General features: G+C 42.0%; 2 protein-coding genes, 2 long non-coding RNA genes and 4 pseudogenes across 5 annotated transcripts; 1 reads left to right on the forward strand and 7 right to left on the reverse strand.

Moving 5' to 3' along the window:
• Positions 1 to 49,056: 49,056 nt before the first annotated feature.
• On the reverse strand, positions 49,057 to 51,073 carry LOC117193505 (dynein regulatory complex protein 8-like). 2 transcript variants are annotated; one of them, XM_033398253.1, is made up of 5 exons: positions 50,909 to 51,073; positions 50,611 to 50,848; positions 50,342 to 50,552; positions 49,833 to 50,279; positions 49,057 to 49,769 (listed from the first exon to the last, which is right to left on the reverse strand). In XM_033398253.1, the coding sequence occupies exons 1-4, from the start codon at positions 50,919 to 50,921 to the stop codon at positions 50,196 to 50,198; spliced, it is 546 nt and encodes a 181-aa protein (XP_033254144.1). In that variant the 5' UTR covers positions 50,922 to 51,073; the 3' UTR covers positions 49,057 to 49,769; positions 49,833 to 50,195. The 2 variants fall into 2 exon arrangements, with proteins under 2 accessions (XP_033254144.1, XP_033254143.1); XM_033398252.1 differs by having other exon boundaries at positions 49,828 to 50,279.
• A 5,262-nt stretch (positions 51,074 to 56,335) lies between these two features.
• LOC117193504 lies at positions 56,336 to 57,638 on the reverse strand (annotated as a pseudogene).
• A 4,752-nt stretch (positions 57,639 to 62,390) lies between these two features.
• On the reverse strand, positions 62,391 to 63,693 carry LOC117193756 (annotated as a pseudogene).
• Positions 63,694 to 68,466: 4,773 nt separating this feature from the next.
• LOC117192809 lies at positions 68,467 to 69,747 on the reverse strand (annotated as a pseudogene).
• A 476-nt stretch (positions 69,748 to 70,223) lies between these two features.
• On the forward strand, positions 70,224 to 119,584 carry LOC117192808 (annotated as a pseudogene).
• LOC117192813 lies at positions 90,577 to 91,009 on the reverse strand. Its single transcript, XR_004474454.1, has 3 exons — positions 90,920 to 91,009; positions 90,691 to 90,844; positions 90,577 to 90,620 (listed from the first exon to the last, which is right to left on the reverse strand). It is a non-coding gene; the product is annotated as an uncharacterized LOC117192813 (long non-coding RNA).
• A 258-nt stretch (positions 119,585 to 119,842) lies between the features above and the next one.
• Positions 119,843 to 120,494, reverse strand: LOC117192810. The gene is made up of 2 exons (XM_033397562.1): positions 120,379 to 120,494; positions 119,843 to 120,305 (listed from the first exon to the last, which is right to left on the reverse strand). The coding sequence occupies exon 2, from the start codon at positions 120,295 to 120,297 to the stop codon at positions 119,869 to 119,871; it is 429 nt and encodes a 142-aa protein (XP_033253453.1). The 5' UTR covers positions 120,298 to 120,305; positions 120,379 to 120,494; the 3' UTR covers positions 119,843 to 119,868.
• A 434-nt stretch (positions 120,495 to 120,928) lies between these two features.
• LOC117192812 lies at positions 120,929 to 121,362 on the reverse strand. The gene is made up of 3 exons (XR_004474453.1): positions 121,327 to 121,362; positions 121,113 to 121,251; positions 120,929 to 121,042 (listed from the first exon to the last, which is right to left on the reverse strand). It is a non-coding gene; the product is annotated as an uncharacterized LOC117192812 (long non-coding RNA).
• Positions 121,363 to 125,144: the final 3,782 nt, after the last annotated feature.

The following is a 125,144-nucleotide window of genomic DNA, read 5'->3' on the forward strand; positions in this document are numbered from 1 at the left end:
TCCATCGAGTCCGAGGTTCAAGTCTACACATTAGACACCGTCACATACGGGACGAGGGCTGCATCATTTTTAGCGGTCCGCGCAATGCACCAGCTGGCCATCGACGAGGGTGAGTCCTACCCTCTTGGCTCAGCTGCTCTGCGGCAGGAGTTTTACGTGGATGACCTTATTTCGGGCGGTAATTCGGTCGCACAGGTCATGGACAAGATGCACCAAACATCAGCTTTACTGTCCCGTGGTAATTTTAGACTTAGGAAATGGTGCTCCAGTTACCAGGAAGTACTTGAGGGAACCCCTGAAGATGACATAGAGAAGTTCCTAAAGTTTAATGATGGAAGCGACATTGCCAAAACTCTCGGCTTAGCGTGGGACCCTGCTTCGGATCAGCTGCTTCGGATCAGCGTATTCATCTGTTTCACTTCTAAGGCTATACACATGGAGCTCGTAAAGGATTTGACCACCGCATCGTTTCTAGGCGCACTAAAGCGTTTTACTTCCACTCGAGGAAGGCCAAGTCAAATTTTGTCGGACAATGCGACAAACTTCGTTGGGGCCAAGAACGAGCTTCTGGAGCTAAAGAAGCTTTGTCTGAGCGAAACGCATATGAAGGAGGTCCACGAATCCTGCTTGGCTGACTCGATCGACTGGCGTTTCATCCCACCTCGCTCTCCGCATTTTGGCGGGTTGTGGGAAGCGGCCGTGAAGACCGCAAAATATCACCTGTACCGCTCAGTTGGACCATCTGTGCTTAGCTTCGACGAGCTGCGCACTCTGATCTGTCAGATCACTGCAATTGTTAACTCTCGCCCTTTGCTCTCGCTTTCAGAAAATCCTGATGATTTAGACGTTTTGACTCCTGCTCCTCTGCTTTTAGGCGGCCCCCATGAGCAAATCCTCGAGCCTGACCTAACGAAGCTGAACTACAATCGTCTGGATGGCTGGCAGCGGGTCACCCAACTACAGCAAATATTTTGGAGCCGTTGGCGTGAAGAGTATCTCACTCTTTTGCAAGAGCGCGCGAAGTGGCGTACCCCCGCGCAAAACATCTGCAAGAACGACCTCGTTCTGGTGAAGGACGAAAATCTTCCTCCAATGCGTTGGCCACTGGCTAGAGTGGTCGATGTCGTTTTGGGCAAGGACGGAGTGTGTCGCGTCGCTGACCTGAAGACATCCTCAGGAAACATCAGGAGGGCCGTCACTCGGCTATGTTTGCTGCCCCTTAAGGAATCTGTTGAGAGACTAGCTCCCAACGGGGGGAGGATGTTCGGGCCAGCCGCTGAAGAATAACCGTAACTTTAACATTATTATTGTATGAGCAGAGAGAGCCGCCTATGTTGTAAAACGTTGACGTTCTGCAGAGCTGCTGCGCTCTCCCGCTAAAGGGGCTCTCTGCCGCCGCCACTTCGGCAACTACTTTGATCTGCTGCCGCCACTTCGGCAATCACTTTGATCTAACGCCGTCGTCTATAGTTTAGTTCTATGCTAACCCCTCTGCGCATTGGTTGCATATCGATCTCGCATAAAGTTTATCTGGCAATAGCAAGCAATCGGCTTCCGCTAAGCCACCAAGATTAAATACGAATTATAAAGTTTAACACAAAATCTCTTTTCATTTTTGAAACACATAGGTGCCAAAAAAGCTTGGCATCTCAAATATTTGAACAAAATTTTAAGTTCATCTGACCACGCCTACCGCAATAGCCCATATATGGCAACAAGGCTTATACGTGATCACAATGGAAAGTCAAGAGAGCTATAAAAAAGTACTAAGATTTTAAGGGAATTTATTATTCTGTTGTAATTTTGATGTAATAGTGGTAAATATAAAAATATAAAACACATTTTTTTATAAACAATTCTTATTATGATCAAATTCTTATTCTACTATTTAACTATTTCTAACAATTTTTGTTAAATTCTCATTTAGTTGTTTTGTACAGATAATTCAAACGAATATGGATTTATATCCTGTAATTCCGACTCATCCGAGTCATAATCGAAACTGTAGTCATTAGCTAAAGGCTGAATATTTTTTGGAAAATTTCAATTGGGTGCTTCTAAAAGCTCAATGACATCTCGCGGAAGGGTTTGTTTTTTATGTCGAGCTGCCCTCTTAATGGATATACTTGAGATGAGTGGATCTGAAGAGTCCATAGATCTTTGGAATACATCCATCATATTGTTTACCCGCGAATTGTGTCGAGCATGCATTAGCCGGTCACGCTTGTAAAATTTATTTTTCGCTTCAGACGCATTTTCTCCAAGAAAGCCTACCGGCATCACAGATACAGTTATTATTTGTGATCCATGGACTAAAATTTTATGGAGAGTTTTTATTACTGATTGCTACATCGGCAGCTAGTTTTCGTTTTAGACGGGGCCCTGCATCATCATAAGTTAGCCTTGGTCTACCCAATTGAAGACTATGCGTCTCATCTTTATTTTCCAAAACAATTTTTAAACGCATTGATAGCCACTGTGAATGTTTTTTTCTAAATGTGCGCATATTTCGGTTGCACTTTTGCAGATTCGAAGAAATATAAATTGAAAAGCTTTTAACTTTCTTGTTAATTTTACTAATGTTTTCATTGGTTAGTGAACATTCCGTCAATTGGCCAACTATCCAGTTTGCAAGGGCGGTAGAGTTGCGGCCGTTGTCGAAGTTCAAAGTAGCGCAAGAGCCGCAAAAAGCCGCAAACCGGACTCCACACAAGACGATCACATTGGTTTGGTTTTCTTTTTTTTTTGGACAATACAAAACAATTAACATATATAACATATAACACATTTTAACACAAAATGTTTTTTGTTATTCAATCTACATACCCGGGCCTTTAAAATCCATATTTCACAATATTTTATTTTTGCAATGTGTGAATTTGCCAAGCGCTCAAAGTGAATAATAATTTCCCGCCAATTTTGTCGCAGGAATCAGCTGACTAATCAACTGACTTTGAAGCTTGATCAGAATGACAGGGTTGCATTTCTAGCAACAAAATTTATTGATTTTTTATATATAGGGATTCTACTTTCAATATATTGAAATATAATTAATATTTGCTTCAACAAAATTTTCGACTTTATGCCACTTATTTGGGAATTGCGCCCAGTGTGCGGTGTAGAAGCGTATGGTGCCGGACTCCACAAATTATGCAATTGTGGGCGCTTTGGCATGCTCGTATCTGGTGGCCCCTTGCAAAGCAGTTCAAACAAAGCTGCTTTTGCTTAATGTAGTCGGAGCGAGCGCCAGCGGGCATTTGAAGGAAGTAAGGGCATAACCGGATTGGATGATACTCTTTGGAGCAGAGATCACACGTGCTCCTCGTTTGATTCACTGTGGTCTCGAACGAGTGGGCACTTCTAGGATAAGGACTTCCTTGAGACCGAAACGGATTGCTTCTCGAATTGTCTGCAGTGCGTATGCTCGCCCTGGAGTGGGCCTGAGTCTCCATGCCTGGATGGTCTTCCTCGGTCACTTCGAGAGACAGGTACCGCTCCGCCAGGAACTTGTCCATGGCGTGCCAGGTGGGAATTTCGGACTTGTGCGTCACGGATTGCTCCCAAAGCTCTAAGGTCGTCTTTGGCAGCTTAGCGGAAATAAGGTACACTAAAACTCCGTCAGCGAAAACGCTGTCTGTGGAGACCTCGGAATGGGTGAGTGTCGTGAAGCACTTGTGGACGGCCCTCTGGAGCTCTTTTAGCGCTGCTGCTGACTCGGTACGGATTTGGGGCAGACTGAAAAGGATCTTCAGCTGGGCCTTGAGTATCAGCCTCTTGTTTTGGAAACGCTTACGGAGGGCGTTCCATGCGGACGCGAAACCCTCGTTCGTAAGTGGAGCCTGTGCCACTATGTCGTGGGCTTCACCGCTGGTCTTTTTGTTGAGGTGGAACAGTTTTTCCACTGGAGCCAACCTTGGGTTTTCTATGTAGATGGCGGTGAACAGGTCTCGGAACGTGGGCCACTGCGGGTAGTCCCCACTGAAAACTTCAGTGTCACATGGAGGGAGGCGGCAACCGCCGGAAGTCGGCACTTGAACGGCCAGTTGCGATCGTTCAGTTCGGCCAGGCATTGCGCGTAGACCGCGTAGCAGTCATCGTACATCTCTTGGACATCAGCTACACCCTCTGGATCCTCTTCCGCCATCGTCACCGAACAGGCCGCGAACTCCGCGTCTACCTTTGCCCACAGGTTTCGGAGTTGTTCTCGATGGACTTGGGAGAGCGAGCGGGTTGGTGTGCTAGCATCTGGAGCGCTGAGCTTCTGGTCGAAGCGGGTCAGTCTGCTTGCAGCCAAGGCAAACTTAGACTGTGCGGAACTGGCGGCCATAGTGCTAGGAGCCGTGCGAGGGACTCCCGTGGGGAGCAACAAATCCTCAAAGGCATGTGGTGCGTGAGCCCTGGACGTGGTCGGTCCTCGCTCAGCTGGGGCCGGACGGGAACATGTGGGCGTAGTGACTGAGCCGTTGGAGCTGGGTGGATGGGTCAAACTCAGCGAACTCACCCGCTTAAACTTCTTGCGAAATTTCTTATCAACAGTGGGCATGTTTTGCTGATGGATCTGCGATAACGCGTATTAGAGTCGCAAAGGTAGGTGAGCGGAAATGGCGACGTGGAAGTTCAGAACTACGAACCGTGGATATGTGGTTTTGGTGGAATTTATTGCGGGTATTTAAATTATGGAAATAGTACACCGTGGCCGGAATATATAGATATAAATACTACGATCAACAAACAAATGTCCAACCAAGAACGAAAATTGAGGATGGACGATAATATTGAGGGACGAGGTACCAATATACCAATATACCAATGCACACTGGGCGGAATTCCCAAATAAGTGGCATAAAGTCGAAAATTTTGTTGAAGCAAATATTAATTATATTTCAATATATTGAAAGTAGAATCCCTATATATAAAAAATCAATAAATTTTGTTGCTAAAAATGCAACCCTGTCATTCTGATCAAGCTTCAAAGTCAGTTGATTAGTCAGCTGATTCCTGCGACAAAATTGGCGGGAAATTATTATTCACTTTGAGCGCTTGGCAAATTCACACATTGCAAAAATAAAATATTGTGAAATATGGATTTTAAAGGCCCGGGTATGTAGATTGAATAACAAAAAACATTTTGTGTTAAAATGTGTTATATGTTATATATGTTAATTGTTTTGTATTGTCCAAAAAAAAAAGAAAACCAAACCAATGTGATCGTCTTGTGTGGAGTCCGGTTTGCGGCTTTTTGCGGCTCTTGCGCTACTTTGAACTTCGACAACGGCCGCAACTCTACCGCCCTTGCAAACTGGATAGTTGGCCAATTGACGGAATGTTCACTAACCAATGAAAACATTAGTAAAATTAACAAGAAAGTTAAAAGCTTTTCAATTTATATTTCTTCGAATCTGCAAAAGTGCAACCGAAATATGCGCACATTTAGAAAAAAACATTCACAGTGGCTATCAATGCGTTTAAAAATTGTTTTGGAAAATAAAGATGAGACGCATAGTCTTCAATTGGGTAGACCAAGGCTAACTTATGATGATGCAGGGCCCCGTCTAAAACGAAAACTAGCTGCCGATGTAGCAATCAGTAATAAAAACTCTCCATAAAATTTTAGTCCATGGATCACAAATAATAACTGTATCTGTGATGCCGGTAGGCTTTCTTGGAGAAAATGCGTCTGAAGCGAAAAATAAATTTTACAAGCGTGACCGGCTAATGCATGCTCGACACAATTCGCGGGTAAACAATATGATGGATGTATTCCAAAGATCTATGGACTCTTCAGATCCACTCATCTCAAGTATATCCATTAAGAGGGCAGCTCGACATAAAAAACAAACCCTTCCGCGAGATGTCATTGAGCTTTTAGAAGCACCCAATTGAAATTTTCCAAAAAATATTCAGCCTTTAGCTAATGACTACAGTTTCGATTATGACTCGGATGAGTCGGAATTACAGGATATAAATCCATATTCGTTTGAATTATCTGTACAAAACAACTAAATGAGAATTTAACAAAAATTGTTAGAAATAGTTAAATAGTAGAATAAGAATTTGATCATAATAAGAATTGTTTATAAAAAAATGTGTTTTATATTTTTATATTTACCACTATTACATCAAAATTACAACAGAATAACAAATTCCCTTAAAATCTTAGTACTTTTTTATAGCTCTCTTGACTTTCCTTTGTGATCACGTATACGCCTTGTTGCCATATTGGCTATTGCGGTAGGCGTGGTCAGATGAACTTAAAATTTTGTTCAAATATTTAGAGTGCTATATTTATTAAATACACGAAGTTTCAGCTCGATATCTGCTTTATTCGACTTTATGCCACTTATTTGGGAATTCCGCCCAGTGTGCAATGTATAGAGTCGGTTGAAAACAATATACTCTCGAAATGCAGGGTAGCGCGTCACTTGGCGTTCCGTTACGGTCAAGCGCGGCACCGAAAAATATTCTCCCAACAACTACAACGCAGGCAAACGGTGGAGAAGCGAAAGCGAAAAGAAAAACGAAAAGAATGCACCGCTGCTGCTGCTTGTATGTGTGTATATATGGATGGAAGTGCTATGTACCGCGGCTGGGTTGAAGAGATGTCAAACAACGGGTAAAACGGTGGATAACAGTTTTATATACAATATGTATATTATATAGATATGCAAGAATATGCTAATTTAAAATGCTTACGTATAGATATGTAAGATAAATACATATGCATGTGCCGTATGTATGGATCGTTATTTTGTTGGTAGTATAATTAGTTAAATAAGGAGGCGCAGTGATTTGTTATTTTATTTCCTTATAAAACCGACAAACTATGGAAAGTTGAGCATTCACGGAATAGACAACAAAAATAACTTGTTACACTTGGCTTGTTTCCCAGGGGGCAATGCCGGCTAGCTGTCGACCCCAGGGCTGGGTAGTTCCCCTTGCCCGCCAAATGTAGACAAAGATGGAGACATACTACTTCTCGGGACATCAAAACTAACAACTACTTAAAGACAAAGAAAATCATAAACAGACGGCTATCAAGTGGGTGAAGCTTGGGTGTTATCACTTCGCGCGCCCGCCCTACCTGTGACCAAACACAACGTTCATCTTGGCCACCTTTTTCTGGAACGGTAACGGCTGGCCTAATCCATGGCTTACGCCACGCGTCCTCCCTCTATTTTAATTTATTGCATCATGCTTCAATATATGTATGTATATCCAAGTTTTAATAATTATAAATTGACAATTTCATCTGTAGCGCCATTTGGATAATAATAATTGTTATTAGGATAGTTATTCATGAAGTCTAGTGTAAGTTAGGCTAGGGCAAAGCGGGAGCGCAATAAATGCTCGCTCTCTCGCTCTTGGCGAATTCGCCCCGCTTGCCACCGTAGGTAAGGTAGGCACAGAAGAAATTGTTTTAATATATGAAAGAAAGTCGAGAAAAATCCATGAAATCGAACGCACGCACTCCTTGTTTTCGTCGTATTAAAATACAAAATTGCAGTCACCCAAGTTGTTTCGGTACCGTTATTTAGAAAAACTATTCTAAAATTTCATGGCGCCGCCGGGTGGACTCGAACCACCAACCTTTCGGTTAACAGCCGGTTAACAGCCGCCCCCGGGTGGACTTGCAATTTAAACGTATTAATTCAAGTGGAAGGGAAAAGTGACAGTGACACAGTGGAGAAAAGATAAATAGACAAAATCTATTATACCTACATGTACATGCATATGTGCTGCAGCTAAATTGCCAAATTGACCGCGACGTGTGTGCAAATAATTCAACAAACAAAACTAAAAATCACCGCGTCGGTCGTGCAATACCCTGTCTGCAGCTACATACATACAGGATTTAACGATGTGGGAACATAGCGCCATTCCATGGCTGCCGTCAACTCCTGAATTGATGCCACTCGATTTGCCACGAAAACTTGAAATTTAGCTGGCTCGTCCCTAATCCAAGATAATGCTGTTGACGAATCCGACCAGCAATAGAACCGACCTGTAAAGATTCCCATGTCCTTTACATTCTGCATGATTTTCGCAAGCAAATGGGCTCCACTTAATTCCAGCTTAGGATTCGATATAGTCTTTAGCGGCGCCACTCGCGACTTTGAGCACAAAACGTGGCTCAAAGACTGGGCTTCCCTGGACACGACATACACGCAAGCGCCATATGCTTCTAAGCTGGCATCACAGAATCCGTGAACTTCTGTAGCCACACTAGAACGAAGACCCAAGCGAGGAAATGAGATCCGAGAAATGCTTGCCAAACTATTTCTCAAGTCCATCCAAGTTGAATGCAACGCTGAGGGTAGGCTTTCATCCCAATCCAAATTTTCTCTCCAAAGCTGCTGAAGGAAGATTTTGCACCTGACAATGACTGGATTTATCAATCCAGGAGGGTCGTAGAACCGCGCAATCGTAGATAAAACCGACCGCTTTGATGGCTTTGAGTTTGTGTCCAGTGCGGACAAGGCAAAAAGCAGCTGATCCGAAGCAGGGTCCCACGCTAAGCCGAGAGTTTTGGCAATGTCGCTTCCATCATTAAACTTTAGGAACTTCTCTATGTCATCTTCAGGGATTCCCTCAAGTACTTCCTGGTGACTGGAGCACCATTTCCTAAGTCTAAAATTACCACGGGACAGTAAAGCTGATGTTTGGTGCATCTTGTCCATGACCTGTGCGACCGAATTACCGCCCGAAATAAGGTCATCCACGTAAAACTCCTGCCGCAGAGCAGCTGAGCCAAGAGGGTAGGACTCACCCTCGTCGATGGCCAGCTGGTGCATTGCGCGGACCGCTAAAAATGATGCAGCCCTCGTCCCGTATGTGACGGTGTCTAATAGGATAGGATGCACTGATACAAATTGTCGGGTGGAGACACTCGTACGCAGCCGGACATTTTACAAATGTCCCCAGTGAGAGCGACTGGATATGTTCGAAAGCGAATCAATATGTTAAACAATGCAGGCTGAATAACAGGGCCTGTCATCATCACATCATTTAGAGAATATCCAGTTGATGTAGCTGCGGATCCGTCGAAAACGACACGGAGTTTTGTCGTCGTACTGTCCTCCTTTAGGACACAGTGATGAGGCAAGAAATATTTGCAGAGACTACGGGAATCAGGGTTGACTTGGTGCATATGATGCAAATCAATGTACTCCCTCATAAAGGCGGAATACCGCTCCTTGAGTGTAGGATTACGCTCCAGTTTTCGCTCCAGACTGATGAACCGTCGATAAGCCTGAGCATAAGATTCTCCTAAACGATCAGTATTGTTATTTAGCGGCAGACGAACTGCATACTCCCCGGATGGCAACCGTGAAAGGTGGCTTACGAAATGTGCTTCACAATCGTCTTCTTCTTTGGTATTCAACCCAGCCTCTACACAATTCTCGACTTCCCAAAACATACGAAGAGTTTTATCCAACCTTGCTTCCATCTCAGCTATCGAATCTGGACAATTTTGCGTAGCCAAAAGCGCCGAGCTTGATACCTTCTGTCCACCGCCAGATACGATCCACCCAAGCCGGGTCTTCTGCAGAAGAGGCAGTCCATCGGTGAGTTTGATTTGCCCTACGCAGAGGAGATCATAAAAAACGCTCGCACCAATGAGAAGATCAACCCGTTGAGGATTGAAAAATGCAGGATCAGCGAGCTGAATGTTAGATGGAATACGCCAATCGGATACATTTACTGTCATACTTGGTTGAGAATCGGTAATCGTGGGGGCGATGAGAGCAGTAAGTGTAGTTGTGTAAGCAGAGGTGCGAGAATGCATACAAATGCTTATGGTGGATCCCTCAGTAGAAACGCTGGTATCGCCCAGCCCAGACACAAGTGCAGACGATTGAGTTCTCCTAAGCTGAAGCTGCTGGGCGAACCTGGATGTGACGAGATGCAGCTGCGATCCTGAATCTAAGATGGCACGACAAGGAACTAAAACGCCAGACCGATTCTTTACGAGAACCACGGCTGTAGCCAGAAGCACGACATCAGAGTGAAGACCTTGGGCAGCAAGAGAGGTAGACAAAGGTAGAGACGAGCTGCTAGCAGAATTTTGAGCAACGGAAAGAGTGTCCGGTTGAACGGCCAGATCGGGTGGAGTAATACCTGGGCAGCCTTGTGTTGTGGGCTGTATACTATCGAAGTGCAACAAACTATGATGCCTACCGCCGCATACTCGACATTTTCCACTATTGCATGCGCGGGTCCGGTGCCCCGGCTTTAGGCAATTGAAGCATAGGGAAAGCTTCTTCACTTCTTTGTGGCGCAGCAACGGTGAGAGATTTCCGAATATCTTGCACAATTATATTCCATGGCCCGCTGAGTGGCAAAAGACGCATACAGACGGGTCGGCGGAAGAGTTGGAAGCTACAAACGTTTTCTTAACCTGCGTATAGGAATGGTTTTTTCCCACCTGATCGCTACTAGCGTGTGTCGCTGTAGCATATTCCAACCGCTCCATTTTCTGGCAGCGTTGCTGCAAGAATTCGAAGAATTCCTCTGCGGTAGGTATAGCATCCGACGATGTGTGCTCCTCCCATTTGGTTTGCGTCTTCGAATCCAACTTCTGCAGCAGCATGTTGATGACCATGAATCCTGAAATCTCCTCAGCAGTTCCCAATGTCTGCAACGCTCGCATGTGTAAATTGACTGCATCCGAAAACTCCCGAAGCCTTTTAGCAGAGTCTACCCTCTTTAGCCCAAGAATCTTCTTGATGTGTGCCTGGAAAACAAGTCTTTTGTTATTAAAGCGTTTATTAAGTATATCCAGAGCCGCACGATAATTGGCACTGGAGAGCTCTAACGATCGAACCGAATCCAAAGCCGCATCAGCGAGGCAAGAGCGAAGGTGCTGGAATTTCTCGATGTCACTGAGATCCGCATCCGCTTCAATCACCGATTTGAACATTGCCATAAAATCCGAGAGCTCGACGTATCCACCAGAAAATTTAGGCACCTTCAGCTCAGGAGGTCGCTGCTTGTGAGCCATGATGATGTCCGGAATGGCTTGGCAGAGTCGTAGAATGGGCAGCGGCGTGTGACTGGCTTACTTCAACAGCAGCCAGCAACTCAGCTTTCAACGATATGAAAAGAGTATCGAAGATTTCGCGCAGCTCACTCCCAATCTCGTTTTGATCGAGGACATCCAACTCATTATGGGCCTTATTAAATTCCTCTCGAATTTCTGCCAACATATCAAGGCGCACCTCGACTTCCGCGGCGGTCAGCTTATCGATTTTATTCCCCGCGAAGGATTCGCCAAGCCTGTGCAATCGATCATATAATGACTGACTTTTACGCTTATACAGACTCAGTCTGGAATCAGCCACCACAATATTTCCGCCCGCCCAACAGCAAAATATTGTATAAATAATAAGTGTTTTAACGGAACGCGATTAAGCAATGGTTTTATATCACGTCGGGGGGTCACCAATGTCACCAACGAGATGCCAAGCTTTTTTGGCACCTATGTGTTTCAAAAATGAAAAGAGATTTTGGGTTAAAATTTATAATTCGTATTTAATCTTGGTGGCTTAGCGGAAGCCGATTGCTTGCTATTGCCAGATAAACTTTATGCGAGATCGATATGCAACCAATGCGCAGAGGGTGTACGATTAGACCTAGACAAATAGCTAACCATAAATAGGTTAAGATTTCCCAGCCACCTAAAGAAATAAACGATAATATGCTCTAAATATAAATATGTGACATGCACTACTGACCTAAATAAATATACAACGGACAGCTGCATGCATTTGTGTACATACACTGTTAAGATATTTACGGCACTATCATAAAACACATTCTGGATGACCTGCATGTGGTCAAATCACACACCATCTGCATGATAACCATTGTGACCGTCATAAATATGACCCTTGGAATATTCCACTGTTGGATTTGTAGTAATTGCTTAGTCCTAAATAGAGATAACACATTTCCCTAGCAATATGATACTCAGAGCTAATTAAACATACCTAAGATCCTAAGTAAACAATCATACTCATAGAAATTGTATATAAACCTTGCATTTTACCAAATAAAATCAGTACGAAAGAAAACTCTGACGTATTCACATCTCCGAAGCCCAATTTGTTCAAGTACCGATTGCGGCGACCATTTGTTACTGGTACATGAACCGGTAGCATACAAATTTACATTTTCAGCATACGATTGTCATATTGACAATCACCAGAATCAAGTGAATCTACATCAACAGATTCATTTGATTTGTTCATTTGGTGACCCCGACGTGATCGTGCTATTTCCTTAGTGTGCATTTCCTTCATATGCCCAAGTGCCTCATATTCTTTCATGAATTGCACATAGCTTGCCTTGGTTTCCGGATCTCGTGACAGTCGTTTTTCCAGGCAAAAAAGTCGACGTGTAGCCAAATCACGGCTCTCCCCTAGGGAAGAAGCATCTTCCAAAAATGGAAGTCTGACAATGAATTTCTTGTCACATGCCATTTGAATATTTTGAGAAAAATATTGCTCACATCGCTTCTCTAGAGGGGATAAGCATGGTGTGTTGCTCGGGAATGAATCCAATTCCCAAAACTTGGAGATTTGCTGATCCACCTTGTCCTCCTCAGTCAAAACTGCACACGTGCTTTGGCTCTTTGACTCCTGTCTTAGCTTGCCAGCCACTATCCAGCCTAGTTTCGTTTCCTGTAGCCTGGGTAATCCTTTTCCAATTGATACATGCTTGTCTTGCATGATTTCGAAGTAATGTTCTGCTCCCAATAGTATGTCTATTCTTCCAGTCTTGTCAAAGTTGGGATCCGCCAAAGTGATATTTTTCGGAAGCTTCCAACGAGACGTATCAATTGACTGTGCTGGTTGATCTGCCACTATGTGTGTCAATACTATTGCTTCTAGTCTTGTATTAAACTTGTTATCTTGTGAAGTAAGCATAACATTGACTCTTGCTTTTGACGTTTGTGTTCGTCCGCCAATTCCATTTATTTGTAGTTCTGATTTTGTGACTTTCAGATCTAATATTTTCAATGCTCTTTCAGAAATCACATTGACTTGAGAGCCTGAATCAAGTAGGGCTCTAAATTCACCCATTTGTCCATTGTTGCCTTTTATTGTAACAAGAGCAGTAGCTAGTAATACATAAGTGTTTTGACTACTATTTGCTGATGCTGCAGTTTTGGCTTCAGACTTGATTTCCAAATGTAGTAGAGTGTTGTGTCCTTTATTGCACTTAACACAATCTCTTCTTTGGCAATTCTTTGCAGTGTGATCGCGTTTGAAACATTTGACGCAAAGTTGGTTCTTTTGAACCCAATTTAACCTCTCTGCGACAGTTTTTTTTAAAAAACTGATTGCTTAACAGGAGCAGATTCCATACCAGAGGCCCTCCAGAAACAGAAGGAACTTAACCAACTCCTACAAAATTCTGGATTTAAGCTGAGAAAATGGTGCACAAACAACGTGCACATACTACAGAACATTCCGAAGGAAGACATGATTCCAAATGTACAACTGGAGGATACCACTTATGAAGACTGCAGCGTGAAGACCCTGGGAATAACGTGGATGCCTAAATCCGACCATTTCTGTGGAAAAACGGAGATTGCCACTAAGGAAACAATATCCAAAAAAAATTTCGTATCCGAAATTTTTAGGATCTTCGATCCGCTTGGATTGTTTTCACCTGTTGTGATGAAAGCAAAAATCTTTATGCAGCATCTCACAAAGGAAGGTTTTGACTACAAAGAAGCGCTTCCACTTCATCTCCAGGAGGAATGGAAAAGGTACAGGGAGGAGTTAAAATTATTAAACTCCATACAAGTACCACGTCATATATTCCAAGGACAAATTCCGATATCATCGGAGATACATACCTTTGTTGACGCATCGGAGAAAGCATTTGGAGCTGCAGTATATATCCGAGCAATACATAAGGATAAGCGGGCAACGATTCAATTGCTATGTGCCAAATCACATTTAGCGCCCATCAATGCATTAACATTACCCCGTTTGGAACTAAAAGCGGCGGTGTTAGGTGCTCAATTGACAGCAAAAGTAAAGGAAGAGTTATCAATGGAAGATGCATCAACCTTCTTTTGGTCTGACTCAAGGATCGTATTATCATGGATTAACTGCTCGTCATCCATCCGAGACAAATTCGTAGCTACAAGAATAGCTACGATTCAAGAATTGACGATACAAAGACAGTGGAGGCATGTCTCATCCGAAAATAATGCAGCAGATGGACTCTCCAGAGGAATGACGGCGACGAAGTTCATAAAACATAGCATGTGGTTTTATGGACCACTATTTTTACACGGCCCAACATCTACATGGCCACCACCATTTGTGGCTACAAAAGAGGAGTTGATCAGTGCAAATCCCCAAAAGATTGGTCAGTCATCAATTATGACTATCACTCAGGAGGATGACCTAATCTACAAAATAAAGCACAACAACTCATACAACAAGCTATTGAGAATAGTAGCTTACATGATGCGTTTTCGAGGAAAGAAAACGCACACAAGCAAGACTGTCCAAGTCAATGAGATGAAAGAAGCTCAGAAAATTGTCATTCGTTACATACAACAGAATGACTTCAAAGAAGACATACGTCATTTAACAAAACATAAGGAAACACAAAAGGGAAGTTCGATTAACTCTCTAACACCATTCATGGATCAGGAGGGAATCTTACGAGTAGGTGGTCGACTGGAAGCGGCAAACATTTCATTTGACGCCAAACACCCAATGCTCCTGCCCTACAACGATCCAATTGTGAAGTTGATCCTTGGTAAGATACACAAGGAAAACATGCATTGCGGCCCCCAGGCATTGCTGACAGCATCACGACAACAGTACTGGATACTCAAAGGAAAAAACATGGCCAGAAGTATTGCGCAGAACTGCGTGAAATGCACTAGAGCCAAGCCTAAGCTACTAGAACAAATCATGGGAAATCTGCCACCTCTTCGAGTCACCCAAGCACGGCCATTCCTCAATTCTGGTGTTGACTACTGTGGACCATTCAAAATCCACTATAAAATTCGAGGAAAGAAGCCTAATACAGCGTACATAGCTATATTTTGTTGTTTCGCGACTAAAGCAGTACATCTGGAGCTTGTCAGTGATCTCACCACAGAAGCATTTTTAGCGGCACTTCGGCGGTTCATCTCTCGTCGAGGAAAATGTCAAGTGCTCCATTGCGACAATGCTACGAATTTCGTAGGAGCCAGGAACAAACTTCAAGAATTAGAAGAAGCCATATTCTCGGAAAAGGCAAAAGAACATATTGTACAAGAGTGCAACAACAAAGGGGTACAGTTTAAATTTATACCTCCTCGCGCACCACACTTCGGCGGCTTATGGGAAGCTGCAGTAAAATCTGCCAAACATCTCCTCTTAAAAAATGTGACGACGGCAAATCTAACTTATGAGGAGTTAGAAACGGTTATAGTCGAAATAGAGGCCATACTAAACTCTCGACCATTAACACCGATATCTGACAACCCAAACGACGTAACAGCACTAACGCCAGGGCATTTCCTGATAGGAGAGCCGTTAACCGCACAAGCTGACAGTGAGCCATCCCAGCAGCCAAAGACGCTAGGAAATCGATGGCAAGCAGTGTCAAAGTTGAAGCACTCATTCTGGACACAATGGTCCAATGAATATCTTCAGCAGTTGCAACAGCGTCAAAAGTGGAGGAAGTCTTCGGCTAACATTAAGGAAGGAACATTAGTAATACTAAAGGAAGACAATACACCAGTATTACAATGGCCACTAGGAAGAATCATTCGATTGTTTCATGGCAAGGACAATTTTGTACGAGTGGTGGAAGTAAAAACGGCAAAGGGGATTTTCAAACGAGAGATCCAACATGTAGCTCCACTATTCAACGAAGAGGAACCCACACATAAACATCCGATAGATGATCCATCAGAAAACGAAGAATCATCCGAGGACAGACAGCCTAGGAAAAGGACACAGCCGAATAAATTGTCGTTAACCATGACAATGCTTGTAATGTTGTTGCTGGTACCGTTAGCGATGGCACAGTCAATCAACATAACCCAGTTTGGATCAAAACCGGGTATATACTTTGAAAGAGTAGGAACCAGCCAACTTGCGACAACTGATTGGACCATCATTGTCTATTACAATTTAAAGCCCTATTGGAAAGACATGAACACATTCACCATGGGGACTACAAAAATTGGACATCTATGCACACAACTTCAACTAGTAGACGCATGCACCAGTATGTATCAGCACTTCAAACATATAGAAGAGGACCTGCAAGCTGAAAATACACTAATAGCAAGAACACGGAGGCAAAGGGCACCGCTGGACATCATTGGAAACATCGCAAGCAGTCTATTTGGCGTATTAGATTCAACATATGCCCGAGAAATGTCGGAAACTATAGCAAAGGTTAAGGATAACGAAGATCACCTATTAACCTTGCTTAAAAATCAAACATCATTGATTGACTCTACAATCAATGTGATAAAACGGGATGAAATCTCAAATTCCAAACGATTAAGTCGAATTGAGGATTTCATCACCGAGTCAAAGGGAAGGGCTGATCATTTTAGCGCCTTTCAATGGTACACTACGTTGTCTACTCAGTTGACTCTATTATCTGCAAATCTTCAACGAATGCAAGCAGAGATCATCAATGTCCTGACAGATATCCGACACAATACAATTAGCCCTATGCTAATATCCCCCGACAACTTAAGGAACAACTGGAGCAGATACGGGATCATTTAAGGCCAGGACAAGCACTTCCAGTAACTCCCGACAATATGCTCATGGTGTACCAGATGATGAAAGCAGAAGGCACTATAATAGAGGATCATGCAATTATCAAGGTTACATTTCCATTAGTCTCAATAAACGAACTGGAAATATACAAATTGACAGCGATTCCGGTGCCAAATAAAAATGGGATAAGCATGTTTGAAATAAAAACACCATATATGGCAATCAATAGTCACCGAGACGAATTCGTTGAACTATCAGAGACTGAATTCAAAAACTGTCATCAAAGAGCAAACAATGACTTTGTTTGCTATAATAAACAAACAATGTTCTCAGCCGAAACAAGTTGTGAATTACAAATGTTTCACAACAAAACGGACTCTTCATGTCACCTAGTCAACACAAAAAAATCATTTTTATGGTTGAGCATGCATAAAAGAAATCGATGGATTTTTGCAACAAAGTCATCATTAAAGCTATCAGCGGTATGTGCAGATGGCATTTCGGATATTAAGCTACAACACTCAGGAATATTGATCGCCGAACCTGGATGCATCATTCGGAATTCGCTAATGACTGTCACAAGTCAGAGCACATTGGAAACTACTCTGCAGTTATCATACGCTCGGTTTGGAGATAGTGATCTCAACGAAACATCAACTGAACGTTCTACAAAGAAGGTTTCAAGGAACAATGAAAAACTGAACTACGAGGAGCTGTATCAAATGGAAACGAATCTGCTACCACCTAAAGGTTTCAAGTTACCCCACAATCTTGAAACCATTGATCATCATCATATTGCCATCTACATTGCACTGCTCTTCATCATGATCATTGTAATGATTCATCTGGTTAAAAGGTGGTACACAACAAGACTCCCTTCTCAGCAGAGACATACACTTAGCTCATCAGCTAGTGAAGAAAACGCACCAAGGCATCCGTTCACAATCAATATTGATGATGGTTGAGCATACTATGTTCAACGGCCGGGAGGATGTACGATTTCAACGAAAGTACAAAATTGTACGATTAGACCTAGACAAATAGCTAACCATAAATAGGTTAAGATTTCCCAGCCACCTAAAGAAATAAACGATAATATGCTCTAAATATAAATATGTGACATGCACTACTGACCTAAATAAATATACAACGGACAGCTGCATGCATTTGTGTACATACACTGTTAAGATATTTACGGCACTATCATAAAACACATTCTGGATGACCTGCATGTGGTCAAATCACACACCATCTGCATGATAACCATTGTGACCGTCATAAATATGACCCTTGGAATATTCCACTGTTGGATTTGTAGTAATTGCTTAGTCCTAAATAGAGATAACACATTTCCCTAGCAATATGATACTCAGAGCTAATTAAACATACCTAAGATCCTAAGTAAACAATCATACTCATAGAAATTGTATATAAACCTTGCATTTTACCAAATAAAATCAGTACGAAAGAAAACTCTGACGTATTCACATCTCCGAAGCCCAATTTGTTCAAGTACCGATTGCGGCGACCATTTGTTACTGGTACATGAACCGGTAGCATACAAATTTACATTTTCAGCATACGATTGTCATATTGACAATCACCAGAATCAAGTGAATCTACATCAACAGATTCATTTGATTTGTTCAGAGGGGTTAGCATAGAACTAAACTATAGACGACGGCGTTAGATCAAAGTGATTGCCGAAGTGGCGGCAGCAGATCAAAGTAGTTGCCGAAGTGGCGGCGGCAGAGAGCCCCTTTAGCGGGAGAGCGCAGCAGCTCTGCAGAACGTCAACGTTTTACAACATAGGCGGCTCTCTCTGCTCATACAATAATAATGTTAAAGTTACGGTTATTCTTCAGCGGCTGGCCCGAACAAAATCCATGAAATCGAACGCACGCACTCCTTTTTTTTCGTCGTATTAAAATACAAAATTGCAGTCACCCAAGTTGTTTTGGTATCGTTATTTAGAAAAACTATTCTAAAATTTCATGGCGCCCCCGGGTGGACTTGCAATTTAAACGTATTAATTCAAGTGGAAGGCAAAAGTGACAGTGACACAGTGGAGAAAAGATAAATAGCCAAAATCTATTATACCTATATGTACATGCATATGTTCTGCAGCTAAATTGACAAATTGACCGCGACGTGTGTGCAAATAATTCAACAAACAAAACTAAAAACGAGGGGGAACGTTGTGAGTTGCTGCGGACACCGCAACGCTACGGTTATACCCGATACTAAGTCAGTATGGCTCTCCTCCGGCAGACGCCGCTAATATTAAACGACACGACAAAGAGTGCGTGCGAGAGAGACAGAAAATCAGTCTGAGCGTGACGTCGGGCGCTGCGTAGCCACTGCAAATTGATTTGTTCCTATTGGCTATAAAAATGATCTGATCTGATCCAGATTCAGCAATCTGATAGATATGGTCATTATCTATGATTCTGCGTTTTTAGTTTTCTCGAATCTGCAATATTGTGGATGCAACAGATTTTCGTCCTTTGTGTTGTCGGAAGGGGGTGGTGCTAAATTTTGAGATACACGTTTTATAGTGAGATCTAACAGGAGTGCGGATACCAAATTTGGTTACTCTAGCTTTAATAGTCTCTGAGATTTTTGAATATCCCCAGATTTTCGTCCTTTGCGGGGGCGGAAGGGGGTGTGGCGAAATTTTGAAACAAACTCGTCTCGGTCCGATATATTAGGAGTGTGGATACCAAATTTGGTTGCTCTAGCTTTTGTAGTCTCTGAGATCTAGGCGCTAATGTTTTACTCTAAGCAAAGCCGCTTATGCTACGTATGTGTTAGAGAGAGACAGGGCGAGAAAAAATGAAATTGTTTTCTTGATGCTGGCCATAATAATAATACGATCCAATGCAGTCTTAAGGATCCATATCTCTACAACTCTACGTTTTTGGTTTTCTCATATCTTTAAAATTGTGGATGCCACAGATTTTCGTCCTTTGTGGGGGCGGAAGAGGGCGGGGCGAAGTTTTGAAATATTTTTGTAGCAGTGACATATCACAGAAGTCTGGATCCAAAACATCGTTGCTCTAGCTCTTATAGTCTTTGAGCACTAGGCGCTGAAGGGGACGGACAGACGGACAGACGGACGGACGGACAGACAGACAGGGCTCAATCGACTCGGCTATTGATGCTGATCAAGAATATATATACTTTATGGGGTCGGAAACGATTCCTTCTGGACGTTACACACATCCACTTTTACCACAAATCTAATATACCCCAATACTCATTTTGAGTATCGGGTATAAAAAATCACCGCGTCGGTCGTGCAATACCCTCTCTGCAGCTATATACAAAAGGAGATACACATATACCATCTACCCAAGAAGATCCAAGTGGAGCATCCAGTATAAGAAGAGGAGAGTACAGCACCTGGAATTTCCAATCTTCTCAAGAGGTATTTGTGCAAAAAATTGAAAGCTCGAGTGAAGACGAAAAGATTAAAAACTCGCAATTATTGTCTTGTGCTGAAACAATTGCACCTCGCTTTCAATTCTTGGCACATACGTATGACATAGTAGAGCTAGATTGCATGCTGTAGTTAGAGTTGAGCATATATATATTAATACATATATACATATGTACATCTAACCCTCTTGGACGCAATAACTACACATAACTCATTTTAACTGCAATCGCTGTCACCCCTTTCCCCTTTCCCCTTTCTCGTTTTCGTTGTGTCAAATATATGTATAGTTGGGTCGTTGGCCAAGCACGCATACCAATACGTTTGGCGCGCTTGATCCAAACCAAACACCAAGTGACGCGCTACCCTGTTTTCGTCGGGTATATTCGTTTGGTGTCAGTAGGATCCAACTATCAATTAACACAAAGTCGTGCCTCGCAAATCAATTTAGCGTCGATCGTTGTCGGTGCATACGTACATATACACAACATCCATTCTTCAGAACTGCAGCTGAGAAATTTTTCGTTTTCGCTTGTCACCAGTGCAGATCAGTGCTATTCTTGTGTGGTTTTCGTGTACGCGCCAGCCAAGCGACGCTCTACCCTAAATTTTTCGGGTATATTGGTTTTTCACCTCGTGTGGGTACAATTACCCATTATTTCATTGAGTGCCTCGGCATTAAATACGATTATTAGAAACGATCTTTCGCCTTCAGTTGCTTGTATTGAGAATCAATATGACCTCAAAAGCCAACAATATTGCCCTTGAAGAGCTGAAGAAAAAGCGCAGTTGCCGTGTCAAAGGCATTCGTTTATTAGCGGACCGTTTAGAAGCGGGGGATATTCCGCTGGTATTGACGGAGCTCGAGTGCAGACTCGAAACGCTGATGCGTAGCATTGACACGGCACGCGAACTTCAAGAGAAGATTGAAGATATAGACATTGACGATGAATTTGGAGTCGAGTTGGAAGAACTCTCAATTGTCACAAAGGCAAAATTAATGTCTCTCATTTGCGCATTAAAGACAGCTGATGAGACAATACCGGCAGTACCAGCTTATGGTGGCCCAACTCGTGCTCGCCTTCTGAAGTTAGCTCTGCCGCAGTTCAGCGGCAACTTTTCGGACTTTAAAAACTTCATAGGTTTATTTGAGACTCTAGTTCACAATGACCAAAGCATTCCAATTATCGAAAAGTTCAACCATTTGCTTTCGTGTCTCTCCGGTGAAGCGTTGGGAACAGTTAGGGCTTTCCAAGTAACCGAGACCAACTACGAGAAAGCAATGGCTAGCTTAAAACGGGTCTACGATAATGATTGTCTGATCTTTAAAAATCACATTGATGCCCTATTTAGTCTTCCCAAAATGACCCAGCAATCAGCATCGTCCTTAAGAAACCTTATCGATACCGCCTCATCCATATATGGTTCGTTGTTGTCGATAGGCGATGATAAAAAGATCTCGAATGCGATGATTATTCATCTCGTCTTGAGCAGAGTCGATCCGGTGACCAAAGAGAAATGGGAAGAACAGCTCGATTATGACAAACTGCCACTTTGGACGGACTGTGAAAAGTTGCTTAATCGCAGACATCAGCATCTTTCGGCCGAAAATTCGGACAAACCAAAGCAGGAGCAGAAAGCTGTGCCAAGCAAGCCGCATAATCGGAGCTCATTCGCGTGTTCCACCGCGAATACCAAAAACCAACAATGCAGCTACTGCAATGCGAAAGGCCATTTGTTGACAGATTGCAGTCCATTTGGTCGGCTGGCAGTAATGCAAAGGTTCGAATTCGCAAAAACTGCATCCTTGTGCATCAATTGTCTGCAGCCAGGCCACTCTGTAGTACGATGCAAAGCTAAGAAGTGTCGAGTGTGTGGCTGCTCACACCATACCTTATTGCATAGATACACAGTGGCGAATAAAAGTCTAGCGTTACCATCACCCCCAGAGAATTCTTCTCCTCCTCCCAATCAGAATCAACCTTCCACGTCGCATGCTCTCCATGCGACAGCTATGGATAGAGTTATTCTGGCTACGTCGATCGTAAGCGTCCGAACAAATAATGGTGAACATGTTTTGGCCCGAGCTCTGCTTGACTCGGGGTCTCAAACCAATTTTATAACTGAGGACTTAGTACAGCGCTTACAGATCCGTAGGGAGGAGTCGTGTATCAACTTGCTTGGTATTGGTGAATCCAATTCACAAGTCAAGAAAAAGATACACACGGTGGTGAAGTCGCGAATTACTGGTAGTGAGTTTTCGGTTGATTTCTGGATTCTAAAGTCCATTACGGGGTATCACCCTGATCAGACACTTAACGTGAGTGACTGGAAAATCCCGAAGAACTTACCACTGGCAGACCCATATTTCTTCAAGCCACAGAAGATAGATATGTTGATAGGTGCAGAAACATTTTTCGAACTTTTATCTGTTGGTCAGATTCGACAAGGTCCTGACTATCCAACTCTGCAGAAAACGCTTCTCGGCTGGACTGTGTCGGGCAGATACACTCAAAAGGTGACTACCACCCAAGAAGCTAGGAATTGTTTGAGTTGTCGAGAAGAGTCAGTGAGCCACATCGACAATACATTATAAAAGTTTTGGTCACTGGAAGAATTGCCGTCTTCTAAAAAGTCTTTATCTCCTGAACACAAGTTATGTGAAAAGCATTATAGAAGGACTACTCAGGTCGTGCCTTCAGGTCGGTTTGAAGTAAGACTGCCGTTCAAATCAGATCCCAGTATCTTAGGCAACTCCTTTGAAGTGGCTAAACGGCGGTTTTTATCGCTTGAAAAAAGATTGTCTCGTGACCCCGAGTTGAAGGAAATGTACTTGGAGTTCATGGAAGAGTACCTCTCCTTGGGTCACATGTCTACCACAGACAACACAATCCCCAAAACTCCACATTATTTCATTCCACATCAGTGTGTGTTGAGGCCTCAAAGCACGTCGACCAAGCTCCGCGTCGTTTTCGATGCGTCTTGTAAAACGTCCTCTCAGGTGGCCTTGAACGACATATTGATGGTCGGTCCTACGATACAGGATGAGCTGTATTCGACATTGCTCCGATTCAGACTACACAGGTACGCCTTGACAGCCGATGTCAAAAAGATGTATCGCCAAGTCTTGGTCGCTGATGCGGATAGACAATTCCAGCTCATAGTGTGGAGAAGAGACCCGTCTGAGTCCTTGAGAATATACCAGCTCAACACCGTAACATATGGGACTGGACCAGCCCCATTTTTGGCTATTCGGTGTTTGAAGAGGTTGAGTGAGTCTGCAAAACTCTCACTCCCTAAAGCTGCTGAAGTTATTGACTCCGACTTCTATGTCGATGACATGTTGACTGGTGCTGGTTGCGTAGAGGAGTTAAAGACAATTAAGTCTGATGTGGCTCAGGTTCTTCAAGCCGCTGGGTTTGAATTGACTAAATGGTTTTCGAACTCACCTGAGGTCACCGCATCCGAGAGCACAGTTAAACCGATAACGATCTCGGACTCAGAGTCAACTAAGGCGTTAGGAATATCGTGGCTGCCACACGAAGACGTCTTTAAGTTCCAAATTGACACGTTAGTTATGGGTCTCCGAGCGACAAAACGGAACATATATTAACGGTGACATCAAAGCTGTTTGACCCCCTTGGCTTGTTAAGTCCTTTAGTAATTAAGGGAAAGATCCTACTGCAGGAGCTTTGGCTCAACAAGCTAGATTGGGATGAGTCAATTCCAATGAACTTGGAAACAGCATGGAACTTATTAAAAGAATCCTTGGGTCAGTTGGAGAAGATTACCATACCTCGATTTGTGCATACTGATCCCATGTCACCGATTCAAGTACATGCCTTTGCCGACGCATCCATGAGAGCTTATGGAGCCAGCGTCTATATATCTATATCCGTCTATATAGACTGCAGAAGGTTTCAAGGTCTCCTTGTTGACTGCAAAGTCGAAAGTAGCGCCACTCAAGACGAAAACGCTCCCAAGGCTTGAGTTATGTGCCGCTCACCTTCTAGCAGACCTTTGTCACCGAATCAAATCACTGCTCAAGGTTCCAATTGATAAAATGATATTCTGGTCAGATTCAGAAGTTACTCTTCATTGGATCAGATCCCACCCTTCGTCGTTGTCAACATTCGTTGCGAACCGAGTAGCGGAGATTCAAGAGTGGTCAAGTGAAGCTACGTGGCGGCATGTGCCAACAAAACAGAACCCAGCAGACATAGTTTCGAGAGGTTGTGACGTAGAGGAAATCGTGCAGTCGATCTGGTTTGGTGGACCAGAGTTCTTAAAGTTTGAAGAAGAGAGCTGGCCCAGAAATCCACACTTCGAGCTTTCCGAAGAAGAGATACAGATGGAAAGTCGGAAGAAATCGGTCGGACTGACCGTCGCGGCCAAGCCAAATTACTTAGTGGATGTAATCGAGGGATACTCGTCACACCTCAAACTGCTAAGAGTGTTCGTTTTCGTGTTCCGCTTCATCCGAAAATGCAAAGACAAAAGTCTCAACTTTGGAAAAATTCCGTCATCCGTAGAATACGACGAGGCGTTTCTAAAAATAGTCGAAATAACACAGAAAAATGAGTCTCAAGAAGATATTGAAAGGGTTCGTCAAGGCACCAAGTTAGGCCCCAGTCTTCAGCGCTTGAATCCCTTCATCCATGAAGAGGCTGGGACATGGTGCTCTTTTTCGTTGTTGCGAGTTGGGGGGCGACTAGTTAACGCTCCTATGTCATATAATGCCAAGCCCTTGTTATTGACAAAACGCTCGCAGTTTGTGCAGACATACGTTCGCTATCTGCATCAAACGAATTTTCAAGCCGGCCCACGAGCACTCGTGAGTATCCTTAGACAGCGCATTTGGATAGTGAATGCTCAGGCGGTCTGCAGGGCGACAGTTAGGTCGTGTATTCGTTGCTTTAAATGCAAGCCGCTACTCCAGACCCAAATGATGGGCAACTTACCCGCAGACCGGCTCCGTGCTCTCCGCCCATTTTCAGTATGTGGCGTTGATTTTTGTGGCCCAGTCTATACGACTCTGAAAATTCCCTTATAAGTCCTACATAGCGTTATTTGTCTGTTTTGCGTCCAAGGCGGTTCATTTAGAAATTGTCTCCGATTTGACGACTAATTCCTTCTTGTTGGCATTCCAAAGGTTCGTCGGTCGTCGAGGATGTCCGCAACGCGTGAACTGCGACAACGCGACAAATTTCGTCGGAGCAAGTCGCCACTTCAGCGAACTGCGGAGGAAGATAGAGGCGGAAGCGGACGCGATACGTGAATTTGCGTCAAGAAGCGGGTGCGAGTTTGCCTTCATACCGCCTCGAGCACCGCACATGGGGGGACTTTGGGAGGCCGGTGTGAAGTCTCCTACGGGCAGTCGGAAGCGCTCTCCTCACCGCAGAGGAGCTGGAGACCGTGCTGGTTGGGATCGAGGCGGTACTCAACTCGCGCCCGCTAGGACCCCTAAGCCCAGACCCAAGCGACGGAGACGCGCTGTCTCCCGGGCACCTGCTGACAGGCGGGCCGCTCATCGCACCCCCAGCACCCAGGACCCCGGACCAGGAGGGTCTGAGCTGCTTAAAGCGATGGCGGCTTGTCTCGTCAGCCAGGCAAATGTTCTGGCAGCGATGGTCCCGGGAGTATGTGCTGGGATTGCAAGTAAGATGCAAGTGGCACCAGGAGGAGCCAAACATAAAGGAAAGCGACCTCGTAATCGTCGCGGAGGACAACCTGCCCCCTCAAAAGTGGCTCCTCGGAAGGGTGGTCGGAACAACCGCCTGGCAGGACGGAAGGGTCAGAGTGGTCGACCTAAGGACGAGCAGCGGAGCCACGTTCAGGAGGCCAATCCACAAATTGGCGCTTCTGCCAATAGTTTGAAGCCTTCCAGGCCTTCAACGGGGCCGGTGTAGCGCCATTTGGATAATAATAATTGTTATTAGGATAGTATTTCATGAAGTCTAGTGTAAGTTAGGCTAGGGCAAAGCGGGAGCGCAATAAAAGCTCGCTCTCTCGCTCTTGGCGAATTCGCCCCGCTTGCCACCGTAGGTAAGGGAGGCACAGAAGAAATTGTTTTAATATATGTGTTCGGAGCAGAACCCAGCCGATTAGCTGCTTGCCAAATAGCACCTAATTCTTGGCCCTAAGCCGCTTATTTTGTTTGTTACTTATGTCTATGTCACTCATTTGTTTGTTAAAGCGTTGCGCTTGCTTGCCCTGCTAAACGCTCTCTGCCAGCTCGCTCTTCGCTATCTCCGTTTTGCGTCTGCCTACCGACGTCTGCCGAGCGAAGCTGCGGTTAGCGATCGGAGCGGCAATGTAAAGGGCAGGCAAGCCACACTTGCAATTTGGATGTCACGCATTAAGGAACATATCGTAATTTTATTTCTGCGCCGAGTTTTATTTAATTCGAAATAATTAGTCGGCCGATTGGGGATAAAAAACATTATCTCCACATAAAATTTGGTGACCCCGACGTGATCTCTGAGTTGCAGTGTCAATTAATAATCATTCGCGATCGACATTCGTTAGCCCTAGCAAATTTTCGGCGGTTAAGCACAATTCGGTGCTAAAACACACTTACATACACCTACATACACGCATTGCTGGCTATTAATTTCTCTGTCGCGACAATTCGGTCAGTGCAGTGCGGTAGGCAGTGCAGCGAACTCACTAATACACACAAGCGGAGTACAAAGCGGAATCGGACAGCTCGCACAGCAGCACAGCTAAAGGCATTAGCTGTAATCCCTTTGCTTTCGGTTCCCACGTTTATACGTATACAGGGTGTCTTTTTCGGTCGTGCTGAGTGACTCTTTTAAAACCTCAACATGGCAGCACCTGAGCCTACCAATGTCGCGAACGCAGCAATGCCGAGTGATGTAGATTTCTACAAGCACAAGGCCGAGTCCATCGCGCGCCAACTAAAGGCCATGGATCGCTTTCTCACCAAGGAAGAGCTTGCCGAGTTAGATGAGGCAGAACTTCAAGCTCGCTTAGAGCAGATCGAGCGAATGAATGCGGATTTCGATGCCGCTCAAACGAGCCTTGAAAGGCTGGATTTCCTGCAGTAAGCCCATGATGCCCGACTGGACTTTTCGAATGTTTATGTGAAGGTTAGGTCCAGGCTGTCGCGGGAGTTGATGGCTGCTCGCACGGTAAAAGTTGCCCATTCAACGGCTCGGCATACTCTCGAGGGGAATTCGTCGTTGTTCGCCTATAATAGTATAGGCCGTTCTCGAATGCCCGAGTTGCAGCTTCCGCGATTCGGGGGGAACTACATGGATTGGCCAGAATTCCACCCGATGTTCTCGACAATGGTGCACAAAGACCATCGTATACCAATCATCGAAAAATCCCAATATCTTCGTGGATGTCTAGATGGTTCCTTGGAACTTTCTAAGGAGAATTACGACAAGGCGTTGAATTTGCTAATGTTGCGATTCGATAATAAACTGTTACATTTTCAGGCACACGTCAAGGCTATTTTCGGGCTGCAAGGGGTGGAGAAGGGCTCAGCTATCGGCTTGCGCGCGCTCAGCGACAAAATCAATTCGCACTTGCGTGCACTTCAGACCTTAGCGACCCCGCAGGAGATTTCGGATGGGTTGCTGATTTTCATCATAGGCACGAAACTGGACCACAAAACGAAGGAGAAATGGGAAGAGAACTTGCCGACGTCAGGATTGCCTCGGTGGTCAAGCATGGCCTCATTTTTGGAAGCGAGATGTCGGATGCTGGAGAATTTGGGATCAGCCATGGCAACAAGTCCTAGTCAACAGGTGGGAGAAGACAAACCTGTCACCCTTATCACCTCCAGTAACGACCATCCTAACCCCATATGTAACCATTGCAATTCCTCCGAGCATTACATATCTAGATGTCAGGCTTTCCTGAATCTCTCTGCGTTTGAACGATACAAAGAAGCAAAAAAGAGCCGATTGTGTTTGAACTGCCTCAACAAAGGCCATGAATTGCAGAGGTGCAGGTCAGGACTTTGCAGGCATTGCCAGGCCAAACATCACACGCTACTCCACATTCCATCGGGAACTGGTGCTTCATCTTCCTCTTCACCGGCCGAGGAATCGATCCAGCAAGAGGCCGCGAATGTGCTTCTAGCAAGCGGGTGTTCTAGCCCTCCCCCCTCGATCCAGAAATCTCAGCCTAGCCAGAACGTGTTGCTACCTACTGCCCTCGTCCATGTAACAGATCGTTATGGAGCACTTATCCCATGTCGTGCCATTTTGGATTCTGCATCACAGGCAAACTTTGTAACATCTAGACTTGCCGATCAGTTGCAGTTGGATCATCGCTCGTCTTATGTTCACATCTCTGGAATCGGAGATTCCATTCTACCTTCGAGCAAGTCTGTACATATAGTTGTACAATCCCAGGACGCAAGCTATCGAGCTTCCTTCGCTGCAATTGTCACCAACTCAATTACGGAAATGCAGCCTAACTTCGGCGTAGACGCAAAGGATTGGCCAATGCCGAATAATCTAAAACTAGCTGATCCTAATTTCTCCAAGCCCCAACGTATCGATCTGTTGATAGGTTCTGGTTTGTTCTTCGATTTAATGTGCGTCGGACAGATTCGACTCTCAGCCCAATTGCCAACATTGCAGGAGAAAAAAAATTTGGTTAGATAGTATCAGGAAGCATTGATAGCTCGGAGAATAAGCGTGCAGCTTTAACCGCTTTTGAAAATTCCTCGCGCATCTCTATTGACGATTTTCGACCCACAACGCTGGAGTACCAAAACTTAGAGCAGCAAAGCAGTAAGCAGCTGCTCGAGTGCCAGGTGCAAGTGGAAAAACTGCGATCGGAGAATCAGGAACTGCAGCGCGAACTTTTCCATATATTAAAAACCTACATATCCAAGCCAAATGAAATTCAACTTTCAACAGTTTCTACATTGCCAAATTTCCTGCCATTCTATGCAATTACAGAGGTTCCCGATGATCAAGACGTAGTCACGACAAGCCGCCTTCGTAAAGAAGGCAATTTGGATGTCACGCATTAAGGAACATATCGTAATTTTATTTCTGCGCCGAGTTTTATTTAATTCGAAATAATTAGTCGGCCGATTGGGGATAAAAAACATTATCTCCACAATATGAAAGAAAGTCGAGAAAAATCCATGAAATCGAACGCACGCACTCCTTTTTTTCGTCGTATTAAAATACAAAATTGCAGTCACCCAAGTTGTTTCGGTATCGTTATTTATAAAAACTATTCTAAAATTTCATCATCTTTCTCATTAATAAATAGATATACTCAAAATTATCACTAACCAAAAAGAAACACCAAAACGTTCGACGCAAAGGCAAACAAGGAAATAACTGCTGAAATTTCGTTCAACCAACAGGGATACCCTCACCCATACGTAATGGAATATGTGTAGATGAGTGGATCCAGTTTTACGGGAGTTAATTTAACTCGGGCCCCTACGGAGACTTAAACTACCAAGAGCTCTTGTTAAGGGTCCCCGGGACATAAACAATAAACAATATTTTTCCACAAATCGCTCGACCAAATACGGTGGACTGATGGGACCCCCGCGTCACCCACTAAGGGTTAATCTTCTGGAATTGAACAGCTGATCGCAGATTTAGGTTCGTGAAAGGTGTTGGTGTTTTTACATATTTAGTTCAATGACCAAGATTTGACGTTAAACGGTTTAAGCTAATACTAAATACTAAATAAAGGACAACACACGGAACAAAATAACATGTAATGTGGAACGGTGTTTGGAGTGCGGATTATGTTTTTATACCCGATACTCAAAATGAGTATTGGGGTATATTAGATTTGTGGTAAAAGTGGATGTGTGTAACGTCCAGAAGGAATCGTTTCCGACCCCATAAAGTATATATATATTCATATATATATTGATCAGCATCAATAGCCGAGTCGATTGAGCCCTGTCTGTCTGTCCGTCTGTCCGTCCGTCCGTCCGTCCGTCCGTCCGTCCGTCCGTCCGTCCGTCCGTCCGTCCCCTTCAGCGCCTAGTGCTCAAAGACTATAAGAGCTAGAGCAACGATGTTTTGGATCCAGACATCTGTGATATGTCACTGCTACAAAAATATTTCAAAACTTTGCCCCGCCCACTTTCGCCCCCACAAAGAACGAAAATCTGTGGCATCCACATTTTTAAAGATACAATAAAACCAAAAACGCAGAATCGTAGAGGATGACTATATGTTCTAGAGTGTAAAGTCTCAACCAGATCGTATAATTATTATAGCCAGAATCAAGAAAACAATTTCATTCTTTCTCGCTCTGTCTCTCTCTAACACACAGGTTTCATGGTCGGCTTTGCCAATTGCAAAATATGAGTTCAAGGATCTCAGAACCTATAAGATCCAGAGCAACCAAATTTGGTATCCACACTCCTGTGATATCGGACCTTGACCGTTTCGTGTCCAAATTTCGCCACACCCCCTTCCGCCCCCGCAAAGGACGAAAATCTGGGGCATCCACAAATCTCAGAGACTATTAAGGCTAGAGTAACCAAATTTGGTATCCGCACTTCTGTTAGATCTCACTATAAAACTTTTATCTCAGAACTTCGCTCCACCCCCTTCCGCCCCCACAAAGGACGAAAATCTGTTGCATCCACAATATTGCACATTCGAGAAAACTAAAAACGCAGAATCATAGATAATGACTATATCTATGAGATTGCTGAATCTGGATCAGATCGGATCATTTTTGTAGCCAAAAGCAAGAAATCAATTTGCAGTGGCCACTCAGCGCCCGACGTCACGCTCAGACTGATTTTCTGTCTCTCTCGCACGCACTCTTTGTCGTGTGGTTCAATATTAGCGGCGTCTGCCGCAGGAGAGCCATACTGACTTAGTATCGGGTATAACTGTAGAGTTGCGGTGTACGCAGCAACTCACAACGTTCCCCCTCGTTTTCTTTAAGTTCAAACGACGTAGGCGATCGCTGGCCGTGGCCGGTCAGCACTAAATTTATATACATAGGTCCGTGTATACGTGCGCGTGTGTGTGTGTAAATAGGGTTTCGGGGTCGCCCCGGCAGCTAAGTCGTCCCCCCCCCTTCACGCGTCTCGCGCTTCTTGGCTCACACACGCGCAACTGGAACGAACTCACTCAGGTTCACTTTGGACAGTCTTCTTCTCTGCAGTCGACTTTCTCGAACTCCAGTGTTCCTCTCCAGGAAACCTTCTGGCCCGGTTCTGGTGGCTATATTCCTTGCCGGCTGTGAGTAAAATGTTCTGCATTACAACCTATTTTCTCGCCCGCTTTTTTCTGTACTCACTTCAAAATTTCTGTTTTAAGCACAAAATTTCAAATTTCGACGTTACTCTTCCGTCCACGCTCCACGATTTCCATAATCCAATCCACGTTTTCTAATATTTTCACTCCTGTTTATCCCCTTTTTCCCTTACTAATACATATAACTAATCCTATTCTATTCCTTATATCCCCAGTACGGCTCCTGCTCCCCCCGATGTCCCAATACACCATCGAGCCTCAGCCAGGGCTGAGGACTTCCGCTAGATGGCGCGTCGCCCTCAGCCCTGGCCACCTATCGTTCAGGTGGGACTGGAACACCACCACGAGTATGTCGTCAGTCCCAGGAGGGACAACATACGCGTGGGCATGCCCACCGGATTCCGGAACACTATTGAGCATACGCCGGCGTGCCCTGCATTCTTCTGCCGCGCCCAACGTAGGCCACACCCACACCTCACTACATCCCCAGGTCTTTGGCGTGGTACACTCCTATGGGACGGCCGTTGAGGTCCTCCAGAGCATACGCGTTATCTCCTACTAGCTTCACTACCCGGCATCGGATGAATTTGCGCGCGAACTTGGCATTAAAGCCTTTTCCGAAGTCACTAAGGACAAAATTTCGGCGGAATACCTCTTGTCCCGGCCTCGCGTAAAACACCCGAGCTCGCTGGTTGTACCTTACCCTACTACGCTCGTATGCCTGATGTAAACTAGCGCGAATCCTCTCTTGGATGACTTGTCGCTTGTCCTGACCCTCCAGCAGCGATATGTCATGCTCGCCGATTGACCGCAGTCGCTTTGCCAGTTTGTAGCATGACCCATGCAAATACATCTGCTGCCCGAAGACTGCAAAGAAAGGTGTTACGCCTGTCGCCTCGTGAACCGAGTTCCTAATAGCCAGTTCTATCTCCGGCAGATGCACATCCCAGTCGCGGTGATCGTCTTCCAGATACGCCCGAATCGCGATGAGTACTGTGCGATTCACGCGTTCGGCTGCGTTACTCTGCGGAGAATACACTGGCGTCCTCATATGAGTGACTCCGAATGCATCGGTCATCTCCTTAAAAGTTTTCGAGACGAACTGAGCCCCATTGTCCGAGTGAATCATCTCCGGCACTCCAAACTTGTAAAACACCTCGTGAACGAGGAATCTCACAACTTCCTTTGCTGTGGCCTTGGTCATGGTCTTTAGGAATGTGAACTTAGAGAACTGGTCAACTACAATAAATATCCACGCCTGACCGTTCTTTGACCGCGGATATTTGCCCAAAAAATCAATATAAAGTTTTTGGAACGGGCGCTCAGTGACCACTTCTTGCCCCATCCCGACCTGCATCCGATAATTCGGCGCCTTCGACGCCTTGCACACGGTGCACCGTCGGATATAATCCCGCACCTCTATCGCCATGTTCGGCCAGTAAAACTGCCTACGCAATAAGTGCAAGGTTTTCGCGATTCCTCCGTGCGCTGTCTTCTCTTCCGAATGTGCTTTGTCTATCAACGCGGCCGTCAGCGAACTCGGAACCCACAATTTCCAGACGGCGCCCTCCAGTTGATCATCCAATCGCTCAAAGCGCATGCGCTTGAATATCATGCCGTCAACAATCTGGAGATCAGGTAAGCGGTCTTGGTTCTCCGTTATTTCCTTCCTTAACTCCTGATATTCTCCAGATTCAAGCTCCACCGTTTCAAAGCCCAAGACACTACTCGGATACACTTCCGCTATGGGCCTCTCGTTCTGCTCGTCATCCCGTTGGAAGAGTACGGCTCCTACCCCATAATGTGAGGCGTCACACTGTATGTAGAAGTGCCGCTTGAAATCCGCGTGTACCAGGACTGGTGCCGAGGTGAGTGCAGCTTTTAGCTCCCCCATGGCTCGTTTTGCCTCCTCCGTCAATTTAAACTTTCCATTTCCCGACTTTTTTAGGGCGTCTGTGAGCGGACCGGCCAGCTCAGCATAGTTTTTCATAAAGCGCCGGTACCAGCCCGCAGTTCCCAGGAAACTACGCAATTCTCGAACAGATCGCGGCTCGGGAATGCGCAAAATGGCCGACACACGATCCGGATCCATCTTCAGCGCTCCTCCTCCCACTATAAATCCCAGGTATTTAATGTTTTTATAGCAAAAATGAGATTTGCTCAGCCCTATCGTTAAATTTGCTTCTCGTAGACGCTCGGCAACCTGTCGCAGAATCTTCACGTGCGTTTGGAAGTCCTCAGCTATAATCAGCAAGTCGTCGAGATACGCATAGACGTTTGAACGCATCTCCGCCGGAATCACCTTATCGACCAGTCTACATAGGCGTTGTGCGGCGTTGCAGAGGCCAAAGGGCATCATACGGAACTGGTACAGAGGCCGTCCCGGCACCGTGGACGCCGTATATGGTCGACTCTGCTCGTCCAGCTCGATTTGACAAAAAGCGAATTTTAAGTCAACGCTGGAGATATATGTATATCGTCTGATCGAGACGCGACAAAATCTCCTCGATGCTAGGAAGTGGGTAAGCGTCCTTGATGGTTACTTTGTTGAGCTTTCGGGCATCGAGACAGAAACGATTTTTGCCCGGCCTTCGCACCACGGTGGTACGGTTGCTCCACGGACTATCACTGTACTCGATGACTCCCAAAGCCAACATTTTGTCCACCTCACCACACACCACTTCCTGCATCGCTGGCGACAGCGGGTAATGTCGATCCTTCACAGGCTCGGCCTTCTCCACCAACTGAATTTTGTGAGTCTCTCTCGACGTCCTCCCCAGGCCTACGGCTTCGAAAGTCAGAAACTCTGCCTTCACCTGATCCAAGGCTGCCTTTTGCTCTTATGACAAATCCCATTCTTCCTGCACTATCTCCTTCTCCGGGCCTTCCACAGAGTGAGCGACTTGATCAGCCAGCACTTCTTCCACTAACCTGTGAGATGCCCCTACTGGACCTTCTCCCATCACCTCAGGAGCCAATGAGAATACCCGCCAAATGTCTACCCCCAAGTAAATTTCCTGTTCCAAGAAAGGGCTACGAAAAACGTTAATCTTTTTACCTCTCCCTTGTATTTCACCGGTAATTCTACTCGGCCAACGATTGCGCGATCTTCCCCATTCGCTACCTTCACTATCGAAGAATATCGACGATCCTCCACGCCCAGCTTCTCCTGGAATTCCTGACCATTACACCCTAGCATGCTGTGTGTAGCGCCTGAATCTAACAGGCCTCGCACGGACTCCCCCATTATAGAGATTCTGCGAAAACTCTCGGGTCTTTCTTGCAACAACGCTTTACTGAAGCAATCACCTGCCTCCTCATAGCTCGCCTTTGCTTAAACCGGGATCTCGCCTTTCTCACCCGCACCGACAGTGCTCGCATACCATCCACTCGTAGTTCAGAAAATATTATATTTCGGGTTTCTAAATAATTTCTTAAGCGCTCTTCATATGATAAGTTCCTTAACCTAGCATGCAAATTACGTCTATCTTATTCATTTTTATTTTCTTCTACTTTCTCTGCGCAGGCCCCTTCTGTGAGCGTGATTTGCCTGCTTGGATCGCACCCCTCTTCACGTTTCCCGCGCAATTCGGACAGGTTGGACAATATGCATCGGGCTGTCAACACTGGTAGCAGAAAATTCGCCTCTCCGATGCCATACAGTCCCTAAAGCCATGATCGGTCTGCCCGAAGTTCCAGCAAATCAACTTCTGTGGAACACGCTGTGTCACTTGCGCTTCCTCAATGACCTCTGCCTCTTCATCGCTAATCGACCGATCCTGCGTGACCTCGCTGTCGGTCGCATTCGCCCCGCGACCATAGTTTGTGGCTTTGGGTGCTCCTCGCCACGAAGATCGAGCCTTCCTCTTCAGATGTGCCTCTATTTCCACGCACTCATCCCGCAGTTGGTCTAAGGAATAAACCCGTAAGCCGTAGACGAAACTCGCTATCTCATATGTGAGTGCCTTTTTGACGATTTTTTCCATCTCCTTTTCAGGTGGTGGCATCTCCAACCTCGACGCGAGCTTTCTCATGACATGGAAAAAGTCTTCCACACTCTCGTTTGACCGCTGCATTCTTTCTCGCAGTTCTCTCATGCGGTAGAACTTCATCACACGGACAGCGGCATTGGGCTTGTAGGAATTCAATTCGGAACACAAAATCCTCGACGGTCATTTTGTTGCTGTCTTCGTCGAACGTCACGTCCCATTTTTCGACTCGGCCCCACCGTGGCCAAGGTCTATAACCCGGGGGATTTGGATGCGGATCTTCTCGAGGAATCCCACCAGCTCTCCTACTCTCGTCACGACCCTGACCCGAGTGTCTGAGTGCTATCGGGTTTCGCCAATTTCGCGCTTGATGCCCACCCCGTTTATGCTGCTCACTGGGTGCGGTCGGTCCTACTCCTGAAGACGGTTCCGGACCAATACCACCTCGCCCCGAGCGAGCCAAAAATGGTTTTGGTGGCGGAATCGGCGCATCAGTCGTGCTAGACGGCTTCCTTTTCGGGATAGCTCCTCGATACTCCTGCTCGTGGTAAACCTCCTCCCGCTGCGGTTCCTTCTGCTGCTGCAGCTGTCTAACCGGCTGGAGTACCTCGTTGAGTTGGTGCATCATCTCGATAAACCCCTTACGCAACTCTTCCTGCAACACCCGACTAATCGAGTCAGTGTTCGCTGCCCTGTGTGTCGCATGAGCCTGAGCCAACGATACGTTGACTGCTGATGCCAGTTCGGATGCAAGCGTGGGTGTAGGATCGGACATTGGCCATTCTTCTGACCTGGTCTGGACCGGTGTTCTTGGTAACCCACCCACAGCTCCAAGTTCCTCCCGATCTTGATCACACATCGCCCCTGACACTTCTCCTATCTGGTCCACTCTTTTGTTTCCGCGTGATCGCGTATGATACTGTCGACTACCCCCTTCTTGTGGCATCTATACAGCAACACCAATATTACAAAAAAAAGGGAAACTCCTAAACTAAGATAATATATATAAATAAAGAAATAAATACCCAAAGAAATAACTAGCAAGAATAAATAAAACCACGCTTCGGACCAATAAATACTCCGATAAATAAATAAATAGATACCGATATAAATATTGCGCCAACTAGCGCCGTTAACGAGATATATGCAATTAAATATTTGAATAAATAAATAAATAATAACATACATGAATATTCGGTCGACACCTAAGACACTCAAACTTCAAACACATTCAACACAACTCAAAACCTAACAACACAAATTCCTAAGAGTTCTTCTTCTTCTTACAAGATTCATTAAGAGGGGGACACGTGACTACCCGGGACCAGTAACCGCTCCAGTTTCTGCGCTCCACTTGACAGCCGCCCTACGGATATCCTACAATTACGAACACCACCTTTGTGTGGCCTGTCATCTACTCTAGTCATCGCTCTAAGTGATGGCCGATAAGTGAGAAGCCTCACGGTGCATGAGCTCACTTTGCTTGTGATTTGTTCCTGTCATCCATCATACCGATCTGCCATGACAACAGATGCATCGCGGGTTGTCTTTACGACTTCCGGGCCACCTACTCCTCACCACCTCTCGGCAGACAGACAACAGGTTGAAAAACACGAAAGCGGCTTTGTTTTAAACAAACAGGTGCGAAACTACAATGAACATTTCCCTACATGACTTACTCTAACTTATTCCAATATCACATCCCATCACAGATTTATTCGATATCACAGTCCACCAGGCAATGTGTCCGTCGCAAACTCCCTGTCCATTTTTTTGTTGAACTGCAGTGACTTACGTTCACTTGCGACATCGAATAGCGACAAAATGTTCAACTATAATTCGTAAGTCCCTATCACATATTTTATATTTCCGTTAACTGCCTCCGTCTATCCATCCCTAGCATCAATCACCCCGCGCCATTAAGGACCAGCATTACGCACACCTTAAGCCTGCAGCAGCGACTTCTGCCGGGACAGCTAAACTGCACTTCGCAAGCTGTCGTTTTCTCCACAAAATTTATTATTTTTTTTCATTTCCCGCATCTGCTTTTACCAGCCCGAGTGACATTTGTTGTAATACTACCCGAACCTGCGTCAGTCCAGATGCATGAGAATTCGTAAATAAATTGGGCGCCATTTGTTACACTTGGCTTGTTTCCCAGGGGGCAATGCCGGCTAGCTGTCGACCCCAGGGCTGGGTAGTTCCCCTTGCCCGCCAAATGTAGACAAAGATGAAGACATACTACTTCTCGGGACATCAAAACTAACAACAACCTAAAAACAACAAAGAAAATCATAAACAGACGGCTATCAAGTGGGTGAAGCTTGGGTGTTATCACTTCGCGCGCCCGCCCTACCTGTGACGGTAACGGCTGGCCTAATCCATGGCTTACGCCACGCGTCCTCCCTCTATTTTAATTTACTGCATCATGCTTCAATATATATCCAAGCTTTAATAATTATAAATTGACAATTTCATCTTTCTCATTAATAAATAATATCACATCCCATCACAGATTTATTCGATATCACAGTCCACCAGGCAATGTGTCCGTCGCAAACTCCCTGTCCATTTTTTTGTTGAACTGCAGCGACTTACGTTCACTTGCGACATCGAATAGCGACAAAATGTTCAACTATAATTCGTAAGTCCCTATCACATATTTTATATTTCCGTTAACTGCCTCCGTCTATCCATCCCTAGCATCAATCACCCCGCGCCATTTAGGACCAGCATTACGCACACCTTAAGCCTGCAGCAGCGACTTCTGCCGGGACAGCTAAACTGCACTTCGCGAGCTGTCGTCTTCTCCACAAAATTTATTATTTTTTTTCATTCCCCGCATCTGCCTTTACCAGCCCGAGTGACATTTGTTGTAATACTACCCGAACCTGCGTCAGTCCAGATGCATGCGAATTCGAAAATAAATTGGGCGCCATTTGTTACGCTTGGCTTGTTTCCCAGGGGGCAATGCCGGCTAGCTGTCGACCCCAGGGCTGGGTAGTTCCCCTTGCCCGCCAAATGTAGACAAGCTTGGGTGTTATCACTTCGCGCGCCCGCCCTACCTGTGACCAAACACAACGTTCATTTTGGCCACCCTCTGCTGGAACGGTAACGGCAGGCCTAATCCATGGCTTACGCCACGCGTCCTCCCTCTATCTTAATTTACTGCATCATGCTTCAATATATGTATATCCAAGCTTTAATAATTATAAATTGACAATTTCATCTTTCTCATTAATAAATAGATATACTCAAAATTATCACTAACCAAAAAGAAACACCAAAACGTTCGACACAAAGGCAAACAAGGAAATAATTGCTGAAATTTCGTTCAACCAACACGGATTCCCGCACCCATACGTAATGGAATATGTGTAGATAAGTGGATCCAGTTTTACGGGAGTTAATTTAACTCGGGCCCCTACGGAGACTTAACCTACCAAGAGCTCTTGTTAAGGGTCCCCGGGACATAAACAATAAACAATATTTTTCCACAAATCGCTCGACCAAATACGGTGGACTGATGGGACCCCCGCGTCACCCACTAAGGGTTAATCTTCTGGAACTGAACAGCTGATCGCAGATTTAGGTTCGTGAAAGGTGTTGGTGTTTTTATACCCGATACTCAAAATGTGTATTGGGGTATATTAGATTTGTGGTAAAAATGGATGTGTGTAACGTCCAGAAGGAATCGTTTCCGACCCCATAAAGTATATATAATCTTGATCAGCATCAATAGCCGAGTCAATTGAGCCATGTCTGTCTGTCCGTCTGTCCGTCTGTCCGTCTGTCCGTCCGTCCGTCTGACCGTCTGTCCGTCTGTCCGTCCCCTTCAGCGCCTAGTGCTCAAAGACTATAAGAGCTAGAGCAACGATGTTTTGGATCCAGACTTCTGTGATATGTCACTGCTACAAAAATATTTCAAAACTTCGCCCCGCCCACTTCCGCCCCCACAAAAGACGAAAATCTGTGGCATCCACAATTTTAAAGATATGAGAAAACCAAAAACGTAGAATTGTAGAGAATGACCGTATCTTTAAGACCGCGGAATCTGAATTGGATCGTATTATTATTATAGCCAGCATCAAGAAACCAATTTCATTTTTTCTCGCCCTGTCTCTCTCTAACACACACGTAGCATAGCCGGCTTTGCTTAGAGTAAAACATTAGCGCCTAGATCTCAGAGACTACAAAAGCTAGAGCAACCAAATTTGGTATCCACACTCCTAATATATCGGACCGAGACGAGTTTGTTTCAAAATTTCGCCACACCCCCTTCCGCCCCCGCAAAGGATGAAAATCTGGGGATATTCACAAATCTCAGAGACTATTAAGGCTAGAGTAACCAAATTTGGTATCCGCACTCCTGTTAGATCTCACTTTAAAACGTATATCTCAAAATATCGCCCCACCCCCTTCCGCCCCCACAAAGAACGAAAATCTGTTGCATCCACAATATTGCACATTCGAGAAATCATAGAAATCACAGAATCATAGATAATGACCATATCTATCAGATTGCTGAATCTGGATCAGATCAGATCATTTTTATAGCCAATAGGAACAAATCAATTTGCAGTGGCTACGCAGCGCCCGACGTCACGCTCAGACTGATTTTCTGTCTCTCTCGCACGCACTCTTTGTCGTGTCGTTTAATATTAGCGGCGTCTGCCGGAGGAGAGCCATACTGACTTAGTATCGGGTATAACCGTAGAGTTGCGGTGTCCGCAGCAACTCACAACGTTCCCCCTCGTTTTTCTTTAAGTTCAAACGACGTGGGCGATCGCTGGCCGTGGCCGGTCAGCCCTAAATTTATATAGGTATAAATTTATATCCGTATACGTGCGCGTGTGTGTGTGTAAATAGGGTTTCGGGGTTTTTACGTGGTGAATGAGACCAATCGTGTGGCACGCACTGGAAGGCGATGCAACGATCGTGCGATGTGGCTAGAATCGCCCTGGCAGCTAAGTCGTCCTCTTTCACCCATGGACCCATGGCCCTGGCTCTGAGGCATTTGGAGAAGTGGCGGCGGATACTCAAGTACTCTGAGTGCTTCCTGGTGCTCAGTGAATTCATCAAGATGAAGATCTCCACGGTTATGGAGAAGGTGGGCTGGACGGATGAGGGCGATGTGGCTGCCAGGTGAGAGCAACATTCTATTAATCCCCCAAAAAAGATCTCTGATCGATTCCTTTTGGCTTACAGATTGATGCGACCCGAAGTTTTGCTGGCATCGGTGCTGTGTGAGGATATTGATAGCATAACCAAGGCCAAGAATATGTTGAATCAGTATCTGTATTACAATGGATCGGCCATAGCGCCCAACCTGAGAGAGGTAAGTAGTTCTTAGAGTCCAGCCGGATTAGAGCTAACAAATATCATTCATTTTTTAGGTGGTCTACACGGGCTCCATTCTCTCCGGGGAGTACATCTCTTGGCAGCATTGCTGGGAGCGATTCGTTACCCTCCAGCGGACCTCCGAGACATTCGTCGAGGGAATGCAATTGCTGCGTGCTTTGGGCAGGACCAAAGATGCCTGGCTGCCAGCCATTGCTGGCACGCCCACAGGTGGGGCCATGGCCTGCCGCTTCCTGCAGGCCAAGTGGTTCGAACTGGAGAAGCGCCTGGGACCGGGAACGATCAGCTTTGCCAAGGTGATCTCGGCCATCACCCAATACGGAGCCACAAAATTCGATTACGATGAGGTATGGCATCTCTATAGATCTCTGAAATCGTTACATGGACTAACGATTATGTTCTTTTCTCAGCTTAAATCGCTGGTACATCGCTTTGGCAGGAGAGCAACCTGCACTCGCACCGCCGATAAAGGACAGAGGAACCCCCAGGAAGAACTTCACTTCTTCGCACTCATTTGTAATTATTTCCTCTCAGACAGACAGACGGACAAACAAACAGACAGACAGACGGATTATCTTCAGTGGATTTTGATTTCGCCGCGTAAACTATGGATCTATAATCTATAGCATGTCATTGCCAATCTCCTTGGTTCTCTAATCTCAACTCAAACACACACACTATAATTTTAGACACCCCTTGAAACGAACTCAAATGTAAATTACGATCGATCAGAGGATCGGGCAGTTCTTATACGAGTATAGTTCTTATAGTTATATTCCAATTGAGAAAACAGAAACATTTTCTATATCTACAACTGAACATAAGGATCTATCTACATATATATGTACTATATATTGTATATGTATGTATTATTTTACAAACCGACAAAACATATTTAGAGCAATGTGAGATAAATGTAGTTCGTAAGCAGAAGAAACAAAAACAAAAGAAAACCAAAGAATATTTTTTCAGAAAAACTTAAAGAAAACAAGCCCAAGATCAACTAAGGATTGCATTCTATATATGACAAAACGAGGGGGAACGTTGTGAGTTGCTGCGGACACCGCAACTCTACGGTTATACCCGATACTAAGTCAGTATAACTCTCCTCCGGCAGACGCCGCTAATATTAAACGACACGACAAAGAGTGCGAGCGAGAGAGACAGAAAATCAGTCTGAGCGTCACGTCGGGCGCTGCGTAGCCACTGCAAATTGTTTTGTTCCTATTGGCTATAAAAATGATCTGATCTGATCCAGATTCAGCAATCTGATAGATATGGTCATTATCTATGATTCTGCGTTTTTAGTTTTCTCGAATGTGCAATATTGTGGATGCAACCGATTTTCGTCTTTTGTGTGGGCGGAAGGGGGTGGGGCGAAATTTTAAGATACACGTTTTATAGAAAGATCTAACAGGAGTGCGGATACCAAATTTGGTTACTCTAGCTTTAATAGTCTCTGAGATTTTTGAATATCCCCAGATTTTCGTCCTTTGCGGGGCGGAAAGGGGTGTGGCGAAATTTTGAAACATACTCGTCTCGCTCCGATATATTAGGAGTGTGGATACCAAATTTGGTTGCTCTAGCTTTTGTAGTCTCTGAGATCTAGGCGCTAATGTTTTACTCTAAGCAAAGCCGCCTATGCTACGTGTGTGTTAGAGAGAGACAGGGCGAGAAAAAATGAAATTGTTTTCTTGATGCTGGCTATAATAATAATACGATCCAATTCAGATTCCGCAGTCTTAAAGATATGGTCATTCTCTACAATTCTACGTTTTTGGTTTTCTCATATCTTTAAAATTGTGGATGCAACAGATTTTCGTCCTTTGTGGGGGCGGAAGTGGGCGGGGCGAATTTTTGAAATATTTTTGTAGCAGTGACATATCACAGAAGTCTGGATCCAAAACATCGTTGCTCTAGCTCTTATAGTCTTTGAGCCCTAGGCGCTGAAGGGGACGGACAGACGGACAGACGGACGGACGGACAGACGGACAGACAGACAGGGCTCAATCGACTCGGCTATTGATGGTGATCAAGAATATATATACTTTATGGGGTCGGAAACGATTCCTTCTGGACGTTACACACATCCACTTTTACCACAAATCTAATATACCCCAATACTCATTTTGAGTATCGGGTATAAAAACGAGGGGGAACGTTGTGAGTTGCTGCGGACACCGCAACTCTACATTTATACCCGATACATAGTCAGTATGGCTCTCCTCCGGCAGACGCCGCTAATATTAAACGACACGACAAAGAGTGCGTGCGACAGAGACAGAAAATCAGTCTGAGCGTGACGTCTGGCGCTGCGTAACAACTGCCAATTGATTTCTTGCTTTTGGCTACAAAATTGATCCGATCTGATCCAGATTCAGCAATCTGATAGATATGGTCATTATCTATGATTCTGCGTTTTTAGTTTTCTCGAATGTGCAATATTGTGGATGCAACAGATTTTCGTCCTTTGTGTGGGCGGAAGGGGGTGGGGCGAAATTTTGAGATACACGTTTTATAGTAAGATCTAACAGGAGTGCGGATACCAAATTTGGTTACTCTAGCTTTAATAGTCTCTGAGATTTTTGAATATCCCCAGATTTTCGTCCTTTGCGGGGCGGAAGGGGGTGTGGCGAAATTTTGAAACAAACTCGTCTCGCTCCGATATATTAGGAGTGTGGATACCAAATTTGGTTGCTCTAGCTTTTGTAGTCTCTGAGATCTAGGCGCTAATGTTTTACTCTAAGCAAAGCCGCCTATGCTACGTGTGTGTTAGAGAGAGACAGGGCGAGAAAAAATGAAATTGTTTTCTTGATGCTGGCTATAATAATAATACGATCCAATTCAGATTCCGCAGTCTTAAAGATATGGTCATTCTCTACAATTCTACGTTTTTTGTTTTCTCATATCTTTAAAATTGTGGATGCAACAGATTTTCGTCCTTTGTGGGGGCGGAAGTGGGCGGGGCGAACTTTTGAAATATTTTTGTAGCAGTGACATATCACAGAAGTCTGGATCCAAAACATCGTTGCTCTAGCTCTTATAGTCTTTGAGCACTAGGCGCTGAAGGGGACGGACAGACGGACAGACGGACGGACGGACAGACGGACAGACAGACAGGGCTCAATCGACTCGGCTATTGATGCTTATCAAGAATATATATACTTTATGGGGTCGGAAACGATTCCTTCTGGACGTTACACACATCCACTTTTACCACAAATCTAATATACCCCAATACTCATTTTGAGTATCGGGTATAAAACCGAGGGGGAACGTTGTGAGTTGCTGCGGACACCGCAACTCTACGGTTATACCCGATACTAAGTCAGTATGGCTCTCCTGAGGCAGACGCCGCTAATATTGAACCACACGACAAAGAGTGCGTGCGAGAGAGACAGAAAATCAGTCTGAGCGTGACGTCGGGCGCTGCGTAGCCACTGAAAATTGATTTCTTGCTTTTGGCTACAAAAATGATCCGATCTGATCCAGATTCAGCAATCTGATAGATATGGTCATTATCTATGATTCTGCGTTTTTAGTTTTCTCGAATGTGCAATATTGTGGATGCAAAAGATTTTCGTCTTTTGTAGGGGCGAAAGGGGGTGGGGCGAAATTCTGAGATATACGTTTTATATTGAGATCTAACAGAAGTGCGGATACCAAATTTGGTTACTCTAGCCTTAATAGTCTCTGAGATTTGTGGATGCCCAAGATTTTAGTCCTTTGCGGGGGCGGAAGGGGGTGTGGCGAAATTTGGACACGAAACGGTCAAGGTCCGATATCACAGGAGTGTGGATACCAAATTTGGTTGCTCTGGCTCTTATAGGTTCTGAGATCTTTGAACTCATATTTTGCAACTGACAAAACCGACCATGAAACCTGTGTGTTAGAGAGAGACAGAGCGAGAAAGAATGAAATTGTTTTCTTGATTCTGGCTATAAGCATTATACGATCTGGTTCAGATTTTGCACTGTAGAAGATATGGTCATCCTCACCGATTCTGCGTTTTTGGTTTTATCGTATCTTTAAAAATGTGGATGCCACAGATTTTCGTCCTTTGTGGGAGCGGAAGTGGGCGGGGCGAAGTTTTGAAATATTTTTGTAATAGTGACATATCACAGAAGTCTGGATCCAAAACGTTGCTCTAGCTCTTATAGTCTTTGAGCACTAGGCGCTGAAGGGGACGGACGGACGGACGGACGGATGGACGGACGGACGGAAAGACAGACAGGGCTCAATCGACTCGGCTATTGATGCTGATCAAGAATATATATACGGAAACGATTCCTTCTGGACGTTACACACATCCACTTTTACCACAAATCTAATATACCCCAATAGTCATTTTGAGTATCGGGTATAACAAACAACGAGGGGGAACGTTGTGAGTTGCTGCAGACACCGCAACTCTACGGTTATACCCGATACTAAGTCAGTATGGCTCTCCTCCGGCAGACGCCGCTAATATTAAACGACACGACAAAGAGTGCGTGCGACAGAGACAGAAAATCAGTCTGAGCGTGACGTCGGGCGCTGCGTAGCCACTGTAAATTGATTTGTTCCTATTGGCTATAATCTGATCTGATCCAGATTCAGCAATCTGATAGATATGGTCATTATCTATGATTCTGCGTTTTTATTTTTCTCGAATGTGCAATATTGTGGATGCAACAGATTTTCGTCCTTTGTGTGGGCGGAAGGGGGTGGGGCGAAATTTTGAGATACACGGTTTATAGTAAGATCTAACAGGAGTGCGGATAGCAAATTTGGTTACTCTAGCCTTAATAGTCTCTGAGATTTTTGAATTTCCCCAGATTTTCGTCCTTTGCAGTGACATATCACAGAAGTCTGGATACAAAACATCGTTGCTCTAGCTCTTATAGTCTTTGAGCACTAGGCGCTGAAGGGGACGGACAGACGGACGGACGGACAGACGGACAGACAGACAGGGCTCAATCGACTCGGCTATTGATGCTGATCAAGAATATATATACTTTATGGGGTCGGAAACGATTCCTTCTGGACGTTACACACATCCACTTTTACCACAAATCTAATATACCCCAATACTCATTTTGAGTATCGGGTATAAAAACGAGGGGGAACGTTGTGAGTTGCTGCGGACACCGCAACTCTACATTTATACCCGATACATAGTCAGTATGGCTCTCCTCCGGCAGACGCCGCTAATATTAAACGACACGACAAAGAGTGCGTGCGACAGAGACAGAAAATCAGTCTGAGCGTGACGTCTGGCGCTGCGTAACAACTGCAAATTGATTTCTTGCTTTTGGCTACAAAAATGATCCGATCTGATCCAGATTCAGCAATCTGATAGATATGGTCATTATCTATGATTCTGCGTTTTTAGTTTTCTCAAATGTGCAATATTGTGGATGCAACAGATTTTCGTACTTTGTGGGGGCGGAGGAAGTGGGGCGAAATTCAGAGATATACGTTTTATAGTGAGATCTAACAGAAGTGCGGATACCAAATTTGGTTACTCTAGCCTTAATAGTCTCTGAGATTTGTGGATGCCCCAGTGTGGAGTGTGGATACCAAATCTAGTTGCTCTGGCTCTTATAGGTTCGGAGATCCTTGAACTCATATTTTGCAATTGGCAAAACCGACCATGAAACCTGTGTGTTAGAGAGAGACAGAGCGAGAAAGAATGAAATTGTTTTCTTGATTCTGGCTATAATAATTATACGATCTGGTTGAGATTTTACACTCTAGAACATATAGTCATCCTCTACGATTCTGCGTTTTTGGTTTTATCGTATCTTTAAAAATGTGGATGCCACAGATTTTCGTGTTTTGTGTGGGCGGAAGTGGGCGGGCGAAGTTTTGAAATATTTTTGTAGCAGTGACATATCACAGAAGTCTGGATCCAAAACATCGTTGCTCTAGCTCTTATAGTCTTTGAGCACTGAAGGGGACGGACAGACGGACGGACGGACGGACGGACGGACGGACAGACGGACAGACAGACAGGGCTCTATCGACTCGGCTATTGATGCTGATCAAGAATATATATACTTTATGGGGTCGGAAACGATTCCTTCTGGACGTTACACACATCCACTTTTACCACAAATCTAATATACCCCAATACTCATTTTGAGTATCGGGTATAAAAAGGAAAACCAAAACAGATTACGTTCTGAGACTACGATTTTTGCTTTAATTTGAACAGTTTTACCGTTTAATGATAGATATCGTGGCTTATCACTCGAGTGGTTAGCCCTACAGAAAGTATTTTTGGATGGTGTTCGGGCGATGTTTGTGTAAACTTGGGAAACCCGTCGTGAACTTCTGGTCGCGCTTGTCTTTTGGGGGCCGATGGCATGCCGGTTTTTGCGTGTTTATACCCATAAATACGAGTACGAAAATGTCTTGCCAAGTGTATCGAGAGATTAGAGTTGCGAGTAGCTACAGAGGCGTAGATAAGGAGAGACCTTCGGAGGGGTATACCCATAGAGAAACTTCAAGAGCGATGGTAGAGAAAGAAGATCAAACCCCCTTTCAACGCCACCTGAGAAACGAGTATACCCATTTCTCAATCGCCAATGTTTTCGCTCACTATTCAAAAACGTGTCCAACGTTTGGGCATTGTTGTTAGGCAGAGAGGTAGAAAACCTTCAACACCATTTTTAGTATCCTAATTTGAGATATCTGATTTCGTTTTTGATTTTGTCGGAGGAGAAGACTTGTCTTTTGGGAAACGATATGCTTGGCTTTAGATATACTTAAGACAAACTCAATGATACTCGTACTCGTACATTGTCCACGTACATCGTATATTCATGCAACAAAGTCAATCTGCTCAGATACCAGAATATAGTATATATACAGAAAACAGAGAGAGAGACAAACCACAAGCAACTTTATTAGCTAACGACAGAAACAACAGAAATAAACGAGGGGGAACGTTGTGAGTTGCTGCGTACACCGCAACTCTACGGTTATACCCGATACTAAGTCAGTATGGCTCTCCTCCGGCAGACGCCGCTAATATTAAACGACACGACAAAGAGTGCGTGCGAGAGAGACAGAAAATCAGTCTGAGCGTGACGTCTGGCGCTGCGTAACAACTGCAAATTGATTTCTTGCTTTTGGCTACAAAAATGATCCGATCTGATCCAGATTCAGCAATCTGATAGATATGGTCATTATCTATGATTCTGCATTTTTAGTTTTCTCGAATCTGCAATATTGTGGATGCAACAGATTTTCGTCCTTTGTGGGGGCGGAAGTGGGCGGGGCGAAGTTTTGAAATATTTTTGTAGCAGTGACATATCACAGAAGTCTGGATCCAAAACAACGTTGCTCTAGCTCTTATAGTCTTTGAGCATTAGGCGCTGAAGGGGAAGGACAGACGGACAGACGGACGGACGGACAGACAGACAGGGCTCAATCGACTTAGTCGATTAGTCGATTAGTCGATTAGTCAGTATGGCTCTCCTCCGGCAGATGCCGCTAATATTAAACGACACGACAAAGAGTGCGTTCGACAGAGACAGAAAATCAGTCTGAGCGTGACGTCGGGCGCTGCGTAACAAATGCAAATTGATTTGTTCCTATTGGCTAAAAAAATGATCCGATCTGATCCAGATTCAGGAATCTGATAGATATGGTCATTATCTATGATTCTGCGTTTTTAGTTTTTTCGTATTTTTTCGGACGGACGGACAGACGGACAGACAGACATGGCTCAATCGACTCGGCTATTGATGCTGATCAAGAATATATATACTTTATGGGGTCGGAAACGATTCCTTGTGGACGTTACACACATACACTTTTACCACAAATCTAATATACCCCAATACTCATTTTGAGTATCGGGTATAAAAATGAGAAAAATGAAAACAAACCCAAAATAGAAGAACACACACATACACAAATTGGGAAGATACACCCAGAGGGGGAAGAGGTTTAGAAAGTTTTACGAGTCACAAGAAGAATTTCATTTGATTTTGGTTCCATTCCATCTTTGAATTTGAGTTTCCTTACTTTTTCATCAATTTCATCATCTAATTGTATTGTATAATGCATATCCGTCCACAGATTTGATTGATACTACACATTTGGTTCATCGAAAAGATATCACACACACAGAGAACCTCCCCCACAGACACAGACCCATGTCCCGTCCAACCAGCCCTTTTCTCGAATATCCTACCCCCCAAAAAAAAGCTTTGTCTTGGGGTTGAACAAGAAATGGCCTTTACTATAATTTCCTTAAGCGAAAGAACGAATACGAATTCTAGTTAATTTTATTAGATGAAATTTATTTGCAAAGATCGTAATGCATTGGCTATCAGGTTTTATAAGGAAATTTGTGTAGGGAAGCAAGGGAAGGAGTAGAGTATTGTATCTAGGAGGGGAATGAAAGCAGGCAGAGAAACTCTTAAGACGTAAATCTAATTGTATGCTAAATGATATATACACATCTATATATAAATATATATATATTTACATAATGTATTTGAAGTCAAATGGGAATATTAATAAAAGCGATAACTAATCTGTAATAAAAACAAAAACCTTCACAGCTCGTTTCATTCAGTTCGAAAATGGTAAGTATCCTTCCTGTTTTATTATTTCGTTGAACAATACGAAAAATGCCTTCAATAGCATATCATTTTTATGGCCCAATCATGTATCCATTATAGTTTATGGTTGAAATTGCTTTGCACCCCCGATGCCATTGTTTTCTCCAATGTTCTGTCAATATTTTGTGCCACGGGGGGGAAAGCCAATCAGTTCCGTAATCACTCCATAAATGTGTTTGCATGTTGATTCTGATTGCAGTAAGTGACTCCAAGGGGAGATTACCCAAGAAAACCTCAAATGTTGAATCACTATTTCACAAAGAATGTCGCTCGAACCTACGTAAAATCAATCGCTAAGTGTACGATAATGGATAGTTATCCTCATTCTGCACTTGAAATATGTATGTATGTCAACCCTGAGTAGATTAAATTCAATTAACATAAACACTATCCCTTATTCTACTCAATACCTACCCTACCAGTGCATATGAGAGTGTTCTGCCGCCCCGTGTAGGTTTATAACAGTGGTTTAAAAATATGCGTGTCGAGCCCTGTTCTACATATGCAAAAACATGGCTTAATGTCGTTTGGATTTATCGCTGCATTCGCTTCCAGGCCATCATCAGAATGGGGAAGTTCCAGGGTACCAAGTGCCAAGAAATCACCTCCCATGGGGATGGTCTTGCCATGGTTCTTACCGGCCCAGTCGGAAAAGTAGCGCAGATTCTTGATGGCCGTTGGGAGATCCATTTCCAGCGTTGGTCTGAGGGCTGAGGCAGGGCGGAGTAGTTGGCAAAAACTGCGCCAAAGGGCGCCACCATTTTGGTGTTTCTTTGCTGACATTATTTCTTGCGCCCCTGTTCGGCCTGAGCTTGTTCGACCTGTTCCTTCACAGCTGCAGCCACTTCATAGATTGTGCCCTTATGCTAAAGTTTTTGGGAAAACAAAAGTTATAGAAGCCAATATATTGATAATCACCAGCTCATACCTTCAGTTGGTTAATATAGAACGTGTAGGGAATGTTTCCAGTAATCGGATCAATGGCTACCGGCCACATGTCCGCCAGTTCTTCTTCAGTGAAAGGCTCTCCCTCCTCTGACATTAACTTTTCGAGATACTCTTTGGTAAGATATTTTTTGTTTTCTGGGTCAAGCACCTGAAAAGCCGCAAACAGCTTTTCTGCTGACGCCGGCTCCATACTGTGGGAGGTAGAATAACGATGCAAAATGCAATTATTCGTCCTTTAAGTGTTCTCACTGGTTATTCATAAGCAGTTGGGAGACATGAGCCATACATTTTGGTAGCTGCGATTCCCCGGGGTACTCTATCGACTCAGTGGCGGCAATTATATCATTGACTTCCTTCTCGGTCGGCACACAGCCCATAAATCTGAGAACGTTTTCCACATTGCGAGTGTCTATGTATTTATCACCATGAGTATCAAAGACGCAAAGGGCCTCCGAGATCCGAACCTCAAGATCGTTGTTCAAAGCAACTGTAGTATTTAATAAGGCTGATTAAAGTAAGAGAGAACCTAGGGCCCCCGATTACTTACCGCCAATTTCCATGGTGAAGGTAAATTTTAATACTTATGTAGATTTTGGTTTGTTTTTCTTAATTTTTTCACTTTTAATTTTTGATACACTTTGAAATTTGTTTATTTTTTTTTGCTGGGTTTGTAGTGTTGTTATTTTGGAGCAGAAATTTTGAAAAAATTTACATGATTTGGCGTTTTGGGTTACGAAATCAAGTGTCCCCGCCAACTTTCTCCGCCGTCACAATCACAAACTCTCCATCAATATACGATATTTTCATAAAAAATCTTTAAATCTTTAAAAAATGGATATGCTATTCATTTTGATATTATCCTTGCAATTTAACTGTTATTCGATTCAAGGACAACGCTTTGCTCCGTTGCTTATCAATAAAATGCAAAATTAGTCATATTAGTTTTTATCCTTTTTTTGAGCTTAGTCGATTTGATGGCGCGATTTGTTTGAGTTGCAATTTAATTTTAATAGATTTCGAGATTTGAATCTGGCGCGCTGGTTCCCGATGAATGACGAGAATGATACGATGATTACGTTTAAAGTGTGACCACCGTCACCAAAAGTACTATTCAAAAGTGTGACCGAATGGCATGACGAATAATTCACCAAAACTACCATAGCGCGTTTCATTGCGTCGCGTCGCGTTGTTTTGTTTTTCGTTCGGTGTTTTTATTTTAATTTATAGTGCATTTTTATCAATTAATGTTCTCAGTTAGAGGAATGCAGCCAAGCAAATGACTTAATGGTGTGTAAATTTGTATTCCAAGTAGTTTTATTCTTATATTCACTGCCGTACAACACAGTGCATTTGTTTTGTTTTCGGGTGTGCATACTTTCCTGTACATGTGTGTGAGCAACAGGTTTGTGGCTTGTATCGATACTTTCCTTACACTGGAATTTTATTTCTGACCGATAGTATCGGTCATCTCTAGGCGCTTGTTGCCGTGCAACATTATTCAAACATCAGCAACATCTGCGGGCGGTTTTAAAGAAAATGTATCTCACAAATGTATCTCGGCCGCGGACAAGGAATCCGTAGCATCCGTACGTAATATTCGAGTCTCCGTAGTTTCTGGTTCGTGTCGCGGTTGCGCGCTTGATTCCAGCGGTAAATTCAAATTGCAAATTGAATGCAAGCCTAAGAGCCATTAAACACTTCGAGTGATTTGCTTCCCTTGCCACCTATCGCTGGAAACCCGTTTTTCTCCACGAGCGTCGCGTCTCGCAGGTGTGTGGCAGTGCGAGCATCTCAGCGTGTTTTCAAGAGGCACGAAGCAGCGCCAATACCAATAACAAGTTCAAACTTGGCTATATTATCACAATTAACAAGTGGGACCGCTCCGGCATCAGCATCTGAATCTGTGTGTGTGTTTCGCGCGCGCTTGTATTTGTGCTATTTGGAAAACGCGTTTGCGGTTTTCATCGCCTCAAACCAAAACAAAACGAGGGGGAACGTTGTGAGCTGCTGCGGAGACCGCAACTCTACATTTATACCCGATACATAGTCAGTATGGCTCTCCTCCGGCAGACGCCGCTAATATTAAACACGACAAAGAGTGCGTGCGACAGAGACAGAAAATCAGTCTGAGCGTGACGTCGGGCGCTGCGTAACAACTGCAAATTGATTTCTTGCTTTTGGCTACAAAAATGATCCGATCTGATCCAGATTTAGCAATCTGATAGATATGGTCATTATCTATGATTCTGCGTTTTTAGTTTTCTCGAATGTGCAATATTGTGGATGCAACAGATTTTCGTCCTTTGTGGGGGCGGAAAAGGGTGGGGCGAAATTCAGAGATATACGTTTTATAGTGAGATCTAACAGAAGTGCGGATACCAAATTTGGTTACTCTAGCCTTAATAGTCTCTGAGATTTGTGGATGCCCCAGATTTTCGTCCTTTGCGGGGGCGGAAGGGGGTGTGGCGAAATTTGGACACGAAACGGTCAAGGTCCGATATCACAGGAGTGTGGATACCAAATTTGGTTGCTCTGGCTCTTATAGGTTCTGAGATCCTTGAACTCATATTTTGCAATTGGCAAAACCGACCATGAAACCTGTGTGTTAGAGAGAGACAGAGCGAGAAAGAATGAAATTGTTTTCTTGATTCTGGCTATAATAATTATACGATCTGGTTGAGATTTTACACTCTAGAACATATAGTCATCCTCTACGATTCTGCGTATCTTTAAAAATGTGGATGCGACAGATTTTCGTGTTTTGTGTGGGCGGAAGTGGGCGGGCGAAGTTTTGAAATATTTTTGTAGCAGTGACATATCACAGAAGTCTGGATCCAAAACATCGTTGCTCTAGCTCTTATAGTCTTTGAGCACTAGGCGCTGAAGGGGACGGACAGACGGACAGACGGACGGACGGACAGACAGACAGGGCTCAATCGACTCGGCTATTGATGCTGATCAAGAATATATATACTTTATGGGGTCGGAAACGATTCCTTCTGAACGTTACACACATCCATTTTCACCACAAATCTAATATACCCCAATACTCATTTTGAGTATCGGGTATAAAAACAGAATACAGATTACAAAAGATACCATATAAAGAAGCCCATGCTGTAGTTTTGATAGAACCCTTAACCATATAGAGCGTATGGAAGTAGCAACCAAAATTCGACACTCTTTATTTACGCACTCGCATAAGACAACCAAAAAAAGGAAAACCAAAACAGATTACGTTCTGAGACTACGATTTTTGCTTTAATTTGAACAGTTTTACAGTTTAATGATAGATATCGTGGCTTATCACTCGAGTGGTTAGCCCTACAGATAGTATTTTTGGATGGTGTTCGGGCGATGTTTGTGTAAACTTGGGAAACCCGTCGTGAACTTCTGGTCGCGCTTGTCTTTTGGGGGCCGATGGCATGCCGGTTTTTGCGTGTTTATACCCATAAATACGAGTACGAAAATGTCTTGCCAAGTGTATCGAGAGATTAGCTTTTGCGAGTAGCTACAGAGGCGTAGATAAGGAGAGACCTTCGGAGGGGTATACCCATAGAGAAACTTCAAGAGCGATGGTAGAGAAAGAAGATCAAACCCCCTTTCAACGCCACCTGAGAAACGAGTATACCCATTTCTCAATCGCCAATCTTTTCGCTCACTATTCAAAAACGTGTCCAACGTTTGGGCATTGTTGTTAGGCAGAGAGGTAGAAAACCTTCAACACCATTTTTAGTATCCTAATTTGAGATATCTGATTTCGTTTTTGATTTTGTCGGAGGAGAAGACTTGTCTTTTGGGAAACGATATGCTTGGCTTTAGATATACTTAAGACAAACTCAATGATACTCGTACTCGTACATTGTACACGTACATCGTATATTCTTGCAACAAAGTCAATCTGCTCAGATACCAGAATATAGTATATATACAGAAAACAGAGAGAGAGACAAACCACAAGCAACTTTATTAGCTAACGACAGAAACAACAGAAATAAATAACTAACGAGGGGGAACGTTGTGAGTTGCTGCGGACACCGCAACTCTACGGTTATACCCGATACTAAGTCAGTATGGCTCTCCTCCGGCAGACGCCGCTAATATTAAACGACACGACAAAGAGTGCGTGCGAGAGAGACAGAAAATCAGTCTGAGCGTGACGTCTGGCGCTGCGTAACAACTGCAAATTGATTTCTTGCTTTTGGCTACAAAAATGATCCGATCTGATCCAGATTCAGCAATCTGATAGATATGGTCATTATCTATGATTCTGCGTTTTTAGTTTTCTCGAATCTGCAATATTGTGGATGCAACAGATTTTCGTCCTTTGTGGGGGCGGAAGTGGGCGGGGCGAAGTTTTGAAATATTTTTGTAGCAGTGACATATCACAGAAGTCTGGATCCAAAACAACGTTGCTCTAGCTCTTATAGTCTTTGAGCATTAGGCGCTGAAGGGGAAGGACAGACGGACAGACGGACGGACGGACAGACAGACAGGGCTCAATCGACTTAGTCGATTAGTCGATTAGTCGATTAGTCAGTATGGCTCTCCTCCGGCAGATGCCGCTAATATTAAACGACACGACAAAGAGTGCGTTCGACAGAGACAGAAAATCAGTCTGAGCGTGACGTCGGGCGCTGCGTAACAAATGCAAATTGATTTGTTCCTATTGGCTAAAAAAATGATCCGATCTGATCCAGATTCAGGAATCTGATAGATATGGTCATTATCTATGATTCTGCGTTTTTAGTTTTTTCGTATTTTTTCGGACGGACGGACAGACGGACAGACAGACATGGCTCAATCGACTCGGCTATTGATGCTGATCAAGAATATATATACTTTATGGGGTCGGAAACGATTCCTTGTGGACGTTACACACATACACTTTTACCACAAATCTAATATACCCCAATACTCATTTTGAGTATCGGGTATAAAAATGAGAAAAATGAAAACAAACCCAAAATAGAAGAACACACACATACACAAATTGGGAAGATACACCCAGAGGGGGAAGAGGTTTAGAAAGTTTTACGAGTCACAAGAAGAATTTCATTTGATTTTGGTTCCATTCCATCTTTGAATTTGAGTTTCCTTACTTTTTCATCAATTTCATCATCTAATTGTATTGTATAATGCATATCCGTCCACAGATTTGATTGATACTACACATTTGGTTCATCGAAAAGATATCACACACACAGAGAACCTCCCCCACAGACACAGACCCATGTCCCGTCCAACCAGCCCTTTTCTCGAATATCCTACCCCCCAAAAAAAAGCTTTGTCTTGGGGTTGAACAAGAAATGGCCTTTACTATAATTTCCTTAAGCGAAAGAACGAATACGAATTCTAGTTAATTTTATTAGATGAAATTTATTTGCAAAGATCGTAATGCATTGGCTATCAGGTTTTATAAGGAAATTTGTGTAGGGAAGCAAGGGAAGGAGTAGAGTATTGTATCTAGGAGGGGAATGAAAGCAGGCAGAGAAACTCTTAAGACGAAAATCTAATTGTATGCTAAATGATATATACACATCTATATATAAATATATATATATTTACATAATGTATTTGAAGTCAAATGGGAATATTAATAAAAGCGATAACTAATCTGTAATAAAAACAAAAACCTTCACAGCTCGTTTCATTCAGTTCGAAAATGGTAAGTATCCTTCCTGTTTTATTATTTCGTTGAACAATACGAAAAATGCCTTCAATAGCATATCATTTTTATGGCCCAATCATGTATCCATTATAGTTTATGGTTGAAATTGCTTTGCACCCCCGATGCCATTGTTTTCTCCAATGTTCTGTCAATATTTTGTGCCACGGGGGGGAAAGCCAATCAGTTCCGTAATCACTCCATAAATGTGTTTGCATGTTGATTCTGATTGCAGTAAGTGACTCCAAGGGGAGATTACCCAAGAAAACCTCAAATGTTGAATCACTATTTCACAAAGAATGTCGCTCGAATTCATTAACCATTTATATAGAACCTACGTAAAATCAATCGCTAAGTGTACGATAATGGATAGTTATCCTCATTCTGCACTTGAAATATGTATGTATGTCAACCCTGAGTAGCCCTGTTCTACATATGCAAAAACATGGCTTAATGTCGTTTGGATTTATCGCTTCATTCGCTTCCAGGCCATCATCAGAATGGGGAAGTTCCAGGGTACCAAGTGCCAAGAAATCACCTCCCATGGGGATGGTCTTGCCATGGTTCTTACCGGCCCAGTCGGAAAAGTAGCGCAGATTCTTGATGGCCGTTGGGAGATCCATTTCCAGCGTTGGTCTGAGGGCTGAGGCAGGGCGGAGTAGTTGGCAAAAACTGCGCCAAAGGGCGCCACCATTTTGGTGTTTCTTTGCTGACATTATTTCTTGCGCCACTGGTCGGCCTGAGCTTGTTCGACCTGTTCCTTCACAGCTGCAGCCACTTCATAGATTGTGCCCTTATGCTAAAGTTTTTGGGAAAACAAAAGTTATAGAAGCCAATATATTGATAATCACCAGCTCATACCTTCAGTTGGTTAATATAGAACGTGTAGGGAATGTTTCCAGTAATCGGATCAATGGCTACCGGCCACATGTCCGCCAGTTCTTCTTCAGTGAAAGGCTCTCCCTCCTCTGACATTAACTTTTCGAGATACTCTTTGGTAAGATATTTTTTGTGTTTTCTGGGTCAAGCACCTGAAAAGCCGCAAACAGCTTTTATGCTGACGCCGGCTCCATACTGTGGGAGGTAGAATAACGATGCAAAATGCAATTATTCGTCCTTTAAGTGTTCTCACTGGTTATTCATAAGCAGTTGGGAGACATGAGCCATACATTTTGGTAGCTGCGATTCCCCGGGGTACTCTATCGACTCAGTGGCGGCAATTATATCATTGACTTCCTTCTCGGTCGGCACACAGCCCATAAATCTGAGAACGTTTTCCACATTGCGAGTGTCTATGTATTTATCACCATGAGTATCAAAGACGCAAAGGGCCTCCGAGATCCGAACCTCAAGATCGTTGTTCAAAGCAACTGTAGTATTTAATAAGGCTGATTAAAGTAAGAGAGAACCTAGGGCCCCCGATTACTTACCGCCAATTTCCATGGTGAAGGTACATTTTAATACTTATGTAGATTTTGGTTTGTTTTTCTTAATTTTTTCACTTTTAATTTTTGATACACTTTGAAATTTGTTTATTTTTTTTGCTGGGTTTGTAGTGTTGTTATTTTGGAGCAGAAATTTTGAATAAATTTACATGATTTGGCGTTTTGGGTTACGAAATCAAGTGTCCCCGCCAACTTTCTCCGCCGTCACAATCACAAACTCTCCATCAATATACGATATTTTCATCAAAAATATTTAAATCTTTAAAAAATGGATATGCTATGCATTTTGATATTATCCTTGCAATTTAACTGTTATTCGATTCAAGGACAACGTTTTGCTCCGTTGCTTATCAATAAAATGCAAAATTAGTCATATTAGTTTTTATCCTTTTTTTTAACCTTAGTCGATTTGATGGCGCGATTTGTTTGAGTTGCAATTTAATTTTAATAGATTTCGAGATTTGAATCTGGCGCGCTGGTTCCCGATGAATGACGAGAATGATACGATGATTACGTTTAAAGTGTGACCACCGTCACCAAAAGTACTATTCAAAAGTGTGACCGAATGGCATGACGCATAATTCACCAAAACTACCATAGCGCGTTTCATAGCGTCGCGTCGCGTTGTTTTGTTTTTCGTTCGGTGTTTTTATTTTAATTTATAGTGCATTTTTATCAATTAATGTTCTCAGTTAGAGGAATGCAGCCAAGCAAATGACTTAATGGTGTGTAAATTTGTATTCCAAGTAGTTTTATTCTTATATTCACTGCCGTACAACACAGTGCATTTGTTTTGTTTTCGGGTGTGCATACTTTCCTGTACATGTGTGTGAGCAACAGGTTTGTGGTTTGTATCGATACTTTCCTTACACTGGAATTTTATTTCTGACCGATAGTATCGGTCATCTCTAGGCGCTTGTTGCCGTGCAACATTATTCAAACATCAGAAACATCTGCGGGCGGTTTTAAAGAAAATGTATCTCACAAATGTATCTCGGCCGCGGACAAGGAATCCGTAGCATCCGTACGTAATATTCGAGTCTCCGTAGTTTCTGGTTCGTGTCGCGGTTGCGCGCTTGATTCCAGCGGTAAATTCAAATTGCAAATTGAATGCAAGCCTAAGAGCCATTAAACACTTCGAGTGATTTGCTTCCCTTGCCACCTATCGCTGGGAACCCGTTTTTCTCCACGAGCGTCGCGTCTCGCAGGTGTGTGGCAGTGCGAGCATCTCAGCGTGTTTTCAAGAGGCACGAAGCAGCGCCAATACCAATAACAAGTTCAAACTTGGCTATATTATCACAATTAACAAGTGGGACCGCTCCGGCATCAGCATCTGAATCTGTGTGTGTGTTTCGCGCGCGCTTGTATTTGTGCTATTTGGAAAACGCGTTTGCGGTTTTCATCGCCTCAAACCAAAACAAAACGAGGGGGAACGTTGTGAGCTGCTGCGGAGACCGCAACTCTACATTTATACCCGATACATAGTCAGTATGGCTCTCCTCCGGCAGACGCCGCTAATATTAAACGACATGACAAAGAGTTCGTGCGAGAGAGACAGAAAATCAGTCTGAGCGTGACGTCGGGCGCTGCTTAACAACTGCAAATTGATTTCTTGCTTTTGGCTACAAAAATGATCCGATCTGATCCAGATTCAGCAATCTGAAAGATATGGTCATTATCTATGATTCTGCGTTTTTAGTTTTCTCGAATGTGCAATATTGTGGATGCAACAGATTTTCGTCCTTTGTGGGGGCGGAAGGGGGTGGGGCGAAATTCAGAGATAAACGTTTTATAGTGAGATCTAACAGAAGTGCGGATACTAAATTTGGTTACTCTAGCCTTAATAGTCTCTGAGATTTTTGAATATCCCCAGATTTTCGTCCTTTGCGGGGACGATACCAAATTTGGTTGCTCTAGCTTTTGTAGTCTCTGAGATCTAGGCGCTAATGTTTTACTCTAAGCAAAGCCGCCTATGCTACGTGTGTGTTAGAGAGAGACAGGGCGAGAAAAAATGAAATTGTTTTCTTGATGCTGGCTATCCAATTCAGATTCCGCAGTCTTAAAGATATGGTCATTCTCTACAATTCTACGTTTTTGGTTTTCTCATATTTTTAAAATTGTGGATGCCACAGATTTTCGTCCTTTGTGGGGGCGGAAGTGGGCGGGGCGAAGTTTTGAAATATTTTTGTAGCAGTGACATATCACAGAAGTCTGGATCCAAAACATCGTTGCTCTAGCTCTTATAGTCTTTGAGCACTAGGCGCTGAAGGGGACGGACAGACGGACAGACGGACGGACGGACAGACAGACAGGGCTCAATCGACTCGGCTATTGATGCTGATCAAGCATATATGTATATACTTTATGGGGTCGGAAACGATTCCTTCTGGACGTTACACACATCCACTTTTACCACAAATCTAATATACCCCAATACTCATTTTGAGTATCGTGTTTAAAAACAAGTTTTTGGAGCGATTTTACGGATTTTCGACAAATGTATAAACAAAACAAGAAACCGAAAAAGAAAACGAAAACGAGGGGGAACGTTGTGAGTTGCTGCGGATACCGCAACTCTACAGTTATACCCGATACTTAGTCAGTATGGCTCTCCTCCGGCAGATGCCGCTAATATTAAACGACACGACAAAGAGTGCGTGCGAGAGAGACAGAAAATCAGTCTGAGCGTGACGTCGGGCGCTGCGTAGCCAGTGCAAATTGATTTGTTCCTTTTGGCTATAAAAACGATCCGATCTGATCCAGATTCAGCAGTCTGATAGATATGGTCATTATCTATGATTCTGCATTTTTAGTTTTCTCGTCCTTTGTGGGGGCGGAAGGGGGAGAGGCGAAATTCTGAGATAAACGTGTTATAGTGAGATCTAACAGAAGTGCGGATACCAAATTTGGTTACTCTAGCCTTAATAGTCTCTGAGATTTGTGGATGCCCCAGATTTTCGTCCTTTGCGGGGGCGGAAGGGGGTGTGGCTAAATTTGGACACAAAACGGTCAAGGTCCGATATCACAGGAGTGTGGATACCAAATTTGGTTGCTCTGGCTCTTATAGGTTCTGAGATCCTTGAACTCATATTTTGCAATTGGCAAAACCGACCATGAAACCTGTGTGTTAGAGAGAGACAGAGCGAGAAAGAATGAAATTGTTTTCTTGATTCTGGCTATAATAATTATACGATCTGGTTGAGATTTTACACTCTAGAACATATAGTCATCCTCTAGGATTCTGCGTTTTTGGTTTTATCGTATCTTTAAAAATGTGTATGCCACAGATTTTCGTCTTTTGTGGGGGCGGAAGTGGGCGGGGCGAAGTTTTGAAATATTTTTGTAGCAGTGACATATCACAGAAGTCTGGATCCAAAACAACGTTGCTCTAGCTCTTATAGTCTTTGAGCATTAGGCGCTGAAGGGGAAGGACAGACGGACAGACGGACGGACGGACAGACAGACAGGGCTCAATCGACTTAGTCGATTAGTCGATTAGTCGATTAGTCAGTATGGCTCTCCTCCGGCAGATGCCGCTAATATTAAACGACACGACAAAGAGTGCGTTCGACAGAGACAGAAAATCAGTCTGAGCGTGACGTCGGGCGCTGCGTAACAAATGCAAATTGATTTGTTCCTATTGGCTAAAAAAATGATCCGATCTGATCCAGATTCAGGAATCTGATAGATATGGTCATTATCTATGATTCTGCGTTTTTAGTTTTTTCGTATTTTTTCGGACGGACGGACAGACGGACAGACAGACATGGCTCAATCGACTCGGCTATTGATGCTGATCAAGAATATATATACATTATGGGGTCGGACGCGATTCCTTGTGGACGTTACACACATAAACTATTACCACAAATCTAATATACCCCAATACTCATTTTGAGTATCGGGTATAAAAATGAGAAAAATGAAAACAAACCCAAAATAGAAGAACACACACATACACAAATTGGGAAGATACACCCAGAGGGGGAAGAGGTTTAGAAAGTTTTACGAGTCACAAGAAGAATTTCATTTGATTTTGGTTCCATTCCATCTTTGAATTTGAGTTTCCTTACTTTTTCATCAATTTCATCATCTAATTGTATTGTATAATGCATATCCGTCCACAGATTTGATTGATACTACACATTTGGTTCATCGAAAAGATAGCACACACACAGAGAACCTCCCCCACAGACACAGACCCATGTCCCGTCCAACCAGCCCTTTTCTCGAATATCCTACCCCCCAAAAAAAAGCTTTGTCTTGGGGTTGAACAAGAAATGGCCTTTACTATAATTTCCTTAAGCGAAAGAACGAATACGAATTTTAGTTAATTTTATTAGATGAAATTTATTTGCAAAGATCGTAATTTGTGTAGGGAAGCAAGGGAAGGAGTAGAGTATTGTATCTAGGAGGGGAATGAAAGCAGGCAGAGAAACTCTTAAGACGTAAATCTAATTGTATGCTAAATGATATATACACATCTATATATAAATATATATATATTTACATAATGTATTTTAAGTCAAATGGGAATATTAATAAAAGCGATAACTAATCTGTAATAAAAACAAAAACCTTCACAGCTCGTTTCATTCAGTTCGAAAATGGTAAGTATCCTTCCTGTTTTATTATTTCGTTGAACAATACGAAAAATGCCTTCAATAGCATATCATTTTTATGGCCCAATCATGTATCCATTATAGTTTATGGTTGAAATTGCTTTGCACCCCCGATGCCATTGTTTTCTCCAATGTTCTGTCAATATTTTGTGCCACGGGGGGGAAAGCCAATCAGTTCCGTAATCACTCCATAAATGTGTTTGCATGTTGATTCTGATTGCAGTAAGTGACTCCAAGGGGAGATTACCCAAGAAAACCTCAAATGTTGAATCACTATTTCACAAAGAATGTCGCTCGAATTCATTAACCATTTATATAGAACCTACGTAAAATCAATCGCTAAGTGTACGATAATGGATAGTTATCCTCATTCTGCACTTGAAATATGTATGTATGTCAACCCTGAGTAGCCCTGTTCTACATATGCAAAAACATGGCTTAATGTCGTTTGGATTTATCGCTGCATTCGCTTCCAGGCCATCATCAGAATGGGGAAGTTCCAGGGTACCAAGTGCCAAGAAATCACCTCCCATGGGGATGGTCTTGCCATGGTTCTTACCGGCCCAGTCGGAAAAGTAGCGCAGATTCTTGATGGCCGTTGGGAGATCCATTTCCAGCGTTGGTCTGAGGGCTGAGGCAGGGCGGAGTAGTTGGCAAAAACTGCGCCAAAGGGCGCCACCATTTTGGTGTTTCTTTGCTGACATTATTTCTTGCGCCACTGGTCGGCCTGAGCTTGTTCGACCTGTTCCTTCACAGCTGCAGCCACTTCATAGATTGTGCCCTTATGCTAAAGTTTTTGGGAAAACAAAAGTTATAGAAGCCAATATATTGATAATCACCAGCTCATACCTTCAGTTGGTTAATATAGAACGTGTAGGGAATGTTTCCAGTAATCGGATCAATGGCTACCGGCCACATGTCCGCCAGTTCTTCTTCAGTGAAAGGCTCTCCCTCCTCTGACATTAACTTTTCGAGATACTCTTTGGTAAGATATTTTTTGTGTTTTCTGGGTCAAGCACCTGAAAAGCCGCAAACAGCTTTTCTGCTGACGCCGGCTCCATACTGTGGGAGGTAGAATAACGATGCAAAATGCAATTATTCGTCCTTTAAGTGTTCTCACTGGTTATTCATAAGCAGTTGGGAGACATGAGCCATACATTTTGGTAGCTGCGATTCCCCGGGGTACTCTATCGACTCAGTGGCGGCAATTATATCATTGACTTCCTTCTCGGTCGGCACACAGCCCATAAATCTGAGAACGTTTTCCACATTGCGAGTGTCTATGTATTTATCACCATGAGTATCAAAGACGCAAAGGGCCTCCGAGATCCGAACCTCAAGATCGTTGTTCAAAGCAACTGTAGTATTTAATAAGGCTGATTAAAGTAAGAGAGAACCTAGGGCCCCCGATTACTTACCGCCAATTTCCATGGTGAAGGTACATTTTAATACTTATGTAGATTTTGGTTTGTTTTTCTTAATTTTTTCACTTTTAATTTTTGATACACTTTGAAATTTGTTTATTTTTTTTGCTGGGTTTGTAGTGTTGTTATTTTGGAGCAGAAATTTTGAATAAATTTACATGATTTGGCGTTTTGGGTTACGAAATCAAGTGTCCCCGCCAACTTTCTCCGCCGTCACAATCACAAACTCTCCATCAATATACGATATTTTCATCAAAAATATTTAAATCTTTAAAAAATGGATATGCTATGCATTTTGATATTATCCTTGCAATTTAACTGTTATTCGATTCAAGGACAACGCTTTGCTCCGTTGCTTATCAATAAAATGCAAAATTAGTCATATTAGTTTTTATCCTTTTTTTGAGCTTAGTCGATTTGATGGCGCGATTTGTTTGAGTTGCAATTTAATTTTAATAGATTTCGAGATTTGAATCTGGCGCGCTGGTTCCCGATGAATGACGAGAATGATACGATGATTACGTTTAAAGTGTGACCACCGTCACCAAAAGTACTATTCAAAAGTGTGACCGAATGGCATGACGAATAATTCACCAAAACTACCATAGCGCGTTTCATTGCGTCGCGTCGCGTTGTTTTGTTTTTCGTTCGGTGTTTTTATTTTAATTTATAGTGCATTTTTATCAATTAATGTTCTCAGTTAGAGGAATGCAGCCAAGCAAATGACTTAATGGTGTGTAAATTTGTATTCCAAGTAGTTTTATTCTTATATTCACTGCCGTACAACACAGTGCATTTGTTTTGTTTTCGGGTGTGCATACTTTCCTGTACATGTGTGTGAGCAACAGGTTTGTGGCTTGTATCGATACTTTCCTTACACTGGAATTTTATTTCTGACCGATAGTATCGGTCATCTCTAGGCGCTTGTTGCCGTGCAACATTATTCAAACATCAGCAACATCTGCGGGCGGTTTTAAAGAAAATGTATCTCACAAATGTATCTCGGCCGCGGACAAGGAATCCGTAGCATCCGTACGTAATATTCGAGTCTCCGTAGTTTCTGGTTCGTGTCGCGGATGCGCGCTTGATTCCAGCGGTAAATTCAAATTGCAAATTGAATGCAAGCCTAAGAGCCATTAAACACTTCGAGTGATTTGCTTCCCTTGCCACCTATCGCTGGGAACCCGTTTTTCTCCACGAGCGTCGCGTCTCGCAGGTGTGTGGCAGCGCGAGCGTCTCAGCGTGTTTTCAAGAGGCACGAAGCAGTGCCAATACCAATAACAAGTTCAAACTTGGCTATATTATCACAATTAACAAGTGGGACCGCTCCGGCATCAGCATCTGAATCTGTGTGTGTGTTTCGCGCGCGCTTGTATTTGTGCTATTTGGAAAAGGCGTTTGCGGTTTTCATCGCCTCAAACCAAAACAAAACGAGGGGGAACGTTGTGAGCTGCTGCGGAGACCGCAACTCTACATTTATACCCGATACATAGTCAGTATGGCTCTCCTCCGGCAGACGCCGCTAATATTAAACGACATGACAAAGAGTGCGTGCGAGAGAGACAGAAAATCAGTCTGAGCGTGACGTCGGGCGCTGCGTAACAACTGCAAATTGATTTCTTGCTTTTGGCTACAAAAATGATCCGATCTGATCCAGATTCAGCAATCTGAAAGATATGGTCATTATCTATGATTCTGCGTTTTTAGTTTTCTCGAATGTGCAATATTGTGGATGCAACAGATTTTCGTACTTTGTGGGGGCGGAAGGGGGTGGGGCGAAATTCAGAGATAAACGTTTTATAGTGAGATCTAACAGAAGTGCGGATACTAAATTTGGTTACTCTAGCCTTAATAGTCTCTGAGATTTTTGAATATCCCCAGATTTTCGTCCTTTGCGGGGACGATACCAAATTTGGTTGCTCTAGCTTTTGTAGTCTCTGAGATCTAGGCGCTAATGTTTTACTCTAAGCAAAGCCGCCTATGCTACGTGTGTGTTAGAGAGAGACAGGGCGAGAAAAAATGAAATTGTTTTCTTGATGCTGGCTATCCAATTCAGATTCCGCAGTCTTAAAGATATGGTCATTCTCTACAATTCTACGTTTTTGGTTTTCTCATATTTTTAAAATTGTGGATGCCACAGATTTTCGTCCTTTGTGGGGGCGGAAGTGGGCGGGGCGAAGTTTTGAAATATTTTTGTAGCAGTGACATATCACAGAAGTCTGGATCCAAAACATCGTTGCTCTAGCTCTTATAGTCTTTGAGCACTAGGCGCTGAAGGGGACGGACAGACGGACAGACGGACGGACGGACAGACAGACAGGGCTCAATCGACTCGGCTATTGATGCTGATCAAGCATATATGTATATACTTTATGGGGTCGGAAACGATTCCTTCTGGACGTTACACACATCCACTTTTACCACAAATCTAATATACCCCAATACTCATTTTGAGTATCGGGTATAAAAACAAGTTTTTGGAGCGATTTTACGGATTTTCGACAAATGTATAAACAAAACAAGAAACCGAAAAAGAAAACGAAAACGAGGGGGAACGTTGTGAGTTGCTGCGGATACCGCAACTCTACAGTTATACCCGATACTTAGTCAGTATGGCTCTCCTCCGGCAGATGCCGCTAATATTAAACGACACGACAAAGAGTGCGTGCGAGAGAGACAGAAAATCAGTCTGAGCGTGACGTCGGGCGCTGCGTAGCCAGTGCAAATTGATTTGTTCCTTTTGGCTATAAAAACGATCCGATCTGATCCAGATTCAGCAGTCTGATAGATATGGTCATTATCTATGATTCTGCATTTTTAGTTTTCTCGTCCTTTGTGGGGGCGGAAGGGGGTGAGGCGAAATTCTGAGATAAACGTTTTATAGTGAGATCTAACAGAAGTGCGGATACCAAATTTGGTTACTCTAGCCTTAATAGTCTCTGAGATTTGTGGATGCCCCAGATTTTCGTCCTTTGCGGGGGCGGAAGGGGGTGTGGCTAAATTTGGACACAAAACGGTCAAGGTCCGATATCACAGGAGTGTGGATACCAAATTTGGTTGCTCTGGCTCTTATAGGTTCTGAGATCCTTGAACTCATATTTTGCAATTGGCAAAACCGACCATGAAACCTGTGTGTTAGAGAGAGACAGAGCGAGAAAGAATGAAATTGTTTTCTTGATTCTGGCTATAATAATTATACGATCTGGTTGAGATTTTACACTCTAGAACATATAGTCATCCTCTAGGATTCTGCGTTTTTGGTTTTATCGTATCTTTAAAAATGTGTATGCCACAGATTTTCGTCTTTTGTGGGGGCGGAAGTGGGCGGGGCGAAGTTTTGAAATATTTTTGTAGCAGTGACATATCACAGAAGTCTGGATCCAAAACAACGTTGCTCTAGCTCTTATAGTCTTTGAGCATTAGGCGCTGAAGGGGAAGGACAGACGGACAGACGGACGGACGGACAGACAGACAGGGCTCAATCGACTTAGTCGATTAGTCGATTAGTCAGTATGGCTCTCCTCCGGCAGATGCCGCTAATATTAAACGACACGACAAAGAGTGCGTTCGACAGAGACAGAAAATCAGTCTGAGCGTGACGTCGGGCGCTGCGTAACAAATGCAAATTGATTTGTTCCTATTGGCTAAAAAAATGATCCGATCTGATCCAGATTCAGGAATCTGATAGATATGGTCATTATCTATGATTCTGCGTTTTTAGTTTTTTCGTATTTTTTCGGACGGACGGACAGACGGACAGACAGACATGGCTCAATCGACTCGGCTATTGATGCTGATCAAGAATATATATACTGTATGGGGTCGGAAACGATTCCTTGTGGACGTTACACACATACACTTTTACCACAAATCTAATATACCCCAATACTCATTTTGAGTATCGGGTATAAAAATGAGAAAAATGATAACAAAACCAAAATAGAAGAACACACACATACACAAATTGGGAAGATACACCCAGAGGGGGAAGAGGTTTAGAAAGTTTTACGAGTCACAAGAAGAATTTCATTTGATTTTGGTTCCATTCCATCTTTGAATTTGAGTTTCCTTACTTTTTCATCAATTTCATCATCTAATTGTATTGTATAATGCATATCCGTCCACAGATTTGATTGATACTACACATTTGGTTCATCGAAAAGATATCACACACACAGAGAACCTCCCCCACAGACACAGACCCATGTCCCGTCCAACCAGCCCTTTTCTCGAATATCCTACCCCCCCAAAAAAAAGCTTTGTCTTGGGGTTGAACAAGAAATGGCCTTTACTATAATTTCCTTAAGCGAAAGAACGAATACGAATTCTAGTTAATTTTATTAGATGAAATTTATTTGCAAAGATCGTAATGCATTGGCTATCAGGTTTTATAAGGAAATTTGTGTAGGGAAGCAAGGGAAGGAGTAGAGTATTGTATCTAGGAGGGGAATGAAAGCAGGCAGAGAAACTCTTAAGACGTAAATCTAATTGTATGCTAAATGATATATACACATCTATATATAAATATATATATATTTACATAATGTATTTTAAGTCAAATGGGAATATTAATAAAAGCGATAACTAATCTGTAATAAAAACAAAAACCTTCACAGCTCGTTTCATTCAGTTCGAAAATGGTAAGTATCCTTCCTGTTTTATTATTTCGTTGAACAATACGAAAAATGCCTTCAATAGCATATCATTTTTATGGCCCAATCATGTATCCATTATAGTTTATGGTTGAAATTGCTTTGCACCCCCGATGCCATTGTTTTCTCCAATGTTCTGTCAATATTTTGTGCCACGGGGGGGAAAGCCAATCAGTTCCGTAATCACTCCATAAATGTGTTTGCATGTTTATTCTGATTGCAGTAAGTGACTCCAAGGGGAGATTACCCAAGAAAACCTCAAATGTTGAATCACTATTTCACAAAGAATGTCGCTCGAATTCATTAACCATTTATATAGAACCTACGTAAAATCAATCGCTAAGTGTACGATAATGGATAGTTATCCTCATTCTGCACTTGAAATATGTATGTATGTCAACCCTGAGTAGCCCTGTTCTACATATGCAAAAACATGGCTTAATGTCGTTTGGATTTATCGCTGCATTCGCTTCCAGGCCATCATCAGAATGGGGAAGTTCCAGGGTACCAAGTGCCAAGAAATCACCTCCCATGGGGATGGTCTTGCCATGGTTCTTACCGGCCCAGTCGGAAAAGTAGCGCAGATTCTTGATGGCCGTTGGGAGATCCATTTCCAGCGTTGGTCTGAGGGCTGAGGCAGGGCGGAGTAGTTGGCAAAAACTGCGCCAAAGGGCGCCACCATTTTGGTGTTTCTTTGCTGACATTATTTCTTGCGCCACTGGTCGGCCTGAGCTTGTTCGACCTGTTCCTTCACAGCTGCAGCCACTTCATAGATTGTGCCCTTATGCTAAAGTTTTTGGGAAAACAAAAGTTATAGAAGCCAATATATTGATAATCACCAGCTCATACCTTCAGTTGGTTAATATAGAACGTGTAGGGAATGTTTCCAGTAATCGGATCAATGGCTACCGGCCACATGTCCGCCAGTTCTTCTTCAGTGAAAGGCTCTCCCTCCTCTGACATTAACTTTTCGAGATACTCTTTGGTAAGATATTTTTTGTGTTTTCTGGGTCAAGCACCTGAAAAGCCGCAAACAGCTTTTCTGCTGATGCCGGCTCCATACTGTGGGAGGTAGAATAACGATGCAAAATGCAATTATTCGTCCTTTAAGTGTTCTCACTGGTTATTCATAAGCAGTTGGGAGACATGAGCCATACATTTTGGTAGCTGCGATTCCCCGGGGTACTCTATCGACTCAGTGGCGGCAATTATATCATTGACTTCCTTCTCGGTCGGCACACAGCCCATAAATCTGAGAACGTTTTCCACATTGCGAGTGTCTATGTATTTATCACCATGAGTATCAAAGACGCAAAGGGCCTCCGAGATCCGAACCTCAAGATCGTTGTTCAAAGCAACTGTAGTATTTAATAAGGCTGATTAAAGTAAGAGAGAACCTAGGGCCCCCGATTACTTACCGCCAATTTCCATGGTGAAGGTACATTTTAATACTTATGTAGATTTTGGTTTGTTTTTCTTAATTTTTTGTTTTTTAATTTTTGATACACTTTGAAATTTGTTTATTTTTTTTGCTGGGTTTGTAGTGTTGTTATTTTGGAGCAGAAATTTTAAATAAATTTACATGATTTGGCGTTTTGGGTTACGAAATCAAGTGTCCCCGCCAACTTTCTCCGCCGTCACAATCACAAACTCTCCATCAATATACGATATTTTCATCAAAAATCTTTAAATCTTTAAAAAATGGATATGCTATGCATTTTGATATTATCCTTGCAATTTAACTGTTATTCGATTCAAGGACAACGCTTTGCTCCGTTGCTTATCAATAAAATGCAAAATTAGTCATATTAGTTTTTATCCTTTTTTTGAGCTTAGTCGATTTGATGGCGCGATTTGTTTGAGTTGCAATTTAATTTTAATAGATTTCGAGATTTGAATCTGGCGCGCTGGTTCCCGATGAATGACGAGAATGATACGATGATTACGTTTAAAGTGTGACCACCGTCACCAAAAGTACTATTCAAAAGTGTGACCGAATGGCATGACGAATAATTCACCAAAACTACCATAGCGCGTTTCATTGCGTCGCGTCGCGTTGTTTTGTTTTTCGTTCGGTGTTTTTATTTTAATTTATAGTGCATTTTTATCAATTAATGTTCTCAGTTAGAGGAATGCAGCCAAGCAAATGACTTAATGGTGTGTAAATTTGTATTCCAAGTAGTTTTATTCTTATATTCACTGCCGTACAACACAGTGCATTTGTTTTGTTTTCGGGTGTGCATACTTTCCTGTACATGTGTGTGAGCAACAGGTTTGTGGTTTGTATCGATACTTTCCTTACACTGGAATTTTATTTCTGACCGATAGTATCGGTCATCTCTAGGCGCTTGTTGCCGTGCAACATTATTCAAACATCAGCAACATCTGCGGGCGGTTTTAAAGAAAATGTATCTCACAAATGTATCTCGGCCGCGGACAAGGAATCCGTAGCATCCGTACGTAATATTCGAGTCTCCGTAGTTTCTGGTTCGTGTCGCGGTTGCGCGCTTGATTCCAGCGGTAAATTCAAATTGCAAATTGAATGCAAGCCTAAGAGCCATTAAACACTTCGAGTGATTTGCTTCCCTTGCCACCTATCGCTGGGAACCCGTTTTTCTCCACGAGCGTCGCGTCTCGCAGGTGTGTGGCAGCGCGAGCGTCTCAGCGTGTTTTCAAGAGGCACGAAGCAGCGCCAATACCGATAACAAGTTCAAACTTGGCTATATTATCACAATTAACAAGTGGGACCGCTCCGGCATCAGCATCTGAATCTGTGTGTGTGTTTCGCGCGCGCTTGTATTTGTGCTATTTGGAAAACGCGTTTGCGGTTTTCATCGCCTCAAACCAAAACAAAACGAGGGGGAACGTTGTGAGCTGCTGCGGAGACCGCAACTCTACATTTATACCCGATACATAGTCAGTATGGCTCTCCTCCGGCAGACGCCGCTAATATTAAACACGACAAAGAGTGCGTGCGACAGAGACAGAAAATCAGTCAGAGCGTGACGTCGGGCGCTGCGTAACAACTGCAAATTGATTTCTTGCTTTTGGCTACAAAAATGATCCGATCTGATCCAGATTCAGCAATCTGATAGATATGGTCATTATCTATGATTCTGCGTTTTTAGTTTTCTCGAATGTGCAATATTGTGGATGCAACAGATTTTCGTCCTTTGTGGGGGCGGAAGGGGGTGGGGCGAAATTCAGAGATATACGTTTTATAGTGAGGTCTAACAGAAGTGCGGATACCAAATTTGGTTACTCTAGCCTTAATAGTCTCTGAGATTTGTGGATGCCCCAGTGTGGAGTGTGGATACCAAATCTGGTTGCTCTGGCTCTTATAGGTTCTGAGATCCTTGAACTCATATTTTGCAATTGGCAAAACCGACCATGAAACCTGTGTGTTAGAGAGAGACAGAGCGAGAAAGAATGAAATTGTGTTCTTGATTCTGGCTATAATAATTATACGATCTGGTTGAGATTTTACACTCTAGAACATATAGTCATCCTCTACGATTCTGCGTTTTTGGTTTTATCGTATCTTTAAAAATGTGGATGCCACAGATTTTCGTGTTTTGTGTGGGCGGAAGTGGGCGGGCGAAGTTTTGAAATATTTTTGTAGCAGTGACATATCACAGAAGTCTGGATCCAAAACATCGTTGCTCTAGCTCTTATAGTCTTTGAGCACTGAAGGGGACGGACAGACGGACGGACGGACGGACGGACGGACGGACGGACGGACAGACGGACAGACAGACAGGGCTCAATCGACTCGGCTATTGATGCTGATCAAGAATATATATACTTTATGGGGTCGGAAACGATTCCTTCTGAACGTTACACACATCCACTTTCACCACAAATCTAATATACCTCAATACTCATTTTGAGTATCGGGTATAAAAACCAAATAAAATGGAAAGTGTCCGTGCCAATCGCCTCCCAATACTGCTGATCTGAACGAACAACAACAAAAGAAGGTGCGAACTTTGAAAGTTAATTTGTGCTGCCTCAAAATTGTTTATCTTGCGTTGACAGTTTTCCAATTTCTGCCCAATGGCTGATGGCAGTGACCATTATTCGATTCATTCCCATGCAGAAAGTTTATTTATGGATAATTATTGTATGCTCGTCGATGATTGATGGCAATTAGGTGTTGTATGTGGCCAGATAATTCCATTTTGCGGCAAGTCTGCTTTCCACAATCACGATCTTTTTCTTATAAAAACCGAAATCGCTTGTTTCGCCCTCTGGTTCGGCTTTTAAACGGGCCATCTACTGCATTTTTAGCCGCCTCACAGACGGCTTTAAACGCTGATGATGAATTTCACCCATGAAGTGAAATGATGGCTTTTGTGTTTTTTCCTTTTTTTTTCGGTTTTCCATCTTTGCGGTTGTTGTCCCCGGCCCGCCGCTGCTCTGCTCCCTTGTTAACTGCAACTGGTCTGGTCTGGTCGCCTGATTGCAGTCGAAAGTGGCTTTGGGCTTTGGGTCTTGAGCGTGGTTTTCTCTAATGCTACGTGAAGTTTTCGCCAACCGCCAGACGACGACGACGACGACGACGACAGGTGGCTGAGCGATCGGTCCACTCCACCAAGGCTTGAACCGCAGGTCGCCGTTGCGCAGCGCCTACGTGCCCCGTGTGGCAAGTGGCAAGTGCCTGAACCACCACCAGTACCAACCTACCTAGTACCCAGTAACCATCACCAGCACCAGAGCCAGAGAGTTCTTGTCTGTGGTTGTTGGGGGGTTACCTTTCGGTTTTCGTTTGCCGCGATGTGGTGGCATGCCATGCTCTGAAAAACTCGTTTCTCCCCGCCTGTTGTTGCCTGTTGTTGCTGGCATTCTTTGTTGGTGAATGTCAGTGCTACGCTGCTACCCGCAGAGTTCCCTCTGAAGAGCCTCGCATCGCCTCGGTTCTTCCACTGCTGCTGCTGCTGCTGCTGCTTCTCATTGGAGTACATTTTTCGCTTGAGAGGAACTGAACTGAATGGTGCTGCCGTGCTTGCTGCCCATTTTTTCGCACAGTTAATTTTCTTTCGCCCTCCTATTCACTTTTCATAATTCTGTCGTGTCGGGTCCGTGTCCGTGAGTCAACGTTTTGGATAAACTATTTCCCTACGTTTTATATTCATAAACATTTATGCGAAACCAGAGTCCGGAAACCCCTGTTTGTTCCTACGGCAGCGCTTGGCCCCTGCGAATATTTAATGAAAGAAAGTCTTTCAGTAGAAAACATAAACAGCGTGCGCAACTTAGCAAGAAAAACACTTTCATGACATGATCCACTCCTCAAGGCTGGATAAAAAACTTTACTCTATTTCAACGGCTTTTACTGTAACTGGCGAAAATCATAAGAGAAAAAAGCTTGCCTTGGCATGGAATGTGCACTGAAAATAATTATATATGTACCTGCCATGGGAAAGTCCGACGTTGATTCTTCGACGAATGTCAACAATGCTGCAGCAGCAGCGGGGGGACTCCTTGAAACCAAACGGACGTGGCCTCCACTTTGGGAGCTGCAGTCTCTGCCACCGCCGAACAATGATCGTGTCTAGCCGGGAGCTGGCGCTGGAGATGTCGTCTAACTGGATGGCTTTGTTTTTGGATTTTGTTTGGGAAAGGAGTGGCGACTGCAGCAGCGTTAGGATGTTCAAAGTATCTGACGACTGTCTGGATCGATTCTACTTTGGGATACTTTGGGGTTTCACATCCATTTTCATAGAATTTCGATGACTAATTGCAGTGCCAGGGCCTTCCACAAAATAATTTCCTGAACTATGCATAAAAATATCTTTTGATAGAGTATAAACTTTGAGTGTTTGCCATTGTTTGTTGTTTGCATGGTAATTTTATTGTATTTTGTATCACTTTGCGTGATGATAATTCATGAATTCTCGTTTAATTCTCGTTCGATCTTACAGCTTCTTGCCATTGCGATGCGATGCCTACGAATGGATGCTCAATGACAAATGAATTAAGGCCCCAAAGCGAAGAGGCGCTCAGAGTTTAGCGAAACATTCCCGCAAGACAAATAACAGAGAACAGAGCAGAACAGAACGAGCATTGAATATCCCCAAGCGAATATCAGCGATCGAATGCAATGGCGAAGCAAACCGTTTGTGGTTAGCTGTAGACTATAGAAAAACGATTTGGACCAACGTAGAGGAGGGAGAGGATTAAAATGCCAATAATAACAGCCACAACCACGACGATAGCTGGCGGTGGAGAAGCGGGCGTGGCAGCCAGAGGCGTACCAATGGCCAAGACAGCAGCAGCGTCGTCATCGTCTGCCGCTGATTACCTAATGCTCCAACAACAACAGCAACATCAGCAGCAACAGCAGCAGAAACAACAGCAGCAACAGCACTTTAACAATCACTTCTATCAACAGCCGCAGCAACAGCAACAGCTGGCGCCTCTGAATGCTTCCCACCAACTCTCGCACTCACATCCACATCCACATCCACATCCTGCTGCTGCCAGTGACAGTGCCAGTGCCGATGCCGGTGCTGGTGCTCCGGTCTCAACTAGTTTTGCAGCATTTAACGGAAACTCGAATCTGAGTTCTAGCCTGGCCAACGGAAGTGGCAAGAAATTCATTTGCAACATCAGCGACAGCGTCGATGATAATTGTGAGGCCGCTGCAACTGGCTCAGACGTGGCTGGTAACGGCAATGCGGATAAGTCCGCAATGGCGCCCCCCGGCAGCGTCCACCACCTTCTGCCCCCGCCGCCGCCGCCGGCAGTGAAGAAATCATCCGCCCTTGCAACAGGCACAACGGCATCCGCAGCCACCGCTGGGAACTCTGCCTCTCGCGAAGATGCTGCCTCGCTGAACAGCCAGATGTCGACGGTGCACAATCAGTTCATCGCTGGACTGCCTGGAAATGGGATAACCAATAATGGAATCAACGGAGGCCCAGCAGCCATAGGACGACCGCCAGGCCACCCGAGCAGCATTCTGAAAGGCAGCAAAGGTAAAAGCCACTTAAATGATAGCTAACTAATTTATGGGAACAACAAGATCAATCATGTACACAATTAGTCAGTGCAGAGAGACTGTGTGCCGCCGAGCTGTGCCCTAAGCTCTGTCCCCAAATCGAATTTCCATTTTCGATTCGCCTCATAAAATATGAATTTTAATTAGTGCCTCTCGAGACACCACCACCGAAGAGTGACTCATTTCCGCCCGCCGCCAGCACACACACACACATGGCCTCCAATTTCCCCACGCCCACTTGCAGTGCCATTCCCACTCCCAGTCCTACTCCCACTTCCACACCCACTGGTACTCCAATTTCCATTTGTTTTCAGTTTCAATTTCAAGTTGAAAATGCACTTGCAGTGCCATGAAATTGGTTGCGATGCCTCTCTGACGTGACGAATGGAAATTACCGAAAAACTGGAACAACGGATGAGAGGGGAGGTTTGATTGGAGCTAACGGCAACAACAAATGTTCTGATGTAAGCCAAAGCCCACTTTTGCTGGGACCTTCTTCTTCTTGGGCCTTCTTGTGCCGACCGTGTTGTGGGTCTTCTTTCTTAGCTGCTTCTTAGAGGACTAAGTATTACACCCTCAATATAACATTGGCTGTTTCCACCTGCTGTGGCTGCTGCTGCTGCTGATGCAAGTGTCATATCATACTCTACTCCCGTTACATCTAATCCACTTGTAATCACTTTCCCACACACACCAGTCACGAGCCACGGAAGCCCCTGGTGAACCCCAGTCGATCCATCCACATCATTGTGGTGCCAGAATCAGCCTCAGTTTCAAGCTCAGAGTGAATTCATAGTAAGACCACAACTTCATGAATGAATGAGACACGCAAAGAAGCGAAAAGCTGATTCAGAAAAGTGGCTATAAATACGAGGAGGAAGAGATGCGATGGAGTGTGCGCGGAGGTAGCCTCGTTTCTGTCGGTGATTGACTTACTTTACTCTATTCGCCCGTGCCCTCACTGTGTCTGAGGGGGCGCACTTAATTGGTGGGTGGTCTAGAATCTACATACCTGATGTGGGAAATTAATATTTATAGAGCAGGCCACACAGCCGATAAACTGTAGGCTGTAGACCATTAAGTTGTAAATGTTTAGCCAAATCGTTGCTGGTCTACTAAAAGTGTCCATATTGGAGATTATTTGGCTACGATTTAACACAGGGCTACCTAATGGATAACAGTCGGGCTATGAAATACTTTAACCAGGGGCTTTCGGAAAATGGTATATATTATGTGAATAGGTTCTCCCATAATTATGAATATTAATAGAACAATACGTATATAGCATGTGTGTAGATTGAGCTGTTTTGTGGCTAATAGCTTTGTGAATCTTTAGACAAAGCTCTGCATCTCCGAACAATAACCTTATAAGAGCACAAAACTTGGCCCCACATCTGAAATTAGTAACACAAGCGATCTCCGAACGAGTTCAATCTTATTTTTTATGCAAACTAAACCCACTCATGTCATTCATACATATATCCATTCGAAAAACTTATACTTATGTACAACACCAGCTGCGTGTGGATGGCGAGTGGAGTGGAGTGGAGTGGAGTGGGGGGAGTCGTTTTCGGAAGTTGGGCAAGCTTGTGGTTTAGTATCTTGTGGGCTCCCTTCCATTCTGTCATCCCATTGTTGGAGCGGCCGCTGTATTTGGCAACAACTTTTCGGGAGCAACACCTGTATCCAAAGTACCTCGAGGCTTTGGGTTTGTTTTTTGCAACTCAATTAGTGGGAAGACGATGCTTTGATTAGACGAACGCAAAGATCTCTTGGAATGAGGATGTTAATCTGGCGGATGCCCGCGGAAGCAGAGTGTGAGACTCCTTCTGCAAGTGGTGGCAATGAACTACTCGCGTAGAGGAGGCGGGACCCTCAGCGACCCTCAATGTTGTTTGCTTCTTATCATTTACGCCTCACGTCAGAGGCAATTAGCAGGCAGCGTGTAGAACCTTCAGGCGGGGGCTTTGGAGTTGCAGTGCAGCCTGTCCCTGCATCATATGATGCGATTATTAATTTCTTAATTACGACAGCCAAGCAGGGGACCCGGGGAGATCCACTAGTTTATGGCGTGCCATTTAAGCCAAGTTAACGACGCAGCAAAGCCAATGAGATGCAATCATTAGGCGAAGGAACCCATAAGGAGGAAGAGAAGGAGTAGAAGGAGTCATGTCACAAATGACACACAGCATGCCCGACGTCGCCGCCCTTTTTCCCTGCGAGAACAAAGACAACGTTGGGTTCATGCAACCCCCAAGTGGGGCACACATACGTCGATGACATCAATTGCCACGCATGCGGCAGTTGCTAATCTAAAGTAGCAAGTTCAAGTAGCGGGCTCATTACTGCCTCTAACTTATGTTCACGTTCGCGTTTATTTTACTCGGGAATTATACAAATTTGTGCTGTAGCGGAATGGGGCTTTCACCTGGCTAGACATTCAAAAGATATGTTTGTGTTGCTTAAAGGAACATACGTATGATATATATACGACACTCCAGTTAAAGAAAAACTTTGACCGATTTTATAAACGATTTCTTTGACTTCTTCATGCTGTTGTATGATCGTGTTGAAAGACACACGACTCCCGGTGACAGCTTACAAGTGGCGATATCCGAACAGACACGAACTTTGAAGTCAGCGGAGTACATCGATCTTGAGACTGAGACTGTTTCGACTGTGATACTATTTTTGGAGATCAGTGGAACGTTGAAAGAGTGGTTCAAGTGGATAAAGCCAAAGTGAGTAACATTGGCAATTAGATAATGGCGTTTTTAACAGCACTTAGTTTCAAAATGCGAAATAAAGAGCTGAGGCCACGACTCCGTAACGAACTGGCCAAGTCACGCCCCCTTTGCCTTGTCCGCTTGGCCCGCTCTCTGACCCCCATTCGCCCAGTCCCCTCTTCCCCACGCCGCTACGACGCGTGCATAACTCTGAGTTTGACTTTTGTTTTCTGTCAATGGGCCCCAGAGTCAATGATCGTACGTGTACTGCCGTTCAGCTTTTATGTAATTTGTGTGCTCTCTGTTGCAGATTCCGGGGGATTGTCGGTGTCTGTATCTGTGTCTGGATCTGCTTCAATGGTGGCACAGGCCGCACACATGTTCGTCGAAAATCTGTCTCTGTTCTGCTCGGTTCTGATGTCTTTGTTTAGAGTTCTGTTGTTTCTGTTTCTGTAGTGCCATCATTATTTTTAGAAGTTTACCAGCATTAATGCATTAGCTTACCGATTCAACTGTTCGAATTTCTCTCACTAAACTCCAAATGCAATTAGCCACAATCTTTGGTACCGATCCGTATGCCAATCATTATCATCATTATCATCGTTCTGGCAATCCCTGTAATTATGAGTAATGAATATTCTTTGTTCGGCTAAAGAAAGCCTCCGACTTGAGGCTCTCGCTTCGTTTTTTTCTTTACCTCACTCTTTTTTTTTGGGATCCATTCAGGCCAACATTCTCAGAGGATGAGTCACTTTTATGAGCTGTCGTACAAGGCACACGATTTGTTCTCTGCCCTGGAAAGCAACTATCAAGCAACATCTCTGAGGAAAGTGCTTAAAGAAGAGATTCGAGTGTACATAGATTGTTGAAATAGATCAAGGAAGCTGAAACTTAAAGACCAGAAAGAAAAGACTGTTCCCTATTATACCTGTAGCTCCAATCCTCTTCTTATAGTATGATGGTTTGGATGTTCAAAAAATAATCATTTGCACGGCCTTATCTACCCATGAACGTATGCAAATATACCTTTGAGATACATTTTCAGCATAGCCCTCTAGTACCAGGCAACTAGTTCCGCACTGGTGCCGCACTAGCTACCATTCTCACCTCCCTGGTTCCAGATCGATTACCCGCAATGTATTTCAGCGGAGAATTTAACACATGCAAATTAAATAACTGCGGTAGCGGATTGTGTTTTTAAAAAGTTTTTATTTTACTTCTAACTTCACTGATATAGATTTAAGTAGAGGGTCACAAAGGATTCCGGACAAAGGGTTTGCGCGATCTTAATTTTTAGCTCGACTTTGCGGTGTCGCTTCTGGATCAAGACTGACTTGAACTTTCTGATCTTTGCATCGTTGATCCCTTTCGGGAATAGTTTTTCTATAAACATTTCAATTGATTTCGCCATCCCGAGTATTGGATTTCGTCATCCAAAGAGAGAACTGTAAAATGCCTAAAGTGCAGGATCTGCAGAAAGCCGGGAGTGAGATTGTTTATGAGAAGCCGGGTGTGGGCAAACATTGGTTTTCCATTTAGGCGAGTGTCAAAGATTGGGATTGCGGCGGGAGCCCTTGAGATTGTACATATTAGAAATAAATTAGGCGGAGGCCCAAGATTGAAATTGTTTTCGTTTTGGAAAACCAAAGATTGTTTACAACTCGTATAAGAGCTCAATAGAATTGGGTACGTTAACTCCCCCCATTCTTAAATGTTTCGTCCCGATACATTTTGAAGTTCTGATAGTATTTGAATGTTGCTTTCCACTATTTCTTCTGACGGTATTCTTATTGATTTAATAAGTACAAATTTGGTTAATTTATAGCCGAAGTAAAATAACATTATCAATATCAAAATGATTAAGAATAATGTTGTTAATGGTAAGGCCGTACTCCCTAATGTTATAAGGGGATTTAAAATATTAACATTATCAAAAGAAAATTGCTTATCATTCGATTGTATATAATCAACTAATTCAAATCGCTATATCTATGATGCGATATATATCTTAGAATTTTACCCTTATCATTTATGTGGGTTATATTATTTATTACAATTGTGTTGTTGAATATAAGGAGATACGATCCTAACAAAGTAGTATTGTCTACGATATTTTTGCCTGAAACTAATATGGCACCATCCTGAATGATGTCTATTTCTTTGTTTTTTCCCCTTTTTTTTAGTGCAGTTGTCTTTAAAGCCATTAAGTAATTTGGTGAAACAGGTCTTCTTTAAATTTATTTGTGCGTAATTGTTAAAAGTTTCACTTTTAAAATTATTCATTAAATAGTATTTCTCCTTACATTCACAAACTTTTTCACTTATAACTAACATTCCATCATTTTGTGAGATGGCTCTTGCATAGTAAAACTTGCAAATATCTTTAATTTGAGGATATTTTATGTAAATGATTATTAAATCAGCATTTCGAATTATTTTAACCGTTGCAATGTCCAGCAGATCAGACAGTTCAACAGGATGTTTTTCATGCTTATAAATGTCCTCTATTTCGTTTTTATTTAAAATTTTTGTATTGAAAATGTTTACTTTTAAGAGGGTTATGGTATCAACTAAATTTAGTAGGTCAAAAGTTATTAATTTTAAACGATGCTTTCTCAGTATCGTTTCTTCATTGAAGATGACATTTTTTAATGAATTTGATAGCAATTCAATTTCTTTGAAAAATTTGGAATTTATTACAAATTGTTTATTATTATTTTCAGTTAATTCATTTACTTTATTTTGTATTTTCAAAAAGTCGTCATGATCAGGGCTGCCTGCTATCCATTTCCAAATGGTACCTAATTCATTTATTCCCCTTTCATTCCGTTTTGGAACTAATTCTGAAATCATTAATTTTAATAGACTTAAGTCCATTGATATTTCCCACTCATCGTCTGAATTAATTGATTTGCTGACATATTTGGATTCTTTATTAATTATCTCTCTATAAAAACTCAAATTAGTAATATGGAAAAGTTCAGCGTATGTTTCATAAGTGTAAACGTCTCTGTCGTCTTTGAGCAATAGATAGTCACTATGCGTATAGTCAATTACTTCCGAAGTCGTCAATATAACAAAAGTCAGTATTAGTATATTCGCATACATTTTCTGGGAAAAAAATATTTAATATTTGATGTTATCTTTATGTATAATTCTGTTTCTATTGTTGATTATAATTTTATTCGGTCGATTTTCCTTAACTACCTGCTTTTTGTATCGGGATTGAAGTTTATTTCTTTCCCCGAATTTCTTTTCATAAACTACTTCTCCTATTTTATAATCTTTTTCTCCTCTATCTTTGTTATGTAGCTTAAGCATTTTGGTCTGAGCTTCCTTAAGTAATATTGGATTATGCTTGTGTTCTATTTTGTTATACAATATGTCATATGGCATTTGATTGGTCGTTGAATGTATCGTCAGGTTATATTTCAGTGCCGCCCTTATTATTATTTCTGAATAATCTGTTAGATTTAGTTCATCCTTGATGCACCGCGCTATTTCTGTTAGTGTGGAATGTACCCTTTCTACCTGACCATTTGCGGTGCTGTGTCTGGGATCAGCATAATAAATAGTTAAGTTACTTCTTTGTATGAATGATCTAAATTGTGCTGAAGTAAAGCTTGGTTCGTTGTCAGTCATAAAGATGTTGCTAACGGAAAGTGTTGCAAAATTTCCATTACCTTATTTTCAATGTCTAATTTACTTTGAATTTCCTTGACCACCAAGTATTTGGAATAAGAATCTATACAAGTTATGAATGTTAGGTTTTGGGCATAGTATATGTCTAAGTGTAATTGATCTCCTTCTTTTGATGGAATGGGAGCTTCCCCAATTGGAATTTTTACAGGGTGTCTGTGATATTTGTTTTTGTTACAGATCTCACAATTTTTTATATATTCTTTTAATTTTTTGTGCAGGTTTGGGCAATAATACAGCTAAGTTATTTGTTTGTAATTTTCGTCTAGTCCTCTATGGGCTCTGCAATGTGTTTCTTCTATAATTATAGCTTTATATTCTGAATTTACTACATCTTGGAGGAACTTTCTCGTGAAGAGAAATTTATTTATGAAGTTTTCCTTTAGCTTATTTTGGATAAGGTATAGGAATACCACAGTGTATTCCTGTGGTTAAGTGAGGCTGAATAAATTCTTTTAAAATGATTAGCAGATTGTCTACCGTATCAAATTCAATAATATGTCGGGTATTTTCATAAACTCTTACTAACTCATGAACTGTGAATCTCCCTTGCGCTAATAGTAGCTGCTGTTTAAATTGGTTTAGAGGCTTGCTAGTCTCTTGAATGACGTTTTCAAAACTACTCTCTGCTGAATGCTGAGTATTTATGTCTGATTCTGAATCTGTCTGGTCGACATCACTATCTGTCATATGATTTATTTTAATCCGAGATAAAGCGTCCGCTACTACGTTAGTTGAGCCTGGCTTATAAATGACTTTTGGTGTGAAACTTTCTATAAAGTAATACCAACGTTTCATTTCAACATTTGGATTTTTTTTGCGACATTGCAAAGGACAAAGGTTGGTGATCTGTATGTATTTCAATTTCACTCACTCCGTATAAATAATTTCGCAAATTTTTTAATGCCCATACAATAGCTAATAATTCCTTTTTATTAGTAGCATATAATTGCTTGGTTTTACTTAAAGTTTTAGAAATAAATGGTTTGGGATTCCCATCTTGCGACAAAACTGCACCTATTGCTATGTCCGATGCATCTGTGGTTAATGTGAATTTTTTATTGTAATCTGGTTGTACTAATTCAATATGTGCTATTAAACTGTCCTTTAAATTATTAAATGCTCCCATTGCTGGTTCATCCAGCTGTATTAATGTTTCTTGGATGCCCTTCGTGAAACTTTCCACATTTACTCCACTCAGATATTTTGTTAATGGTTTGGCAATTGTAGCATAATTTCGGACAAATTTTCTGTAATACCCTGTTAGTCCTAAGAAGCTACGTAGCTCTCTGATATTTTTAGGAATTGGATAGTTTTGTATTGTGAAGATTTTGTCTGGATCTGTTTTAATGATATTTTGGGAAACAATGTATCCCAGAAATTTGGTTTCCAATTGAAAGAATTTAGACTTTTCTAGGGAAATTTTCATGTTAGCGTTTTGCAATATCTGTATTATATGAATTAGATCTTTATAATGTTGTTCTATAGTTTTTGAAAATATTATTATATCGTCCATATAGACGTGACAAGTTTTCCCAACTTGTTCTCTAAGTATATCGTCCATTGCCCTTTGGAAAATTCTGGGAGCGTTCGTCAATCCCATAGGCATTCTTAGAAATTCATATTTGCCGTTATTTATGGAAAAAGATGTTTTTTCAATATCTGATTCCCTCATTAAAATCTGATAGAAACCTGACTCTAAATCAATGGCCGAGAAATACTTTGCCTTACCTAAATTGGCAAGGATTACTGAAGGATCTTGCATAGGGTATCTATCCGGTATGGTGTTTTCATTAAGTTTCTTAAAGTCTATTACTAATCTATGTTTAGGAGTTCCGTACTCATTTACTCCCTTCTTTGGTACTACTATTACCGGTGAATTATATGGGCTTTTACTAGGTCTGAATATACTTTCATCTAACATTTTACTTATTTCGTTATTAACGAAATCGTTAACCGGATACTGCTTGCCATATACCGGTCTATCATGTTCAGTGTTAATCTCTCCTTTTATATCCGTTCTGAACGGTTACTGTAAATTTATATTGGCATGGTCTTCTTCGATGATAGATACCATTTTCTCTCTGAGATTTCCTAAATTGTCCTCTTTGTAGGTTATTGTGTTATACAATTTCATTTTTTTCAATTCAGAATTTGCATAATTTTGAATGTCGGATATTTCTACGACGGCGCGTTCAGGATTTTTGCATCCCAAACTTTTAAATTGTTCATTGTCGGATAATTCAACGACGGCGTGTTCAGGATTCTTTAATCCCAAACTATTAAAACTTTGGATGTCGGATAATTCAACGACGGCGGGTTCAGGATATTTGAATCCCAAACTATTGACGGATAATTTTTCGTCGGCGTGCTCAGGATTTTTTGATCCCAAGCTATATAAACTTCCTTCTACCTTTACTGAATTACTTTTCATTTCTTTTTCTTCTTCAAAATATTTTTTTATTATATATTCCTTCAACGGAAGGATGGTTTTTCCTTCTATAAAGGTTAATTTGTTTAAAGAAAGGACCTCGTCATATATTAGTTTCTCCTCATTGTCTTTATAACTTAAAGTCCCCTTTCCTGTATCAATAACAGCTCCGATTTTCTTTAATGGGCTAAATCCTATTAGTAAATCTGCCTCCATTCCATCTATTTCATAAAACACTTGTTTTGTGTTGAAAATAGTTATATTATGGAAATATTTAATTATTGAAAACCCATTCACTGTAGCAACTTTCTTATAAATTGATAATTCTTTTTTATTTTCGTAAATTCCCTTTTTTATATAACAGGAAGTTGCTCCCGTATCTATCAAAACTTTTAATTCTCTGTTTATTTTTTTATCTACTCTTTTTAAGTAGGGCAGACCTACTTCGGGGGCTGATCTAAAAAATGGTCCTCCTCAATGTTATTTATCCGCATTGCTTTATTAGCCGGTTGTTCCGACATTTCGTTTGGCTTTCGTTTCTGCGCCTGATTTTCGTTAGACTGATTATTCTTGGTTATAATTGTTATTATTTCTCCTATAATAACCGTTAGTATTCTCCCGATAATTTCTATTATTATTATTTCCCTTGAATTGATTGCTGTTCTGTCGGTTCTTGATTTGTATCGATTCGTCTACATCCATTGGTTCTGGGGCCTGATTTTGTTGTCTATTACCCAAGAAATAGGGTTGTCCCCATGACATGTTATTCCTCTGAAGATCCCTTTTTTGGTCGAATGGTGAACTATTAGTCCTTGGTTGTCGTTGGTTGAATCTTAATGTATTGTAGTTATTATTCCCTGAATTTCTGGGGCCACTGAATTGGTAGGCAAATTGGGCCCGAATGTTATTTGATTGCAATTCCTGTACCTTTGCCAAGGCATTCGGTAAATCTGGGGGATTCAATGAAAATAGGATTTCTGCAATGCCACCGTTTAGGCCAGTGACAAAAATGCGTAAGGCATTGTCTCCAATTTTCTTATTTGATTCTTTCGTGATTTCACTGTCCTTTCCGTGAGTCATTATTGTCTTATTTATTAACAAGGTCATTTTCTTGTTAACCTCGTTATAGAAATCTATTATTGAAAGGTTCCCTTGTCGGAGAACGCTTAACTCCTGTTCTATTATGTAAATTGGTCTCTTGTCACTGTAAACAAAGTCAACTCGTGAAAGTATGGCATCAAAATTTAAAACTGTCCCGTGGTTGGTCAGTGCGTCATGTGCTGGTCCTGTTATTTTGTTTCTCAAAATTGTTAAGGCAATATAATATTGCTTACTTCCTTTCTTATATAACTTCACTGCAGTTTCTGCAGCTTCCCTCCATCCTACGTATTGGTTTAATCCACCATTGAAAATTGGTAGGGATTCTATTACCTTTAATGTGGTGTCATCTTTTATTGTCTCGTCTATTGTTTCTGCCTGATAATCTGATACCTGATCGGATTTAGTTTCTATTTGTTGTTTTAAATTTACTATTTGCTCCTGTACTTGTGAAATTTGAAGTGCTACCAGATCTGCAGTGAGATCGGTCCTTGTTTGTGAGTTAATCATTTTTAGTTTTTCAAAATCTAAAGTTAGTTGATCCACCTTAAATTTTTCTTATATGTTTGTTTTTATAATCTAATATAACCTAATTGAACTTATATATTTATTAATACAACTTTTGCTCACGAACTATCCGGTAGGGGTCGTCCTTCTTAGTTTGGCTGACAGATCTTCGAACGGGTCTTCCTTCTTGATTTGGCTGACAGGTCTTCGAACGGGTCTTCCTTCTTAAATTTCTTTGTTTAAGTGGGTCTTCTGGGGGTCTTCCTTCTTTGGTTTAGCTGATAGTTTCACTTTCTTTGTGTTTTGGTTTGGTTGGTTTTGTTTAAAAACTTTGGTTTTTTTTGTATTTTTGAATTGTCTTGATTAGCTTTTGTATTTATTTGTATTTTGTATTGTATTTGTATTTGTATTTGTATTGTATATTGTATTTATTTTTGCACACCCTAAGCTCCGGTTTGTTTCCTTTTTATCTCACTTTTTCTTATCTTATATCTCACAGTCACTCCGCGTTTTTATATCTGAAGGATTTATTCCATTAATTAATTGTCCTTCGGGTTTCGGCACGACGCAACACTTTTATTATTCGGTGCTTTTTATACAACGTCGCCCCACGTTGGGCGCCAATTAAATAACTGCGGTAGCGGATTGTGTTTTTAAAACGTTTTTATTTTACTTCTAACTTCACTGATATAGATTTAAGTAGAGGGTCACAAAGGATTCCGGACAAAGGGTTTGCGCGATCTTAATTTTTAGCTCGACTTTGCGGTGTCGCTTCTGGATCAAGACTGACTTGAACTTTCTGATCTTTGCATCGTTGATCCCTTTCGGGAATAGTTTTTCTATAAACATTTCAATTGATTTCGCCATCCCGAGTATTGGATTTCGTCATCCAAAGAGAGAACTGTTAAATGCCTAAAGTGCAGGATCTGCAGAAAGCCGGGAGTGAGATTGTTTATGAGAAGCCGGGTGTGGGCAAACATTGGTTTTCCATTTAGGCGAGTGTCAAAGATTGGGATTGCGGCGGGAGCCCTTGAGATTGTACATCTTAGAAATCAATTAGGCGGAGGCCCAAGATTGAAATTGTTTTCGTTTTGGAACTGACTACTGGTAGTAGTCAATCTGGCAGTCTGGAATAATACAAAAATAAAAACACAATGTCTTTCAATATAACGAATAATTTTTAATTATATGATGCTTAGCCTACTCCTGGTTTTTGGCAAGACACTTCTTCTTAAAAACCCTTTTCTTCATCCTTTGCATTGCCTCCGCACAGTGTTTTCGGGGGGCTCATCGCCAGGCGAAATACATTCTGTAATTAATATTTATTTTAATTTATATGAAAAATTTTTATATCTCTAGAAGTGTAAATGGTATTTTACATAGCAAAGCTGCAAAAAATTCTTTGTGGGTCCTAAGGGCCTTCTTCCCTTGGACCCCATCGACGTTATATGCCAGAACAATGTCCTCACTCAAAATAAAGTTCAAGCCGCTCAAAACGCCAGCTGGCTGGAGAATTGATTTCATTGCTGTTATCTGTAAGTGAAACATTAAAATATAAAGATAAGACAGAGAAAAAAGTCATAAAATTTTGAGTTTAGATTTACTTACATAAATGTCCCTATTTAATTTTATTTTTTCTTCCAGTGCTATAAGCTCTTCCTCACGTTTTATTGGGAACTGTCCCCGAATGGGATTCAATTCCCCCTTACCAGCTGCTTTATTAAAACAGTTTGATCCGCTAAAATTTGGACCACTGCTTTCAATTGATCTAAAAACAATGTTGTTAATTAATTTGATTATAAAAATATTTTTCTATTAATCTTTTAATTGATTGATATTATATAGGTTCCTCTTAGGAGCTCCTAATATTTGAAAGCCTTTGCCCTATAATTGCCCCTCCCTCTTCTTCAGTAAACCCTTTCACCATAATTGGAATTTTCCGTTAATAAAAAAAAAATTATCAGCTCCGATTTTCTTTAATGGGTTAAATCCTATTAGTAAATCTGCCTCCATTCCATCTATTTCATAAAACACTTGTTTTGTGTTGAAAATAGTTATATTATGGAAATATTTAATTATTGAAAACCCATTCACTGTAGCAACTTTCTTATAAATTGATAATTCTTTTTTATTTTCGTAAATTCCCTTTTTTATATAACAGGAAGTTGCTCCCGTATCTATCAAAACTTTTAATTCTCTGTTTATTTTTTTATCTACTCTTTTTAAGTAGGGCAGACCTACTTCGGGGGCTGATCTAAAAAATGGTCCTCCTCAATGTTATTTATCCGCATTGCTTTATTAGCCGGTTGTTCCGACATTTCGTTTGGCTTTCGTTTCTGCGCCTGATTTTCGTTAGACTGATTATTCGGTACTACGTTTGCCCTAAAATGCTGAGCTTGGTTATAATTGTTATTATTTCTCCTATAATAACCGTTAGTATTCTCCCGATAATTTCTATTATTATTATTTCCCCTGAATTGATTGCTGTTCTGTCGGTTCTTGATTTGTATCGATTCGTCTACATCCATTGGTTCTGGGGCCTGATTTTGTTGTCTATTACCCAAGAAATAGGGTTGTCCCCATGACATGTTATTCCTCTGGAGATCCCTTTTTTGGTCGAATGGTGAACTATTAGTCCTTGGTTGTCGTTGGTTGAATCTTAATGTATTGTAGTTATTATTCCCTGAATTTCTGGGGCCACTGAATTGGTAGGCAAATTGGGCCCGAATGTTATTTGATTGCAATTCCTGTACCTTTGCCAAGGCATTCGGTAAAGCTGGGGGATTCAATGAAAATAGGATTTCTGCAATGCCGCCGTTTAGGCCAGTGACAAAAATGCGTAAGGCATTGTCTCTAATTTTCTTATTTGATTCTTTCGTGATTTCACTGTCCTTTCCGTGAGTCATTATTGTCTTATTTATTAACATTTCATTTTCATTTCATTTTCTTGTTAACCTCGTTATAGAAATCTATTATTGAAAGGTTCCCTTGTCGGAGAACGCTTAACTCCTGTTCTATTATGTAAATTGGTCTCTTGTCACTGTAAACAAAGTCAAGTCGTGAAAGTATGGCATCAAAATTTAAAACTGTCCCGTGGTTGGTCAGTGCGTCATGTGCTGGTCCTGTTATTTTGTTTCTCAAAATTGTTAAGGCAATATAATATTGCTTACTTCCTTTCTTATATAACTTCACTGCAGTTTCTGCAGCTTCCCTCCATCCTACGTATTGGTTTAATCCACCATTGAAAATTGGTAGGGATTCTATTACCTTTAATGTGGTGTCATCTTTTATTGTCTCGTCTATTGTTTCTGCCTGATAATCTGATACCTGATCGGATTTAGTTTCTATTTGTTGTTTTAAATTTACTATTTGCTCCTGTACTTGTGAAATTTGAAGTGCTACCAGATCTGCAGTGAGATCGGTCCTTGTTTGTGAGTTAATCATTTTTAGTTTTTCAAAATCTAAAGTTAGTTGATCCACCTTAAATTTTTCTTATATGTTTGTTTTTATAATCTAATATAACCTAATTGAACTTATATATTTATTAATGCAACTTTTGCTCACGAACTATCCGGTAGGGGTCGTCCTTCTTAGTTTGGCTGACAGATCTTCGAACGGGTCTTCCTTCTTGATTTGGCTGACAGGTCTTCGAACGGGTCTTCCTTCTTAAATTTCTTTGTTTAAGTGGGTCTTCTGGGGGTCTTCCTTCTTTGGTTTAGCTGATAGTTTCACTTTCTTTGTGCTTTGGTTTGGTTGGTTTTGTTTAAAAACTTTGGTTTTTTTTGTATTTTTGAATTGTCTTGATTAGCTTTTGTATTTATTTGTATTTTGTATTGTATTTGTATTTGTATTTGTATTGTATATTGTATTTATTTTTGCACACCCTAAGCTCCGGTTTGTTTCCTTTTTATCTCACTTTTTCTTATCTTATATCTCACAGTCACTCCGCGTTTTTATATCTGAAGGATTTATTCCATTAATTAATTGTCCTTCGGGTTTCGGCACGACGCAACACTTTTATTATTCGGTGCTTTTTATACAACGTCGCCCCACGTTGGGCGCCAATTAAATAACTGCGGTAGCGGATTGTGTTTTTAAAACGTTTTTATTTTACTTCTAACTTCACTGATATAGATTTAAGTAGAGGGTCACAAAGGATTCCGGACAAAGGGTTTGCGCGATCTTAATTTTTAGCTCGACTTTGCGGTGTCGCTTCTGGATCAAGACTGACTTGAACTTTCTGATCTTTGCATCGTTGATCCCTTTCGGGAATAGTTTTTCTATAAACATTTCAATTGATTTCGCCATCCCGAGTATTGGATTTCGTCATCCAAAGAGAGAACTGTAAAATGCCTAAAGTGCAGGATCTGCAGAAAGCCGGGAGTGAGATTGTTTATGAGAAGCCGGGTGTGGGCAAACATTGGTTTTCCATTTAGGCGAGTGTCAAAGATTGGGCTTGCGGCGGGAGCCCTTGAGATTGTACATCTTAGAAATCAATTAGGCGGAGGCCCAAGATTGAAATTGTTTTCGTTTTGGAAAGCCAAAGATTGTTTACAACTCGTATAAGAGCTCAATAGAATTGGGTACGTTAACTTGCATGTCCTAGGGCGGAACCACCCCTGGTTCCCGCTCGATTACCCTTCGATTACCCGTAGCTCAGGAGGTAGTTCCGAACTAGTTACGAGTAGAAAGCCAGCAACTAGTTCCCCACTCGACTATCCTTCGATTACCTGTAGCTAGCTCTGACCTACTTACCAGTAACTGGTTCCGAACTGACTACTGGTAGTAGTCAATCTGGAAGTCTGGAATAATACAAAAATAAAAACACAATGTCTTTCAATATAACGAATAATTTTTAATTATATGATGCTTAGCCTACTCCTGGTTTTTGGCAAGACACTTCTTCTTAAAAACCCTTTTCTTCATCCTTTGCATTGCCTCCGCACAGTGTTTTCGGGGGGCTCATCGCCAGGCGAAATACATTCTGTAATTAATATTTATTTTAATTTATATGAAAAATTTTTATATCTCTAGAAGTGTAAATGGTATTTTACATAGCAAAGCTGCAAAAAATTCTTTGTGGGTCCTAAGGGCCTTCTTCCCTTGGACCCCATCGACGTTATATGCCAGAACAATGTCCTCACTCAAAATAAAGTTCAAGCCGCTCAAAACGCCAGCTGGCTGGAGAATTGATTTCATTGCTGTTATCTGTAAGTGAAACATTAAAATATAAAGATAAGACAGAGAAAAAAGTCATAAAATTTTGAGTTTAGATTTACTTACATAAATGTCCCTATTTAATTTTATTTTTTCTTCCAGTGCTATAAGCTCTTCCTCACGTTTTATTGGGAACTGTCCCCGAATGGGATTCAATTCCCCTTACCAGCTGCTTTATTAAAACAGTTTGATCCGCTAAAATTTGGACCACTGCTTTCAATTGATCTAAAAACAATGTTGTTAATTAATTTGATTATAAAAATATTTTTCTATTAATCTTTTAATTGATTGATATTATATAGGTTCCTCTTAGGAGCTCCTAATATTTGAAAGCCTTTGCCCTATAATTGCCCCTCCCTCTTCTTCAGTAAACCCTTTCACCATAATTGGAATTTTCCGTTAATAAAAAAAAAATTATCAGCTCCGATTTTCTTTAATGGGTTAAATCCTATTAGTAAATCTGCCTCCATTCCATCTATTTCATAAAACACTTGTTTTGTGTTGAAAATAGTTATATTATGGAAATATTTAATTATTGAAAACCCATTCACTGTAGCAACTTTCTTATAAATTGATAATTCTTTTTTATTTTCGTAAATTCCCTTTTTTATATAACAGGAAGTTGCTCCCGTATCTATCAAAACTTTTAATTCTCTGTTTATTTTTTTATCTACTCTTTTTAAGTAGGGCAGACCTACTTCGGGGGCTGATCTAAAAAATGGTCCTCCTCAATGTTATTTATCCGCATTGCTTTATTAGCCGGTTGTTCCGACATTTCGTTTGGCTTTCGTTTCTGCGCCTGATTTTCGTTAGACTGATTATTCGGTACTACGTTTGCCCTAAAATGCTGAGCTTGGTTATAATTGTTATTATTTCTCCTATAATAACCGTTAGTATTCTCCCGATAATTTCTATTATTATTATTTCCCCTGAATTGATTGCTGTTCTGTCGGTTCTTGATTTGTATCGATTCGTCTACATCCATTGGTTCTGGGGCCTGATTTTGTTGTCTATTACCCAAGAAATAGGGTTGTCCCCATGACATGTTATTCCTCTGGAGATCCCTTTTTTGGTCGAATGGTGAACTATTAGTCCTTGGTTGTCGTTGGTTGAATCTTAATGTATTGTAGTTATTATTCCCTGAATTTCTGGGGCCACTGAATTGGTAGGCAAATTGGGCCCGAATGTTATTTGATTGCAATTCCTGTACCTTTGCCAAGGCATTCGGTAAAGCTGGGGGATTCAATGAAAATAGGATTTCTGCAATGCCGCCGTTTAGGCCAGTGACAAAAATGCGTAAGGCATTGTCTCTAATTTTCTTATTTGATTCTTTCGTGATTTCACTGTCTTTTCCGTGAGTCATTATTGTCTTATTTATTAACATTTCATTTTCATTTCATTTTCTTGTTAACCTCGTTATAGAAATCTATTATTGAAAGATTCCCTTGTCGGAGAACGCTTAACTCCTGTTCTATTATGTAAATTGGTCTCTTGTCACTGTAAACAAAGTCAAGTCGTGAAAGTATGGCATCAAAATTTAAAACTGTCCCGTGGTTGGTCAGTGCGTCATGTGCTGGTCCTGTTATTTTGTTTCTCAAAATTGTTAAGGCAATATAATATTGCTTACTTCCTTTCTTATATAACTTCACTGCAGTTTCTGCAGCTTCCCTCCATCCTACGTATTGGTTTAATCCACCATTGAAAATTGGTAGGGATTCTATTACCTTTAATGTGGTGTCATCTTTTATTGTCTCGTCTATTGTTTCTGCCTGATAATCTGATACCTGATCGGATTTAGTTTCTATTTGTTGTTTTAAATTTACTATTTGCTCCTGTACTTGTGAAATTTGAAGTGCTACCAGATCTGCAGTGAGATCGGTCCTTGTTTGTGAGTTAATCATTTTTAGTTTTTCAAAATCTAAAGTTAGTTGATCCACCTTAAATTTTTCTTATATGTTTGTTTTTATAATCTAATATAACCTAAATGAACTTATATATTTATTAATACAACTTTTGCTCACGAACTATCCGGTAGGGGTCGTCCTTCTTAGTTTGGCTGACAGATCTTCGAACGGGTCTTCCTTCTTGATTTGGCTGACAGGTCTTCGAACGGGTCTTCCTTCTTAAATTTCTTTGTTTAAGTGGGTCTTCTGGGGGTCTTCCTTCTTTGGTTTAGCTGATAGTTTCACTTTCTTTGTGTTTTGGTTTGGTTGGTTTTGTTTAAAAACTTTGGTTTTTTTTGTATTTTTGAATTGTCTTGATTAGCTTTTGTATTTATTTGTATTTTGTATTGTATTTGTATTTGTATTTGTATTGTATATTGTATTTATTTTTGCACACCCTAAGCTCCGGTTTGTTTCCTTTTTATCTCACTTTTTCTTATCTTATATCTCACAGTCACTCCGCGTTTTTATATCTGAAGGATTTATTCCATTAATTAATTGTCCTTCGGGTTTCGGCACGACGCAACACTTTTATTATTCGGTGCTTTTTATACAACGTCGCCCCACGTTGGGCGCCAATTAAATAACTGCGGTAGCGGATTGTGTTTTTAAAAAGTTTTTATTTTACTTCTAACTTCACTGATATAGATTTAAGTAGAGGGTCACAAAGTATTCCGGACAAAGGGTTTGCGCGATCTTAATTTTTAGCTCGACTTTGCGGTGTCGCTTCTGGATCAAGACTGACTTGAACTTTCTGATCTTTGCATCGTTGATCCCTTTCGGGAATAGTTTTTCTATAAACATTTCAATTGATTTCGCCATCCCGAGTATTGGATTTCGTCATCCAAAGAGAGAACTGTAAAATGCCTAAAGTGCAGGATCTGCAGAAAGCCGGGAGTGAGATTGTTTATGAGAAGCCGGGTGTGGGCAAACATTGGTTTTCCATTTAGGCGAGTGTCAAAGATTGGGATTGCGGCGGGAGCCCTTGAGATTGTACATCTTAGAAATCAATTAGGCGGAGGCCCAAGATTGAAATTGTTTTCGTTTTGGAAAGCCAAAGATTGTTTACAACTCGTATAAGAGCTCAATAGAATTGGGTACGTTAACTTGCATGTCCTAGGGCGGAACCACCCCTGGTTCCCGCTCGATTACCCTTCGATTACCCGTAGCTCAGGAGGTAGTTCCGAACTAGTTACGAGTAGAAAGCCAGCAACTAGTTCCCCACTCGACTACCCTTCGATTACCTGTAGCTAGCTCTGACCTACTTACCAGTAACTGGTTCCGAACTGACTACTGGTAGTAGTCAATCTGGCAGTCTGGAATAATACAAAAATAAAAACACAATGTCTTTCAATATAACGAATAATTTTTAATTATATGATGCTTAGCCTACTCCTGGTTTTTGGCAAGACACTTCTTCTTAAAAACCCTTTTCTTCATCCTTTGCATTGCCTCCGCACAGTGTTTTCGGGGGGCTCATCGCCAGGCGAAATACATTCTGTAATTAATATTTATTTTAATTTATATGAAAAATTTTTATATCTCTAGAAGTGTAAATGGTATTTTACATAGCAAAGCTGCAAAAAATTCTTTGTGGGTCCTAAGGGCCTTCTTCCCTTGGACCCATCGACGTTATATGCCAGAACAATGTCCTCACTCAAAATAAAATTCAAGCCGCTCAAAACGCCAGCTGGCTGGAGAATTGATTTCATTGCTGTAATCTGTAAGTGAAACATTAAAATATAAAGATAAGACAGAGAAAAAAGTCATAAAATTTTGAGTTTAGATTTACTTACATAAATGTCCCTATTTAATTTTATTTTTTCTTCCAGCTCTTCCTCACGTTTTATTGGGAACTGTCCCCGAATGGGATTCAATTCCCCCTTACCAGCTGCTTTATTAAAACAGTTTGATCCGCTAAAATTTTGACCACTGCTTTCAATTGATCTAAAAACAATGTTGTTAATTAATTTGATTATAAAAATATTTTTCTATTAATCTTTTAATTGATTGATATTATATAGGTTCCTCTTAGGAGCTCCTAATATTTGAAAGCCTTTGCCCTATAATTGCCCCTCCCTCTTCTTCAGTAAAACCTTTCACCATAATTGGAATTTTCCGTTAATAAAAAAAAAATTATCAGCTCCGATTTTCTTTAATGGGTTAAATCCTATTAGTAAATCTGCCTCCATTCCATCTATTTCATAAAACACTTGTTTTGTGTTGAAAATAGTTATATTATGGAAATATTTAATTATTGAAAACCCATTCACTGTAGCAACTTTCTTATAAATTGATAATTCTTTTTTATTTTCGTAAATTCCCTTTTTTATATAACAGGAAGTTGCTCCCGTATCTATCAAAACTTTTAATTCTCTGTTTATTTTTTTATCTACTCTTTTTAAGTAGGGCAGACCTACTTCGGGGGCTGATCTAAAAAATGGTCCTCCTCAATGTTATTTATCCGCATTGCTTTATTAGCCGGTTGTTCCGACATTTCGTTTGGCTTTCGTTTCTGCGCCTGATTTTCGTTAGACTGATTATTCGGTACTACGTTTGCCCTAAAATGCTGAGCTTGGTTATAATTGTTATTATTTCTCCTATAATAACCGTTAGTATTCTCCCGATAATTTCTATTATTATTATTTCCCCTGAATTGATTGCTGTTCCGTCGGTTCTTGATTTGTATCGATTCGTCTACATCCATTGGTTCTGGGGCCTGATTTTTTTTGTCTATTACCCAAGAAATAGGGTTGTCCCCATGACATGTTATTCCTCTGGAGATCCCTTTTTTGGTCGAATGGTGAACTATTAGTCCTTGGTTGTCGTTGGTTGAATCTTAATGTATTGTAGTTATTATTCCCTGAATTTCTGGGGCCACTGAATTGGTAGGCAAATTGGGCCCGAATGTTATTTGATTGCAATTCCTGTACCTTTGCCAAGGCATTCGGTAAAGCTGGGGGATTCAATGAAAATAGGATTTCTGCAATGCCGCCGTTTAGGCCAGTGACAAAAATGCGTAAAGCATTGTCTCTAATTTTCTTATTTGATTCTTTCGTGATTTCACTGTCCTTTCCGTGAGTCATTATTGTCTTATTTATTAACATTTTATTTTCATTTCATTTTCTTGTTAACCTCGTTATAGAAATCTATTATTGAAAGGTTCCCTTGTCGGAGAACGCTTAACTCCTGTTCTATTATGTAAATTGGTCTCTTGTCACTGTAAACAAAGTCAAGTCGTGAAAGTATGGCATCAAAATTTAAAACTGTCCCGTGGTTGGTCAGTGCGTCATGTTCTGGTCCTGTTATTTTGTTTCTCAAAATTGTTAAGGCAATATAATATTGCTTACTTCCTTTCTTATATAACTTCACTGCAGTTTCTGCAGCTTCCCTCCATCCTAAGTATTGGTTTAATCCACCATTGAAAATTAGTAGGGATTCTATTACCTTTAATGTGGTGTCATCTTTTATTGTCTCGTCTATTGTTTCTGCCTGATAATCTGATACCTGATCGGATTTAGTTTCTATTTGTTGTTTTAAATTTACTATTTGCTCCTGTACTTGTGAAATTTGAAGTGCTACCAGATCTGCAGTGAGATCGGTCCTTGTTTGTGAGTTAATCATTTTTAGTTTTTCAAAATCTAAAGTTAGTTGATCCACCTTAAATTTTTCTTATATGTTTGTTTTTATAATCTAATATAACCTAATTGAACTTATATATTTATTAATACAACTTTTGCTCACGAACTATCCGGTAGGGGTCGTCCTTCTTAGTTTGGCTGACAGATCTTCGAACGGGTCTTCCTTCTTGATTTGGCTGACAGGTCTTCGAACGGGTCTTCCTTCTTAAATTTCTTTGTTTAAGTGGGTCTTCTGGGGGTCTTCCTTCTTTGGTTTAGCTGATAGTTTCACTTTCTTTGTGTTTTGGTTTGGTTGGTTTTGTTTAAAAACTTTGGTTTTTTTTGTATTTTTGAATTGTCTTGATTAGCTTTTGTATTTATTTGTATTTTGTATTGTATTTGTATTTGTATTTGTATTGTATATTGTATTTATTTTTGCACACCCTAAGCTCCGGTTTGTTTCCTTTTTATCTCACTTTTTATACCCGATACTCAAAATGAGTATTGGGGTATATTAGATTTGTGGTAAAAGTGGATGTGTGTAACGTCCAGAAGGAATCGTTTCCGACCCCATAAAGTATATATATTCTTGATCAGCATCAATAGCCGAGTCGATTGAGCCCTGTCTGTCTGTACGTCTGTCCGTCCGTCCGTCCGTCCGTCCGTCCGTCCGTCCGTCTGTCCGTCCGTCCGTCCGTCCGTCCGTCCCCTTCAGCGCCTAGTGCTCAAAGACTATAAGAGCTAGAGCAACGATGTTTTGGATTCAGACTTCTGTGATATGTCACTGCTACAAAAATATTTCAAAACTTCGCCCCGCCCACTTCCGCCCCCACAAAGGACGAAAATCTGTGGCATCCACATTTTTAAAGATACGATAAAACCAAAAACGCAGAATCGGTGAAGATGACCATATCTTCTACAGTGCAAAATCTGAACCAGATCGAATAATGATTATAGCCAGAATCAAGAAAACAATTTCATTCTTTCTCGCTCTGTCTCTCTCTAACACACAGGTTTCAGGGTCGGTTTTGTCAATTGCAAAATATGAGTTCAAGGATCTCAGAACCTATAAGAGCCAGAGCAACCAAATTTGGTATCCACACTCCTGTGATATCGGACCTTGACCGTTTCGTGTCCAAATTTCGCCACACCCCCTTCCGCCCCCGCAAAGGACGAAAATCTGGGGCATCCACAAATCTAAGAGACTATTAAGGCTAGAGTAACCAAATTTGGTATCCGCACTTCTGTTAGATCTCACTATAAAACGTGTATCTCAAAATTTCGCCCCACCACCTTCCGCCCCCTAAAGGACGAAAATCTGTTGCATCCACAATATTGCACATTAGAGAAAACCAAAAACGCAGAATCATAGATAATGACCATATCTATCAGATTGCTGAATCTGGATCAGATCGGATCATTTTTGTAGCCAAAAGCAAGAAATCAATTTTCAGTGGCTACGCAGCGCCCGACGTCACGCTCAGACTGATTTTCTGTCTCTCTCGCACGCACTCTTTGTCGTGTCGTTTAATATTAGCGGCGTCTGCTGGAGGAGAGTTATACTTGCTTAGTATCGGGTATAACCGTAGAGTTGCGGTGTCCGCAGCAACTCACAACGTTCCCCCTCGTTCTTATCTTATATCTCACAGTCACTCCGCGTTTTTATATCTGAAGGATTTATTCCATTAATTAATTGTCCTTCGGGTTTCGGCACGACGCAACACTTTTATTATTCGGTGCTTTTTATACAACGTCGCCCCACGTTGGGCGCCAATTAAATAACTGCGGTAGCGGATTGTGTTTTTAAAACGTTTTTATTTTACTTCTAACTTCACTGATATAGATTTAAGTAGAGGGTCACAAAGGATTCCGGACAAAGGGTTTGCGCGATCTTAATTTTTAGCTCGACTTTGCGGTGTCGCTTCTGGATCAAGACTGACTTGAACTTTCTGATCTTTGCATCGTTGATCCCTTTCGGGAATAGTTTTTCTATAAACATTTCAATTGATTTCGCCATCCCGAGTATTGGATTTCGTCATCCAAAGAGAGAACTGTAAAATGCCTAAAGTGCAGGATCTGCAGAAAGCCGGGAGTGAGATTGTTTATGAGAAGCCGGGTGTGGGCAAACATTGGTTTTCCATTTAGGCGAGTGTCAAAGATTGGGATTGCGGCGGGAGCCCTTGAGATTGTACATATTAGAAATAAATTAGGCGGAGGCCCAAGATTGAAATTGTTTTCGTTTTGGAAAACCAAAGATTGTTTACAACTCGTATAAGAGCTCAATAGAATTGGGTACGTTAACTCCCCCCATTCTTAAATGTTTCGTCCCGATACATTTTCCACTATTTCTTCTGACGGTATTCTTATTGATTTAATAAGTACAAATTTGGTTAATTTATAGCCGAAGTAAAATAACATTATCAATATCAAAATGATTAAGAATAATGTTGTTAATGGTAAGGCCGTACTCCCTAATGTTATAAGGGGATTTAAAATATTAACATTATCAAAAGAAAATTGCTTATCATTCGATTGTATATAATCAACTAATTCAAATCGCTATATCTATGATGCGATATATATCTTAGAATTTTACCCTTATCATTTATGTGGGTTATATTATTTATTACAATTGTGTTGTTGAATATAAGGAGATACGATCCTAACAAAGTAGTATTGTCTACGATATTTTTGCCTGAAACTAATATGGCACCATCCTGAATGATGTCTATTTCTTTGTTTTTTCCCCTTTTTTTTAGTGCAGTTGTCTTTAAAGTCATTAAGTAATTTGGTGAAACAGGTCTTCTTTAAATTTATTTGTGCGTAATTGTTAAAAGTTTCACTTTTAAAATTATTCATTAAATAGTATTTCTCCTTACATTCACAAACTTTTTCACTTATAACTAACATTCCATCATTTTGTGAGATGGCTCTTGCATGGTAAAACTTGCAAATATCTTTAATTTGAGGATATTTTATGTAAATGATTATTAAATCAGCATTTCGAATTATTTTAACCGTTGCAATGTCCAGCAGATCAGACAGTTCAACAGGATGTTTTTCATGCTTATAAATGTCCTCTATTTCGTTTTTATTTAAAATTTTTGTATTGAAAATGTTTACTTTTAAGAGGGTTATGGTATCAACTAAATTTAGTAGGTCAAAAGTTATTAATTTTAAACGATGCTTTCTCAGTATCGTTTCTTCATTGAAGATGACATTTTTTAATGAATTTGATAGCAATTCAATTTCTTTGAAAAATTTGGAATTTATTACAAATTGTTTATTATTATTTTCAGTTAATTCATTTACTTTATTTTGTATTTTCAAAAAGTCGTCATGATCAGGGCTGCCTGCTATCCATTTCCAAATGGTACCTAATTCATTTATTCCCCTTTCATTCCGTTTTGGAACTAATTCTGAAATCATTAATTTTAATAGACTTAAGTCCATTGATATTTCCCACTCATCGTCTGAATTAATTGATTTGCTGACATATTTGGATTCTTTATTAATTATCTCTCTATAAAAACTCAAATTAGTAATATGGAAAAGTTCAGCGTATGTTTCATAAGTGTAAACGTCTCTGTCGTCTTTGAGCAATAGATAGAAACTATGCGTATAGTCAATTACTTCCGAAGTCGTCAATATAACAAAAGTCAGTATTAGTATATTCGCATACATTTTCTGGAAAAAAAATATTTAATATTTGATGTTATCTTTATGTATAATTCTGTTTCTATTATTGATTATAATTTTATTCGGTCGATTTTCCTTAACTACCTGCTTTTTGTATCGGGATTGAAGTTTATTTCTTTCCCCGAATTTCTTTTCATAAACTACTTCTCCTATTTTATAATCTTTTTCTCCTCTATCTTTGTTATGTAGCTTAAGCATTTTGGTCTGAGCTTCCTTAAGTAATATTGGATTATGCTTGTGTTCTATTTTGTTATACAATATGTCATATGGCATTTGATTGGTCGTTGAATGTATCGTCAGGTTATATTTCAGTGCCGCCCTTATTATTATTTCTGAATAATCTGTTAGATTTAGTTCATCCTTGATGCACCGCGCTATTTCTGTTAGTGTGGAATGTACCCTTTCTACCTGACCATTTGCGGTGCTGTGTCTGGGATCAGCATAATAAATAGTTAAGTTACTTCTTTGTATGAATGATCTAAATTGTGCTGAAGTAAAGCTTGGTTCGTTGTCAGTCATAAAGATGTTGCTAACGGAAAGTGTTGCAAAATTTCCACTACCTTATTTTCAATGTTTAATTTACTTTGAATTTCCTTGACCACCAAGTATTTGGAATAAGAATCTATACAAGTTATGAATGTTAGGTTTTGGGCATAGTATATGTCTAAGTGTAATTGATCTCCTTCTTTTGCTGGAATGGGAGCTTCCCCAATTGGAATTTTTACAGGGTGTCTGTGATATTTGTTTTTGTTACAGATCTCACAATTTTTTATATATTCTTTTAATTTTTTGTGCAGGTTGGGGCAATAATACAGCTTAGTTATTTGTTTGTAATTTTCGTCTAGTCCTCTATGGGCTCTGCAATGTGTTTCTTCTATAATTATAGCTTTATATTCTGAATTTACTACATCTTGGAGGAACTTTCTCGTGAAGAGAAATTTATTTATGAAGTTTTCCTTTAGCTTATTTTGGATAAGGTATAAATCTTCTAAAGTGCAGTGTATTCCTGTGGTTAAGTGAGGCTGAATAAATTCTTTTAAAATGATTAGCAGATTGTCTACCGTATCAAATTCAATAATATGTCGGGTATTTTCATAAACTCTTACTAACTCATGAACTGTGAATCTCCCTTGCGCTAATAGTAGCTGCTGTTTAAATTGGTTTAGAGGCTTGCTAGTCTCTTGAATGACGTTTTCAAAACTACTCTCTGCTGAATGCTGAGTATTTATGTCTGATTCTGAATCTGTCTGGTCGACATCACTATCTGTCATATGATTTATTTTAATCCGAGATAAAGCGTCCGCTACTACGTTAGTTGAGCCTGGCTTATAAATGACTTTTGGTGTGAAACTTTCTATGAAGTAATACCAACGATTCATTTCAACATTTGGATTTTTTTGCGACATTGCAAAGGACAAAGGTTGGTGATCTGTATGTATTTCAATTCCACTCACTCCGTATAAATAATTTCGCAAATTTTTTAATGCCCATACAATAGCTAATAATTCCTTTTTATTAGTAGCATATAATTGCTTGGTTTTACTTAAAGTTTTAGAAATAAATGGTTTGGGATTCCCATCTTGCGACAAAACTGCACCTATTGCTATGTCCGATGCATCTGTGGTTAATGTGAATTTTTTATTGTAATCTGGTTGTACTAATTCAATATGTGCTATTAAACTGTCCTTTAAATTATTAAATGCTCCCATTGCTGGTTCATCCAGCTGTATTAATGTTTTCTTGGATGCCCTTTGTTCGGAGCAGAACCCAGCCGACTAGCTGCTTGCCAAATAGCACCTAATTCTTGGCCCTCAGCCGCTTATTTTGTTTGTTACTTATGTCTATGTCACTCATTTGTTTGTTAAAGCTTTGGGCTTGCTTGCCCTGCTAAACGCTCTCTGCCAGCTCGCTCTTCGCTATCTCCGCTTTGCGTCTGCCTACCGACGTCGGCCGAGCGAAGCTGCGCTTAGCGATGGGAGCGGCAATGTAAAGGGCAGGCAAGCCACACTTGCAATTTGGATGTCACGCATTAAAGAACATATCGTAATTTTATTTCTGCGCCGAGTTTTATTTAATTCGAAATAATTAGTCGGCCGATTGGGGATAAAAAACATTATCTCCACATAAAAATTTGGTGACCCCGACGTGATCTCTGAGTTGCAGTGTCAATTAATAATCATTCGCGATCGACATTCGTTAGCCCTAGCAAATTTTCGGCGGTTAAGCACAATTCGGTGCTAAAACACACTTACATACACCTACATACACGCATTGCTGGCTATTAATTTCTCTGTCGCGACAATTCGGTCAGTGCAGTGCGGTAGGCAGTGCAGCGAACTCACTAATACACACAAGCGGAGTACAAAGTGGAATCGGACAGCTCGCACAGCTAAAGGCATTAGCTGTAATCCCTTTGCTTTCGGTTCCCACGTTTATACGTATACAGGGTGTCTTTTTCGGTCGTGCTGAGTGACTCTTTTAAAACCTCAACATGGCAGCACCTGAGCCTACCAATGTCGCGAACGCAGCAATGCCGAGTGATGTAGATTTCTACAAGCACAAGGCCGAGTCCATCGCGCGCCAACTAAAGGCCATGGATCGCTTTCTCACCAAGGAAGAGCTTGCCGAGTTAGATGAGGCAGAACTTCAAGCTCGCTTAGAGCAGATCGAGCGAATGAATGCGGATTTCGATGCCGCTCAAACGAGCCTTGAAAGGCTGGATTTCCTGCAGTTAGCCCATGATGCCCGGCTGGACTTTTCGAATGTTTATGTCAAGGTTAGGTTCAGGCTGTCGCGGGAGTTGATGGCTGCTCGCACGGTAAATGTTGCCAATTCAACGGCTCGGCATACTCTCGAGGGGAATTCGTCGTTGTTCGCCTATAATAGTATAGGCCGTTCTCGAATGCCCGAGTTGCAGCTTCCGCGATTCGGGGGGAACTACATGGATTGGCCAGAATTCCACTCGATGTTCTCGACAATGGTGCACAAAGACCATCGTATACCAATCATCGAAAAATTCCAATATCTTCGTGGATGTCTAGATGGTGCTGCGCTGAATACGATTCGTTCCTTGGAACTTTCTGAGGAGAATTACGACAAGGCGTTGAATTTGCTAATGTTGCGATTCGATAATAAACTGTTACATTTTCAGGCACACGTCAAGGCTATTTTCGGGCTGCAAGGGGTGGAGAAGGGCTCAGCTATCGGCTTGCGCGCGCTCAGCGACAAAATCAATTCGCACTTGCGTGCACTTCAGACCGTGGCGACCCCGCAGGAGATTTCGGATGGGTTGCTGATCTTCATCATAGGCACGAAACTGGACCACAAAACAAAGGAGAAATGGGAAGAGAACTTGCCGACGTCAGGATTGCCTCGGTGGTCAAGCATGGCCTCATTTTTGGAAGCGAGATGTCGGATGCTGGAGAATTTGGGATCAGCCATGGCAACAAGTCCTAGTCAACAGGTGGGAGAAGACAAACCTGTCACCCTTATCACCTCCAGTAACGACCATCCTAACCCCATATGTAACCATTGCAATTCCTCCGAGCATTACATATCTAGATGTCAGGCATTCCTGAATCTCTCTGCGTTTGAACGATACAAAGAAGCAAAGAAGAGCCGCTTGTGTTTGAACTGCCTCAACAACGGCCATGAATTGCAGAGGTGCAGGTCAGGACTTTGCAGGCATTGCCAGGCCAAACATCACACGCTACTCCACATTCCATCGGGAACTGGTGCTTCATCTTCCTCTTCACCGGCCGAGGAATCGATCCAGCAAGAGGCCGCGACTGTGCTTCTAGCAAGCGGGTGTTCTAGCCCTCCCCCCTCGATCCAGAAATCTCAGCCTAGCCAGAACGTGTTGCTACCTACTGCCCTCGGCCATGTAACAGATCGTTATGGAGCACTTATCCCATGTCGTGCCATTTTGGATTCTGCATCACAGGCAAACTTTGTAACATCTAGACTTGCTGATCAGTTGCAGTTGGATCATCGCTCGTCTTATGTTCACATCTCTGGAATCGGAGATTCCATTCTACCTTCGAGCAAGTCTGTACATATAGTTGTACAATCCCAGGACGCAAGCTATCGAGCTTCCTTCGCTGCAATTGTCACCAACTCAATTACGGAAATGCAGCCTAACTTCGGCGTAGACGCAAAGGATTGGCCAATGCCGAATAATCTAAAACTAGCTGATCCTAATTTCTCCAAGCCCCAACGTATCGATCTGTTGATAGGTTCTGGTTTGTTCTTCGATTTAATGTGCGTCGGACAGATTCGACTATCAGCCCAATTGCCAACATTGCAGGAGACTAAACTTGTTTGGATAGTATCAGGAAGCATTGATAGCTCAGAGAATAAGCGTGCAGCTTTAGCCGCTTTTGAAAATTCCTCGTGCATCTCTATTGACGATTTTCGACCCACAACGCTGGAGTACCAAAAATTAGAGCAGCAATGCAGGAAGCAGCTGCTCGAGTGCCAGGTGCAAGTGGAAAAACTGCGATCGGAGAATCAGGAACTGCAGCGCGAACTTTTCCATATATTAAAAACCTATTCAACTTTCAACAATTTCTACATTGCCAAATTTCCTGCCATTCTATGCAATTACAGAGGTTTCCGATGATCAAGACGTAATCACGACAAGCCGCCTTCGTAAAGAAGCGCCGATTGCTGCGTTCGACGATCATCCCAGCGTAGCCGCCAGCTGCGCCCAAGCAAGCATCTTCAAGAGGGCTGTTGGAAAAATAGCGGTTCTGCCCCTTCAGGATGGATCTGTTGAAAGCCTTTGCCTTCCAACGGGGGGTGAATGTTCGGAGCAGAACCCAGCCGATTAGCTGCTTGCCAAATAGCACCTAATTCTTGGCCCTCAGCCGCTTATTTTGTTTGTTACTTATGTCTATGTCACTCATTTGTTTGTTAAAGCTTTGGGCTTGCTTGCCCTGCTAAACGCTCTCTGCCAGCTCGCTCTTCGCTATCTCCGCTTTGCGTCTGCCTACCGACGTCGGCCGAGCGAAGCTGCGCTTAGCGATCGGAGCGGCAATGTAAAGGGCAGGCAAGCAATTTGGATGTCACGCATTAAAGAACATATCGTAATTTTATTTCTGCGCCGAGTTTTATTTAATTCGAAATAATTAGTCGGCCGATTGGGGATAAAAAACATTATCTCCACATAAAATTTGGTGCCCCCGACGTGATCTCTGAGTTGCAGTGTCAATTAATAATCATTCGCGATCGACATTCGTTAGCCCTAGCAAATTTTCGGCGGTTAAGCACAATTCGGTCCTAAAACACACTTACATACACCTACATACACGCATTGCTGGCTATTAATTTCTCTGTCGCTGTAATCCCTTTGCTTTCGGTTCCCACGTTTATACGTATACAGGGTGTCTTTTTCGGTCGTGCTGAGTGACTCTTTTAAAACCTCAACATGGCAGCACCTGAGCCTACCAATGTCGCGAACGCAGCAATGCCGAGTGATGTAGATTTCTACAAGCACAAGGCCGAGTCCATCGCGCGCCAACTAAAGGCCATGGATCGCTTTCTCACCAAGGAAGAGCTTGCCGAGTTAGATGAGGCAGAACTTCAAGCTCGCTTAGAGCAGATCGAGCGAATGAATGCGGATTTCGAAGCCGCTCAAACGAGCCTTGAAAGGCTGGATTTCCTGCAGTTAGCCCATGATGCCCGGCTGGACTTTTCGAATGTTTATGTCAAGGTTAGGTCCAGGCTGTCGCGGGAGTTGATGGCTGCTCGCACGGTAAATGTTGCCAATTCAACGGCTCGGCATACTCTCGAGGGGAATTCGTCGTTGTTCGCCTATAATAGTATAGGCCGTTCTCGAATGCCCGAGTTGCAGCTTCCGCGATTCGGGGGAACTACATGGATTGGCCAGAATTCCACTCGATGTTCTCAACAATGGTGCACAAAGACTTTCGTATACCAATCATCGAAAAATTCCAATATCTTCGTGGATGTCTAGATGGTGCTGCGCTGGATACGATTCGTTCCTTGGAACTTTCTGAGGAGAATTACGACAAGGCGTTGAATTTGCTAATGTTGCGATTCGATAATAAACTGTTACATTTTCAGGCACACGTCAAGGCTATTTTCGGGCTGCAAGGGGTGGAGAAGGGCTCAGCTATCGGCTTGCGCGCGCTCAGCGACAAAATCAATTCGCACTTGCGTGCACTTCAGACCGTGGCGACCCCGCAGGAGATTTCGGATGGGTTGCTGATCTTCATCATAGGCACGAAACTGGACCACAAAACAAAGGAGAAATGGGAAGAGAACTTGCCGACGTCAGGATTGCCTCGGTGGTCAAGCATGGCCTCATTTTTGGAAGCGAGATGTCGGATGCTGGAGAATTTGGGATCAGCCATGGCAACAAGTCCTAGTCAACAGGTGGGAGAAGACAAACCTGTCACCCTTATCACCTCCAGTAACGACCATCCTAACCCCATATGTAACCATTGCAATTCCTCCGAGCATTACATATCTAGATGTCAGGCATTCCTGAATCTCTCTGCGTTTGAACGATACAAAGAAGCAAAGAAGAGCCGCTTGTGTTTGAACTGCCTCAACAACGGCCATGAATTGCAGAGGTGCAGGTCAGGACTTTGCAGGCATTGCCAGGCCAAACATCACACGCTACTCCACATTCCATCGGGAACTGGTGCTTCATCTTCCTCTTCACCGGCCGAGGAATCGATCCAGCAAGAGGCCGCGACTGTGCTTCTAGCAAGCGGGTGTTCTAGCCCTCCCCCCTCGATCCAGAAATCTCAGCCTAGCCAGAACGTGTTGCTACCTACTGCCCTCGTCCATGTAACAGATCGTTATGGAGCACTTATCCCATGTCGTGCCATTTTGGATTCTGCATCACAGGCAAACTTTGTAACATCTAGACTTGCTGATCAGTTGCAGTTGGATCATCGCTCGTCTTATGTTCACATCTCTGGAATCGGAGATTCCATTCTACCTTCGAGCAAGTCTGTACATATAGTTGTACAATCCCAGGACGCAAGCTATCGAGCTTCCTTCGCTGCAATTGTCACCAACTCAATTACGGAAATGCAGCCTAACTTCGGCGTAGACGCAAAGGATTGGCCAATGCCGAATAATCTAAAACTAGCTGATCCTAATTTCTCCAAGCTCCAACGTATCGATCTGTTGATAGGTTCTGGTTTGTTCTTCGATTTAATGTGCGTCGGACAGATTCGACTATCAGCCCAATTGCCAACATTGCAGGAGACTAAACTTGTTTGGATAGTATCAGGAAGCATTGATAGCTCGGAGAATAAGCGTGCAGCTTTAGCCGCTTTTGAAAATTCCTCGTGCATCTCTATTGACGACTTTCGACCCACAACGCTGGAGTACCAAAAATTAGATCAGCAATGCAGGAAGCAGCTGAGGGCCAGGTGCAAGTGGAAAAACTGCGATCGGAGAATCAGGAACTGCAGCGCGAACTTTTCCATATATTAAAAACCTACATATCCACGCTAAATGAAATTCAACTTTCAACAATTTCTACATTGCCAAATTTCCTGCCATTCTATGCAATTACAGAGGTTTCCGATGATCAAGACGTAATCACGACAAGCCGCCTTCGTAAAGAAGCGCCGATTGCTGCGTTCGACGATCATCCCAGCGTAGCCGCCAGCTGCGCCCAAGCAAGCATCTTCAAGAGGGCCGTTGGAAAAATAGCGGTTCTGCCCCTTCAGGATGGATCTGTTGAAAGCCTTTGCCTTCCAACGGGGGGTGAATGTTCGGAGCAGAACCCAGCCGATTAGCTGCTTGCCAAATAGCACCTAATTCTTGGCCCTCAGCCGCTTATTTTGTTTGTTACTTATGTCTATGTCACTCATTTGTTTGTTAAAGCTTTGGGCTTGCTTGCCCTGCTAAACGCTCTCTGCCAGCTCGCTCTTCGCTATCTCCGCTTTGCGTCTGCCTACCGACGTCGGCCGAGCGAAGCTGCGCTTAGCGATCGGAGCGGCAATGTAAAGGGCAGGCAAGCCACACTTGCAATTTGGATGTCACGCATTAAAGAACATATCGTAATTTTATTTCTGCGCCGAGTTTTATTTAATTCGAAATAATTAGTCGGCCGATTGGGGATAAAAAACATTATCTCCACACCCTTCGTGAAACTTTCCCATTTACTCCACTCAGATATTTTGTTAATGTTTTGGAAATTGTAGCATAATTTCGGACAAATTTTCTGTAATACCCTGTTAGTCCTAAGAAGCTACGTAGCTCTCTGATATTTTTAGGAATTGGATAGTTTTGTATTGTGGAGATTTTGTCTGGATCTGTTTTAATGATATTTTGGGAAACAATGTATCCCAGAAATTTGGTTTCCAATTGAAAGAATTTAGACTTTTCTAGGGAAATTTTCATGTTAGCGTTTTGCAATATCTATATTATATGAATTAGATCTTTATAATGTTGTTCTATAGTTTTTGAAAATATTATTATATCGTCCATATAGACGTGACAAGTTTTCCCAACTTGTTCTCTAAGTATATCGTCCATTGCCCTTTGGAAAATTCTGGGAGCGTTCGTCAATCCCATAGGCATTCTTAGAAATTCATATTTGCCGTTATTTATGGAAAAAGATATTTTTTCAATATCTGATTCCCTCATTAAAATCTGATAGAAACCTGACTCTAAATCAATGGCCGAGAAATACTTTGCCTTACCTAAATTGGCAAGGATTACTGAAGGATCTTGCATAGGGTTTCTATCCGGTATGGTGTTTTCATTAAGTTTCTTAAAGTCTATTACTAATCTATGTTTAGGAGTTCCGTCCTCATTTACTCCCTTCTTTGGTACTACTATTACCGGTGAATTATATGGGCTTTTACTAGGTCTGAATATACCTTCATCTAACATTTTACTTATTTCGTTATTAACGAAATCGTTAACCGAATAAGCGTATGGATACTGCTTGCCATATACCGGTCTATCATGTTCAGTGTTAATCTCTCCTTTTATATCCGTTCTGAACGGTAACTGTAAATTTATATTGGCATGGTCTTCTTCGATGATAGATACCATTTTCTCTCTGAGATTTCCTAAATTGTCCTCTTTGTAGGGTATTGTGTTATACAATTTCATTTTTTTCAATTCAGAATTTGCATAATTTTGAATGTCGGATATTTCTACGACGGCGCGTTCAGGATTTTTGCATCCCAAACTTTTAAATTGTTCATTGTCGGATAACTCAACGACGGCGTGTTCAGGATTCTTTAATCCCAAACTATTCGAACTTTTAGTGTCGGATAATTCAACGACGGCGTGCTCAGGATATTTTAATCCCAAACTATTAAAACTTTGGATGTCGGATAATTCAACGACGGCGGGTTCAGGATATTTTAATCCCAAACTATTAAAACTTTGGATGTCGGATAATTCAACGACGGCGGGTTCAGGATATTTGAATCCCAAACTATTGACGGATAATTCTTCGTCGGCGTGCTCAGGATTTTTTGATCCCAAGATATATAAACTTCCTTCTACCTTTACTGAATTACTTTTCATTTCTTTTTCTTCTTCAAAATATTTTTTTATTATATATTCCTTCAACGGAAGGATGGTTTTTCCTTCTATAAAGAATAATTGGTTTAAAGAAAAGACCTCGTCATATATTAGTTTCTCCTCATTGTCTTTATAACTTAAAGTCCCCTTTCCTGTATCAATAACAGCTCCGATTTTCTTTAATAGGTTAAATCCTATTAGTAAATCTGCCTCCATTCCATCTATTTCATAAAACACTTGTTTTGTGTTGAAAATAGTTATATTATGGAAATATTTAATTATTGATAACCCATTCACTGTAGCAACTTTCTTATAAATTGATAATTCTTTTTTATTTTCGTAAATTCCCTTTTTTATATAACAGGAAGTTGCTCCCGTATCTATCAAAACTTTTAATTCTCTGTTTATTTTTTTATCTTCTCTTTTTAAGTAGGGCAGACCTACTTCGGGGGCTGATCTAAAAAATGGTCCTCCTCAATGTTATTTATCCGCATTGCTTTATTAGCCGGTTGTTCCGACATTTCGTTTGGCTTTCGTTTCTGCGCCTGATTTTCGTTAGACTGATTATTCGGTACTACGTTTGCCCTAAAATGCTGAGCTTGGTTATAATTGTTATTATTTCTCCTATAATAACCGTTAGTATTCTCCCGATAATTTCTATTATTATTATTTCCCCTGAATTGATTGCTGTTCCGTCGGTTCTTGATTTGTATCGATTCGTCTACATCCATTGGTTCTGGGGCCTGATTTTGTTGTCTATTACCCAAGAAATAGGGTTGTCCCCATGACATGTTATTCCTCTGAAGATCCGTTTTTTGGTCGAATGGTGAACTATTAGTCCTTGGTTGTCGTTGGTTGAATCTTAATGTATTGTAGTTATTATTCCCTGAATTTCTGGGGCCACTGAATTGGTAGGCAAATTGGGCCCGAATGTTATTTGATTGCAATTTCTGTACCTTTGCCAAGGCATTCGGTAAATCTGGGGGATTCAATGAAAATAGGATTTCTGCAATGCCGCCGTTTAGGCCAGTGACAAAAATGCGTAAGGCATTGTCTCTAATTTTCTTATTTGATTCTTTCGTGATTTCACTGTCCTTTCCGTGAGTCATTATTGTCTTATTTATTAGCATTTTATTTTCATTTCATTTTCTTGTTAACCTCCTAATAGAAATCTATTATTGAAAGGTTCCCTTGTCGGAGAACGCTTAACTCCTGTTCTATTATGTAAATTGGTCTCTTGTCACTGTAAACAAAGTCAAGTCGTGAAAGTATGGCATCAAAATTTAAAACTGTCCCGTGGTTGGTCAGTGCGTCATGTGCTGGTCCTGTTATTTTGTTTCTCAAAATTGTTAAGGCAATATAATATTGCTTACTTCCTTTCTTATATAACTTCACTGCAGTTTCTGCAGCTTCCCTCCATCCTACGTATTGGTTTAATCCACCATTGAAAATTGCTAGGGATTCTATTACCTTTAATGTGGTGTCATCTTTTATTGTCTCGTCTATTGTTTCTGCCTGATAATCTGATACCTGATCGGATTTAGTTTCTATTTGTTGTTTTAAATTTACAATTTGCTCCTGTACTTGTGAAATTTTAAGTGCTACCAGATCTGCAGTGAGATCGGTCCTTGTTTGTGAGTTAATCATTTTTAGTTTTTCAAAATCTAAAGCTAGTTGATCCACCTTAAATTTTTCTTATATGTTTGTTTTTATAATCTAATATAACCTAATTGAACTTATATATTTATTAATACAACTTTTGCTCACGAACTATCCAGTAGGGGTCGTCCTTCTTAGTTTGGCTGACAGATCTTCGAACGGGTCTTCCTTCTTGATTTGGCTGACAGGTCTTCGAACGGGTCTTCCTTCTTAAATTTCTTTGTTTAACTGGGTCTTCTGGGGGTCTTCCTTCTTTGGTTTAGCTGATAGTTTCACTTTCTTTGCGTTTTGGTTTGGTTGGTTTTGTTTAAAAACTTTGGTTTTTTTGTATTTTTCAATTGTCTTGATTAGCTTTTGTATTTATTTGTATTTTGTATTGTATTTGTATTTGTATTTGTATTGTATATTGTATTTATTTTTGCACACCCTAAGCTCCGGTTTGTTTCCTTTTTATCTCACTTTTTCTTATCTTATATCTCATAGTCACTCCGCGTTTTTATATCTGAAGGATTTATTCCATTAATTAATTGTCCTTCGGGTTTCGGCACGACGCAACAATTTTATTATTCGGTGCTTTTTATACAACGTCGCCCCACGTTGGGCGCCAATTAAATAACTGCGGTAGCGGATTGTGTTTTTAAAAAGTTTTTATTTTACTTCTAACTTTACTGATATAGATTTAAGTAGAGGTTCACAAAGGATTCCGGACAAAGGGTTTGCGCGATCTTAATTTTTAGCTCGACTTTGCGGTGTCGCTTCTGGATCAAGACTGACTTGAACTTTCTGATCTTTGCATCGTTGATCCCTTTCGGGAATAGTTTTTCTATAAACATTTCAATTGATTTCGCCATCCCGAGTATTGGATTTCGTCATCCAAAGAGAGAACTGTAAAATGCCTAAAGTGCAGGATCTGCAGAAAGCCGGGAGTGAGATTGTTTATGAGTAACCGGGTGTGGGCAAACATTGGTTTTCCATTTAGGCGAGTGTCAAAGATTGGGATTGCGGCGGGAGCCCTTGAGATTGTACATCTTAGAAATCAATTAGGCGGAGGCCCAAGATTGAAATTGTTTTCGTTTTGGAAAGCCAAAGATTGTTTACAACTCGTATAAGAGCTCAATAGAATTGGGTACGTTAACTTGCAAATATATATTTTAATATTTCAAATAAAATGATGAGCAATAGGCATTTGCGTAGACTCCGTAAGAGTGAAAGGGAAGCTAACCTTGCAAAGTTAGCGTTGAGCAGGGAAGAAAAAGAGGCAGAAAAAGTGGCAGAAAACGTGACAGGAAAAGTGGTAGGAAAAGTGGCAGGAAACGTGGAAGAAAAAGAAATTCTGATAGAAGAGGAGGAATTCATCTATGAGAATCCCAAAACTCAGCCAAATGAATAGTCATTAAATGACAAACTTAGGCAGTGGTTTATGAAGCATATGCCAACGCGTGAATGTACACTTGATTTAGTAAGTATTTTGAAAGGGGAAAATATAGATGTTTGTCCGTTTTATAAATCAAAACGCCAGCACAGAGGTGATATTCAGTTAGTTGGTGGCGGATCTTATCTTCACATAGGCCTAGCCTGGCAGCTGGAACGACATTTTCAGAATATAGATATAATGGAAGAACTCAATATTGATATAAATGTTGACGGAATTCCATTATTTAGAAGTTCAAGGGCACAGCTATGGCCAATATTAGTTAGAGTTAACAATTATCCAAATGTTCCAGTATTTCCAGTCGGTATATTTTTAGGGAAAAGTAAGCCCCATAGCTGTGAAGAGTTTTTAGCAAAATTTTGTCTAGAATTTAAAGCGTTAAGGAATGGCAGGCTCACCATTTGTGGCAGAGATATAAATATAGTTATTAGGGCAGTAGTTTGCGATGCTCCAGAAAGAGCGTTTATTAGCGGCACGCCAGGACACACATCCTAAGATAGTGGGTAGTAAGTGTTATTTTAATAATTTTTTTTTGTCAGTAAAGGAACCAGATAATTTTTTTTTTATTAACGGAAATATTCCAATTATGGTGAAAGGGTTTACTGAAGAAGAGGGAGGGGCAATTATAGGGCAAAGGCTTTCAAATATTAGGAGCTCCTATGAGGAACCTATAACATCAATCAATTAAAAGATTAATAGAAAAATATTTTTATAATCAAATTAATTAACAACATTGTTTTTAGATCAATTGAAAGCAGTGGTCCAAATTTTAGCGGATCAAACTGTTTTAATAAAGCAGCTGGTAAGGGGGAATTGAATCCCATTCGGGGACAGTTCCCAATAAAACGTGAGGAAGAGCTTATAGCACTGGAAGAAAAAATAAAATTAAATAGGGACATTTATGTAAGTAAATCTAAACTCAAAACTTTATGACTTTTTTCTCTGTCTTATCTTTATATTTTAATGTTTCACTTACAGATAACAGCAATGAAATCAATTCTCCAGCCAGCTGGCGTTTTGAGCGGCTTGAACTTTATTTTGAGTGAGGACATTGTTCTGGCATATAACGTCGATGGGGTCCAAGGGAAGAAGGCCCTTAGGACCCACAAAGAATTTTTTGCAGCTTTGCTATGTAAAATACCATTTACACTTCTAGAGATTTAAAAATTTTTCATATAAATTAAAATAAATATTAATTACAGAATGTATTTCGCCTGGCGATGAGCCCCCCGAAAACACTGTGCGGAAGGCAATGCAAAGGATGAAGAAAAGGGTTTTTAAGAAGAAGTGTCTTGCCAAAAACCAGGAGTAGGCTAAGCATCATATAATTGAAAATTATTCGTTATATTGAAAGACATTGTGTTTTTATTTTTGTATTATTCCAGACTTCCAGATTGACTACTACCAGTAGTCAGTTCGGAACCAGTTACTGGTAAGTAGGTCAGAGCTAGCTACAGGTAATCGAAGGGTAGTCGAGTGGGGAACTAGTTGCTGGCTTTCTACTCGTAACTAGTTCGGAACTACCTCCTGAGCATCGGGTTATCGAAGGGTAATCGAGCGGGAACCAGGGGTGGTTCCGCCCTAGGACATGCATGTGTTAAATTCTTCGCTGAAATACATTGCGGGTAATCGATCTGGAACCAGGGAGGTGAGAATGGTAGCTAGTGCGGCACCAGTGCGGAACTAGTTGCCTGGTACTAGAGGGTAGAATTCTGTGCTACATCTGGCGATCAAATACACCCGGCCCCTCTCCATTAATCACTATACTGCTCGTACAAATATTTACACAATGCAGTGCAAGCAGTGGAGTTGCGAACGAAAGCAGCGCAATAGCAAACGATGAACCAAAGCGACGGTGGGGGAAGGAACTGGGAGGGAGTCAAACTGTGCCGCAGCAGCCGCCCAGCAACTTCCGCGCTGGCAAGGTGTATCTAGGTAAGGTCCACACCTTGCCATACACATAGCACTGCTCAATGCCTCACCTCATATAAGTCTAGCATGCATGCTGGGAGAGACTTTCCGCTTTTTCTATCCGTCTCCCTCGTTTACACTTTCTGGCTGCACTTTTTGAGACTCCATACTCGCACACATTCACACACACACACACGCGTTTTGCATCTGCAGACTACATGTAGCTACAATAGCTGCAGCTATTCAAACGAGCTTCCCGCTCAGCCTCTCCCACTATATCTCTCTCTCGCTCTTACCATTGAGAGTAAAAACTAATCTAAAAGAATGAAAAAGCAGAATAAAGCATCAGAAGATGGCGCGCTTTTACCGTTTAGCATTGTGTCTGTCGCTCGCTTCTGCCTTCCTTCGTTCCCCTACCCTCTCTACCCGGCGGCGTGTTCTACTTGCCTGTGTGTCTGGCATGGCATAAATATTCATCTTTCTATTCAAATGATTCGCAATACTCGTATGTTGTATGTTGTATGTTGTTGAATATGATGGCCAGAGGTGGGTCTTTCGGTCTCTGGGGCCCCCGTCATTCGATTAGCCCTATTCCACGGGTGCATCTATGTTTAGTATACATATGGAGTACAACTGAGGGGGCATGCACCTTAAAAGGGGTTAACGATGAGTGGTCTGGGGCCCGGCGACATTATCGATGTATATTTTAGCATAATTATCATGTCAACATCATGCGTGATTCGATTCTGCAGAGGCGTGTTTTGAACTAAGGTTTTCTTAAATCAAATCCAATTTTTCTTATCATGATCTCTGCTAAAACGGTGTAACCTTGGAAAATTGCATAGGCCATTTTAACTTTCCGCTTAAAGGGGCCCAGTCAGAGTTGGCCATAATTAAAATTTCTCCATTACTCATCGCCGCATCCAACCAGAGTGGCGACTCATTGCGACGGGAGCTCCGCTCCGACTACCCACAACTCATCCCATGCCATGCCATACCACACCATTCCATAACACTCTCTCTGCATGTGGAAAGTAGGTCATTAGCCTAACTAGAGCCTGCCTGGCAACTGTCGTCGTGCCCTGACCACTGAAAGCACAGCACCACACAGCACCACAAAGATGCTAATAATAATTATAATTCCGGCTTGCCAGAATCGAAAACTCTTAACGCTTCAATCAACCGAGAGTCGTCGAATGGATGGGGCAGTGTCCAGTCAGTGGCAGTCAATGGCAGCATCGGTGTGGGGGGGGAGACTTCAACAAACTATTTTCGGGTGGCTGGGCAATCAGCTCTGTGACTCTGTTTCCCCAATTGCAACCTGCATTTGGGTTCAATGAACGATTTGAGGTTGGTTGAGGCTCTAACGAACTGTTTCCTTTTTTCCATGCAGAGAATCTCCTGCAGAACACGTACTACAACGGCGAGGCTGGTGACAGCAGCTTGGGCAGCGAGTGCGGTGGCGGAGATGGTAATCACGAGGATCCTGGCGACGGCCTGGGACCACTGCCTCCTAAATGGGAGAAGGGCATACACCGAACGCGGCGAACTGTACTTCATCGAGTAAGTAGAATGCTCTCAGATCTAAATCGTGCTCTTTAACTTACGATGTTCTCTGTCTAATTGCAGCCACAACACTGCAACCTCCCACTGGCTGGATCCTCGCCTGTCCAAGTACCAGAAGAAGTCTCTGGAGGACTGCTGCGAGGACGAGCTTCCTTATGGCTGGGAAAAGATCGAGGACTCCATGTACGGCATGTACTTTATCGATCATGTGAATCGCCGGACGCAGTACGAGAACCCCGTTCTGGAAGCCAAGAGGAGGGCTGCGGAGCAACGTCAGCAGCAGCAACAGCAACAACAACAACAGCAACATCAGCAGCAACAGCAGCTTCAGCTCCAGCAGCAACAACAACAAAACCAGCAGCAGCAGCAGGAGCAGCGTTCCAAGACTCCAACGGCGGTGGATGCAGAGGTGGAGGATAAAGCGCCATTCAAGCTGCTCTATAAGTTCACCCGCAATCCCGCAGAGTTGCAGGGCCAGCGCATCAACACCAACTTGCTAAAGTCCACCCGTGGCCTGGGTTTCACCATCGTTGGGAGCGATGGCAGTTCTGGAGCAGATGTGGAGGAGTTTCTTCAAATCAAGACCGTTGTGCCGAATGGTCCCGCCTGGTTGGATGGCCAGCTGCAGACGGGCGACTTCCTGGTCTATGTGAACGACACCTGCGTCCTGGGTTACACGCATCACGATATGGTCAACATATTCCAGTCGATACTGCCCGGAGGGAGGGCTGCCCTGGAGGTTTGTCGCGGCTATCCGCTGCCCTTCGATCCCAACGATCCCAACACGGAGGTGGTGACCACCATTGCCGTGGCCGTTGCTGTGGATGGACGTGACTCCGACAAGCAGCGGCGTGTCAACATGGATGGCAACTACAACTTTCTGGTTCTGTCCGGCGAGGGGGCCGGCAAGGCAAGTGGCAGTGGCAGTGGCAGTGGCTTCATTCTGATGAAGAAGCCGGAACTGTACACCTTCTCCATCATGAAGGGAGCCATGGGCTTCGGATTCACCATTGCCGACTCCGCCTGCGGCCAGATCGTGAAGAAGATTCTCGATCGCAGCTGCTGCACCAAACTAATGGAAGGCGATGTGCTGCTGGAGATCAATGGAATCAACGTTCGGAACAAGCCGCACTTCTATGTGGTCGAGCTACTCAAGGAATGCAGCCAGACGACACCCACAGCAGTGAAGATCCAACGCACGCCCCCCGACCAGCCTGCCAACCCGCGCAGTCAGCTGAATCAGCTCAATCAGGTGGGGAACGTGGCCAAGTTGCGCAAGAACTTTGTGGGCAGCGGGCTCTTCCGCAGCAAGACCCACACGGCAGACCTGTACAGCACCCAAGTCAAGGAAGTGCTGCCCATGCGGCCGAAGACTCCCCTGGTGGACACACGACGTGGCACAGTCCAGACGCCCAGCAATGAAGTGGACGGCGGCGACGCACCGTGGGACGAGACGGAGGCGAGAAAGCACCTTCAGCTGCACTCTCAGGGCAAGTCGAACAGCAGTCTGCAGGAGCTGGACGACATACCTTTCATGGATCCCTATCCCAAGATGGTCAGTCGGCGGATAGTGGAGGGGGCATCTATGGACTGCCTCCCAGCATGCAGCCATTGCCGCTGCCGCTGACGCACCACGAGTCCTGCTACTGCTACGACTGCCAGGCCCAGCGCTACCGTCCGGGCTACTTTGTGCCGCCGCAGCATTCCACGATCTCGGGAGGAAGCGGCCAGTACTCGCCCCTGCAGGCGGCCCACATTCAGAACGAGCGGATACAGCGGCGTGTCAACGAGCTGCTCAGCGATCGGAGGCGCGTGGGCTTTGCCAACCTCGATCCTCCACAGCAGCAGATGCAGCACTCGCCCAGCTGGCGCAACGGAGCCCTACTCGATGCCTCCGAGGACGCGGACCATTGCGAGCTGACCGAGGTGACACTGGAGCGTCAGGCTCTGGGCTTTGGCTTCCGCATTGTCGGTGGCACCGAGGAGGGCTCTCAGGTGACCGTCGGCCACATTGTGCCGGGCGGGGCCGCAGATCAGGATCAGCGCATAGCCACCGGCGATGAGATACTCAGCATCGATGGCATCAATGTGGTAAGTGGCAGTCGCAGTGCATCATGTGACTCAATAAAGTCCTGTGCTAATCTGTTTCCCACAGCTAAAATCTTCGCATCACAAAGTCGTCTCTTTGGTGGGTGAATCTGGTCTGCGTGGCCAGGTCACGATGATCCTGCGCCGACGACGGGGTCCACTTCTGCAGCAGGCTCCTCCCCTCGTATCGCAGATGCGACGGTATCCCTACGATGTTATTTTCAGCCGACATGAGAACGAGGGCTTTGGCTTCGTCATAATATCCTCATCGAATCATTATTACGGCTCGACCATAGGTAAGGCGGTGTCATCTAGTCTAGTCGCTGAATCCAACCCCAATCTCATCTCAATTTCCCTTGGATCCCTAGGAAAACTGATTCCCCGCAGTCCAGCGGATCGTTGTGGGGAGCTCAAGGTGGGCGACCGCATTATAGCCGTAAATCGGATCGAAATAGCAGGCATGTCACACGGCGACGTTGTGAATCTCATCAAGGAGTCGGGTCTGCATGTGCGTTTCACCATCGGCTGTCCCTTGAAGGAAGGCGGCCCCAGTCCCGGTGGAATCAGTGCTGGTCTGGGCAGCAATACACCGCTCCAAGCATCTCCCAGTCTGCTTAAAGCGCCATCACATCAGCAACAGCAGCAGCTACCACAGCAAAATCAGCAAGCCATCCAGCAGCAACAGCAGCAGCTGCAGCATCAGCTCCACCACCAACAGCAACTGGAGATGCCCATGTCAATGCCCATACCCGGACACGGGGGCTACGTGGAGCGACCCAGCAACAATATTGCGGCCACTCTGGCCCTGCACCAACAGCAGCCACAATTATGACTCTGAGATCTACGAATCCGGCTCTACAAGAGCTTTCTCTAGTGTTAGTTCTCGTGCTTGTATGGATCGGAAGGAGACTTGTTTGTAATTAGTACTTCATTAGGTAAACCCAAAGACTGAATTTAGTAAGCCTCTGTAAATCTAACACTTTACGAATCTCGAGATGTTTCGTGAATGCATCTTCTATACCAGTTTTTATTCGAAATACCATTCAGTGGCGTAGGCTTAGACTATATCCAGACATAGGCATATCGGATTGTGAGATATTTACTGCATTTTAAATAATGTTTTATACTCGTATTCGAAAATTAGATTGTAAATGTACAAATGTAAAGGACTTCAATATTTTATTCACAAGTATTTTATGAATCCAATTTAGACTTATTTACACGGTATTTGTTTGTATGTAATGTACTGTATATGTACGAATATATATAATATGCTTAAAAGAATTTTTCATTTGCTTTTCAAAGATCAGACGCAATGGAATGTGATTCATCGGCAGCTATTGCTCCTGGCTTGATTAAAAGATGTGTACATATGTGCTTTGCAAATTGCTGATGATCCATTATGGAAATAAGAAAGAAATAGTAAAAGACGCTCGTTTATTCAACGCATATTAACAAAATTCAAGAGATATGGCCACAAAATATCAAACATTCAAATATTTATTGAAAATTCAACTGAAATGCAATACAATGCGGATATAACCCGTTGGTTGTTGATGAAACTAACTAGAGATATCTCCAGTCCTGCAACTCTTCTCCACGCTCTTGGCTTATCCACTTGTGGTATGCGGGATCCTTGGCCAGTTCCCGATCGATGGCATCAACTGTGGCCTGGGCCCGACGTTCATATGCACGCTCTCTGCGAGCGGCAGCACGCGATACCGATTTGGCGGCACCGTTTTGCTGGACGGCAGACCCGCCTGCTCCGTCTAGACACTTGGCGTCTCCAGGACCCGTGTAGAATTCCCGTTTGGTGAACGTGACTTGATACTTCGTCTCCTGACATTGCGCTCCGCGCGAATTAAAGTTTTGACCCCTATTTTGTTGCTGGGCTGGGGCATAGTCTCCAGATTCGCCTTGATAGTCATTATTGGGATATGACTTGTATTCGCACTGGTATTGATATTTGGTGTTCCATGGATCTCTGCGACTCATCTTGAATTCTGCGCAGAGAGGACAGGACAGTGATGAGGATTTCAGTATATGTACATATAAATCTGTAATCAATTAATTAACCAAAGCTCTTTTAAGACGACTGTTCACTTTCAGCTTCCTCAGAAAAATGAATTTTGGCTTCACTTCAACCGATTCTCCATCCCCACAACTTGCCGAGTGCGCAGTTTTATGGTACCCATACAGAAACGTAATATGTATGTGATACGCAGCTTGTATACATACCCTCTAGTACCAGGCAACTAGTTCCGCACTGGTGCCGCACTAGCTACCATTCTCACCTCCCTGGTTCCAGATCGATTACCCGCAATGTATTTCAGCGGAGAATTTAACACATGCATGTCCTAGGGCGGAACCACCCCTGGTTCCCGCTCGATTACCCTTCGATAACCCGTAGCTCAGGAGGTAGTTCCGAACTAGTTACGAGTAGAAAGCCAGCAACTAGTTCCCCACTCGGCTACCCTTCGATTACCTGTAGCTAGCTCTGACCTAGTTACCAGTAACTGGTTCCGAACTGACTACTGGTAGTAGTCAATCTGGAAGTCTGGAATAATACAAAAATAAAAACACAATGTCTTTCAATATAACGAATAATTTTTAATTATATGATGCTTAGCCTACTCCTGGTTTATGGCAAGACACTTCTTTTTAAACACCCTTTTCTTCATCCTTTGCATTGCCTTCCGTACAGTGTTTTCGGGGGGCTCATCGCCAGGCGGAATACATTCTGTAATTAATATTTATTTTAATTTATATGAAAAATTTTTAAATCTCTAGAAGTGTAAATGGTATTTTACCTAGCAAAGCTGCAAAAAATTCTTTGTGGGTCCTAAGGGCCTTCTTCCCTTGGAAGAACAGAACAATGTCCTCACTCAAAATAAAGTTCAAGCCGCTCAAAACGCCAGCTGGCTGGAGAATTGATTTCATTTCTGTTATCTGTAAGTGAAACATTAAAATATAAAGATAAGACAGAGAAAAAAGTCATAAAATTTAGAGCTTAGATTTACTTACATAAATGTCCCTATTTAATTTTATTTTTTCTTCCAGTTCTATAAATATATATATAGTTAAATATCCGCAACTCGAAATTTAGTTTTTAAAAAAGATTTTATTTTTAGTACTTAATTTCTTTATGTCACAAGATTGGTTGAATTCCCCGACTTAACTTTACGTCTGCTTGTCTCAAACGGAACTGATCTCTCTGCTGCTGGCTAGTTTCCATGAGCCCTTCTCTTGGAACTCCCGACTCTGGCTTCGGGCGTTGCTTTCCTCGGCGGCATCTTCGTGTCGGTGGCGTACGTGCCTGGATGCGTCGGCTTTGATGAAAGGCATCCACTGCTGGCGATCGGTGTTGCATTACATGACGGAGCTAGGAATGTGATACTCCTTGGTTTGATGTCTAGCTTTGATTGGTCCTCATGAGTGGCGTGATTCTAACGAATCGATTTCTCGAGAGTGGCGTGATTCTAATGTTGATGAAACAATGTGGTCCATTGTTTATATTATGGGGGGCCCTAGCTTGGAGTATGGGAAGAAACAGTTATTGATTCTTGAGTGGGGTCCTGTTACTTGTGTGGATGGGGTGGATGAATTGTACATAAACATAATGTGTATGGGATGTGGGGAATTATGGATATGTCACTCCCCCAACGTTTGTTATTAGCCTGTCCCTAGGCGATTACCCTCGGGTATAGTGACGGGGTGTCAAGTGCGGTGGCTGAGGTTGGTTCCTCTTCTGATTCTATTATAGGGTTAATACATTTAACCGTGACTCTTTTAGAAGTTTTCTTAAATTTAACAGCTACATAACTTAGTAGTACTAATATAATTATGACAAATGAAATTAGTAGACTTATTTGTAATAGGTTACTATATTTGGTGTATTGCATAATTATTTCATTAGTTTGGACATACGACAGTGGTTTTATTTTAGTTATGTTGTTGTTGACATAAACATTCTGGGCAAAATCTAACATTGTGTTTGATATTGTAAATTCATTTAATTGGATTGAACAGTTGTGATTTTTATAATGGTATTTCCTTCCGCTATGATTTCTTGGTTTACACAATTCTGGTTTAGCGTTGTTTTTGGAAGATTCCATGTGATTAGTATATTGGGTTCAATAAAGTTTATTTGAAAGTTTTGAAAAGTTTTGGAATATGGACATTTAGTGGGAATTTGCATTAAAATTCCTTTTATACAATTGTCATTGGTTTTCAATCTAGTTTCTTTAACAAATACTTCTTCATTTTTTATGTAGTACTTGTCGTATGCCATATCTGTTAACATGTTATTTAATTCGTCTGGATACGGAACGATTTTATAGATTGGTACTTTTGTAATGTCTTTGGGAATGTTGGAAATTATTAGAATTTCGTTGGTATCGGATTTTAGCCATGTGGAGGTTTTAATATTTAGTATTTTCTCAGAATTTATTTGTTCCAGGTAGTCTTGTTTTAATAATTTTGGATTAAATATACCGAGCCTAGTTAATTGCATACCTAGTTCTATATCTTCGATATATTCTGTGAAATGTTGTAGATTGAATATCAAAATTTCTATTTGTTGATTCCTGTCTTTTTCTTCATTAAGTTTGTTTATAACGTTTATTCCGCTATTAACTGCATCTATTACCAAATTTAGTTCATTCATTTGAATGCTATGGCTGGCTAAATTTTCTATTTTTTGTTCCAAATCGACTTTATCTTCCTGATCTAGTATTCCAAAGAGATATTTGTAGGCTGTTCCTACTATATTGATTAGGCCTCTTTTATTTCTTTTGGTTATTTTTAGCCCGTTCATTTCTCTTTGCAATTTGTCTACTAGATATTTTATTTGGATTATGTCCTAGAATTTAGTGGCTTGCATTAATAAATTTTGGTATAGTTCTTCGGTTTTAGTTACATTAACAGTTAGATAATGGTATTCGTAATTGATAGGTATGTTAATCGATCCAGTTTTGAATATCATATATCCGTTTTGGGATTTTATAGGATTTATTTCTATGTTTTGGCCCTGTGCCATTACGATGGTAATTATGAGGAAGATGAGGATTTTAATTGTGTTGAAGTTCGCCGATTCCATTAAATTCCTCGGTTTCTCTGGAATTATTATATTTGCTTCTATTAGATTTCTTCTTTTTCTTGAATTTTGATTTATAATGAGTTATTTTCCTACCCCTATTCTTTTCTTCATAATGTTTTTCGTCTACCTGTCTAATTTCGCCCGTCCTTTTGAAAGGATTTGTTACCTTAGACTTAACTAGAGGTGATAGTTTATAGCGGGTATCTACTTCATACTCTATGCGGTTTTTATTTAATTTAGTGATTTTATTCACTTTATTTAGTTGGGTGTCATAATCAGGTGAGCCTGCATAAATGAATATATCAGCTGGTGTCCTATTTGTGGTATTATGTTTGGTTTTATGATTATAAGTATAAAGAATTAACTCAAACTTCGTGAATCTATCTTCTGGGTTATCCTCGCTAGATATTATTCTTAATTTTTCATTTACTGTTTTATGAAATCTTTCTACGTCAGATATTCCATTTTTGCTGGAAGTGATCTCTATTTTGACGTTTTCCGCATTCAGCCATGCTTGCAATGCTGTGCACATAAAAGCTGAATCTTTATCGGCTTTGATTTCAATTGGTTTGCCCATCTCGTTAAAAACTTTCATGATGGCTCTTTTTGCTTCTAACCAGTCACGACTTTTTACTTCTACAAGAGTGGCAAACTTCGAGTATACGTCAATACATGATAGGAACTGTTGGTTACCAACCATATAGAAATCTATGACGTATTTCTCTCTGATGTTCAGTATTTCCGGTGTAGTTTCGAATGCCAACTTCGTATTTCTATGCTCTGTTTTGGCAATATTACAAGTAGGACATTCGTTTATGATGTTTTGGATTAGTTTTTGATAATCCGGGTAATAGTATTTTCCCCTAAACCAATTGACGGTTTTCTCTATCCCTGGATGGAGTAAGCCTTTATGATTCTTTAATATGGTTTCTTTAAATTCAACGTAATTCTGAATATCTAGGAGTTTCGAATTAATGATTTCTAAATAGGCTTTTTGGAATGGAGGAAAATCTATTTCGTTATGGAAATATAATGCGCTCTTTTTGGTGCATAGATATTCCTTTATTATATCCTTCGCTAAGGTGTTAGTCATTTCCTTATACGTGATCTTGATGATTAGCTTGTGAAAATAACGAATTGTTTCTACCTTATCTTCATTGCCTTTTATTAGCTCAATTTGCCGATTGTAATAGTTAATTGGTCTTTCCGTGATAGCAATGTGATTTAGATTGTCTTCCTGTGCGCTATGTACAGTTGCACCAACGCTATTGGAAGCTTCTCCAAGGAGATTTTCATTAATCTTTACCGTTGATAAGGCATCAGCTACATGATTTTCTTTGCCTGGTAGATATTTCATTTTAAAATCAAACTCATTCAGTTTTATTTTCCACCTTTGTAATTTCATATTTGGCTCCTTGAGGTTGTTCAACCAAATCAAGGGTTTATGATCGCTTTGTATCTCGAATGTTCTACCGAACAGGTATGAACGGAAATACTTGGTTGCCCATACGATCGCTAATAATTCCTTTTCGATGGCTGAATAGTTTATTTCATGTTCATTTAGGGTTCTGCTAGCGTAGCAGATCGGTTTGTGTTCTTGTGACAAAACCGCTCCCAAAATTAAGTACTAAAAATAAAATCTTTTTTAAAAACTAAATTTCGAGTTGCGGATATTTAACTGGCTCAGTCGGTAGGATTTCGTTTAAAATTAACTCCTATATTTCGGTAATGGTCAGCTTGTGTA

This window comes from Drosophila miranda, assembly GCF_003369915.1.
Source record: "Drosophila miranda strain MSH22 chromosome Y unlocalized genomic scaffold, D.miranda_PacBio2.1 Contig_Y2_pilon, whole genome shotgun sequence".
NCBI lineage: Eukaryota > Metazoa > Arthropoda > Insecta > Diptera > Drosophilidae > Drosophila > Drosophila miranda.

Excerpts from the sequence above, each read along its gene's own strand:
- LOC117193505 (XM_033398253.1), bottom strand. Across the intron at positions 50,553-50,610 it reads CAACTGCTTATGAATAACCA|TATGGAGCCGGCGTCAGCAG; the intron begins GTGAGAACACTT and ends TACCTCCCACAG. Across the intron at positions 50,280-50,341 it reads TCTATATTAACCAACTGAAG|CATAAGGGCACAATCTATGA; the intron begins GTATGAGCTGGT and ends CAAAAACTTTAG.
- LOC117192810 (XM_033397562.1), bottom strand. The coding sequence starts at position 120,297 with ATGAGTCGCAGAGATCCATGGAACACCAAATATCAATACCAGTGCGAA.